The sequence below is a fragment of the Toxorhynchites rutilus genome, chromosome 2 (assembly GCF_029784135.1).
Source record: "Toxorhynchites rutilus septentrionalis strain SRP chromosome 2, ASM2978413v1, whole genome shotgun sequence".
In the NCBI taxonomy this organism is placed as follows: Eukaryota; Metazoa; Arthropoda; class Insecta; order Diptera; family Culicidae; genus Toxorhynchites; species Toxorhynchites rutilus.
Genome location: NC_073745.1, coordinates 277,737,648 through 277,859,543, shown reverse-complemented (window position 1 = coordinate 277,859,543; position 121,896 = coordinate 277,737,648). Strand labels below are relative to the sequence as shown.

Sequence of the window (121,896 nt, the reverse complement as noted above, 5' to 3'; positions counted from 1 at the left end):
CCTCTTTACGATGGTCCAGTATTGATCGAACGGGCGAAGCTCTGGGGTGTTAGGCGGGTTCTTATCTTTAGGCACGAATTGGACGTTGTTGGCCGCATACCATTTCAGGGCCTGCTGCTGCAGGGACGGCAGAGTCGTTTTTGGAGGCACTCTTTGACGTAAACTTCCTGGTTGATGGTGCCGGTTGTTGCAAGAATGCTGCTCTTCTCTCCACACGAGCATATCGCCTGCCAAACCAGATATTTCTTTGCGAATTTCGATAATTCAATATTTTTAAATATCTCTGACACCTTTCCCCTTCCCGTCGCCGTGTAGAATTCTTGTCCCGGATGCTGGTTAAAGTCGGTTTTGACGTATGTCTGGTCATCCATAACGATACAGTCAAATTTGGTCAACATCGTCGTTTAAAACTTCCGTGTCCTCGTTTTGGCCGATTTGTTTTCCCTTCCGTCGCGGTTTGGGGACTTTACATTTTTTTACGTTGACAGCCCAGCTCTTTTCTTGGCGCGTTGCACCGTGGTGTGGGACACTCCGTTTTTATCTGCCACATCCCGGATCGATAAGTTTGGATTCCTCGTGTATGTCCTTTTCATCGCTTTGGTCGGTTGTTGAAGTTAACCTTTCCCCAAACACTCTAATCACTTTAAACACCGTCGTTTGAGGCAAGTTGAGCTTTTTCGCTAACTGATTATGTGACAAAAGCGGAAATTCTTGGTGCGCGTACAGAATTTTTAAACGCCGTTTCTCTTGCGTGGAGGCTATTTTGACAACTGAAGAGCGTGCGCCGAAAACAAAGTTGATACATCATTTTACACATCTGTGCCAACAAAAATTGGGGTTCCCATTTTTTTCAAATAATCGATTATGGGATTAATGCTACGTTGAAGTTAAGCACGTTTTGGTCGTTCCACCCTTTATGTTCAACATCTTGAGCGCCTCCAGAAACGTTTCAGTACAGTTCCAGTTTCAGAGAGAACGACTGGAATTCTTGTTACCTCCCTTAGTCCCCGTAGATCCTTATGTTCAACGGTCAACGGCCACAGTCGGTATATGCAAATTTTGATACCGTAGGTCTCCTTCAAATGACAGTCCAGGTCAATAGCGACATCGATGATAGTGACTTGTTTGTCGCTTATATCTGGATCGATAGGTCGGTCAGAACAGTGCGATCCCAGTACTTCTTGCAACGGTCATCTTTCCAGGACAGGTGCAGGCAGGTACCGGCAGTTCTTGATGCCAGACACATCTCCTGCAGCTTCTCGTGGGTATTATTCTGTTCTGTATGGCTATGATGTCGACTTCTATTACTGAAGATAGTTCACCACGCGTAAGCCACAGAACAGATTCGTCCTTGTCGACATTTGGCCGCTCAAGTTGATGAGGGTGGGCATCATGCAGTGCCTCCTGCTCCCAAACTGCAATCTTCTCATCCATTGTCTGCAGATTTTGCTTGAGCTGATACGCAAGGTGCAGAACACTATATCCTCTGCCAGAGGTGCAGAAAGTCCGGTATAGCGCGTTTTGGTTGGCGAGTTCCGTGAAGTACTCTTGCAGTTGTCGTACTTGAGAAACAGTAAATAAATGTCTACGATTCCGAGTCCCCTTTTTTACGTGGCCATTGTTTCCATCGCGGATTGAGAAATTTGCTGATTTTACTATCAAGATCTTCCAGGGGAACCGGGAATATGTTGGTCACCCATATCTTGTTTCCCGCGTAAAGGAAAGGCTTCAGGACACAGTTCACTTCACTCCAGAACTTGTCTATATCTGGAATTCTGGGGCTTACTGGGGTTCACTATCGTACTGTCGGGATTCAAGATATGTATAAGATTCACCAGATGTCATTTATTAACTCGCCGTCGTAGGCTTCAAGGCCTCTGGATTCGGTAAATTGTCCGTTTTAGTAGATGAACATAGCGGCACTTGTCGAGGCCGTGTTCCATGCCGATTTCCTGGTTCATATCCTCGATAAAATGGATAGCTACACCCAGACGCTGACGTGAATCGGCGTAGACTTTGAGATCATCCATGTTAAGGGTATGGGTCACTTCTTCGTGGGCGTCAATGCCCTATCTCATCTTATAGCCATTAACGTTTATCTTGAGCGTAATACTGAGTTCAGTGGTTTATTTTTTTTTTATCCCATTTATTTATTTAAGGCTCATTAGCAATCTAGCTGTAACAGAGCCGAATTTTAATTGTGTACATGTCACATGGTTATCATATCTATAATTAGCACATTACACAGTTGCCATTCGCCAGTATTCCTTCTATACCATTACATATGGTACATTCACACAGTAGCCATTTAGGCGTAAGAGTATTCTTTCTGTTCTTCCATTATCCAGTTGGACCACCGGACAGCGCAGACAGTTGATTGATCATTGTTGAGTTATTTATAGAACAGCAGCCCGATGTGTCTTGCAGAGCAGAGCAGTTGTATGGATGAATCGATCTTATTTCGACCGTGGATCGATCTCCATCGCTGATGATTGTTGCGTGGACGTAGCTATTCTGTAACAACACAAAGATGGTCAATGAGGGCCCTGAGTTTTGAACTCACGATCGATCACTCACTAAGCGAACGCGCAACCAATGTGGCTACGAAGACCCCCTTCAGTGGTTTAGTGCCAGACAAAACTGAAGTGGGTTGAGAGATATTGATTCCCTTAACCCTTTCACCTACAGCATCGAGCCTCACTTGATGTGAAATGACCATGCCAAAACAACATCAACATCGAGTCTCACTCGTGGTGCACTTTCATATTCTAGGGCGCTAGGACGCTTAGTAGAGTAGTGAAATTGATAAATGCGTGACGCATTGAAGCGTTTGTATTTGGTCCGATCTTTTAGTAATTAAATCGTAGGCTAAGGAGTTAAAGTCAGTCAACACCTTTCTCACATTAAAAATTACATATATTCGGTTATAGAGGATCATATTTGATGAAAAAAAAATCCTTCTACGCATACGGTCGGATTTCAACAATGACAGAATTATTGAGTTTTTTTGTTTCAGGCTTTGTTTGCCTTAAACTGGGCCTACGCTACGTAGTTCGATGAAATCTTATATATATATATATATATATATATATATATATATATATATAAAAGGATTTCTGTTTGTCTGTCTGTCTGTCTGATTCTTAAAGACTTGGAAACTACTGAACATGAAAATTGGAATATGTATATAGGGATTTTTGGGGCCGGGAGACCCCTCCCCCCTCTCTTAGGTGGGCTGCCATACAAATTAAACACAAATTTCTGCATTACTCGAGAATAAATCAAGCAAATGAAACGAAATTTGGCATGTGGAGGTTTTAGGGTGCAATAAATGTTTTTACGGTGGTGAGATCCTCCTCCCTATGGCAATGAATACTGATCAAAAGTGGAAAACGGAAACAAAAACCGAAAATCATACATGATTCCGCGTATAGATTTAATTCTAGTTGCTTCGATATTAAGCTTTTCGAGTGGTTTCAAATCAAAATCAAAATTCAGTTCGCTGATGGGTATATTTCGGTTTGTGAGTTAACAGATAAGCCGTATTAGGTATGTATGGAAAAGTAAATCCATTTTTGAGCGGAAAATTTAAATTATTGAAATAATTGTACTGGTGGGGTAAAACGGACAGTTGCCAGTGGAAGTGGGATGGAATGTGAAAAGTCTGTTTAATCTATTCTTGAGGAATGCCCTGCGTTTATAAATGGAAATGAAATCGCCAAATGTGGACTGTTTAGAGGCTGACCGGAACCAAAAGCAAAATAGATGAGGGTCTGTCCGTTTATACTGCTGAAAAGCACGATATCACTTCTAGGAGGATTAATTCGATTTTTTCATCATTTAACGGACATTCGTGATGAGTTCAGACTTTGATTGAATAAAATTATTCCTCTCGCGATCGATAAACCTCTACGCTTCGTATATTACAAACCTGTTCATTTTCTCCCCACTATATGTCCATTAGGGTGGCAATGGATGTATGGGAAAAATTTCATCATCGAATTTCAAAAACCGACATGTACATTTTGTTTATTGGCCCAAAAAAATGATCTGTGCAAAGTTTTAGCTCGATCGGACATGATATATGGGTGCCTCAAAGCGCTTAAAGTTTTGATTTTTTGATCCTCGAAAATCTTCCAAAAGGGGGGGTAAAGGTAATTTGGAAAATAGATTTTTTTTTCCGATGCCAAATGACTTAAAAATGCAAATGCAAATTAAGTCCCAAAAATCGATTTTCGGCCAAAAATTTTTTTTCGTGATAACACCAGATCTCGAGGTTTCATGCATTTTTAAGTCTTTTGGCATCGAAAAACAAATTCGATTTTCTAAATTTCCTCTACTCCCCCCTTGGAAGATTTTCGAGGGTCAAAAAACCAAAATTATGAGTGCTTTAAGGCACCCCTAAATCATGTGCGATTGAGCTGAAACTTTGCACAGATAATTTTTTGACCAATAAACAAAATGTACATGCTCGGTTCTTTAAATACGATAATTATTTTTTTTCCATACCTTCATAGCCTCTCAGGCTCCCAAAGTCCCAAAAGGTCGATTTTCGGCCAAATTTTTTATTTCGAGATGACACCAGATCTCGACGTTTCATGCATTTTTAAGTCATTTGGCATCGAAAAAAAAGGGTTTTCCAAATTTCCTTTACTCCCCCCTTGGAAGATTCAAAAAATCAAAACTTTGAGCGCTTTAAGGCACCCCTTAATCATGTCCGATTAAGCTGAAACTTTGCACAGATAATTTTCTTGGGTCAATAAATAAAATGTACACGGTTTTTTAAATTTGACATGACCATTTTTACTGCCACCCTAATTTCCATATTATCCGCATCGAAAAAAATGTTGTACTTTTCGGTCTGTCTTAATTTCAGTAAAAAACATTGAAAAACACTTTTTTTTTGTAAAATAATTGGCCAATTAGGTAGAAAAACAGTAGAATGAATTGCAAGAAACTGCATAAAAGTTTTGGGAAACATGAGTTTCCAGAGATATAATTGAAGTTCTTTCTAACATGTCCATTTTACCCCCACCTCCCCTAATTGAGTCTGTATATAATCGAATCCGACTTGCATATATGGTGGAAACTTCAATAGAAATATTTTTTTTCTTTCCATTCAAATTGCACATTATTCTTCACTTATTTGACATCATTTAATTCGTTGTTCACATTAAACACAACTTTGTAAATGTTCTGTCGCCTTCACAAATGACTTGTGTAAAATATATCAATCCACATACAAACGCAAGAAGACTACGAGACTGGTTCGTATCAGTTGTTGGGTCCTGCTATGTGCATGGAAACACGAATTTAATTAATATTCTAGGGTCAAAGCATACGAAATTAGCTGACTAGTCGTCAGCGAGCCAACGATTGATAATTAATGCGGTATATTCTACTTTTGACGTGAACCTTTAAATTGATAATAACAATTATCTTTAACTGTTAAGTTTTCTCGCTCAACCATAGAAGATAGTGATAACAAGATCTCGGAGTCATCTATGTTCCATGCAGATAAATCTGTTTAAAATTTCATCAATACAAAAAAATACAGCACGATGATAACCACTTTGACTTTTGCTGAGAACACGAACCAGGCGTGTGTAAACACATCATCGAGCAGATGATTTGTAATCAATGTTTCGTCCGGCTTACGTCCAATTGACCCCGCGTCAACCTTGAGTTGTCCGCAAAAAAAAAGCGAAACATGACTTCCCCCTGTGCAACCTGTAGATTGCTTTTTTATTTTTCTTTCTTTCCCTCTCTCGGACATTTTTCTCTCGTACTAGTTTACTTTCGTCCTTCTGAAAAAAGTTGTTCTCGTAGCAAGCAATAAACATCAACAGACCGTTATCACTTCCTTACGTAGGCTTCTTACGCAAATCTCCCATCCGATCGGCGTCAGCTGACATTGCATCGTATCGATTGAACTACAAAACCGGCGCTCCTAGGATTGCACACTTTTGCTCGTATATGATGATAACGATTACCTTTTTCGTGAATCGCTGGAACTTATTGTAATACAGTGAGCGATGGTGTGACCTATGATACTGTGAATTTGAATTATACTTGCCACCGTTGGCTCATTCGAAATCGAACCTTCGGCGAGGTCGAATCGACGTTCACTGTTCGGACGGTTTAAGGTCTGTATCGAGATGTAGTGAAAATCAGATTGATTTTGTGTTCAAATCCTGGAAAAATCTCTGTTAAAAAAAAGTGCGGGTGCGATTTTGCGGGTCGGTTTTGCTAGTATCAATGTTCAATTGAATTTTTTAAAGTGGAGATACCCTAGATCAATTGCAATTCATATATTCATTATCATCGTTAGTTAATACTAACTCTCTTCTCGTTTCCATTAGGATCAAAACAAGAACTAACAATGAAGTACGAGTGTTATTCCACAAGTCCACGAAACCATCCCAAATGATTTACTTGATGCTTACTGGTGTAACATTGTTTGTCTACATATTTCTGGATATTTGGTGGTACAATCGAAGTGAACCCCTTCAAAAATCGTCCACACCATTCGCGCCCGTCATACAAAGTCAAGATAACGCTAGTAGTAATCAAACCGATAATAGTACGTAACTCTGCTTTTATCTTGTGTCATCATTTTTTGATTTGTTGTTCTCCTGTTTTCTAGACGTTGTTTAGCCCTGATTTCCCTATTATGTATCGATCGGTTGTTTATCTCCTTCGAATACTATATTGATTACTATATTTTCATTTCGCAATTACAGGTGACTCTGCCGCGGAAAACTGCGATACTGAACCGCCCGCGGAAAGCCAGCTTATCATCACAAACGGAAACACCGAAACGGAGGTCGCCATCGATGCGGTCGCGCAGCAGATAAAACGTGTTTCCTTCTCCAATGCAAATCACATTTTCGAGGATAACGAATCACACTTGAATTGTAACAACCATACCGGGGATCACTCCGACTCCAGCGTAGACGTGAACACCAACGGAATGGATTCCGGTGAGAGTAGCGGTGGTAGCGGCGGAGACAGGCCGAGCTTCACTGTCGGCGAAGAAAATCAACAGAACGAGCTGGAGGCGAAAGATGAGTTCCCATCGACCATGCAAAATGGTAGCCTTGCGGGTTATGAAGTGAATCTCAACGAGAAGCGACGACGATTAAGGTAATTATAGGGCATTTGTTGAGCTGGCGGAATCCATTTTTTCGAGCTCATGAAACTTGCTCCGTTGAATGATCTCTAAATATTGATAATGGTTTGACTAATAACAGATGTACATATTTGTTATTGCTCTACGTGCCTGCACAAAATTGCTAGCATTTGCGAAGTTGGCGGGTGTAAACAAATAACACAAAAAAAGTCGACGTTAGAAATTATGATTTGAAGTAGAACTCAATTTGCTACAAAAATGCTCCACAAGTAAAATTTGTTTGTTTGCACAAATATCAGTTTCAGACATTTCATGATTTTGGATATCTGCTCAGAATGTGATAACACGAATTTTACCGAAACTATTCAGCCAGCAATTACTTGGTAATCACAATGCAAGACATTGCTGTGAAAAACAATCACTTTTATTGCTCATTATCTGAAAATGTGTTCGGTGTAACCGATCAATATAGTTGTCTGATATATGTCCGAGGTACTTCATAGAGGAAGAAAAATGCCATTATCGTTGACTATTTGTTATTCGTTAGTCAGTACAATACAATGTACAATGTGGGCGCTGTTAAATTTCTACGAAGAAAATTTCACTCAAACTTCTTATATTATTATGTATCGAAGTGGGATAATCTATTTCTATATCGGTCGTTTGTCTTTTGAATAACTATGATATCTTACAACTCTTTTCTGTTATGGCTTCGTGTAATTTCCAAAAGATTAACGGTATGCATTCTGTCATGAAGACACCAGCAATTGATCAATAAATCAATGAACAAATAAATGAATCTGAAAATAAATAAATCATTAAATCATTAAATGAATAAATCAAAAAATCTAATAATAAATGAATCAATAAATCATTAAATTGATAAATCAATAAATTAAGAAATCAAAAAATCAATAAAGAAATAAATCAATAAATAAACAACTCAAGAAATCAATAAATCTATAAATCAATAAATCAATTAATCAAGAAATCAAGAAAACAATGAATAAACAACTCAATAAATCAATAAATAAACAAATCAATGAATCAATAAAACACAGTGAAGCAACGATTATCCGCGTTAACCCCTAGCCGTACGATTTAATTAACAAGACCAAGGCCCAAACACGAACACATCGAGTCGTTCCGTTACTCTGCTGAGTGTGTGCATCTTACATGGTCGAAGTAGTCCCACGAACATCATACGCCTGAAGCTATACATTAGGGTGCCAGTGAAAATAGTTATCTCTAGTTTCGAAAAGTTACTTCATAAAAAATGTTCACCACCTCGAAAAAACATCCTATGCCAAACATTAGCTCAATCGGACTTAAGGCAGAGTGGCGCAAAGCGGTCAAAGTTTGAGTTTTTTGAAAATCGAAAAATCACCCAGATTAAAGAAAATCGAAAGAAATTTTTTGTCAAAAATCGACGCTCTGGGACTTTTTTTCGGAATACGAAACGAAACGTATGGTTTTGGGCACCAATAAAAATAGTTATCTCGATTTTTCATTCGGAACTTGCTGCGAAATGTTGATTTGCACGATAATATACCCTTTGCAAAATATTAGCTCATTCGAACTTCATTTATTAGTGTCACAGACGTAAAAATTTGAGTTTTTTTTTAAAAACGAAAGATCACCGAAAATCGGGGTTTTAAAAAAATTGGTTGGTGCCAAATGTCTTAAAATTGCATTACTCGTCAAAAAAAAATTTGTCTTTGGCACTAGGTCGTTTTTTTGTTTGAAAAGTCAATTTTTGCAAAAAATTGTTTTTAGATAACTGTAAATCTCGATGTGTCATGCAATTTTAAGACATTTGGCATCAAAAATTTTTTGTTCCAAAACCCCTTGGGTGATTTTTCGATTTTCAAAAAAATCAAACTTTGACAGCTCTGCGCCACTCTCCTTTAACATATTGAGGACCGAACGTTTTGGGGCAAACTTGAACGCTTCATTTGTTCTGATTCCACAAATGAGATTGTTTCCTTCGATGTGGATGAGACGAAGGCGAGCCATCGGTAGGCCTTATTAGATTCTTGGCAAACCAAGAATTCAACCTTCAAGTGTAGAAAACACGGGTTATTTCGTAATCCATCCGTAACAGACGGAACGCGAAACAGGAGAAATCTCGTGAGCGGTCCGCAATGTGTTAAGTCCGATTAAGCTGATATTTGGCATAGGATGTTTTTTCGAGGTGGTAAACATTTTGTATAAGATAACTTTTTGAAATTTTAGGGTCGATTTTTTCCCATACATTCATTGGCACCCTATACATCCATTTCACATCGATACACCACGAGTGAGATTCGATGTTGTACTTTCTGGCATAGTCTTTTCGCCACGAGTGTGGTTCGCCGTTGTACGTGAAAGGGTTAACACGAACTTCCACCGTTTTAACTCTAGGCCCCCAAGAATTAGTTGGTGAAGTTTCTGTTTGTTTACATGTACAGGTCGAACTCGATTATATACAGTTTAATTTTTTTCTTATATATTTCAAGTATGACTTATTTCAAGAGAAAATGAAATGGTGTCTTCTACCAGAATTTTATGACTTAATACTTCTGTGGTATGTGTACTTCTGATGCGTTGTAATACATGAAGTAGATCTAGAGCAGAAAATTTGCAAACCAAAGGACCATCTCTGAGTAACGTTGTGATCAGATCCAACAATCAAAAATCGCCATTGAAAGAATTCCTCATAAGATGAACAAACCAGGTAAAAGACCTTCCGGACCCGGGCCAACGATGGAGGAGGGAATGTTGGAGTGCATTTGACATTTTATTCGGGAATTACAAGAGCGGTCAAAATCGTTTAAAGAAATTTTCAAACAATTCAAGCTCGACACATATTATGAGAATCTGACAGCGAATTGAAAAAAGTTCCTCAATCGTCGGACGTAGTATTACTTCTATATCCAAGTTCGTCTGTCAACTAGGCATAGATCTTAAACTGATATACGACTATTTCTTTAAGGTGAACTCCGATGGATGTTAAAGATGTCAGCTTGGATGTTATATTTTAAATTCAAACGACTCTAATAACAATTACTTGTACCGACCAATAAAGGCAAGTAGAGCGGGATACAATTTCAATACATCAATACCACTGCGAAAACAGTTGTAACTATCCACCGTGCATATAATTCCATCCAATGGGGAATTTGAAAAGCGAAACAATGCGTTGTATGCCCCACCCTGTATGATTCTACAGTCACTCAACTGGAATGAATTTCGCAACTCTTTTTTGAACCGATTATTCGTGTTCTAACCGCGGAGAGGTTCACTCACTCAGTTGCGGTAGCATAACAGCATCACCAACATCGTCAGTCGTGTAATCGATGCAGCATACAGTGAGATGTAAAATCGCCTGTGGCTGAATTCAGTTTAAAATTTCAGTTCAGAAAAGAGGATGCATTGGCAAAATAAGGACACATATTTCAGCATATGGCCCGCTTGCTCTCGTGAAAGCAAGAACGATTCCATTGGCGCTTTTCAGGGCCATCAAAACTTTTAGTAAAGAATTATTTCAATACAATTCAATGCAACGATTCGATGTATTCTGAAGTGATATTCGAAATGATAAAAAGGAAATTGATTTTTGTTTGTCGGGGGCGAGTCTGTGTGAATTCAGGAATGAATTTGGCCGGATTTTCCGAACGATAATTCAATTTTTGTGAATTCGTGGATAAAAGTGGCATCAAAGTACAACACATTGCAAGCCGGATGGTAAGGATGAATTTTGAATAGTGAAAGTTGTGTTCTTCAATTGAAAACTGAAGGTGAAAATTCGTTTATTACGAATGTTATAGTTGCCGCCAGCACAATATATTTCGTATTTTTTGTTACCGGTCTGCGAAAGGTGCTGCATGGTATAATTTGTGGATTTTTTCCTTTGGGATTAATTTTTTTGGGAGCGCTGGAGATGTAATTTTACTAAGAAATACAGAAAAACTACTTGTATATTCGATAAGTTATTAAAATTGACAGCTCTTGACAGTTCTACGTCTATCCGATTATTTTCCCGACGAAACCCATCCGCCTTTTTTCATTTCGTTTTCATTTCTTTTTTTCCGTTCGAATTATCTTTTGAAATTAATTAATTGTCTCCAAAACGACAGAAATCATTCGAAATATATAATGTCCACGAGTGATATTTGTTTCAATTGATCAAAAACTAATTTGAATGATTTTATTAGAAGAATGTTTAGGTTGTTCTCCAATCATTCAGTATTTAAGGGGGGACCCTACTCTGGAAGAAATAACAGAATTTCGTGTTTTTTTTCCGAATGTTGGAATTAAAGATGGTGTTGGAACATTTAAGTGATTAGTTAACACGTTAAGCCCCGATTTTCTCATGCGCATCAAGAGCGTTTTCACATTATCAGTGTCGGTCCCAGTGCCCAAAGATATTTATCGTATGAATAGAAAATAGTCAGTAATTCGACTAGAAAGTAGTCACATTTTGTAAAACATCTGAAAACAACCCATATATATTTTTATTTTATTATTATGTAAGTGTCAGTCCCAGTCAGTCAGCATTTTCCTACCAAAAAGCTCAACGTCGGCCCTTAAGGACCTAGGGACCTTTTTGGTCAGACGTTTGGTCTTTAAAGTTCCTATTTTCTATTTTCTCAGTCGCTACCAGTTTTGTATTCATGAATGAAAAAGTATTGTGATAAAGACGTGATCGCATTGCACAATGGTCTAGGGCGTGCCTTTAAGTGGAAATTAGCATTTAGAGCTCGACAGTTACTCCATACAAAAACTGTTTTCGACAAAGTTGTTACATGTGACATGCGCATACATGCGCTCATTTTTATTTATAAAATTCAAAAAATTCAAAAAATTTCAAAAATAGGGTGACCAAAATCGTCGATGAAAAAAAATATTCCTTTTTTACGCAACCTAGAAAAAATGCGCTATGTCGGTTATTTCAAGAGATAGAAAAAAAACTTTGTTCTACAAAGATGTCTCAAATAGCTGAGGCTACAACATTGTTGAACTATGTTTACCTCTATCTATAAAGATAAGAAAAGTTATATTTTTTATTTCATCAATAATTTTGGACCTGAACCATGGTGCATTGTTGACGTTGGACTACGAAATTATTTTATTCGATTCGCTTGTTTTTCACTTCGGGTATTATTTGAGAATGCATAGAAATTTTAGCATTAGCTCTTTTGTAGAAACAATTCTCTCGAAAAAATGTAAATTAGATTCAACACGGGAGTATGAACGGTACGAGACATTCAAAGATGGCCAAGAAGAGATGAACGATTTGCCCTCTCAAGGATGGTCTCTTCAAGTGATAAAAACATTGTCAAAATAAAAGGAATGGTGCTCGGAAACGTCATTTGAGTTTGAGAGAGCTAGCCCATGAATTAAATATGTCTCACGAGATATCATATTTTGGTTGATGATTTGGGCATAAGAAAAGTCGCAGTACGACTAGTGCCAAAAGAGCTTACTTTTGTTCAAAAAATTCATCGCAATCAAGTGGCTGTAGACATACTTGAACGATCAAATTCTTATCCTACATTCATCCAATGCTGAAGAGATCTTTAGGTTTAAAAACCAGGACTTGGCTGCTGCTATTCCCTTATCGCTTAAGATGTAGATGTTTTGAACATTGCAGACCCTTGAAAATTCAATATTAATCTTACACATCTGACGAACTTCACAATATTTGCAGAAAAAATGACGTTTTGTCCATACTGGCTATCTCACACGATAAAAAAGACACTCGAGACATCACAATGCCTAAACCGCCACAGGATGATCAAAGTGGTATTGAGTAGATGGGCTCATCATAACAACATATCGTTGATTTGTTTTTTTTACAAAATATTAAAGAATGAGCCTGTAGTTACCTCGCTCCTCTGCACTCTGGATATCGGCTCTCACCGGCATTACGTCTTTTCGACTCATTTCTCATCAAGTATACCAAAACTCCTCTCAAGCAAGCGTACCACTCCGTTGTACGCTTCGTTGAAAACGGAAACGTTGATCCAAGTGGCGAGTGATTCAGGCGGACAGGTTTCTCGCAAGGTCCGACGATGAGGGGAGCGCGAGCGCGTTAACATCAATCCGGCATGCCAGTCGTGAGTTGGACGTGGCGGATTTCGGTGCTACGATTGCCCATTTGTGCGTTATGGGAAGGTTTATAGCTTACGGTTGCGTTGTGATGTGTTTTCTGTGCTAAAAGTGAATAATTGAAGAATACAAAGCATCCAGTGTGTTAAAAGAGCTATAAGCGATAATAGTTGGAGGTGTTATTTGGTGATTATCATGCGATGATTGAATAATAACATTGGCGGTTTCTTCTAATGCAAATTATGGAATCTCCAGTGAATCTTCGTATCTGTTTTGTCACCGTTCGTGGTATTTGTGATCTGTGTGATAACAGTTGTATAATTCATATGAATGGGAGCTTGATGGAATGATTGCTCTTAAGTTGAATTGATGCTGCCATCGGTGTACGCATGTTATTATGTATCAGATTTAGTGCATAGTTGAGTTCATCAAAGAAAAAAGCGTGAGCAAATCGGCACCTTTGAGGAGAAAATCCACTAGCCTACAATTTGTTTTCATTCACCTGACAAGTGAAAGTTTTCTTCCATTCACCGCATAACCACATGTTTGCGAAGCTTTATGTAAGAAGAGGAAAGTATTGCTTGTGCGAAGTTCAAATTCGCTGTGTGTAAAAATGCAGTCTTCCTTGACTGTGTTAGCCTGAGGGGAATCCGCAAACGCATTCCTCGAATAATGTTGGGCTTTGCCAGGAATGCAACATCAACAACATTGAAATTGGGCCACTTTGTTTGGTGGGGCAACCTGTTGCGTGTGACTATTTGTTATGGGGAACATTGTGGGTTGAAACTTTTGTTTCCATCATTTGCATGTCTGTGGAATTCGAATGTGAATTTGAGATGCTTCATATTGGACGGTACCAAATATTATGAAATAAAGTGAGAGCTACAGTTGTTTTATTACCACAGTGATGAAGTTTCGTGTTCCAGTGTGTTAATGGTCGATCGAGTTCGATGAGTTTATTCTCCCTGCGATCTCGCGATATGACGGTTTGTATCAATCAATGCCCATATTGCATTGTTATTAGCTACAACTGCCTTTCAAAGATTGGTATTAAAATTACCGGAAGGAAGCTTTGCAAACCAGCATTGAAAATCACGGTAAAAGTCTCACAAAAACTTTTTTTCTTATTGTCTGAAAAGGCCTTTTGCTACTACAAACATAAACCAGCATCAACGTGGGCGGATAAAAACGAAATTAGTTTCGAGTAAATCAATGTTTATTGTTTCCAAGATTATAATGTGCTGAGTCAAGTGTCAACAAATGACTGTTGCACGAAAAAAAAATTAGTTTAATTTTTGGTATCAATTTTAACAATTTTAGGGGTGTAGAGTGAATCAAATTTATATGAAGAAATTGGATAAATATGATTTCCAATGGGGTGGTGGGGATGCCAGTCGACTTTTCCGCCCCGGGTGCAACGCAGACTTTCCCCTGGGTGCAAATGTTTCTACTTTTCTGGCGGAAGAGGATCAATTCAACTATTTCACCCCGGGTGCAAAAGCTTCACTCGACGCCATTGCTGCGAATAAAAATTTCGCCTATTTTTCTGTCGAGTGTACACAAACACTAATCACCTCACGATATGAAAACCAACGTGGCGCATAATTTCATCGAGGCCTCGAACATTGGATTTCAAATTTCAATCAAAAACTACCGACCCTTCGAGGGGATTGTGTTCTCGAACTTCGTATCGAGCAAAACTGTGGAGTGTGATATCAGCCTCAAAAAGGAAATTTGAACATTTTCAATTCAATTAGTTAATTGCTTGCTGGCTAGAGCAAGATTAGAATAAAAATTGCCAATAACATGCGAGGGCGGAGCTAAAGTTGCGAATGTTCCCCTTCTTCTTAGTGTGCAGTGCGGGCATTGCACGGAGCAAGCATTTCGAAGCAGAAAATTTCCACGCAAGCTGTCTGCAGGAAGCAGAGCAACAACCCCCGGCATGTTAGGTGTGACGCTAACAACTCGGCCATGGGAGAACAATTATTGGTAGCTGTATGGACTATTCATATAATTTTCGCTCAGAAACTCAAATATATGAGGGGCTTAGAATGAAAGGGGTGTAAGTGATTTGATCGATTTCTCTACATCGACTCTCTCTCTTCTGGTCATAACTTAGCTGCAAATACATTCCCAGTTGTATTTGACAATGTGGAAGATAGGTCAGAACCTCATCTATCGGATTCTATAGCGAACTTAAATTGGAACTTTTTTGCAGTTGAGTTATTAACTAAAGAAAAAGTTGATGAAGAGAAATCGATCAAGTCACTTACACCCCTTGCATTCTAAGGCCCTCATATATGAGGGGCTCAAAATGAAAGGGGTGTAAGTGAAATCATTTTTTCGATTTCTCTACATCGAATTTCTCTTTTGGTCATAACATAGCTGCAAACTCATTCCCAACTGTGTTTGACAATGTGGAAGATAGGTCAGAGCCTCGTCTATCGGATTCTATAGCAATCTCAAATTGGCACGTTTTTGCAGCTGAGTAATTAACTAAAGAAAAAGTTGATGAAGAGAAATCGATCAAATCACTTACACCCCTTTCATTCTAAGCCCCTCTTATATATTTTTTCAGAAATGAGGGGCTTAGAATGAAAGGGGTGTAAGTGATTTCATCGATTTCACTACATCGACTCTCTCTTTTGGTCATAACTTAGCTGCAAATACATTCCCAGCTGTATTTGACAATGCGGAAGACAGGTCAGAGCCTCATCTATCGGATTCTATAGCAAACTCAAATTGGAACGTTTTTGCAGTTGAGTTATTAACTGAAGAAAAAGTTGATGAAGAGAAATCGATAAAGTCACTTACACCCCTTGCATTCTAAGCCCCTCAAATATTAATTTCAATTCTTAAAATATTTTTTTTTCAGCGTTTTTTCTATATTTTTTGTATTTTTTATGAAAGATTAAATTATTTCCTATATTCCAATCCATAACTAGAATTCTGTAGGTTTTAATGTAGGGTTTAATGTTATTTATTTCCGCTGAAAATAACTCAAAATTTCCAATAAATTCGAGCTCAAAAACAGGGTGTCGACTACCTTGAAAATTCTTGAAAATCAGGGAATATTAGGGAATTCAAACAATGTCAGGGAAAATTCGGAAATTCCGTTGCCAATCTGGGAAAAATGAAATTCCGTAAATTAGAATTTTGATTATTGAAGTAATTAGAAAGTTAATGATTGTATTTGATTAGTTTGACTCTGTAGGTTTTTCAGTATATGTTGTTTGCTTCGGCCTGTAGGTGAACTTCTCCTTCCTACTTAGGCGTCGTGAACAAATCACGTAACGCGAGAAGGGGGGAAGGAGGGGGGGTCGAGGTTGCGTTACTTACTGTGTATTAGAGATAGTAAATTGCGTTACGTAGGGAGGGGAGGAGGGGTTCCAAAATCCGGATTTTTTGTGTTACGTAATTTGTGCACGACACCTTAGTACAGTAAACTAGTAGACGGCTTTTACATTCGCGCTGTTTTTGCTGGTATTTGGCACCTGCAGTTCAGCTTTAACCTATTCCCTTCCTTCTCCTTCTTCAAAAACTATCGTTAAATTCATGCTTGAAAACCATACTATCAAAGCTGAGATCCTGTGGTGTCTGGAAACAGTTATGTATCACGAATATCCGCTCTGATGAAGAAGGCATGGTCGTATTGAAAATAATGTTTTGTAACAGCCAGAAAGCTGAACAGGGCTAACTAGGGTATGAAAATATGAGATTTTTGATGATGTTTGGCTTTGCCCCGATTTCTAAATCTGTGCTCGATGAAACTTTGTAAGAGTCTTTGGACAAGACTGCAGATGGATCTGAATGTCAGATTTTAGGATGAAGAACAGAAGAAGGTGGTATATCGTTACATGACGTCAATGTTCTTGGGATGTTCTCAAGCATCAGAAATATACTTGGCGCTTTTAAAGAAGACTTGGGAATTGTATATTTGAACAAACTTCTGTTTGTGTCGATGGACGGTATTAACTGCAGCTGAACTTTTAAAATGAAGAAGAACTTTTAAAATGGATAGTTTTGGATTGCTATTTTACACGATTCATCAAAAAATTTATGGATAAACAAAAAACTCACCAAAATTTTACCACAAACAAATCTTGAAATTTTGTCTGGGATGAGAAGCACTGGTTTCTTTTGAAGCGTTGATGTATCCTTGATCTTTGCGTCAATGATTCCCATGAATAATTGGCTGGAAACGATTCGAGAAACTTATGACTATTGACTATTTTGATACTTGATGGATTTAGGACGTATCAGTGGAGCTCCAGCAGACTTATATTACTAGCAACAAAAACAACATGTTTACAAGTTTTGATCCGAAAAATGAACAACTGGAACATTTTTGTAAAGGATAGGTTTACGCATTTTTTTACCAAAAATGGTCTTCTGTCTTTCGTGTTGAAATCTTAACGTTGAGAGGGGTTTTCCATTAATACCGAATGTTTTTATGAAAAGATGTGGGAGTATACGGTTGTGCTATGCGACAAGTTTGCTATGTTTCACTTTGAAAGAATAGCATCAATAAAAATGTTGAGCTATTATTTTCTACGAGTTCGAAATTTACATTCTCTTTTCTAGAAGACAAGCAAAGTCGGAAAAAAGAAGTTAAAATCGTAAAAGTTTCATGAAATTGATCCGAATCAAAATGAAAATGACTCATTTTGCACTAGTGTTGAAGATTGCTTCAAGATAACTTTGAAAAGTATCAATAAATCCATTTTTTAAATCTTTTACGACACTTCTCAGTTGTCTTTTAACTTATCCAAAAATCACAAACAAGTCTAATTGGAAGATATCGACAGAAGTTCTTAAATTTCATTGTTTAAACTATCTAAATGTTTTAGGAAGTACAGCTAAAGTACTAGTAGATAGTGTGATTACTATTTTATATCTTGAATTTTTCTGAAAAATTACTGGAAAACCAGGGAATATCAGGGATTTTTTTCCGATTTTGAGTCGACACCCTGAAAAACTATATGAACTACATAATTTTAAACAGACTATAAAATATAGGAAATTGTTATAGCTTTCATAACAAACTCATTTTCCAAAAAAAAAATCATTAAACAAATTTATTTTGAAAATTAAAGGTTTTTTTCTCAAAACATTTTTTTAAATTCTGAACCAGAATTATATGAATATTCCATACAAATACCAACAAGTATCCCATACATTGTATAAAGGGCACGGTTACTTTTGGTAATTTTTATGATAATTTAATAAAAAAAATTTTTTGAAAAAAATAATTTGAATCTTCAAAATATTTAAAACATTTTTTCAGTGAAATTCTATTTCTGTATTTCAGTGTTTGGATATCTGTCCATATTGAATGATACACAATGGAAAAGAACTAAAACGAGAGGGTTTTTGTTTCTCATTGGAGCGGTATTGCTAGCAAAACTTTGCGGTCTTTATGACAATATATGTTTCAAGGGATAGCAGCATTAAAAATTAAAAAAATATAATCTGACAACCCTTCCCTGAGCATCTATCTAACTAAAATTCATATAGTTTGAACTCTCTGAGACTCATGACTCAGGATCTGCTGCATCAATTGAGTATGAATCATTCGCTTTGCGTAGTCCGTATAATCCTGCTGCTTCATGCTGCATGGAGAGGTTCGACATGTAATGAAGCAAAGAAAAATATAAACTTTCTGAATCGATATAACAAATGCGTTCATGACGTTTTGGTTTGCTTTCTCGTGTATCATGAAGTGCGAACCGAAGCAGAGTTGTCTAGTTCTCTTTTGTGTCATGATTTGTAGCACGTAAAATCAAAAGAATGCCACTGGAGGAAATGATTTCTGTAAGATCATATTTGAACAAACGAAAGCGAAATATTCAGTGCAACGGTCATATTACTTAAAATTATAATTTTTGAGATAGAAAAGGCTTTGGCTCTTCCGAAAAAGTAGTTTAATTCTGTTGGCATGAGAGTCGTCAATTGAAAATGTGTACGTTATATCGAGGTAAAATGTACGTTGTAACGAATGATGTTATATCGAGGGTAGGTTATATCGAAGTTTTCCTGTATTTAGACATTTAAAATTTTAGCTTCTAGCCTTGGAAAAGGTCGCTCATTTTCACCTCCCCAGCGTGTTTCAACCCTTCAACGATATGGCAACAATCTTTTTATGAGCTACAATCTGTTGATATTTCGTCCGAAATTCCTGCCCAACCAAACTTTAGATTTGACTGCTAAAACAATTCAAATTACGACTGATACCAGCAGAGAAATATGGAGCGAAAAGCAGTAACACTGCAGTCATATAGCATGATGTTCCTCTTTCACTTGCACCAATATTTGTTCGGTTTCCTAACCAAAATAGATCTACGAGCTGTTCAAACAGCTTTCTCTCATTGAACGAGTAGTGTTCCGTACACTACAACGGTACTGAGAAACAGCTGATGTTGAAGCTAGACCCAGAGAGGGACGTTCGAGGTGGGTACGGCTATACAATGTCATCCATGCCGTACGTAAACGCATTCGGGGCAATCGTCATCGTAAACCAAAGCATCTTGCAGTCGAAATGAACGCTTCCAAGCGCATCATAAGTCGTATTTTGCGTGAAAATGCACAGCTCGGTTTATACAGACGATGAATGAGCCATTAATTGACGCTCAAATTGAAACAAATACGGAAAAACTCCTAAAATGGTTCGCAAACGTAGTTAGCAGTTATCCTGTTAGATAACATCTCCGCAAATGATTGGTCATCCGGTAGCCCAGACATTGCCATTTATTTGTAATTGCGATGTGACAGGGAAATGATCTAGCTCGCCTTCACTTCCAATCCCATTCATTAACCGAACTGAACGGTGGCTTATAACCCGGTGCCCGCTCGAAAATCCATTTAGTTGTAGTTGCTAATGACAGGAAAATGGTCTTGCTGGCTCACTCGCTCACCCGCCTAAGTACTATGTGTGCTCTTCTCTCCCAAATTCCATTTCTTTTTTTGCCACTGGCAGGGAAATGGTCTCGCTGACTCGCTCACTCGTCCATGCTTTTCTCTCCAAATCCCATTCATTTTCTGCCATCGGACTAAACAGTGGCTTAAGCTGGTGAACGCTCGGAAATCCATTTTGTTGTAATTGTGATGTGACAGAGAAATGATGTTAGCCCACGAACTTTTACTTGCGATGATCCGTGCAGCGATTAGCGAATGACCTAATCGTACACGACTCTGCATTCCTAAATTTTATGAAAAAATGTTAATTTTAGATACTTTTATCATCTTCTTTTTTTCTTAAATGACACTAACGTTCCTATGGGCACTTCGCCGTCTCAACGTAGTATTACTTGCATCATTTTTATTAGCACTTAGTTGAGATTTCTATGCCAAATAACACGCCTTGAATGCATTCTGAGTGGCAAGCTCTAGAATACGCGTGACCACAGTGCAAGTCGGAGATTTTTTTTTGACGAAAAACACCCCCAACCAGAACGATAATCGAACCCGAACCCCCAGCATGTTAGATGTGACGCTAACCAATCGGTCACGGGAGCACAAGATACTTTTATACCTTCAATAAAAATTTGTGCTTTTTATCTCATTTTTTTTCTCGAGTTTTGAATTTCCAAATTACTGACAGAACTTATGGCAATACTGGGTACATGGTTCACGTAGGAATGGTTTGCCAAAAGAAGGTGTTTCGCAGTACACTATGTTCAGCTGTTTTGCGGCATTTAGCCGGTAACACTGTTCCTCAATTAGCAATAAACACACCTTGTAAAACTTCGATAATCCGTTACTTACATAGCTTACACAAGCAATGGTTGGTATCGATTCTTTAGATTAATATACCACAACAAATTTTATAAGGAACCGTGATACATTCTGAATACGTACTTTCACTGTGTATTCAGAAGGAAAGGATAATCGTTCCCACATTTATTTATCAATAGAAAGATTTTGTTCAACTAAATTATGACTTTTTGAAAACGGAAACCATCAATAGAGGTATTGTCAATCACCACCATTTTTGCCTTTCGCTTGACAGTAAGAAATTCTCGGCAGCCTTTATGTTACTGTAGATGTTTTTGGGGCCTCAATCTTTCCCCCGGCACTTGTTTTGCAAATTTTCAACGTTTTACTGATTGGTCAATTCAGCTTTTATTCAATGCCTAATAAGTGTTTATCACTCTTTCATGAATCTTATTTTCAGTTTCCGATGTCCTTGAGCTGGGTTTTTTTTTTTAGTTTCAAGGTTCAAATTCCACAATTATGGATAAAAAAGTAGGATAAGGATCGATGTTATCCTATCAACGGAAAATTCGTTGAGATTTGATTTTCTATCAAATGAGCCTCATTTGGGTAATTTCTGTGCCCACAACTGATGATGTAATAGATTTCCCTCATTCGCTTTGGAAAAACACCGGCTGTATCATTAACTCGCAACTCGATCGCGTGGACGCACACGCGGCAACCCGCTCCACCGATTCCATTACACCATATGCCTTCTCTACAGTGAGATTCCGCACACGACGTGCCGATTCCGGTCAAGTCATTGAATGATGTCGTATCCTAGGGGTTTGTTTTCATTGAACACAGCACGAGCGATGCCGTCAGATATGTCTGGTAAACAGTGAACAATCAGCCGATACTATTCGTGGCGCCATACCGAATTGTCCACACTTTGGTATCCACTTAACACACACACACACACACAAGCACACACACGTGCCAATATCATCTCCTCTTCAATTATTCAGTGATTTCGGTTGATGGGTAGACAGAGAAAAGCCCCAAATCATCTTCGATAGAGGGCTCTCCCAATGCACACACACACAATCGTGAAATGCCATGTGCTTTCCGACTTGCGTGAGCGCGCGAACCCGGAGTGTTTTGGCGCCATTGAGAGCACTCGAAGTGGCTCTCCGCCGATGTGGACTTCTAATGACCACAAAACTTCGTCGACGAATGTTCTCTCCGCATGCTATCGGGCCGCGGTCATCGGCGTCATTTGTTTAATGATTGTTGCACATACAGGTTTTCTCGCTGCCAACTGTATATCTAGTTTTATTCATTGTTTTGCATCCGTTCGGTGCGGAGCTGTTTTAGGGGGTTCTCGGGTCAATTGTGATAATCTGTTTTTGTGTTGAATAATAATGTGTAGACGTAGGATTGCAATACAAATGCCCGAATGGTGACAAGATATGCGGCGGCGGCAAATAATTTGCCATCGATATGATTAAGTTCGTTTATTTAGTCTAGACAAATCGCAAGAGGAAACGGATTTGTCCTGTAAGTGCGAGACTCGGAAATATTAGTTTGAAGACACTCTGTCTGCAGTGAAATCAGTGAATCTCGGTGTAGTGGTAGTGCTGTTGCTGTTCAGTGCCTGCGTTCTTGATACAGTGTTCAGAAGAATGCTAAAAAGACGCGCGAGTAAGCGATTTGTTTTGGCAGAAACTGGCGAAGAAGGTTCTTGGGATACTACTATGGACAACGATGGCGGTGGGATAGCGCCAGTGAAACCGTCACCTCCGGTGCCAGTCATCAATCTCGAAACGGCAGTGCCTAGCGACGGAAACAGCAGCAATTCCAGTAGTGTTAGTGAGCAAAGCCCGCCGCCAGTCGGCGTTGCTAACAGCGGTAACGGCAATGCTGGTGGCAACCCGACTACCGAACTAAAGGTTCCATCCCTCAACAATGTGCTGCTAACCGAGAGTGGACGTTTGAAGTAATGTTGTATTCATAATTACTATTACTATATACTATGTTTATTCCATGTTTAATTCTCTATGTCATGAATAAGCATCTCTGTTTAGGTAACAGTCTCGCTCCATTGAGATGATAATGCGTAAAAATTTCATCACACTTGATTCATTCACACAGTTCGTCTCATGCGAACGAGACAAGGCTGAAACTATTATTTTTTTTTTCATTCAAGCCGCGCTCTTTCGATTCCTAACCTTGAATAATAAATTCGCATTACAATACGATAAGATCGGTGGAGGAAATATTTTACTCTAAAAAAGCGGAATTTGAGAATAGCGTTAACGGGGCTGATGAATCACAACAAACATGAGCATACGAAAAAAGTGAAAAGACATTTCATTTATTTGTTATGGCTGAGCAACAAAATAGTACAGAAGAAATGGTCTCGGAACATGACTCCGACACGATAGTCTTCCCGCTAGCTTAAACCCTAGCATCATGTAACAGCATTTCAAGTACCGTTATTTGTCTGTATATTAACCCATTAACGACCAAGCTGTAAAAAATATTTTTTTGACGAAAGCCATTGGTGTAATTAAGATTATTGATGGTAAAGAAACCCCAATGTTCAAGAATTATTTTTTTCCCATTTTCCATTTTCTGGGAAATGACTGTTTGAAAAATCGAACATTGGCCGAAACCCGCACTTTTTTTTTTGCAAGCACAAACATACCGCGAACTGAAAATTAGTTCAATTAGCAAATATACGGTATTCACAAATGCATCAATTTTATATTCACGAACGAAAAAGCACAGGAGGATAGAGGTCTCTAAGTATGAACCTAAGTTAATCCACCTAAGATGAGATGTGACATTTCTTATTTGATGTAATTTCAACTTATTACTGACAGGCATATGCTGTTGTTTTTGTTGTTGGCCGTGGACAAATGTTCATGATTAAGAATTATTTCTTTCTAAGTATCCATTTCCCGAAAAAAAACGTTTTCCAATGCCTGCAAAGTACCAAAATGAAAAAAACAATGGAATCGAGAATTGGGTGGTTATTATTCGGTCCGGCGAAAGAATATTCACACCAGCAATCTCATTAAAATCCTCGTTATACGTACTGATCATTTCCTCTAGCTCCTCTACACACGAATTCTACGGGCCACCATTACCTAAGGTTATTACGGACAAAAAATCATACAGATTTTCGATAATATTTACTGAATTAATTGATATTTGTGAATGTTTGCAAATGAGAATGCAAAAACAAATGAAAAAAACGTCCGTCTTCCAAAGTAAATGAACCAAAACGCGCTGCAGAGGTTAGATGTGTTGGTATTAATTCATCAGAAAAAAATGTTCGTTATGGCCAACGTTCGATTTTTCGAACACTCAATTTTTCCGGTTGTTATTTTCCTGTATAGGGCTCAATCGAACGATTTTTTCCCCATATTGCAATGTATGTTCTTTTATAAAAGTAATACATTAGAAAAGCTCACATAATTTTGTATTTTATTGGATTTTTTAGTTGAAATTGAAAATACGTTCCAAATATGCTTGCTTTAAATCGAATTTATTGCCCAATAAAGTTATACAAAACTGAGTGAACTTGATAGTAAGTGGTAGCTAATATATTAAGCTATCTTTTGATACAAAAGCATTACCATATGGTAGCTTTACAAAGACATGAAAAATTATCAAAGTTGCTGTTCGATTTTTCGAACGCTTGGCCTAAAATGGGTTAAGTGACTTGCAACACTTTTGGCTGGTTCGTCACTTTACTTCCATTTGTCGCGAGTGAGAATTGAACTCGTGACCTTTAGCGTGAGAGGCACGGATGTTACCACTACGCTAGATCATCTCCAGTACCGTAATTGAATGCAGAGTTTCATATGGAAAGCCGGGTATTTCCGTATTTAGTATCAACTGATTAAAATAAATGCGTAGAAGCTTAATACCATCTACCATACCATAGTCCTTCAAAAGTTTGGTAAAAATCGTACAGACGAAAACAGACAGCCGGCGAGTCGCCAAGAATTTATTGTATCCATTCATATTACTCTCTTCCGATGGTACCGACCTTGAATAACCAATCCTCATTCCAATGCGATGTGATCGATCAATATGGTGGATGCGGCAGCAGTTCGTAGCGCAATTCGTCCAATTTGGCCATGGCGACGGCGGAATTTCCATTTTTTTCCATTTTTCCAAAACTCTCGGACACGCCCGGTTCCACACACGGTCGAAACAAAACTACGAGTCCGATTCTGTTGAAAGTAGCCGTTTTCGAGAATGTACTATACGATAAGTAATCTCTCTTGCGATATTGACACCATCGGGCGATGAGGCTAAGTATTTAAGTATTTATAGGACCGCCCTCGTATTATTCTTTATTTTCTAATCAATTCACGGTTTGCTGATGGTGACTGCCGAAGCAATCCTAGTCGAAGCGAAGCTACTGAGAGTAGAGTCGGTATTCATTTTTCACCTTCGCAGATTTAGGGCCCAGTTCTCTTCAATTAACCCTTTGCGGTTGTTTGTCTGCTCTCAACCACCACAACAAGGAATCCTGTAATGGAACACTAAATGCTTTATTCAACGATATAATAGTTCACTAGTAGTAGTCAACTTTTTCACAAATATATAGGGAGTTTTCATGAATAATATGAAACGATATTCGGTATAAACAAAATATTTTTAGCGTGGAAAGATGAGAGATTCACCTTCAAGGGAAAATAATTCCGACCGCAAAGGGTTAATATCCTGTTTCGAATATCACTAATACGAATACTGGAAAACAAACCTCGGAACAAAGGAGCGTTGTTAACTTCAGCTAAAAAAAATGTTCAACCATGTTTACCTTTGTTCTTTTGATCTACGAATAGTTTTTACATATTTGATTTTCGAATTGCAGTGAACTGTGCTTAGCCCATTCTCAGGTCTATGAGTGGTGCCACTATTGCGTAAGGTGATTTTTGTCCTTGCATGGAAAGTTGACTTCGCTTTTCTTAGTTTTCCGAGATTTTTTATATGGGTGGATGGTGGATCCATCGAAAAAAAAACAAAAGATTTTTGAGTTTTTTTGAAATTTGAGTTAAAATTACACCAGATTCAATTCAAATTTTATCATTTTATGATTAGACATTTTATGAGAGTCAAAATTCGACTCTGTAGGACTCTCTAGATCGTTTTTCAAAATACGAGGCAAAACGTATGGTTTAGAGTACCAATGAAAATAGTCATCTTGATTTTTCCTACTGGACTTCCTACGAAATGTTGATTTGAACAAAAAAAAACCCTATGCGAAATATTAGCTCGATTGGACTTCATTTACTAGTGTCGCAGTACAAAACATTTTTTATGCCAAATATCTTAAAACTGCATGTCGAGATTTACTGTTATCTTGAAAATTTTTTGATTTTTGGGTGATTTTCGAGGGTCAAAACTATGAGCGCTTTAAGGCACCTCTCAATCATGTCCGATTGAACTGAAATTTTGCACAGGTATTTTATTTCGACCAATAAACAAAATGTACATGGTCGGTTTTTTAAATTTGGCATGACAATTTTCTTGGCCATCCTGCTAATGGCATCAACATTTTGTTCCAATTACAAACACCAACTTCATAAACTTTCTCGATTAATGGAAACTTTCGCTAGGTTTGATAATCATTACAGCAATGAAAGTCTGCTGAGCTGCGTACAACAAGCGACTATAAGTGAAACAGTTTCGAAAGCATAAAACACGACCGTACCGGGGGCTCAGATTCGGCGTCCAATCGATTTGTACGGCTCGTGTCAATTGATCTCCGTGTTAACCGAACATGGCGCGAATATCACGAGTGTACTCTCAATTCAATTTCTGATAACAACATCCCCGAAATACACTGATAGACGCGATCCCTATGTTGTTGTTGGTGTTAATCGAAAGCGTTAAATGTAACCGTTCCACCTGACCGAACGGCGAACTGTCCGCGTAAACTTCCAGTACTCCGGCAGTTCGTGCCGCTGAGTCATTTACAATCTTTACGTTTGTAGTAGATTTTAATTACTCGCCGAAACCGAATATCCACCAAGAGCATGGTCATAATTTGTAGCGAAGGCGGTGAACGCGTGTGCAATACAAAAAGTGAAACCAAGCGCACACTACATGCCAAAAAGGTGGTCTACAGTTTCACGTAGCGAAAAATTTGGCCCCAGTGTTCGGGAGGAATCCTCACTGGGTGCATCGGCAGCACCTCGAGCTCGGTGCAAAAATGTATCTCTTATAATTACGCCTGACGTTTGTTGTTGATGTGTTGCTCAAATGCAGGGGCCAATAGAGAAAGGTCGAAAAACCGGGACCAAAGTGCTGGACGTGATATTTTGCCGTAGAGCACCACGGCCCAAGACTATTCCCGAGGAATTCGTGGAAAGTTTAGTAGTGCAAATAAAGCAAAACTATGATGCTGAAACACAAACTGATTCTACAAGGTGTTTTGAATACCATTCGATTTCCGGATCATTTTGCCACAATAACAGAAGAAACTAACCAGTGTTTGTATTCCTTCTCTCCGATTCAATTTCAGACCTAGTATGTCCCATGGCACCGGTCTGGGACTTGAGCGAGGACACGAGCGAGACTTTGTGGTATCCACAACGGAAGAGTTTGTGAAGAAATTCAACGGAACACGTGCGATAACCAAGGTAAGTGTGTAGACTAGTGTGCAAGCAACATCCTTACCGGGCGGGCCCTCGCATGTAATGGGCATCGTAATAGACCTGTTTGCTATTGGAAATGATTATCCGTGTAACTACCGTGTTTGTCGCGAGTTGTGCAATGGTCATGGTCAGCAAATGTGTGTGCTCGTTCGCAGTTTGCTCACGCAGGCGATATTTCAAAATCATAAACAGCAAAATAAGATGCGTTGTGCAGATTCCATCTGTTGAGGCCATTGATCGTTGTACATAAATTGATTTTTGTCCTTCATATTGAGAAGACACAAAACCGGAAGTATTCGCAAACTTTACACAACAATGTCTCGAATGTTGGAGCAGATAGAGTGAATGATATATTCATTCTCCAATTTATAATCGTACAGTTTGTTTTGTGCAAACTACAACAGTAGTACAACAATCATGTGAAATTTTTAATGCGATGTGTGTTTGCATTTTACAATCTTCGGCTTTTTTGGTTAAATACAGTCTCGGGTTTCTTTTCACTGTATATAATCGAGTCAAAAAAATTGTTTTTTTTTCGACTTTTATGCTTTTTTTTATTTTTTGAATATAAAAAAAGAATTTAATTTTTGATTCATCCCCTTGAAGTCAGCGTTACGGAACCGTTTGGTATATCACGCCACTCGGGTCCGCCAACCTACGGTCGACAACGTGGAGCGTGCAGCGTCAGCAGTATGCAGTCATAAGAGGGCCGCGAGCGCATGGCTCGCCCTCTTTTTCGCTGTGCAGTTCTTGTGGAGCACCGGTGGTGCCGTGTGATTAGTGATAAGTGAATAAATTGTTGAAAGTAGTTAGTTTTTAAAAGTGTTTGCATATCACGATTCCCATAAGTGGTGTCAGAAGTGGGATCGTGAGGTGTTAAAATAGTGGAAGATCCCGCCGCACGAGTAACCAGCCGTCGAAGGATCACCCGGATGCTGCAAACACAACCGTAAGTGAATTACTTTTCAACATCTAAAACTCTATTATCAATCATGCCGGAAACAAGAGCCAGTGAACTTGAAGCACTCAAAACAGAGCTTGAACAGCTCCGAGCATTGGTAGTGGCCAGGGAGGGCAACAAATATGCCATCCCCGACCCTATTAAAAATATGTCGGAATTTTCCGGAAATAAAAAGGAATTGGCAAGTTGGCTCAAGGAAGTCAACGAGCTTTACGAAATGTTTAAAATAAAAGGCGAGAACGGGCAACCCGACTCGCTTAGCTCGATATATTTGCGGGCAATAAAAAATAAAATCAAAGGGGACGCTCGCGTGATATTATGCGCAAATGGTGATCCCGATACCATTCACGGTATCAAATCGGTTCTCATCGAACAATATGGGGACCAGAAGGACTTCGCCACTAATTTGTCGGCGATGTTCCATTTGAAGAAAGGAGATAAGAATCATTTGAGATTCTTTAATGAAATCAAAGAAATTAACACTAGGCTAAAAGCCAATCTATCCTCGAACCCGTTATCGGCTCGAGAGGTAGTTGATGTGATAACAATCACACGATATTTGGACAACATCGGAGAGCCCCTGGCCTCCATTATCAGGCAATCGAAACCAAAATCTTTAGAAGAGGCATACCAGGCTGTATGCACTAATCAAAACGCGGAAAGTAGAACGAAACCCGCAAAACAAATTTTCAAACAGCACAGTAACCCTAGTAGCAGTGGTTCTGGTGGCTATAATAATAACAACAACAGCAACAGCTCTTACAGAGCATATGCCAAAGAAACGAACGCAAAAACTGCATTCAAACGACCGATTCAGCAATTTAAACCGCGCGTGGAACATAACACCAACGAGGTTGACGTGGATAGTGATGATGATGATGACGATGATGACAATAACGCGACCGAGTGCGAAGTGCAAAATACACGCGAAGTAAATTTTCACAGAGGAGAGGAAGACCAGACAATAACTTGAACAATTTCATTCCTTACATTCGCTACCGATCTAACAAGGGAATCTTAAAATTCTTGATAGACACAGGTGCGAACAAATCGTATATGAATCCAGAACATGTGGCAAACGCAAAAGTGACTGATCAGCCAGCCATCGTCACGAACAAAAATGGAAAATTTATTTTGGATAAAGTGGTGCACGCGAATCTTTTTCCGAAAGATGTCAACAGAGCACTACCATTTCATGTGTTTAAATTTCATAAATTTTTTGACGGGCTCATAGGGTACGAAAACTTAGCAGCCTTGAAAGCCGTGATCAATACAGATAAACACGAGTTGATTATTGGGAAATCTACGTACCAATTTTACCGGTATTTCCCTTCTTCCATGAATTTTCACGAAAATTTCGAAACTTTCATGAAAATTCCAACTTTACAAGATGGAACGTTTCTAATCGAAGATGAGCTTAACATTACTGCAAATGTTTCAGTCCAACCGGGACTTTACTTGGCAAAGAATAATAGTGCGATGGTTCATGTACATTCAAAAGGCCTACCGAAGCCTATATTGTCGAAACCATTCGAAAATAAAGACTTTCTTATAAAAACCGATAATCCAAAAGAGAATTTGAATTTCCCTGCGGATCATCTAAATAAAGAGGAGGTCAAACTTCTTGCAAAGACCTTACAGCCATTCAAAAGCATCTTCTTCCAGGAAGGTCAAAAACTTGCCTTTACACATCAAGTAAAGCATAGAATAGAGACCACCGATAACAAGCCAATACACCAAAAGACATATAAATATCCGTACCATCTAAGAGAAATAGTGAGTGAACAAATCCAAAAGATGTTGGATACAGGCATTATTAGAGAGTCTTCATCTGCCTGGACTTCTCCTATTTGGGTCGTACCTAAGAAGGTCGACAACTCAGGTGCGAAAAAGTACCGCATAGTGGTAGATTACAGAAAATTAAATAAAATCACACCGTCTGATCGGTATCCAATACCGGAAATCAGCGAAATTTTGGATCGTCTAGGAAATGCGCAGTATTTCTCTGTGCTCGACCTGGCCAGCGGGTTCCACCAAATAGAGGTAGACCCAGCTGACATCCCAAAAACGGCGTTTAACGTCGACCATGGGAAATACGAATTTGTGCGGATGCCGTTCGGATTGAAGAATGCGCCCGCAACATTCCAACGCCTGATGGATTCGGTATTACGGAAACATTTAGGTATTAGATGTTTCGTCTATATGGACGACATCATATTTTTTTCCAGCTCTTTGGAAGAGCACATGAAAGACATTCAAAAGGTTTTAAAAACTCTAAAGGAAGCAAACCTTAGAGTTCAGTGTGACAAGTCGGAATTCCTTCGTAAAGAAGTTGAATTCCTCGGTCACGTGGTTACTACGGAAGGGGTTAAACCTAATCCCAAGAAGGTTGAAGCAGTGAAAAACTGGCCTCTTCCGAAAACCCCGAAGGAACTAAAATCCTTCCTTGGAACAATTTCATACTATAGAAGATTCATTCCCGACTTTGCTAAAATCGCAAAGCCGATGACAAGTGTGCTTCGTGGAAAAACCAAATCCATAGAAATTACTCCGGAATATGAAAAAGCCTTTACTGAATTGAAAAATATAATGAGTTCGGATCTCTTATTGCACTACCCCAATTTTGACGAGCCGTTCGTTTTGACTACGGACGCGTCAAACTTTGCGATCGGGGCGGTCCTCACACAGATAGTGAATGGAGGTGAAAAACCCATTGCCTATCTATCAAGAACATTGACAAAGGCGGAAGAGAAATATTCTGCCACCGCCAAGGAACTGTTAGCTATCTATTTTGCAGCTAAAAAGTTCCGGCCATATCTGTATGGTAGGCAGTTTACCATATACACAGATCATGAGCCTCTTACTAAGGAAATCAAGTTAACAGATGCTACAGGACGAGTGACTCGCCAACGGCTATACCTGGAGCAATTCGATTTCCAGTTGGTTTACAAAAAAGGAAAACAAAATGTAGTGGCCGATGGTTTATCCCGGATACCACGAGCTGACGAATCTGAACTAAATATTCAAACCGTTTTGCAAAACGAGCTTTATGAAAATGACCCGATATATGGACCAGAAATAATTAACAAGTTTAGGAATCAGCTGATAATTAATGTGTCAAACGATCCTAGAAAATCGGCTCACATATTTTATTCTATATTTTCAGGTTACAGCAGGCATACTTTCAACCGTGGAGAATATTCCGAAGATGAAATCCGAAACATTCTTAAAAGTTATCTTTCCCCGACCATATCCAATGGTATATTCGCTCCCCTAGAGATTGCACAATTGTGTTCTAAAATAATGAAAGATCAATTCAAAGGCATGAAAGTACAATTTTGCAATCTAAAACTCCCTGATCTTATTTCTAAAACTGATCAAGAGGAATTTATTCGTAAGAGCCATAATTTTAACCACAGAAGTTGGAAGCTCACATACGAGGAGATTCGTCAGTCAGTTTTCTTCCCCGATATGATTACGAAGATCAAATCATTCGCAAAAAATTGTGAGGACTGCAAGTTCGCGAAATACGAACGACGTCCCTTCAAAATTCCAATAACTCGAAGAGCATACGACAAACCATTAGAGAACATTTTCATTGACGTGTACGTCAAGGAGGGTGAAAAATTCCTTACCCTTGTTGACGCATTTTCCAAATTTGCCCAAATTTTCAAAATCCAGAATGAAACGGCGGATGAGCTGATCGAAGTAATTACAAAATACTTTAAAATTTTCGGCCTACCAAAAACTATAACATGTGATCAAGCCACATCTTTCAGAAGCTCAAAATTCAAAACCTTTCTCCAAAATCAAAATATTGATATACACTTTGCCAGTACTAGTAACAGCAATGGCATTGTCGAGAGATACCACAACACGCTTTTAGAAATGTACATGTCAAACAGGAGAAAACTTGAAGAACTAACCTTATACGAAGGGCTCTCCATAGTAACTGCCCTATATAACGATACCAAACATTCAACTACGAAATTAAGACCTAGGGATATAATTTTTGGAAATTCTCATTCATTGAACCCGGAGGATATAAATACACAGAAAGCAAAAATAATACTAACTGCCAGGGAAAATATTGCGTTAGAAGCGAGGACACACAATCAGAAAAATGAAAGTCAAAACAATAAAGAATATGAAAACCTCACCATCAGTGAAGCTTTAGTTAAAGGGAAAGGAAAGCCGACCCCTTACACCAATAGATTTAGGCCAATTAAAATCCAAAGTCAAACCAGCAAAACTGTAACAGATGAAAAGGCTATCAAAATTCACAAATTAGATATGAAAAGAGCTAACTAAAACAACACTTTATATTTTCTTGCAGAATACTGTGGCTCCTTACGCTGGTAGGGATGGCCACTTCAGACTTGAGAATTCATACCCTGGATCAGAGTCCGATCATTATAGTTCCGTTAGGACCCGCTAAAATAAGCACTAGTTCTCTGCGAATTGTGCACCCCATAAACTTGACCTCAATTGGAACAATTGTAGAAAGCTTTAACGCCGTTTCTATGGAGAGATTGTCGAATCAAACGCCTTTTAAGTCAATAGTTAAAGCAAAATTAGACAAAATAAACTTGAGTTACAACCGAATAAAACCACTACGTAGGAGAAAACGATGGGAATCTCTCGGAAAGGCCTGGAAATACGTATCGGGAAGCCCTGATGCAGACGACCTTAAGATTATAAATTCGTCATTAAATTCATTAATTAGCGAGAATAACAAGCAAATAAGAATCAATAGTGCTTTCGATTCACGAATGAGCAACATTACAAAAGCAATTAACGTCATACTGGAAAATGAGGAAAATGTAATACATTCCTTAGAGGGCTTTGATGTATTAGAATTAATATTCAAAATTGATGAGCTATTATACTACTTAGACATAATCGAAGAGGCGATCACACTAGCGAGACGGAGTATCCCAAGCAGCCGCATCATTCACCTCGACGAATTGGAAACCATTCATCATTCCCTCATTAATGACGGTTTCGGGCTTAACTCGGTCGATAGCATACTTAGTACTGCCAATGCCTACGCAGTATTAAACAACGAAATTTTCATGTACATACTGAAGATACCCAGGATCAAAAATGTACAGTACACCCTCAACTTCATTGAACCAGTCATTGTAGATCACCACAGAGTCCACCTACAAACACAGTTTTATTTGAAAGGACAGAAATCATTCATGTTAAAAAGCGCTTGTTCCAAAGCCAACGCCATGTTTATATGTTCCTCAACGGATCTAGAACCTTTGACGGGTTGTATGCAACAATTGGTCTCCGGAAATACAGCAGAGTGTCCCATAGAACGCACCTACGGAAACAAAACTATTCGGAAAATCAATGATGGCAATATAGTCGTCAATGCAATCAATGTAACACTTTCGTCAAACTGTTCAGTCACCCAACGCACTCTACAGGGGTCGTTCCTAATCCAATACTCAAACTGTACACTGAAATTGGATGACGAGGAATATGTCAACACAAACATGGAGATACAGCCGTTCATACCTACCACGGGATTGAAGGTAAATCCAACCAAACTGTTTAACCACATTCCGTTGGAACATTTACAGGAGTTACATATGGAACAGCGTAACCATATCACACACCTTAACCTGACAGCCGAAAACCTCCATTGGAAACTTCATTTCCTGGGATGGATAGCATCCGTAATCTCATCAACTTTACTAATCTGCATACTGGGTTCATCCATAATCATCGTTTTGAAATTCGCCGCCTGGAAGACACTCCTTATCAACAGCAAACCAGAAGTCATCGAACAGGATACCATCGCATCAACCGAGGCTCATCCCGAGTCCAGAGAGGTACCGCTGATACTTCAGCAGTAGACGAAAGCCGAGGACGTCTTTCAGCTAAGGGGGAAGCCGTTACGGAACCGTTTGGTACATCACGCCACTCGGGTCCGCCAACCTACGGTCGACAACGTGGAGCGTGCAGCGTCAGCAGTATGCAGTCATAAGAGGGCCGCGAGCGCATGGCTCGCCCTCTTTTTCGCTGTGCAGTTCTTGTGGAGCACCGGTGGTGCCGTGTGATTAGTGATAAGTGAATAAATTGTTGAAAGTAGTTAGTTTTTAAAAGTGTTTGCATATCACGATTCCCATAAGTCAGAAAACATCTTTCTCCCATGAAAAAAAAAATATTCAGAATATCTCAGAAATTTATAGACGATCACATTTGATTAAAAAAAACCTTCCAATTTTGTTCGAATTTCAACAATGACAGAGTTATAGAACTTTTTTTTCCAACTCTGTTGCCTCATACTGTCTCCACATTAAAAATAACGCTACGGAAGACAATTCTGTTTTAATTTATTTTATTAATTCATTAAATTATCCAAAAAATCATATTATCAATTTCTATCAATTAAATTGAAGCTTTTTAACTGTTCTACAATTCGTTCTGTGACACCCAACTTCATTCTCAATTTCACTGCAATATAAATATAAACAATTGTTGATAAAAATTCAAGCAAAATCTACAAAAATCACGATTTTTACCCCACTGTATTTATAATAGCCACTTAAATTTCACCTTAAGGTTACATTTTTTCTTGAAATAAGTCAGATTTGAAATATAAAAAACCAAACTGCATATAATCGAAAATTGTATATAATCAAATCATATATAATCCAGTCTCTCTTCAAGATATATAGAGTATTTAAGCACCATAGTCCTCACTTATTTCTTGCAAACCGAATTCTGAATAACATTCAGAAACAAATTTGTTTACTATGATGTATTTTCACACTATGCTTTAAACGAAGAAAATAGCCCAATAGAATTGACATTTTAATATCTGGACGTAAAAAGAGGATCTGTCTTGTAAGGATATTAGCAAAAATTTGAACGATTAGTACTCAAAATGAGGGTCATTTATTGTACTTCAAAGGAAAAATAGCGAGAAAAAAATTTTGAAGCAGAATCTTCTGCTTCAGTGTCCTGTTTGTTTGGTTACTGGCCCAAAAAAATTGAAATCCTTTTCGCAAACGAATCCTTCTGACAATGCTTTGGTTGGCACTGAATTTCTGGCCAATTTCATAATCCGACAGCTCTGGGTTTGCCATAATCATTCTCAACATCTTCAAGTGCAACTTCCAATCCAATTAGTTCCACTCCGACGCCTACTATGATCCTGTCCATCGATAGTATGCCGCGCACGGAAATGTTTGAGAATGCTGCACTAAGTCGATTTAGCCAATTCCAACGACTTCGAACCTGACCACGTCAGATTTTTTTGTAAAATAAACAAATAAACAAAAGTTGAGCAAAACTACAAACTACAGTGTGTGAATCGGTTGATAGACGGGATCTGGGTGACGGAACTGCTAAAAAAATAGTAACAGAAGTGAATATCTCCCCAATCTATAAAAAATGAGATAAACTGGATTGTGAAAACTACTGTGTAATCACGATCTTGAATGGTGCCTCTAAAATCGGACCCCAAATTCTCTTTCCACATTTATCGGAATAGTAAGCAAATTTGTGGGAAGCTATCAGGCCGGATTCATGGCCGGTCGCTCGACAACGGACCAGAATTGTATCCTGAGGCAGATCCTCCAGAAATTCCGTGAATATCAAGTTCCCACGCACCACATATTCGTCGACTTCATAGAATATCATCGACCCAACTAACGAGAGCTATGAAGACTAACGAAGAGCACGGCTTTCATCGGTGCGGTGCAGTGTGCGGAACTCAGTTGAGCTGTCGGAATCGTTTGAGATTCACAGCGAACTTCGAAGGGTGGTGGACTCTCCAGTCTGCTTTTCAAAGTGGCGCTGGAAGGTGTTATGCATAGCGTGGGTCTCAATATCAGGGCATGATCTCCAACAAGTTCAGCAAGTCAGCTTATTCGTTTCGCCGACGACTTGGAAATAATCGGAACCCGCCTGGAACGCGAAACCGGGCGGATAGAGCTCCGGATCAACGCGTCTAAGCGTGCTAACGGGAAAGACTGATCGTAACAGAATCCATTTTGGTAGTAAGGTTGTAATCGACGAGTTCGTACACTTTGGTTCGTAGATGAATGTAGTCAACGGAAGTCCTCCTTACTCTATGGGCATCCCAAAGGTACAACAATCTCCGACTTTGTGCGAATCTCTAATAATACAGGCTCTACGGGTACGAAGCATGGACGATGCTCGAAGAGAACTTGGGAGCACGTGGTGTTCTGGAACGTCGAGTGCTCGGAACAATATTCGGTGGTGTACATGAAAACGGAACATGGAGATACATTATGAACGCTCGTACACATCTCTTCGGCGGACCCAATGATAGTGTTGCGAATAAGATCCTTAACTTATCCTTCTTGGAATGATATATTCACATCTTCAGCATATGTTGATTCCATCCTCTACGAACGCATTATCCGACTGTGTTTCAGCAAAATAGTATGGTGATAGTTTTCCTATCTGTGAAAAATATCAATGACTGCCATCTGCTTCAGCAAGATTTTGGTCAACTTTGGGAGATTAGTCGAGAACAACGGACTGAGCGTAAACCTTAGCTTCGTTATTACCTACACAAGAAGAGTTCAGCCGATAACTTTCGACTAAAGGTTAAGAGGTTCGGACCTACAACGAGTAGAGAATGTTCGCGACTTAGGCGTGACACGATGGATCAATATACAAGCCACCGGTCCCCACCGCAACTGTTATAAAACGGTCAAACCGCTGTTCTCGTTAGGTCAAACCACGCCGCTCGACATCTTCAATGGCCTCTGGTTGAAGCACTACTTCCCAGTGGAATAGAGACATTGTGCCCGCCATCCCCAAAGTCGGCCAGAAAATCTGCTCCGTGAAAGGATACCTGCCAATATCCTTAAACTGCAGTACATTCAAGACCCTAGAGCGGATAGCGAACCGACGGTTCGTCACCTACCTGACCGAAAACAGGAAGTTGAACTATCGACAATTTGTGGGCACAAACACAAACCCCTATTTCGCATCTCTTGGAGAGATGGTAACTGAAACCAGGAAGAATCGCAGCCGGTAGATATATTAGGCCCAGATCTGCAGAAGAGGTGCAACCGAATCTGAATTCCATTAGTTATGAAGACAGTGGCAGACCGGGGGGTAGGCGGGACCTCGGGGGACCTTGCGACCTCGCGACAAACCTGACCTTCTAGTTAAAAGTTGGGAACACCAGTTCCAGGCACCTTCATGAAAAAAATGATGTACCTCAAGATTCCGTCTCAGCCTTCACCCTCTTCCTAAACACCCTACCCTGTTCCGAGTACTACCAAAGGGAGAGTTCGTATTCACCTATGCGGATGATATGAGAACACCCACAGGACACCACGCATCAAAATGTAGATAGCTACCAATGCTATCGATTAATGGTTTGTCGAATGAGGTTTCCAACTTTCGGCGCATGAGAGCGGTCTTCAGTCATAAACACCAAGGTTTCAAATTGCGAGTCAAAATTTACATCAACCATTTCCCCCGCCGTAGAGTCCTGGGAGTGGTTATCGACTGCAACCTGAACTTCCAGCACCATTTCGGCGAGGTGAAGAAGAACTGTGCCATCCAGTTAAATATTCTAAAAATCATCTCAAACCCTCATCGAACGATCTGTCTAAGGAGGAGCCAAACCCATCCGTCTCACCTACGGTCTCAAATTGTCGTACCCGGCCAGAGATAAACTCTTAAAACCTCCATTACCGATTTCAAATAATGCACTGCGTATTATCTCTGGGCTGCTACCATAAACATCAACAGCCGCGGTATGCGTTGTAAAGGGGATCCTCCGTTTGATATATCCATTATCGCGGCGATAGTCTCTAGAACTGCGAGGCAAAAAAACAGCAGGGTGAGGGGGCGTATCTTTGACACACTCCAACATTTCTACGGAAAGCTAAACATCTTTGGTTTGGGACTAAAGACTGGAGATTTCCGCTCCGAGTGAATAACACCATAAGGAATAACTTCCGAGTTTGGCGAGCTCTAGGGGCCTGAAGTAAATCCTTGTCGGACTTGTCTTAGGAAAATATCGGAGTTAAGGGGAGTTAGGAGTTAAGTTCGCCACAATGACACTCTAATTTCCATCATGAAACTCGCCGATATCTGCCAGGTTTTCTCGGCCGAAGCAGCCATCACCCCGCCAACCATACCGATCTTGATAATTACTGGTAATAGAAATATAGCAAAATTTAGGAGCTTGTATATTTACTTGCGCGAAATATTCCAAGCAAATACGTCTTTCAATTTATACGTGTTATAAGGCGATTAATTTTAATGATTTTTTATAAGGCGAACAAAAGTGATATTATAACCGAGCCTGATTCCGTCACGCACAGCTGATTGAAAGTATAATGCGTGTTCATTACGGGATGCAGGTTGTTCGACTTATTGCTCTTCAATCGCCAATATCTGCAACACAACACACTCGTTTCAACGGTGTATTTCATAGAGTAATTGACAGTGTTGCTTGATCAAGACGCAGATAGCTTTTTTTTGCTCACAGCACTCAGCAACGCATCACACACACCCAATCACCGCTGCCCGGTAATGATTACCAAGCAAATATTATCGAGTTATAGAATATTTAACAGGTGCAAACAAAACTAATCGGTTTCTTTCCCGGTCTACTCTCTCACTTAGGTACTCATTGCCAACAATGGCATCGCGGCGGTCAAATGCATGCGTTCGGTGCGGCGCTGGTCGTATGAGATGTTCAAGAATGAACGAGCGGTACGCTTTGTCGTTATGGTCACCCCGGAGGACCTCAAAGCGAACGCCGAGTACATCAAGATGGCAGACCATTACGTGCCAGTGCCGGGGGGATCGAACAATAACAACTACGCAAATGTGGAGCTGATTGTGGATATAGCGCTTAGGACACAGGTGCAGGCCGTATGGGCCGGCTGGGGACATGCCTCGGAGAATCCCAAGCTGCCGGAGATGTTGCACAAGAAGGGTTTGGTGTTTTTGGGACCACCGGAGCGTGCTATGTGGGCTCTGGGCGATAAAGTGGCATCGTCGATTGTGGCACAGACGGCGGAAATACCAACGTTGCCCTGGTCGGGATCGGAGCTGAAGGCGCAGTATAGCGGGAAGAAGATTAAGATTTCCAGTGATCTTTTTGCTCGAGGTTGCGTTACCACTCCCGAACAGGGGCTGATTGCGGCTGGAAAGATTGGATTCCCAGTGATGATCAAAGCTTCGGAAGGTGGCGGTGGAAAAGGTATCCGTCGAGTGGATAGCCCCGATGAGTTCCCTGTCTTGTTTCGACAGGTGCAGGCTGAGGTGCCTGGGTCGCCAATTTTTGTCATGAAACTAGCACGTGGTGCGAGACATTTGGAGGTTCAATTGCTGGCCGATCAGTACGGGAATGCAATCAGTTTGTTCGGGCGTGATTGTTCGATCCAGCGACGACATCAAAAAATCATCGAGGAAGCTCCGGCGATTATTGCCGAGCCGGAAGTGTTTGAGGATATGGAGAAAGCAGCCGTTCGTCTTGCCAAGATGGTTGGTTACGTGAGTGCTGGCACTGTCGAGTACCTGTACGACGCAGAAGGCAAATATTTCTTCCTCGAACTGAATCCCCGTCTGCAAGTCGAGCACCCGTGTACGGAAATGGTGGCCGAGGTGAACCTTCCCGCATGCCAGCTGCAAATTGGTATGGGTATACCCCTGTACAGAATCAAAGACATTCGCCTGTTGTACGGGGAACATCCTTGGGGTGCATCAGTGATCGACTTTGATGATCCGGCAACGAAACCGCGCCCACGTGGACATGTAATCGCAGCGCGAATTACATCGGAGAATCCGGACGAAGGTTTCAAGCCGAGCTCGGGAACCGTGCAGGAATTGAATTTCCGTTCGAGCCAAAATGTTTGGGGTTATTTTAGCGTGGCTGCATCGGGAGGACTCCACGAGTTCGCCGACTCACAGTTTGGGCATTGTTTCTCCTGGGGTGAGAATCGACAGCAGGCCCGAGAGAATCTGGTGATTGCGCTGAAGGAGCTATCGATTCGTGGAGATTTCCGAACGACTGTGGAATATTTGATCACACTGTTAGAAACGAACAGCTTCCTGGATAACACTATCGATACCGCCTGGTTGGACGCTCTGATTGCGGAACGAGTGAAATCCGATAAACCGGACATTATTCTCGGCGTGGTTTGCGGTTCTCTGCATATAGCCGATCGTAAGATAACGGATGCCTTCACAAGTTTCAAAATTTCCATGGAAAAGGGGCAGATTCAGGCGGCTAACACATTGACCAATGTTATTGACGTGGAGCTAATCTCGGAGGGCGTCCGTTACAAGGTGCAGGCGGCAAAGAGTGGCCCCAATACGTACTTTTTGGTAATGAATGGGTCTTTCAGAGAGGTTGAACTTCATCGTCTCTCGGACAGTGGAATGTTAATCTCTCTGGATGGTTCGAGTTATACCACCTACATGAAGGAGGAAGTAGATCGATACAGGATCGTGATTGGCAATCAGACATGCGTGTTCGAAAAGGAGAATGATCCTTCGCTGCTCCGTTCACCTTCGGCTGGCAAGCTCATCAATCTGCTCATTGAAGATGGAGCGCATGTTAACAAAGGCCAACCATATGCGGAAATAGAAGTTATGAAAATGGTTATGACCTTAACTGCCAGTGAAACCGGGACGGTTTCCTTCGTGCGTCGCCCTGGTGCCGTGTTGGATGCTGGTTCACTGATTGGACATCTAGAGCTAGATGACCCGTCGCTGGTTACGAAGGCACAGCCCTACAAAAGTTCATGGCCGTTGCCACCTGAAAATGTCCAACTTCCCGAGAAGCTGAACCGCGTTCATTCCACGTACAAAACAATCCTCGAGAACACGCTGGCTGGCTATTGCTTGCCAGATCCCTACAACGCACCGAGACTGCGAGAAATCATTGAAAAATTCATGCAGAGCTTGCGGGATCCGTCGCTCCCGTTACTGGAATTGCAGGAAGTCATCGCTTCGATGTCTGGTCGAATACCTTTGTCCGTGGAGAAGAAAATACGCAAGTTGATGCAGTTGTACGAGCGCAACATAACCAGCGTTTTGGCACAATTTCCTTCCCAGCAAATCGCTTCCGTAATCGATATGCACGCAGCCACCCTGCAGAAACGCACCGATCGGGATGTGTTCTTCCTAACCACGCAAGGAATCGTACAGCTGGTACAGCGCTACCGCAACGGAATTCGAGGTCGCATGAAGGCAGCTGTGCACGAACTTCTCCGCCAGTACTACGCGGTGGAATCTCAGTTTCAGCATGGACACTATGATAAATGCGTTGCTGCCATTCGAGATAAGCACAAGGATAGTATGGACGTTGTGGTGGGAACAATTTTTTCACACAGTCAGGTGGCGAAGAAAAATCTCCTGGTAACTTTGTTAATTGATCATCTATGGGCCAACGAACCGGGCCTTACGGATGAGCTTGCGGCTACTTTGAGTGAACTGACTTCCCTGAATCGGGCAGATCATTCCCGTGTTGCGCTGCGAGCTCGCCAGGTTTTGATTGCCGCCCATCAACCGGCCTATGAACTGCGGCACAATCAAATGGAATCGATTTTCCTTTCGGCAGTGGATATGTATGGTCACGACTTCCATCCTGAAAACTTGCAGCGTCTGATTCTGTCGGAAACTTCCATCTTCGATATTCTCCATGACTTCTTCTATCACTCGAACCGAGCCGTCTGCAATGCTGCGTTGGAAGTATATGTGCGCCGCGCGTATACTTCGTATGACCTCACTTGTCTCCAACATCTTGAGCTATCCGGAGAGGTGCCGTTGGTTCATTTCCAGTTCTTGCTGCCAACCGCTCATCCGAATCGATACAAGTATGATTTGATTCTTCTGTGTGAATCGTTGGAATATACTATTTCTACATTCTCAGGTTACTACCAGATGGAACTGAAATTGATAATATCACGGATTCATTCATGCGTACAGGCTGCATGGCAGCATTCGATTCGTTCGAACATTTCACGCAGTACTCGGATGAAATTCTGGACCTGCTTGAGGATTTCGCATCGCCAGCGTTCGTCAATCCGAAGATGATGGAAGCGATGTATGCCGGCGATTCGGATCGTCGGATGAGTACCTCAATTAACGTGTCCCTTTCGGAGCCTATCAGTCGACCCGCGGAGACGGAAGGAACCTCTAGTAAGTACAGCTTGAAACATTTAGAATCCGGGATCACTGATCAATTTATAGCAGCGGTCGTAGTAGGCGTATCTGAAATCTATTGACAACAAATTGTATGGAAAACCTATATCTTTCAACACTCAAAATTTCATATTGATCTCTTTTGTTTTGAGAAAGTTATGCTGGATGGAAGCCGAAAGGAGAAATTTAATATGTGTTCACACACTAAAAATCCGACGTGGTCAGGTACTAAAATAAGAGTGCCTAAATCGACCGTGTACGATGTGCTTAAACGCATCCGTGAACGTAAAACTGTTGTTCGGATGAATCAAAGGACGCATCGTAGTTGAACTTACGATTGGAGACTGAGGTTGAAGGTATTGAAAACATTTATGACAAACCCGGGACTATCGGACTACGAAATCGCCAAAAAAAAACAACTCTACCCATCGTGATTTTCATGCTTGCCAGCAACCAAACAGGACGCTGAAGCAAAATCTGATGGCCAAAAGATGCCCTCGAAAGTTGTACAACAAGATTTTGACGAAGTACATGCTAATGGATGACGAAACGTACGTGAAGATGGAGTTTAGACAGATCCCAGGCCTGAAATTCTATAAGGCCACCACCAGAACTGCAAATTTCTTATCCGCTGATAAATTTGCCTGAAGGTTCTTGATTTGCCAAGGGATTCGCAGCTATGGACATAAAATCAAGGTTCTCGTTACAAACAATGGATTAAACATGACCCCTCCTTGCAATGACTTTCTCTCTCAATGTCTAATTTAAATAGAGTCAGAGATATTACCGTTTTACAGTGGAGTTATCCATAAAATGGATAGGTTAATTCTTAATTCATAACATTAATTGTGATATTTTTGCTCTGTCCGAAACGATTTTAATATTATACGCTTGAACCGTGATGACAGATACTGAGGTGATCAATAAGTACCACTCATTTTTTAGAATTGACCTTCCATCTATTGGAGAGATTGAAGTTGTTGCTTGTCATGCAAACATCAGAAGCGAAGGCCTCTGTATTACCAGCTTGTATTGATTTCCAAGAGCTGCGTTTAGCAGCTGCTGACATGTGCTTACTCCTTCCTAAGTCAAGGTTGATCTTGGTATAATTTTTTTTTTAAATATTGTTCAACACTTTAGAGTTTGGCTATAGTCTTTTTGCTCAAATTCACTATCGTTAGATTGTTGGTGGAATGTAATCCAGGATTCCAACGGTAGTGATCACTTGTCAATCACAATTTCTACCACCAATGGGTTGAATTCTTCTGAATCAATAAACATGGCATACGATCTCACAAGAAACATTGATTGAAAAGAATATGTAGAAGCGATTGCTCTAGCCATCAATTCCAGAAATGGTTTAGCTTCTTTTTAGGCGTATAACTGTTTTTCTCGTTTGATCTATGACAGCGCGGTTCGCGCTCAAACGATATCTATCCCAATTTCCACCATTTGTTGGAGGTCTCCTAATTCATCGTGAGATAGCCGATGTTCCAAGCTTTATCAGAAAAAATCGAACGTACCTCAATTAACAATTAAAGCTTTTCGGAAACGTGGAACCCTAGACAATTTTCGAACGTATTTAGCTCTTGAGAATCAATTTAAAAACTTGATCGGACGTAAAAAAAACTGCTTATTGGCGAAATTTCATAAGAGATTTTTCACGCGAAACGTCTATAGAAAATTAGGGAAAGTTACTCGAAACATGAGAAATCGTTCTTCAACGAATAAAGCAATCTTGATTCCGAGTTTCTATGGTAGAATTCTCTCTTGCTCAGGCTATTCAAGCATTCAGTAGCTATTCAAAAATCCGGAAAACCCGCGACCGACTTCAATTTGTACCGCCCAATAGCAATGCAGTCTTGTATACGGAAATTGTTGGAGAAAATGATATTTTTGACGTAGAACTACGTCTTTCATTAAGCGTGCCAAATCAGAAAACTTTTTTATGAAATAAAGTTAACGTTAATAACTATTTTTGCCGCGAACGGATTTTGACGATTTACATACCAAACGAATCGGAAATTCCCTAAGATTTGTTTTTTATGCCATATATTACAATCACTTGTGTGTGAACGATTTAAATTGATGAAAACTAGAAGCATTTCCATCTTCCCATACATTTATTATTTGCGGGCTTCCCTACCCATGTCGTCTATAATAAGCAGCTTATCGGCGATCAACGAAGGGGAAATTTAAAGTCTCCATAAACAAAATATAAGAAGAAGATGTGAACGAAGGAAAATGATTACAATTCTCCGTGGACAAAGAATAGAAGAAGAAGAAGAAGAAGAACGAAGAACGAGGGGGAATATTTGCCTAGAGCATAAATACTGGATCTCGCTGAGGAAAACTTTCAGTATCGTTCTAGATACGAAGCAATGAACATCGCTTGTTCTTCCTTGTTTTGCGTAATCACATGTCTTCGTTTCGGATTGAGCTGTGGACGCGACCAAATTACTTAGTCGTTGATGTTTCTGGCATTGCAATTATTACATCAAACTGACGCCATTCCATTAAGGTTCTGAACTACACAATTGTTTGGGGAATCATCAAACTAGGCTATCATCGGCTCACCAAGAAAATGTTGCATGTGTGATTTGGTTTCGCATGACAGTAACAAAATAACAGCGTAGTTCTACGTCAACAATGTGGTCACAACCTCCTATATTGTTTCGCCTTGATCGATGGGTTGAAACAAATTACCTACTCTCAGATACACAATATGGATTCTGTAGGTGCAAAGGGTGTGTTGCTTTCTTCAGAAATGTAAACGGCTTATACCGTAAAAAAGCAAATGGCTTCAGTATTCTTGGACATGAAGGGAGCCTTTCATTAGGTTTCAATAGAGTTTCTCTCAGACAAATTGCACTCTCGGGGTTTGCGATCTCTATTAAATAACATGTTACATAACTTGCTTTGCGAGAAGCATTTGAATTTTTCTCGTGGAGATTCGGCAGTAAGTCGGGTCTCCTACATGAACCTCCCCCAGGACTCATGTTCAACCTTTTTCCTTGTACAACTTCTACGTAAGTGACATTGACAATTGCCTTACAGAAAATTGTATCCTAAGACAACTAGCAGATGATGAAGTGGTACCCGTCGTAGGGATTGAGTACTCCCCGGTGAAAACAGAGATAGACGTCTTTTCTAGGAATCATAGACCAGTAGAATCAAAGTTTCAACTTTTGGGTAAACCGATCATGCTATGACATTGAAGGCGACATTTATCAGCGTCAAATCGCCTTCAATGAATTTTATCCTTCAGTCCTTAAAATACCATCGCTAACTAGCAGCGCAAAGGTGTGGTTCAAAAGTTTGGACTTTATTCGCACCATCTCTTAACTCATGTCCAATGACTGTTCGTTAGGTGCGCTACTCTTTCGTATATTATTTTGCCGTCAACAAACTCTGCGTTTGTGGCCAAGATTACTACGACATCGAGCACGTTGTTTGGTCGTGCGAGGTGTATCTTGTCGCCAGATCGAATTTAGAAAACTTCCTTCGGGCCAGAGGAAGACAGGCCAATGTGCCAGATTAGGCTCGATTAGACCATGTTACATGTCCCAAATATATGTTTTCTTCGAAGCTATCGATCATCGTGTGTGAATGCCGCGATATTCTTATATCCTACTTTTCTTGCTTTGCGAGTAATTGGTTCCCTTCCTATTAACAGTAGAATAAATTGAAATGATATACGAGTAGATTTAAGAATTCAATGTTATCATCAACATTGTCATAATTTCCTTCTAAAATCAAGTCGACCGCGATTGATCGGTTTCCTACCTTATTAACCAAAGAATTAAGGAAAATGTTTATAGGGTAGATAGGGGCAATATGGTCCCCCTAAGAACGAAATGTCTTAAATCGTGTAGGATCATTTATAAATTATACTACATGTTAAAACCTCACGATTTGAAAATTTATTAATCGATGTACATTGTATGAATATGCTTTTAAAATAGTTTATGTGGAAAATTTACACGTTTAAAAATGTGTTTCATTTCCGTCGATCGAGAGCACTACAGGGCAAAATGGGCCACCATGCGGGGCAATATGACCATGTTATTTGATTCAATCTTTTAAGTATATTTTCGCTAGGAATTGACGTAACAAATTTATAAAAGGAAAATTCATTCTATTTTGCAACTATCACGTATATTTCATTCAATTTCATTCAGTTTGCATGTACAAAAAATAACAATCTGATCAAAATGTTTGTACTGCAAGTTTACGCAGGAACAGAGAATATCCGTGCAGTTATGTATCCACGAGTGGCATCGATAGCATTGGTTCTATCCATCGCCGTTCGTAGAGGAACCGAATTGTTTCCCACAATAGCAACATAGGATGTCCTGTGGGAGATTCTATAATCTTTATTCCGTGCTCAGCACCCAGCGTTCAGTTGAAGTTATAGCGCTCATCTGCCTCTTTCCCCGCACATCTTGAATGTAAAAACGTTACAAAATGACCCGAACAGCTGGAGTTGCAAAGGATCTGCACAACGTAAACAACGTTTGAGTGTTTCTCGCGGGACACAATTAACTAAGGCTGCATGTCGTACCACTTTTCACTGCTTCGATTGGCGCTTTCAAGCTGGTCTGTGACCACTTTTTAAGATTGGACGTCCTTGTGTAATTCCGCACCATGATTCCACGTCTAGCTATTTCCAACTATGAATTTTACAGCTTTTACAAAGTTTTACAGCTATATCTACAGGTTATGTTTAAAAAAAATACCTGGTCATCCTGCCCCGAGCAGGTATGCCCATTCCGCCCCGTACATTCACGCTCAATAAAAATGGACTGATCTTTTACATGAAAAGGCAGTGCAGCGCAATAAATCAGTGGAAACACTCAGAAATATTACCAGTATGAATTGGTATAAAGGGTCATAAATTGCAGTATGAAGCGTACAAAGCTGATTTTATTGATTTTGTTGATATGGTGTTCATGATAATCAGTAAGTGTGGGATTTCTTTCAATATCTTTATAAAACAATTGAATTTGAATACGGTTTTCACGAATATACTCAATAAGAGTATTCCTAACACAATTGTTTGAAGTAAGTGTCATTGGTTGAATAACAAGCCCAAACGCCCCACCTGGTCTTATTGCCCCTATCTAACCTATACAGTAATAAAAACATCGTTAAGAATTTGGCTCTTTAAAACTTATGTCACTACAGTCGAGAGGTGCTTCAGTAACACCATTGAAAAGGCCTAAATGCTCCAAATTACTCTCAATTTTGCCCAATCGAAAAGTATTGATCAATTGACATGCGGAAACTGAAGAACGGTCCCAACGTGACTCGGGATACCGCAGACATAAAGAGATCGTGGAATAAAATGGCCGCTTTATTTTATTTTTTCCATACTTTTTTCTGAAAAGAACAAGAAATTATTTGCATTTTGATATAATATATTTGATTGAACCTTTAACCAATCCCGAGATACAACTGTATTTGTGATTCCGGATTCTAATTGAATGAAGCTTTAGTACCATGTTATGCTTGAGAAATAACATCACATATATACATCTTGATGATTTTGTTTTCTCAGGTCATCCAGCGGAAGCAATTCACATATTGAGCATTGCGTTGCGAGATACGGGTGATATGGATGACCTACACATGCAACATCTGTTCGGCTCGTTTTGTGCACAACACCGCGAAGAGTTGCTCAGTCGCAGGGTGAGAAGAATAACATTTGCGGCCTTGAAGAAGTATTTCAATACAAAAATCAACTATTCCGATGATGTATTAAATGCTTTTTTTTTCCTTTCTCTAGGCGTCAGTTCCCCAAATTTTTCACCTACCGATCACGAGACAACTTCGAGGAAGATCGCATTTATCGTCACTTGGAACCGGCATGCGCCTTCCAGCTGGAACTGAACCGCATGAGAACGTACGATCTGGAAGCGCTGCCTTCGGCCAACCAAAAAATGCACCTCTACCTAGGTCGCGCCAAGGTACCCAAAGGTCAGGAAGTGACCGATTTCCGATTTTTCATTCGCTCCATCATCCGCCACTCGGATCTGATTACCAAAGAAGCCTCCTTCGAGTACCTGCAGAACGAAGGCGAACGTGTACTGCTCGAAGCAATGGACGAACTGGAAGTCGCCTTCTCCCATCCGCAAGCGAAGCGAACCGATTGCAATCATATATTTTTGAACTTCGTCCCGACCGTTATAATGGATCCGGGTAAAATTGAGGAATCGGTGACGAAGATGGTGATGCGATACGGACCCCGGCTGTGGAAACTTCGGGTGCTCCAGGCTGAACTGAAAATGGTTATTCGTCCGACACCTCAATCACCGACTACCTCAGTGCGGCTCTGCATCGCGAACGATTCAGGATACTTTCTAGACATAGCAATGTACACTGAAGTGACCGATCCGGAGACGCATGTGATCAAATTCCAGGCGTACGGTAATCGTCGGGGACCTCTGAATGGGCTTCCGATTTCATCGCCCTATATGACCAAAGATTATCTCCAGCAGAAACGCTTCCAGGCACAATCCAACGGCACAACATATGTGTACGACATTCCCGACATGTTCCGTCAGATGACTGAACGGCTGTGGAAGGAATTCTCCAAGGCAAGGCCCAACGAGGATATCAGAATGCCGGAAAAAATTCTACTCGTGTGTAACGAGCTGGTCCTTAAGGGTAATACACTAGAAGAAATACAACGTCTACCCGGTGAGAATAGCGTCGGAATGGTGGCGTGGAGAATAGTGCTTGCGACACCAGAGTTCCCGGATGGACGAGAGATCGTGGTTATAGCTAACGATCTGACGCACTTTATCGGATCATTTGGTCCACAGGAGGATCTGTTGTTTTACAAGGCATCGGAATTGTCTCGGGAGAGAAAGTGTCCAAGGATTTATATTTCGGTGAACAGCGGTGCCCGCATTGGTTTGGCTGAAGAAGTGAAATCATTGTTCAAGGTCGCCTGGGAGGATCCGGATGAACCGGAAAAAGGGTTCAAGTATCTCTACTTGACAACGGAGGATTACAGCAAGATTGCCAATACGACTTCTGTGCGTGCTATTCTGATCGAGGACGAAGGTGAACCACGTTACAAAATCACTGACATCATCGGAAAAACTGACGGATTGGGCGTAGAGAACTTGCGCTACGCTGGTATGATCGCTGGGGAAACATCACGAGCGTACGAGGATGTGGTTACAATATCGATGGTAACCTGCAGAACTATTGGTATTGGTTCCTACTTGGTGCGTCTCGGCCAGCGTGTAATCCAAATCGACAACTCCCACATTATTCTGACGGGATTTGCTGCACTGAATAAGCTGCTCGGTAGAAAGGTGTACGCTTCCAATAATCAGCTTGGAGGTATCCAGATTATGTACAACAATGGCGTAACTCACAAGACAGAGGCCCTGGATTTGGACGGTGTTTATACGATACTCTACTGGCTGTCTTATATTCCGAATGTACGAGGTGGAATCTTGCCCATCGTTTCGGCGAGCGATCCGATTGATAGAGCGGTGGGTTTCATGCCCACCAAGGCTCCGTACGATCCGCGTTGGATGCTAGCCGGTCGAGTGAATCCAGCTAATCCTTCCGAGTGGGAAACTGGATTCTTCGATCGTGGCACCTGGTCAGAAATCATGGAACCGTGGGCACAAACCGTGGTGGTTGGCAGGGCCAAACTCGGAGGCATCCCGGTTGGTGTTATCGCGGTGGAAACAAGAACCGTAGAGCTAACCATTCCCGCTGACCCGGCGAATCTTGACTCGGAGGCGAAAACATTCCAACAAGCTGGCCAGGTGTGGTTCCCCGATTCGTCCTACAAGACGGCACAAGCAATCAAAGATTTTGGCCGGGAGGAGTTGCCGTTGATTATCTTGGCCAACTGGAGAGGATTCTCCGGTGGACAGAAAGGTTCGTTCCATTATTTTTTTCAAATTTTTTCGTCTAACAATTTCTTTCTTTGTAGACATGTACGAGCAGATAGTTAAATTTGGTGCGTACATTGTGGATGGACTGCGTGAGTACAAGCAACCGGTTATCATTTACCTGCCACCAAATGCGGAACTTCGTGGAGGAGCCTGGGCTGTGCTGGACCCAACCATTAATCCTCGCTATATGGAAACGTACGCCGATCCGGAATCTCGTGCCGGAGTTCTCGAACCTGAAGGTATCGTCGAAGTCAAATTCAAAGAGAAAGATCTCGTTAAAGCCATCCAGCGACTGGACCCGACCTGTTTGGATGTAAGTTGTTTCGCTATATGGCGCTACAAAATTTCTTATCGTGTTTTTTTCTATTAAATAATTCAGCTCAAGCAAAAGATGAACGACGCGAGTAACAACAAAGAGGTCCAGGCGGAGCTGGAGAACCAAATTAAGGCGCGTGTGAACTCGCTGCTGCACGTGTATCATACAGTGGCGGTACACTTCGCCGATCTTCATGACACACCCGAACGAATGCTGGAGAAGGGTTGTATTTCCGAAATTGTACCGTGGCGAAGTTCGCGTGGCTTTTTCTACTGGCGGTTACGGAGATTACTGCTCGAGGAATACTTTATCAAACAAATCCTGGACGCTCAGGACAGCCTTTCGGTCGGGCAGGCACAATCGATGCTGCGGCGATGGTTCGTGGAGGACATGGGCGCAACAGAGGTTAGTTACAAAAGCTATCCCATTGAATACTGACGTTGTCGATAGTGTTTCTCACTGCCGAGTCAGGCATATTGAACGCATTCCATACAATTCCATTGCATTCCATGGGTGGCTGTCAGTGTGTTGATTCTTCGTTGGAGCACCAAATGTGGTTTCCAGGTGTGCGAAACATAACTATAAAAACCTTTCAATAAATGCTAAAAAATGGTGGCATATGCATAATGCCACTCGTTAGCATTGAATCGTTCGCCTGAAGCTTCTTTGTATAGAGAATACGAACGACAATAACTAATGTTTTGATGGTTTTCAAGACTTATTATTATTATGAATCTATCAAAAAATAAATGTTCAATAACCTCCGAAATTGGACAATTTTCGTTGCGTGACCGATATTCAGAATAAGCCATAACTAATGATTATTTTTAAAGATCTGTATATTCTGTATGAAACCCAAAAAATCTGTAATCTGTTGCTGCAGATTCCTAGTTTTGAAATGCTTGAAAAATAGAAATACAGATTATCCTGTAGATATGGTCACCCTGATGACGATACTTCCAGATTGATTCGTTGGAATCCACGACGTTCCTGCTAGAAGTGGGCAAAACGGTTAATTTTAGTGACAGCTCAGAACCGCTCGTTCAAACGAGTCGGCTCATTTGGGCGGCTCTTTTTTGAACCGCGGCTTTTTTTTAAGCGGCTCTTTTTTGAGCCAAGACCAGTGTTGTAAACGGTCGACATTTCTCTCAATGTCGCTCTTGCGCGAAAGTCACGGCTCAGTATGTGCATTCAAGCGTAGCTGCACGCATTCATCTACCTTCTCACTCACACATCCATACACGACGGATGATATTTAGACGGATTACTTAGATCAAAGCAACCGAAAAACTCTCCCCTGTCAAGTGCGAATGTGTTGAATGAACGTTTTAAGCGTTGAGCGTTCCCCGTGAACACTGTTGTTTAATTACGGGACGAGGAATAGCTAATGAATAAAACGAGAAAAAAAACGAAATATGACATTTTTGGGTCGACGGTACTTTGACTGTTCATGTTATGATGTTCATCAATGACACAGCACATACGTCTCCATGAATAGTCATACGATGGTAACCATTAGCAAGACTGGCCAAGACTCTTCCGAAAAGCGGTTCGTTAGTAGAGAACCGTGGATTGTACGCTCGTTCTGATGAACCTGCTCAAATGAGCGGTTCGTGAGCGCTCGCCAATCTCTAGTTCCTGCGTTCCTAGTTGGATTGAGAGTCACGACGCTTTTGTATTCGTGATCTGATTGAAAGTGCCTTATTCAGTAACAATTTTGCTCTTTTATACAGGATTTTTCCTTATGTTGCCTCTTGGGCAAGGCCTTATCTCACACCAGAAGGACGTAACTGAAGAAATAATAAAATAACTATTTATTCCAAGCCCTGAACCAGACGGGTGAACGAGGGAGGTTTGTTCGGGCACACGCTCCGCCTAGATACGCTTATTCTTGCCCTAGTCATAAATTATTCTATCCGCGTTGACGACACTGAGCTTCGTATTACGAAATGGGGGAGTAGGCATGACAATATGGGTTTGCAGAAGAAATGAGCACACTTTTAAAATAAAAATTATGAATGAAAATTATTTTTCCCAAATTAAATTAGTACTCTATGTAAATGAAAATCACTTTTGCTTGCTAGTAATGAACACAAATCATACAAAAATTGAATCTAAAGATAATTTTATATTATAATGGTATGTTTTGGTGAGAATATCTGAAAATTCATACAAAATAGTTTAAATTAGGGTCAGAACAACGTACTTCTAGTAGGTAAATAACGCCAAGAAAAAATTTTCATACTAATTTGTTCGACAAAGCTTCAGACCAATTGAGCACGCCCCAGCTCGGAAGTTGTTTCTGATGGTATTATCCGTCGGGGTCGTTGGTCCCAAACAGTGAAAGGTTGGACTGTGTCATCTTCTGCTAGATTTCGGTTGCTAAGACAGTCAGGTGCGTCTCCTCACGTTCGCTGTTTTTTAGTGAGGAAACTCGAAGTTCTGGAGACTATCGCCACGTCCATCGGGACAGAGGTTCCCCTACTTCGGCACATACCGAGGCAGTTGGTGTTAATGGTAGCAGGCCAATAATAATCCACAATGCTTTGTTGTAAATCGGAGATATAATTTTTAGGAGTTTATCTCTGACCAGGCATGACATTCCGAGACCGCAGGTGAGGCGACTGTAGATGATAGCTTTGGTAACCAGTAAATGGATCATTTGGTTATTACTCCGGTGAGGTTTGGCTCTTCTTTATCTCAGTACCATGGAGTTCAGATTGCAGCAGACCACCCCTCTCAGGACTTTCGACGTTCTACGGCGGGAGATGCGGTTGTTGTAAATTTTAACTCTCGTACTGCAAACTCAGTGTTCATGAACAGCATGTGATCACTCTTTTGCACCGAAAGTGGAACATCGATCGACAGTCTGTTTACCGATACTATTTGTAACTGCCTGGATCTTGATGCGTGGTGCCCTATGCATGTTCCCCACCACTGCCAGAAGGGGCTGTCCATATACCACGTGGACAGAAAAAGCATGATTTTAGACACCCCCTCCCCCTTCGTGGACAAGCGTGGACATTCCTTATATCCCTCCCCCTGTTGTCCACGTGGACATTCCTCCGATTTTGAGGAAAAAATCAAGAAATTCTATTTTTTTCACTTGAATTTCATTTCAAGTTTGTATCTATTTTCCATTATATATGTTTATTGATAAAAATTATAGCCTTAGCAATGGTAACGATTTATCTTGAAATCTTCGATTTTTTTCAACATTGTCCGGGAGCTCTCATTATTTTCTTCCGATTTCCATTTACGTTATTATTATTTTCTTCCGAATTCCATTTACGTTATCTCCATATCCATTTTAAAATATCGGTTGTGAGCTTATTCTCGAGTATTTTTATTAAAGCTGGCTGGCTGTTTGAGTTTTCAAAACATCAGACAATGAAATCAAGCACTTTGTTTAAAAACTGAATTTTTTCGTCTAAACATCAATGACTTTCGCTTTCACAGGTTCGGTAATGCCTGATGACTATAATGACCCTAGTAAAAACAAAACATCTGCAGTATCATCGTGGTCGATGATTCCGTTGACATACAACCCTTATTTAATTCGTGCCGATTCTAAGGAAAAAAACCAAAAGTATATTTTTGTAGACATACATCTCTTCGATCATAGATGCACCGTTTTTTCCTGGATATTTCAGCATCCTTCATGCAACTTGAGAATTCCATCCTCTCAGAACTTATGCTATGCAGTAAGTTGAAGTTCTTACAAGAATCTTAACAGTTAATAATCTGAAGATGCAATATGGCGGGTGGAGTTTTAGAAGTGCCCTAGAAGCGTTCTGGATCGTTGATTTTCATACGTTCAGCCGCTAGCAGTACTTGTTGAAATTCATCGAAACTAGTTTCTTGGTAGAAGTTCATGATACAGATTTTCTTCCAGTCCTACCAGACCCAGCCATAACTTTCTTCGAGCGAAAACCTGCTTCGGGGTTACATTCACTTGCTAAGAATTTTTTTAAATCAACATTCTTGTAAATGATTTGCCCTTTACAATTCGCTACAAATATGTATTTTCGTCGCGTTTATGAAACGAATCGCATATTGAGATAAGTCCCTTCAAGTGTTTTTCGGTAAAATAAACCCTTATTCCGGAATCCGGTCGGATTTGAAATTAGCACAATGTTGCGTTCTTTAAGAGGGTATTCTAATCTAGAAATTTGAAAAAAAAAACAATTTTTTTTCTTCATATTTCTCTAATTCAGACACACTCCCTTCGGTAGTATCCGAAACAGGCTTAATCGCTTCATAGCTATGAGGAAGATGGTGACGGCTAAGACGGATTCTTGAGGTACACCAGTTTTTTTTTCGCTAAGACACCTGAAACTGTTGTTCCCAACTTTTACCTCGTAGGTTTGTTACGATTTAATTCACAAAGTGTAGCCAAATTAATTCAGCATGATGTTGTCTCAGAACTAGTGGAATCCAGATTCGGTTGTACGCCTTCTCCAGATCCAGGGCTACCATCTCTGCGATTTATCCTGGCTTCAGCTACCACCTCTCCTCTGCGAAATACGTGTTTATTCCCATTCCTGGTCAGAACTTCCAACTTCCTGCTTTCGTCGGTTCGCCATTCTCCCCAGAGTCTTGGAAGTACTGGAGGTCAAGAATATTGACCGACTTTGGAGGTGGGGATTACAATACTATGTCGAGAAGAGGAGATAGACCAAATGGGGGCAACTGCTTTATCATTTTATTAACAGATGCAGTTGGGACCACTGGACTCCCCTTCGGCGGACGGCAACGCGACGGTGAGTTCCTCGACGGGAAAGTGTTTGTTGAACGATTTTCCAAACCGGTTGTTTGTAACCACGTATCGATTGATTGTGTTCGTAAAGAGGCTGGCTATAGTAACACATAGCTAGTGATGAAAACACGGATCGTAGGTTCCACCTATTTAACCAAAAGAAACTGCGTTATGTGCGTTTCTTGACATCGAAGGTGCTTTTGATAATGCTTCCTGTCTATCAATGGCACAGGTTATGAGGAAACCACATTTCAATGGCTGAATAGTCGAATGTCTGGGCGGGTCGTCGATATCTGTGATTGCAACAAAAGATTGTACACAAGGAGGAGTTCAATGCAAGCTTTGCACTATGCTTGATTGGTGCGTATTCTGAGAATGTATTAATAAAATGCACGTCCGTTCAACACGTTGACAAAATAGTGAATAGAAACTGTTTTTCGTTTGTTTCTTTCTTTTAAAGATATGGTGTGTGATGCAAAAATACACACGAAAAGCATGAAAATCGACGTGGTACCTTAACCGAACAAATCGCTCGACTTATTGGTAGAACTAACTAATGATTTCGAATGACTGTGTTCAACATGGCAAAGTTTTCACACAATGTTTGGCTTATGTTATTGTTCAAGCTTATGAAACCTTAACACATTAAGAATCGCACGTTTTGGGGAAAACTTGTACGCTTCATTTGTTCAGATTCCACGAAAGAGATCGTTTCCTTCGGTGTGGAAGAGACGAAGCCGAGCCATCGGTAGGCCTTGTTAGATTCTGCAGACCAAGGATTTAACCATCAAGTGAAGGATTTAACCATCAAGTGAAGAAAACACGGGTTATTTCGTGATCCATCCGTAATAGACGGAACATGAAACACGAGAAAACTCGTGAGCAGTCCGCAATGTGTTAATAGAAGCTTTGATTGAACTAATGAAAATTCTTGGGATCAATGAGATTATCGATAAGATTCATCGACCATTCATGATCACGTAATGTGCCAAAACTTAACATTTTTTTCCTTCTATTTGTAGGGCTATCAATGGGAGAATAACGAACCCGTGGTTGAGTGGCTGGAAAACCAGAAGAAGACCGACTCTACGGTCAGTCGAAACATTTACGCTGTGAAGAAGGACGCAATAATCTCACAAATACAGAAGGCTCTCGAGGTAAGTTTTGGCGTATTCTGCCCTCACAACAACTTGATCTAATTTTTTTTTGCTATATCATCACAGGAATGCCCCGAGATCGCAATAGATGCAGTGATTGGCCTATGTCAGGCTCTTTCTCCAGCTCATCGAGGTGAGGTAGTGAAAACACTATCTCAGCTGGAATTCACAGAGAAGGAACACACATGACCGCGAGCTTCCTACAAGTAACGCACCAATCGCAGAAGGACGAAACGGAAGAAATAGTACTCCTGCGAAACAAACCATACTTCTCATTTTAAAAATTGTTGCAATGTGGACATCTCCATTAGTCGATCAGATTTATGCTTCTATTTAAATTAAACAAAGCCACAAATTTCCGTTTCCAGTCATCTTCAATCGTCCGTACAACTAATCATAAATATCATAAAATTAGTAATATTGTTCATGTCCACCAATTAAATGGTGATAATATGAATTAAAAAGAAAAACTATATCTAATAATGTTAGATTATATTGGAAGAGTTGTAACCGATTGTAGTGAATGTAGACTATTTATATATACACAAACAAACAAAAACTTACCATAAACACACGACTATGGTTACAGCGAAGTGATTCATAATGTTAAACATAAGTTACTGTTAAACTAAATCTAAAGCGAAGCGGAGCATTCGGTCCGTTTTTCTAGCTGTAAGAGATTGCAAATATTATGACTATTTGATACTGAACGCCATGATTAATTCGTGGTTGATTAGCTAGTTCGTTGTTTTGTTCTTTTACATTTGGGGGGGGGGGGGAGTAGTTTTACTATACAGATCGCAACCAAGGACTCCGGGTAATGATTATTTTTTCTCTCAAGGGGCACCGTGTAGATATGTTTGCGCGTTTAAACTATATAAGTTATTGTAACGGAGGGTATAAAGGAAGCTTAGCTATGTTTAGTGGATTTATTGAAAACTATCACTAGCTTAGTGTGAAATCAGATAATATTAGAACACATCACTAAATCCTCAGAAATTGTACAAACGAATGCAGAAATGAAAATAAATTGTTTGGATCTAGAGAGGATATATATGAAAATGATAGAGAAAATGACCATAACTGGTTCGGATCTGGTCGCATAAAAATAAAACAGCTGCCCCGTGTCAACGATACGTGGAAATTCTACGAGAAGGTCAACCAACCCGGCATAGGCTATGGTTGCAAGTCGACATACGGAAGGATGAGGAGGGAACGTCATCTCTAAAACGAGGTGGCTGACAGGTGATAGGTAGAAGTGGAAATGAATCTGTCCTAGGTGCGAAAGCAGTTTTTACCAAAAAAGTTTTTTTTTAAAATGTGTACCGAACACGTTTTTTTGAAGCTACTGGTGAAGTTTTGCACGATTTTGACGTAGGATTACGTCTTTCGGGAACATATTGGGGTACAAATTGTAAATCGAAAATCGAGCGCACCGTGAAATTGTCCAATTTTAAATGCTTATTGCTCATTCATTTCATGATGGATTAATTAGATTTTCGCGTCAATCAATCGGCACTCCATAACAAATTTTTACATTGAATAAAATAATTTATGTCATGAAACTAAGTATCGAACAATTTAAAAATCTCAACCCCTATCCTAACGGAAATACCCACTTCTGATTGGTCGAAATTAACGACACATGCGGCGGGTCCCTAACAGATACATCAAAACCAAACTGCCTGGGGGATATCGGCATTGCAAACACATAAAAGTAGGAGGAGTTTTTGTTCCCATCGAAATGTGTTCCCTAACAGAGACATCGTAATCAAGCTGACTGGGGGAAATCGGCATTGCATAAGTAGGGGGAGCTTTTTTCCCACCGATATGTATTACCTAACAGAGATTTCAAATCCAAGGCGTCTGGGGGAAATCGGCATGTAAATACCCTCGTGGTCGATCATTTAACTAACGACGCGCACAAATGAATAGTGCTCATTGTAACTAGCGTGGGCATTGCTGATTCCATACGTGCTGGCGAATAAGTTGGGAGCGAAGAACGAGTGTTTTTTCGTTCCAATCAGAATCTTTCGATGGGTTGATGGAAGAATGATGTTTCAATGAACTGAATAGAACTTTTGATTGATAGAATATAAATAAAATTTAAATTTGAATTTTTTTGTTGGTTGCTTCGTGAAATTTTATATCAATGACCGATCATGTGTTGTAAAACTTTTAGCACAACTGTAAGTGTAAAATTGTATATGGTAGCTATTGTGTTTAAATGACTTGAAATATGAAACGATTTCTTTTTTTCCAAAGGAAAGTTCATGCGACGAGCAAAATTGGAAAAATTAAGGAATATTCGAAAAAGTGATTTCACATATGCTCTACATATCGTATTGGGTGCTGTTAGCCCAATTGATATTTGCATTGAAACATGTAGCATCGTGTTCCGTTGGGTTTAAAGCAAAAAGGAAATGGGTTGAATAAACACTCAAAAAATAAAAAATTATGAATGAATTTATCTTTTCCATTTCAAATATATTTTCTCTATACTAAAGTAACATTGTTCTGGTGAGTAAACTTGTGTTCGATAATTATATTTATCTTATATTACATTGATGAGCATTTTTTTCTTTATTTCATCCATATACAACAAAGAGCCATCTCGTCCAGGACCACAGAGGGCGGCTTTGGTACGTGATACTCACCATCCTTCTATCATTATCATTCGGTTATGGATACTAATGGAGTGAACAAACAATACCTAGCAACCAGACAAAACGGACCCAAATCATTATCGAAGACTTTAACAATGTAATTTTTCAAACATATCCATAATCAGCATGCAGCAGATAGCCTAACGGAATCCTACGTGAACTATGCGGTCGTGTCTTGGACACAACCCTTCTGTGCCTTTTTCTGTGCGGTCCCTATCCCCCGCACAAAAAAAAAGGTTTGCCTGTATATAATAGTCATGTTTTATCTCTAGAGTAATTTATAGAAAGATAAAATAAAATTACATTCCCATATGTTCCACAACTACATAATTAACGAGCAACCAAGTATTCCTCCTTATTTTTGAACCTGCGTTTGATTCAGCAGACTAACGCTCGTTGGCATTGAAATACCGAATCATCGAGGTATAATCGCAAACTTGTCATTCTAAAGGTGCTCATACACTGTTTGACCGAAGCCAAATATTTGACTCTTTTTGACAGATAAAATTTGGTCAACGTGTACTGATCAAATATATTCTACACAAAACACGACAAGCAAATATTCAATTATTGGATGCCTAAAATATTTTTTCAGTCTGTTCTTCGAACCTGTCGGTACATGGTTAGGTTACCTTGGATATTTCAGTTGATTTTTTTTCCATGTTCGGTGTTTGATATTGTTTACTACTGTTTAAAATTGAAGAGTGGCAAACAAAATAGTGTTTGTACAAATATCAAATCAAACCTTATCTGTCAAAAAATATCAAATATTTGACCTCCGGGCAAACAGTGTACGGCCACCTTAAAACATACGTTTAATTAAATGGAATATTATCTCATACACTATATTAATTTTAGCTACATAGCGTTCAAACGTCCGAAATTATGCAACCGACATAATGTTCAAACGCCCGAAATCATGCAACTGACATGTCTCTTATAAACGGGAATGGACTTTTTCACTTCACGGAGTTTATTTTTACACGCAAATGTCCGTGACAACGATGATAAACACAAAAAGATTAAGTGAGGTGTCAGTGTCGTTTCAGGTTTCAGTTGGATATACAAGTCGACTACCGTCGCATGTGTTCTTCCGATTGTTTCTACGTTGTCGGCGAAGCAGATAAACTGATTAAACTTGTTGAAAATCGTGCCCCGCATGTTGACGCCCGCTCTCCGCATAACACCTTCCAACGCCACGTTGAAGAGCAGACAGGAGAGTCCTTCGCCTTGTCGATGTCCCCTGTGAGTCTCAAATGATTCCGGCAGCTCATCTGAGATCCGCACACTGCACCGCATATCGTTCATCGTTGCCTGAATCAGTCTTATCAACTTTTGGAGAAAGCCACGTTCGTACATGATCCTCCATAGCTTTCGTCGGTCGATTGTATCATACGCGGCCTTGAGGTCAACGAAGATGCGGCACTTTTGAAGGATCTGCCGCAGTGTGAAAATCTAGTCCGTAGTCAAGCAACCGGGCATGAACGAAGCCTGATAACTTCCCACAAATCTATTTACTATTGGCGATAGACGGCGAAAGAGGATCTGAGACAGATTTTTGTAGGCACCATTCAGGATTGTAATGGAACGATAGTTTCCACAATTCAGCTTGTCTCCTTTTTAATAGAAGGCGCAGATTACCCCGTCCTTCCACTCTTCCGGTAACTGATCTTTGTCCCAGATCCTGATTATCAACCGCTGTATACACTTTACAAGTTTTACCATACCTCCCTTGAAGAGCTCCGCTACGAGGCCATCCTTACCAGCTGCTTTGTGGTTCTTTAGCTGTTTAATGACCTCCTTAACTTCACCCATCGTCGGGGGTCCTCCTCAACGCTCATCGTTCAACCTTCATCGTGGTGCTGCCTCCACCTTTCGATCACCTCGCGTTCGTTTGTTAAGATGCCTCCTTCCTTGTTCCTGCACATTTCGGCTCGCGGCACAAAGCCTTTGTGCGAGGCATTTAGTTTCTTGAAGAACTTCCGCGATTCTTGAGAACTATCGTCGCTCCATCTCCTCACACTCTTTCTCTTCCAGGCGGCGCTTTTTTTCCCGAAAGAGATGTGTTTGCTGCCTTCGCTTCAGTCTGTATCGTTCCACGTTTTGTCGAGTCGCTCGTTGCAGCATGACTGCATCCTTCTTGTCCTCAAACCATTCGTTCCGTTGTCCTCGTTGTTCATACCAGATGACAGTACCTGCTGTGCTGCTAAACGCTGCTTTTAAGATGTCCCAGCATTCATCGAGGGGGCAGCATCCAGTTCAAGATGCTGCGAGTATGTTGTAGCAGTCGTCGTAGGTGATACCATGGTGAACGTTGGTGTTTTATGTTACTGACGACTAACAGTTTAGAACGCAGTTTGACCATCACCAGGTAGTGATCTGAAACGATGTTAGCGCCACGATAGGTTCCTATGTCGATGATATCCGAAAAGTGCCGACCGTCAATCAAAACGTAGTCAATTTGTGTTTCTGTTTGCTGAGATGATCTCCAGGTGTATCGGTACTGGGGGCTGTGCTGGAAGAAGGATCTACGTATGGCCATGTTCTTGGAATCCCTCCTCTTGGTCGACCTGAGGGTTCAAATCACCGATGACGATTTTTATGTCGTGTTTTGGACAACGATCGTATTCACACTTGAGCTGCGTATAGAATTCTTCTCTATCATCTCCGGTGCTATCTAGATGAGGGCTGTGGACGTTGATAATGCTGGCTCAGCATCCCCAGTCTGCACATACTTCCGTTGATCGGCCACCAGCCAATCTCCCGTTTCTGCATCTCCGCCATCACGATTAAAGATGTACCCAGTTCGTGTGTTGCAGCAGCTCTGGTAGATGGTATAACCATCTCGAAACGATCACACCATCGAACCTTTCCAGCACAACACTGGCAGCGCTACGATGTTGAAATTGCCAGCACTCAATATATCCGAAAGAATTCGGGTACTCGCAAGAAAGTTGAGAGACTTGCAGTTCCATGTTCCGCGTTTCTAATCTCTAGTCCGTGTTCTTTGCGTGGGTTTAGCCGTGGGATTGTCCTGTCTCGAATTCATTCGTGATTTTTTCTGTGCGTTTCCTTTTTACGGATGGCCTGCAGGGCCTGCACCAAGCCCCTGTCTCACCGGAGGACCGACGTGCACAGCTCTTTTTAAAGTCCCCGCTAGCACGAAAACAGTTTATCAACCGCCCCTGACATGGGGAACGGACGCAGTTTTGAGCCGCACCTTCATGATGAACAGACGCTCGGATAGACGTCCTTCTTTGTCAGCACACGACTAAGATCCCACCAGGGTTGGCACAGCGGGGAGGTAGTAGTTAGGGGACAAGAATCTAAGGACGAATGTGGTCTATTTTATGCTTACAGGTACACGAAGTACCGATGGTACGCTTAGTCCAGTCAATTACCAACCAGGCCCCAAGTTTGCTGTAACGGAATCGTGTACTGTTGCTACTTCTACACGATAAAGAAGGCATCTAGTATTCATAGCGTCTTTTTTTCAGCTGACAGTCCATAATTTTCCGTTGTCCTGGGTATTTTATGTTACATTAGTTCGGAATGGCCACAGAATCTGGAACTAAGGTCTGTAACAAAATACGCCTACATTAATATTAATTTAATTGTTCGTTGTTTCCTATCAGAATGAGCTCGAGAAAATCGCCAAAAAGAAACAAATTGCTATAGTGGAACCGGCTGGCTACACAAGGCGAAAAGAGGAAAAGGTATCGGTGTAATCATTATTTCGAACTTCAATCGAACCAACCTTATTATCCTCTCTGTCCAAATTAAGCGCAAATCCTTTTTCCCCGATCCCCGTGGAAGCCAGGACATGCAGGATTCATCGAACAGTGTAAGTATTGATTTTGTTTCGAACTATGCGAATTATTGATTTCTAGCAATATTATTATTTACTAGACTGAGAAGAAACAATCCGTTGCCCAGGTTTATGACCGACTGATGAATGCTGGTTTTCCGTCTGTGGCCCCCCGACGATGGACTAGTCAGCGAAGCACATTGGTAATTTCGCTTCCAACTGTTTCTTTCAAATCCTCCAGGATTATATTTTTTCAGTACAAATCGCCACGTTTTCAAAATACTTACCTGTTGGAATCGCGGCGCCCTTTTGACCGCGACGAAGTGGAACCGATTGTTCATCACTATCTGGATTCATTTCTGCAAAATCTCAAATACTATCCGAAACGTGCCAAACGATTGGCAGAAAATCTGAGCATTGACTTGAGGGATACGATCAAACGCTGCCGCTATGATCGCTATCGAACCGTTGTGTGGGTAACCGTTGGAGATAAATTCCATCAAGATTTTAGGGCAACTATGCATTTCCTGTGGGACGCCGAAAAGGATGGATACATTACCTATGCATTCGAAACACCGGATTTCTTTGTGAATGTCGTCATTTTTGGCATTTATTATGAGTAGCATTCGACTCGTGAGGGATTTTCCTTAAATAAAATGGTTTATTCCAAAATTTGTTACTAGTTCAAAAAGTTGAGTTTCATATGGCAGTTAGTTTTCTCACGATCATTTCCCCACACACGACGTGTCGCTGAGCACGCTAGCGATGAGTTGCTTATCATTCAGAATATTATGCACTTCCTCTTCATCCCATTGTAACTGTACGCGATTCAGACGAGGTTCCTTTTTTCCTTGTATCCGCAAAATCCCACGCGTCTCTACCAGCGAGCAAATATTTATGAACTCAGTCTGATCCACGGAAAGAAGATTACGCTTTGCGCATACTGTTTTGTAAACCTGGTGCAATCTACCCACTGTGATGTCCTTACTTTTCCCAGCCTTCAGCAGCAGAAGTAGTGCACAAACAAGTATCTTCTGCTGAAGCGGGAACGCCTCGTCGTCCTCCATATTTTGGGTTGAACCATAGACCTGGTTTAGGGTAGTGACAACCTGTCGAATCTGGACAGATTTCGGTGGAGACACGGTTTTCCCTTCATCCGACAGCACAGGGTCCTTTGAAGATATCTTTTTCTGCTGCCGGTATTCGTTATCAGTCGATTCTACCAGCCTCCTTGCCAGGAATAGTGCACGCCGTGCATCTCCCGATGTGGAAGCAACCTTAGCAGCAAGCAGTTGCAGGGCCGCATCATTAAACAGATCTCCGGTTTCATTTTCCGCTAAATTGGACTTTAAAATGTTCACCAACTGCTGTTTTGTGTATGGAAGAAAATGTATCAGATGAGGCTTCAATTCACATCTGGACTGCAGTCTGGACAACAAGCGGTCTGTCAAATCTAACGCATTTGCAATTCCCACCAGGATGAGTCTCGAGCCCCGCTTCGCGGGCCACTCGAAAATATTGTACAGGACAGTCTGTTTACTACTGGCCAATTGATCAATTTCGTCTAAAACTAGCATGATTGTCTTGTGCTTCCTCTTCAGATACTCTTCGATAGCAGTGAGATACATCTTCTCAGTTGTTCCTCCAACCTTAAGTTGCAGCTCCTCGCAAATTTTCTTGTAAATGCCTCCCGCACTACTAATTGCAGTACAATTCACGTAAACCATACGAATCTTGCTGGCCAATTTGTGATCACTGATTATTTTCGTAAGAGTCGCCGTTTTGCCTGTTCCAGGAGGACCACTGAAAACATTCACAATCGCTTTTTTATGACTCACTAACTTGAGTGCTACTTTTAATTACCTTATATATAAACTCCCGGATCCATTCTCTGCTAGTATTTCCTCAATATATTTTGCTAACTCGCCGGTTTCACGTTCTCGTTCGGGCAGACTCCCAACCGCACTCACGCTGATCTCATCCTCCACATCCAGAGCATCTGGCTCCTTCTTCGAACGAATTTTGGATCGTTTGGGTGGCGAACTCTCGGTTTCTTCAACAATGTCTTCATTCTTCCGGGGACGACCCTTCCGTGTTGTGGGAGTTGTATTCTCCTTCGTGTTGTCCACTTCCTCCAGTTTTACTTCACATAAACGGTGGCGCGTGCTGCGTCTTGTAGTCATGGACATTGTTGAGTATTCGAGAAATAAAACGCAGCTGACCACAAACAAAACTAGGATCGATTCAACAATTCAGCTGCTGCTGCTGTTGTTGTTCATGAAAAATGCGCCTAAATTGTGAATAGCTGTCAGCTGATGGCAAGTAGTGATGTCCGGTAATGCCCAACGTAATTTGATATAGCTACACTGCCGTTTTACGCATAGTTGTCCCATGTTCCAAAATCAGCAACTGAGAAAAACGCAAACAAAGTTTTCTCACATATTTGTCTACCAAAAGCTTTAAGCATTTCAATTTAGCAATACACCGGGTTTTTTATACGCACTATACTATTTTTTAATGAAATGTGATGAGATCCCCTCACTGAATCAATCAAGCTTGATTACGGGTTTAAAAATTCATGGTGGGACTGTTGTGCCTAGAATATCAACATGGGACAATTGAACTTGATGTTGTTTTTTGATATACTGGGAACAAACAATAATTTTTTTGTGTTTTTCCGAAAGATTATGCATAGAAACATCGTTTTATGAAGAAATGAGTGATCTGCGACACCTTCGCAGAATATAAATCTAATTGTTATTACGCATTCGCTAACAAGGTGTACACGTGTTCTGTTAAACTTTTTCTTATCTGTTTGAGAATTAATTCGTTCTTCCAAACCAGAAAATATTGCATTAGACCTGTTGAAAGTGTGACATGAAATTCTTGTACTTGAACCGACTTCGATAACAATCTACAAAAAATACATGGTGGGACAGTTGTGAATAGAATATCAACATGGGACAATAGAGCTTGATGTTTTTTTTATAAGTAGGGAATAAACTATATGTTTTATGGTGTTTTTTTGTAAGATTATGCATAAAACAACGTTTTATGCAGAAAAGTGAAAATCGTCAAAAAGTAACATGGGACAACTATGCGCAGAACGGCAGTACAGGTGAGCCAGATTTTTTGTATTGTACACGAAAATTACTCACACAAATAAATTAGCGTATAGGGTTGTGTTCAAAAACTCTGAAAAACTTGTTAATTTAGTTGATATAAATCCATTTTTCTATATGTTTTTACACAAAATTGACCTCGGAGACGAAGTGAACATGAATTATGATTGAAATTCCTCACAAATTGCAAGCTATTTTGCACGCCGTTTATTAATACTTTTGCGTGAACCTTTATAGCATAAAATCCGGCAAACATTAAATCGCATATCAAGCGTATGCATAACATCATATGCCCTTAAATTTGGTTAGCATATAATGCGCCTAACATATGCATATGCATGCAACAGTGGAGGCCATATACATACATGGCAAATGCTTACCGAATTTGTTCGGATGAATATGCAGCTTTGACCGGCTATAATAGCGATTATGTTGAAATTGAATTGCGATCTAGTATGAATATATTCATAAATAGTCAAAGCACCAAATACGACTTTTGCCATATTCATATACGATTTATTACAGACATTGAAAAAAAAAGGACGCAGAATATTTTCGTGAAATGTTTATTATAGCCTCACAAACCGCCATTTTTATATATCAGTATTTATGTTTGTAGAAATAATAATTGTTTGATTGACTTGTGCTGGGAGTGGAATATGAATGTTTAAAATGGCACAGATTGATGTGAAACTGCTCCGATGTGGGTTCGAACTCCGGTCGTCTGAATTAGCATCCACCAGCTATCTCGCGCGGCTATCTGAAATTTAATTCAACAGCGGTTAAAATTTTCGAGTGCATCAGCATTTCATTGACATTTCAATATGATGTAATATGTTCTTCATTAGGATCTAATATGATTTACTGTTTCATGATTTTCTTCAGCATGCAACACGATTCACTACAGTACTGAATCGATTTAAATTATACGCTTATGCGACACACAAACTGCATCAGCGTAATATACGCATATGATGCGGATTAAATTAATTTTACGACAATGTACATCATAAAATTGATGTTTATTATACCGAATTGCGACTTTATTTGATAATGGTATATAAAATCGAGATTTTACATCTATCACAAGGAACAACATTTTCTTGAGGTAAAGAAATGAATAATTGTGAAATATCAAGCATTGTCCAAACACACCAATTGTCCAAAACCACGATTGTCCAAAACACAATCGTTTTATTTCAGGTGCAGCCACACGATCAGGTAAGTATCATCATGAAGAGAACGGAAACAGGATTGATGATTCGGTTGTGGAATGCGATGCGATGGAGAGCTGCGACGAAGCCGTTGTTTTGATGAAGGTATGTCCTTGACCGGGTGAGTATTGATTTCAGCTGGGTGTAGCGAGGGTACAACATGTACGATAGTTACAAGCGGTGAGTATGCATAGTCGGCAGGCGTTGGAAGTGAATGAACTCTTGGTGGTATTCTTCTGCGGGTGATGTTACTGTGTTCATTGAACTTATGGATGCAGCGCTTGTTTCATGAGCAATGGAGATGCACAATGCGACAAATGGATGATGTCTTCTCTTCTGCAGACGCTATCGGGAGCAGGCATATTTTTGAAATAGGCCGAGTATATCGACCACTCGGAGTTTGTAGCGTGACTACTCGAGTTGTTCCGTCGTCGCCCGGATGGGTTTCAATAATTTTTCCGGTTGGCCAATTCATCGGTGGTGAATTATCATCCTTTATGATCGCCAGCTGTCCCTTTTCGATGCTGATAGGCGGTTTGCACCATTTAGTTCGCGATTGCAGTGTCGACAGGTATTCCAGATGCCACCTCCTCCATACCTGCTGGAATAATTTTTGAGTTTGTTGCCATTGTCGAAGTCGGTTGAACGGAATTTCGGCTACATCAATGTCTGGAACGGCTTTTAGGGCAGAACCAGTCAGAAAATGACCTGGTGTGAGTGCCTCTAAGTCAGACGGATCGTCGGCGAGGGCCACGAGCGGGCGAGAATTCAGGCAGCACTCAATTTGCGTCAGCAATGTTTCCATCGAATCATAAGCGAGCGTGTGTGTACCTAGAACTCGCACAAAGTGCTTCTGCGCTGATGCTATTGCGGCCTCCCACAGGCCACCAAAGTGTGAGGCTTTGGGCGGATTGAAATGCCAGCGTATACTATTGTTGGTACATTCTTGAGCGATTGCCTTTTGATGTGATTCGCTACGAACGAGCTGGCGGAGTTCGTTTGCTGCACCGACGAAGTTTCGACCATTGTCGCTATACATTTCTGCACACAAACCTCGACGGGAGACGAACCTGCGAAAAGCTTCGATGAATTTTGCCGTACTCAGGTCAGCAACCAACTCTATGTGGACAGCCTTTGTGACAAAGCACACAAAGACTGCAACATATGCTTTTATGGGTACAGCTCGTCGATGCGGTGGTTTCAGTTGAATTGGTCCCCAATAGTCAACGCCAGTCACGGAGAATGGTCGAGCTGCGGTGACTCGAGACGCTGGAAGTTCAGCCATGAATTGCTCTAACAATTTCGGGCGCGCTCTGATACAAATAACGCATTTGTGGACCACTTGTTTTGCCAGGTTTCTGGCCCCTGTGATCCAGTATCGTAGACGGAGAAGATTCAGGAGTAGTTGGGGCGCTGCGTGCAAATGCTGTTCGTGGTAGTAGCGAACGAGTAGAACCGAGAACTGATGCGAGGCGGGGAGTAAAATCTGGTGCTTGCTATCATAATGCTGCGTAGTTTTCCCCAACCTGCCACCAATGCGAATGAGCTTGTCTGCTCCCTAGAACGGATCGAACCATCGGATGCGAGATTTCGGATGTACAGGTTGTGCTCTTTCCAGGCTGTTGTACTCGCAACTGAAGGTCTGCTGCTCGATCAAACGAATGATGACTGCTTCCGCTTCCTTCCGCTCGTCTGTTGTTAAGTAGGTCGCTGTTGATTCATCTGGTAACTTTCGCCTGCTGTTCCGTACAAACCGATAACAGTAGGCTACTGCTCGAACTAAACGCTGGAAGTTTGAGAATCGTGCTACTAAATGATCGACGAACGTAGGTTCAACAGATGCGGAGGCGACTGCAGGTGATGTTTTTCTCGCTTCTACGAGCGCCCCGAGATGAGGTGTACTATCTTGTTGCTGAATGGGCCATTCACTGGGATCATTTTTCAACCAGTGTGGACCCTGCCACCAAAGCTGGGAAATGAGGAGCGTTTCAGCCGGAAGCCCTCTAGAAATATGGTCTGCGGGGTTCTGTTGACCCGCTACGTGATTCCATGAGCAGTTCCGTGTTTTGGTCTGGATTTTGGAGACGCGATTTGCGACAAAAGTAGTCCACGCCGATGGACACGATTTGAGCCAGCAGATGACAATAGTCGAATCGACCCAGAAGTAGGTTTCTGCTGGTGTTTGAAGCGATGACGTCACTCTTTCGTACAACTCGGCGGACGAGAGAGCCCCACACAGCTCTAATCGGGGAATACTTTGATTTTTCAAAGGAGCTACCTTAGACCTTGCAGTGAGAAGGGAAACTTTGACAGCGCCGGTAGCGTTAGTAGATCGAACGTAGACACATGTTCCGTATGCGCGTTCCGAAGCGTCGGAGAAAAAATGTAGCTGTACCTTTTCTGGATTCGGAATCAGAATGCAGCGGTTGATACGCAGGTCGTTCAGCCGTGGGAGTTGCGATTGATACTCGTACCAGCGTTCCTTCAGATTCGGAGGGAGCTCAGCGTCCCAACTCCAAGTCCTACCGTCGTTATCCTTCAGCGTCCACAGTGTTTGCATGAAGATTTTGGCGGTAGTTACAACTGGGCCCACTAGGCCTAGCAGGTCGAACAGTCGAGCGATGTAGGAAAGTGCGATGCGTTTAGTGAGGGGAGAATCTTCTGTAGACGGAAGCTGGATTTTGTACCGAAGCTGGTCAGTTGTCGGTTCCCAATGCAATCCGAGTGTTTTAATACATTGGTCTCGTTCGAAATCAACTGAAGCTTTGAAAGCACGGTTTTCGGGCGGTACGTTCTCAAGAACGGCTGGCTCATTAGATGCCCATTTGCGAAGTTCGAATGCGCCCTTGGAGAGAAGAGCTTCGAGTTGTCGGCGGAGGTTAGAAGCCTCCGTCGTGTTACGTCCTCCAGAGAAAAGGTCATCAACATAGAAATCTCTACGCAGCACGTCGACCGCTTCGGGATAATTATCTTTTTCGTCGTCGGCTAGTTGTTGGAGAACTCTCGTAGCGAGATATGGAGCGCTAGCGGTGCCGTAGGTGACAGTCTTCAGCTCGTATGTTTCGATTGAGTTGTTGGGAGAGGATCTCCAGACGATTCGTTGCAGCGGTGTGTCTTGGTTGTCCACCAAAACTTGACGATACATCTGCTTGATGTCGGCGATCAACATCACTTGGTGTGTCCGAGAACGCATAATGATTGAGCGGAGTTCTTCCTGGACAATAGGACCCACCATGAGAGCGTCGTTTAGCGATGGTCCGTTCGGGGTTTTGCACGACGCGTCGAAGACCACACGCAGTTTCGTTGTCGAGCTGTCCTCCCGTATTACTGCGTGGTGCGGAAGATGGTAGCAGGGACGGGGTGGATTTTCATGATCAAACACGTGTTGCATGTGGCCAAGAGCATAATAATCCTCTAGAAACGTTCGATACTGCTGATGCTGCTCCGTGTTGCGTATAAGGCGACCTTCAAGATGGTGAAATCTTCGAAGAGCGGTGCGTCGGTTGTCGACCAAGCCCAAGAGTACTTCTTGCTTCAAAGGAAGGCGCACTACGTAGCGACCATCTGGATTGCGAGTGATTGTACGACGGAAGTGTTCTTCACACGCGGTTTCTTCTACGGAGTAGCACATAGATGCGGTGTCCTCTTCAATGGATCAAAACTTTTCCATAAGGCACTGTAAATTTTCGACGGTTGCGACGTTTGCAATCACGGGAGCAGATGACTGACCGGATGTGGACTTTCCCGACACTACCCAGCCAAGCACGGAGTTCACGAGCACTGGGGAATGCGACCCGAAACCTTGAACAAGTCAAAAAACATTTGTGCTCCTAGAATGATATCAATGGAACTAGTTGTACAAAACGACGCCAAGACGAGGAATGGAGATCGACGGCAGCTCAACGGTAATGCGTGGCAAAACGAGAAACTCTAATCTGACGGAGAACTTATCAGAACGAGATCATACAGTAGTGAGAAGTTTCTGGCGAGCATGCGTTGTTGAGTGACCGATACCAACAATCGGAAGTTGAATTTTGCTGCGGTATGCTTTGATCCGCTGCGAAAATGATTCAGTGATGAAACAGCATTCACTTCCGGAGTCCAACAGAGCCCGTGCCACATGTTCGACTCCTTTGTCGTCAACTACGATGACTAGCTGTAGCAAGCAAAACAGTCTTCCGTTGGAGCCCAAATGAAGAGTAACTGACGGATTCGACCACGGTGGCCGACGCTGAGGGTGTAGGTAGTTCACTTTTGGATGGTTCCGTTGGCCGTTTCATTTCTTCTGTGGTAGACGGCGGTATACCAGGACAAAGTTGTGTATGATGTCGGCCGCGGCACCTCCTACAACTACTGGATGACGGACATTCTTTAATAAAATGACCTTTTCGCAAGCAATTGCGGCAGAGTCGATGACGACGAACTTCCTTCTCCTTTTCTTCACTATTCAGCTTGGCAAACGTGATGCATTGATAAAGAGGGTGATGCTCCGCGCATAGGACACACTTCCTCGGATTTATTTGAGTCGCTCCATGGCTAGTAACTGGGCGTTGGATTGGTTTCTTCGGCTGGATGACTGACTGAGCTTCGGGTTTACTTCCCTGGATGGCTTGCAGCACGGTAACTCTTCGTTGAATGAATGACGTCAGATCCTTAAACGTGGCTGTGTCCTTAGAGGCAGAAAATTCTTCCCAGTCTCTCCTCGTCGTAGAATCTAGATGGCTGCTCAACATTCGGACCAGCAAAACATCCCAAAACTGCGTTTTTTCTCCTAATTGTTGAAGAACTTTGACGTTTGCCTCAAATTTTTCCACTAATGAATGCAATTCTGTTGCTGACTCCTTTTTAACCGATGGAAACTCGAACAAAGCATCTACATATGACTGTTTGAGGCGCACAGGATTTTGGAAATGCTCAATAAGAAGATTCCAAGCCACGACGTAATTGTTAGAACTAATTGGAATCGTTTGTATTAACTTTAGCGCGTCTCCTGACAACGATGACCGCAAGTAGTAGAACTTTTGTATATTGGAAAGTTCGACCGACGAGTGCACAAGCGAAATATACAGATCATGGAAGTTCAACCAGGTATCTAGGTTTCCATTGAATACGGGAAGTTTTACGTCGGGCAAGCGCACGTGCGATGACGATGGAGGGACATATCCAGCTGAGGGAGAACTCGGTACATGCAGGAGGTTCGATTTATTGTTGGCCAGAAGTAAACCCTTAACTCGACAGTACGCCGTCTCGACTTCCGTACGTAATTTCAGCTGCTCGTCAAGAATTCCTTCGTCGAGACTCTCAAGCTCCATCTGCACGGTGTTGAAGTCGACCCAGAGCTTGATGATGCTCTCCAGACGGACCGGAACTTCATTTGCATCTCTATCATCGTCGTAATCGTCAACGAATTTCCTGATAGCGTTGAAAGATGTCAGTAGGCTTTTTTGTCGCAGCTTGAGTCCCTTGATGCGACGATCCGTGGACATGATGATGGAAGGATCTGTAAATCAGAAGACCGCGTAGCCCTGACTGGGAGAGTAAGAAAAGATGGAACCTCAATTACCTTATTGAGGCAAATAAATGCCTTGTAAGTTTCAGATGTGACCGTCTTCAATTTAGGTGGTTGACTTTCAGCAGCAGTATTCCAGCATCAGCAAAATCAGCAAAATCAGCATGCGGTAGCATACAACAGCAAGATGGAGATTTTTTCGAGTTCTCCTTTCCTCTAATGACGTATCTTAGGGTACAGTCCGTACCAACTCACAGGGCTGGGTGTGGATCAGCGGAGTTCGACGCTGATCCGGTTCGAAGGACCAGATGTCGACGGCTCAGTTGAATGGACAAATTCCAGGTATCAGCGGACACAACGGTGAGTTTTTCTTCCTTTTCTTTTCAGGTGGTTTGGCGCGTATTCCAAGGATTCCCAGGTAAGCACAATTTCAATTTTTATTTCATTTATCTAATTTACTACACTACGATCTAATTAACACAATATTTAATATAAATGATGAGAGAAACGGTATGATGGTTGGACTGCTGCTGCTAACTAAAGCGACTGGAACAATAGAGCCTCCTACATCTACAACAATCCCTTTTATATCGAGGGGTCCCGGAACTCATAATTGCGGCAGGCATCGATGGGGTGTAACTGTGCAATCAATGCCCAATACAGTAAGCACTCGATTTACTGCCGAGTTGGATATGGTTGATGACTGAATAATTTATTCGTCGTACACGAACAGAATGAATAACTACCCTTTTGCCAAACAGCAGACATACTGATGTAAAATTAAAGAAATATAAAAATAAGAACTTATTTCCCAACCAATACATTTCATACTGAATGCAGATAATGAGGACACCATATTTTGTTTACCAATACAAATATACTTTGCCTGCTACTCCACCTCATGTGTATCATTGGTCTCGGCTCAAAAGATTCAAATTGTACACAAACTGGTTTGTTTTGTTTGTTTCAGAAATATCGCCAGTTTTAGAATTTATGTGAATTTATTACGGGAGAATTTTGAGTTTTAATTTAATAATTTGAATAAATAAGACTGGAAAAGTGATATGGCGTCTGTTAGAAATAATCTGTAAGTATATTGGGGAAATGGTTGGAAAACCACTGCATATTAAATTTTACTCCTTACGGCGATGTGGCTTATTTTCATTACATTTACCAAAATAACAAGGCATGTTTTGGTAAATCTTCACCAGCAATTTATTATGAATCGAACAAATACAAAAATATTGGTGATAATTGAAATGACATTGACCATAATTCATATTAATAGGTACCAGTGTAGCTTTTGCTCCAATATATGCAATGAGCAATTCCATCACGTACTGATCCCCTCTCACCAACAGCAGAAGCTAAAAGATATCATGGAGAAGTTGAGCAGTCCCATTTCTCAGTTGAGTAGTTATCCAACATGTGGAAAATGCCGCCAAGACTTCATTACCGTCAACGACATTCCCGAGAGCTGTTTCCAAATTTTGCCCAGTGCCAAACCGATAGATAACATCAAGGTGGATCCAGAGTTAATGATTGAGGACCACGAGCTGTCGGATAATGGAACCATTTTTGAGGCATTTCCAATAGTGAATGTTGGGCCAATTGAACAGAAAGCCGAAATACAAATCAAGGGAGAAAACGGAGAGGTGTTCTTCATTAACGGAATGGTCGAAGAAAACGATGATGAATCAATAAATCCGGTGGCTAGAACGAATGCACAAAGAAAAAGTGATGTGGATGCTTCACACAAGGAGGTTCACTCACCTTCACTCAGTCAAAAACGTAAGAAAGGTTTCGCGAACGAAAGTTCGATGGAAGACCAAAAACGGTGGTTACACACAGATGAGTATGTACTGATCCGAATCTATGAACTTGTTTCAGGCTGGAAACCGTTCAAGTGTGATATTTGTAAAAAAACATTCACCTCAAAACACGGCGTCAGATTGCACATGAGAACTCATACGGGTTGGTAACGAAAAATTCAATTCCATAAACCATTCAGAGGGTTCATTTATTTGCAGGTGAACGATCATTTCTGTGTCCACATTGTCAGAAAACATTTAGGGAATCTTCAACGCTCATGAAGCACATTCGAACTCATACGGGTAAGTTGTATCTGTTCTACCATGGTGAACCATTCAGCAGAGTATTTTTTATAGGTGAACGTCCCCATTCTTGTCCACATTGTCCGAAAACATTTATACAACATTCGACGCTCCAAGGCCACATACGAAGTCATACAGGTTGGCTAGAACAGTTTTGTTCAGTAAACATTTCAGAAGGGTCTTTCCTTTGCAGGTGAACGTCCCTACTTGTGTCCACATTGTGAGAAAACATTTAAGGTTTCTTCAATGCTATACCTGCATATGCGAAAAACTCATCCGGGTTTGTTGGAATCGAAGAAACAGAGAGATGATAATTCGGAGGACTCGCAGGAGGAAGATCACATTCGATTACAAACGGGTGAATGTGTGGTGTTTTTCTCGTAAACATTTACTGATAATTAATTTCAGGAGAAAAGCGATTGAAATGCGATAAGTGTGAAAAAACATTTGGCTCACAATCAGGACTCAAAGTGCACGTTCGATCTCATACGGGTTGGTAATTAAATCTGTTCTATGTACGTCTCAACAGTTATTTGTTTCCAGGTGAACGTCCGTATCCCTGTCCACATTGTCCGAAGGCATTTAAGGATTCCTCGGCGCTCGTGTTGCACATTCGGAATCATACGGGTTTGTTAGGATATGTTTTACGACAATGAACCGTTCAGCATGTAGCCATTCCTTTGCAGGCGAATGTCCTTATCCGTGTCCACATTGTCCGAAAGCGTTCAAGCGAAATATAGCGCTCAAAAACCACATTCGAACTCATACGGGTTTGTTGAAACAGTTCTGTTCAATGAACCATTCAGTATGATCATTCCTTTGCAGGTGAACGGCCATATTCCTGTCAACATTGTCCGAAGATGTTCACGCTTCGTCCATCGCTCGCACAGCACATGCGAGCAACTCATCCGGGTTTGTTGGAAACGAATAAACAGAGAGAGAGTAATTTGGATGATTCACAGGAGGAAGATGACATACGGTTACAAACGGGTGAATACGTGGTGTTATTTTTCTGTAAACATTGACTGATAATCTGTTTCAGGAGAAAAACCATTGGAATGTGGAAAGTATGAAAAAGTAGAGTGTTCCATACCTAGAGGCACGGACGGGAGCTCGACATAGGACTGTTATTGGGAACAATGAGCCGTTTGTTAGATGAAATGAATATCCTTTATACGGATTGTAGAAGTTGAAGTGATCAGCTAGATAATCCCCTTGATTCCGCGCGACGAATGACGTGAGATATCAAATTTTCTCTGTTTATTGTGAAAGCCACCTTACTTTTCAGTAGAGATGGGCAAACCGTTCATGAACTGTTCAAATGAACTAGTTCACCAAAAAGAGTGAACGAACGGTCGTTCTTTTTTACTGGGCAACAGTTCACATGAACTGCTTACCCAGTTCAGAACGAACTGTGTACGAAGACCGCTGGCTGAACTGTGTATACAGTTCAGTTCAGAACGAACTGTACGGTGAACGGTGAACTGTGTATGCAGTTCAGAACGAACTGTTTACGATGACCGCTGACGGAACTGTGCGTACAGTTCAGAACGAACTGTGTATGGTGATCGGTGTATAATACCATGGACAGACATACAACTGTACTAGCGCTGTACGTGTACAGCGTTGTACAGGTACCACGATAGCATGACACACATACTTTGGTTGTACATTGTACCGCATGTCAGACTGACAATCAGAAGTTTGAATTTATTGCATTGTATTTTCACCAATATTTCAATGAAAAAGGTTTTTATTTAGCGTCTAAACTATCGAACACAACAAATATGTTTCCAATCTGAGTTATTAACTCAAGAGAAAGTCAATGAAAAGAATGTATACCAAATGTTTTGATTCGTTTTGTTCATGCTACCCACCACTAACCGTCTATGGAGCTGCGAACAGTACAACTGTAGCCATGTACAGCGATGAAACAGGTTGGTACAGGTACAGCGATTGTACCGAGTTGCTTGCATGGTTCTAGCGCTGTACATGGTGACAGACATACAATTTTCGAAGTACAACGCAAGTACAGCTGTATGTCTGTCATAAGTATAAGAGGAAGGCGAGTGAACGTGTGATAGACGAATGCTGCTGCAAGGTAAATAGTCCTCAAATTAACGAATGGAAACAAGATAGCCTCATGAAATAATAAAAATAAGATGTCGGTATTGTCGTTTTCATAATAAAACGCAATATAAAATTGGATTGTTCGATCATTTATCAAACAAAGTTTTAATTTCATATTTTCAAGTTGAGGGTAATAGATCAGTAAGACATGCAAATCTACCTCACAAAAAAAAAATACAGTTGAAAACGAAACGACTCAAACAGTATTTTTCAACAGTAAATACAAATTTTTGTCGCTAATGCGAAATGTTTCTATATTATATCACATTGTGCTCGATCATTTCGAGAAAGTCTTTCGCGGTTTGGTAGTTTTGCTATAGCAGTTATTGCAAAACATTGAAGAAAAGCAACGTAACGCTGGTTTGTGCTGAAAATAAAAAAATTCAAAAACATAGTTTGATTTTCTATTCTGCTAAGATATTTTTAACAAAATTCGGACATATAATTATTGCTAACAAACAGCATTTTTTGAATGAAAAGAACAGTCCTACATAACATATCACACTTTTTATACATGATATGGCATATCCCTCTAATGTACGAAAGAGTGAGTGAACTGCTCAAAAGAACTAGTTCACTTAAGTGAACGGTTGGTCACTGAACGCTTCATTAAAGTGAACCATTCTGCCCATCTCTACTTTTCAGTGACAATCTATAGCCACACAATTCGCCTGCAGGAATACCGTGCCTTGAGTCATCTCATGTTATGCTTATGACAGACATACAACTGTACTAGCGTTGTACTTCGAAAATTGTATGTCTGTCTCCATGTACAGCGCTAGAACCATGCAAGCAACTCGGTACAATCGCTGTACCTGTACCAACCTGTTTCATCGCTGTACATGGTTACAGTTGTACTGTGCGCAGCGCCATAGACGGTAAGTGGTAGCATGAACAAACCGAATCAAAACACTTGGTTAACACTCTTTCCATCGGCTTCCTCTCGAGTTAATAACTCAGATTGGAGACTTCTTTGTTGTGTTTGATAGTTTAGACGCTAAATAAAAACCTTTTTCATTGAAATATGTGGTGAAAATTGGTCGTATTTCTGATTGTCAGTTTGACATGCGGTACAATGAACAACCAAAGTATGTCTGTCATGCTACGATTGTATTCGTACAACGCTGTACACGTACAATGCTAGTACAGCTGTATGTCTGTCCCTGGTATTACTAGCCGCGCGGAATCAAGGGAGTATTTCGCGAACTGGTATGTGTGAGCATAGTAAATCGGCAGCCAGTTTATTTCTTCCATTATGAAATTTTCGGTACTTTCGTATTAGCGTCACCGGAGCCGAAATACAATAGATTGCAATTACTTAACCGGGCAAATGTATGCCGTCCGACGCTCGCTAACGCTCGGTCGGACCTAACTAGAGAATCGTCTCCTATGTTTCAAACTAACCAAGCAATCGATGGAACACAGGTTTGCTTGCAAAAGGCCGCATTTTCGTAGCACTAAAAAATGGCAAAACACTGCATACAACAAGGCAACAACAATACAAATAATATTTGAATGCCAGTGCGAACAATAAAAATGCTATCTATTATATTTCGGCTCCGGTGACGCTACTACGAAAGTACCAAATTTTCTACCCTACCAAACAACGTACTCGATATCATGGTGTCCTTGACCACTATTACATAAATTGTTAGTAGCAAGACCTATACAATAAAGACGTGTATTAAGCATGGATCGATTGGACAAGAACTTGAACATTATTCTATCTCTATCACATATAATAACCTCTGGTGGGGATGTGGGATAGTTGATGATATGTATAAAAAAATGTACATTCTACTAATGTTTGCATTACCAAAGGTATTTGGTAGTTTTCTACCGAGATTTTTTCTAAGTGTAGGTATCCCTGAATCAACGTATTTAGACAGTGATCAGGTGTGCTCGCTTTAGTGTTAGTAAATAGCGTGCAAATTGCCTGAATTTGCATGAATTTTTTAAATTTTTTTGTAAATGAATTATAATGGATATACACTCTACAAAAAAAATTAGAAGAACAGAGTGCGAAGTCGGAAATTTGAAGTGATTTTTGACATGCTGTAACTTCGTGGAAAATCAACCCATATCGATGAGATGCACATCATTTTGAATCTACAAGTCTCAGGTATTAGAATGTTTTACGTACGCATTTTTCTCTTGGTGTGTATAGTTGTAGTGGGCAACAATATCGGGAAGAAATGAAAAATCGTTTTTTCTACGTTTTTTTCAAAGATTTTGTGGACTAACACAATTTTTTGCTAACAAACTCAACAACAAATCCAATTAACCTTATCAATCTGCTTTCATTTGGTTCCTAGGACGTTCGTGTAGGACCTTTCCAGAGATATTTCAGTTTGAATGAAAAATTACCCCTTCGTCTTCGATGATGAATTATTCAATAAACAATCATCGCATCGCAAATCGACAAGCAGTTTTGAAAACTTCAATGAATTCTGCACAAGGATAATTTGTTACCTTGACGGAAAAAAAATTATTGAAATTTTTTGCATCGATTTTAAAAAAGTGTCAAAACAGGATTTTTATGGTGCTTTACAAAATTCACTGTAATTTTTCAAATATCGCAGTAAGTTATAATGTTTGCAGATACATTTTTAGCCTTGTGTATTCCCTAAATATCTGTGAACGTTTTATATTGATGCGTTCAGCCATTTTTTCTAGCCGATTGTTCAAACACAAACTCATAAACACGAAAGTTACGAATCGTTCATTCTGAAAGTCGCGTAGGATTTTGTAATTCTGATGCGAATGTTCTTCTAATCTACTCTAAATTTTGAAAAAAAAACCGCTAAACGTATCAATATGAAACGTTCACAGATGTTTAGGGAATACACAAGGCTAAAAAGTTGCCTGCAAACATTGGTACTTACTGCGATATTTGCAGAATTACAATGGATTTTGTAAAGCACAATAAAAATCCTGTTTTTGACACTTTTTTGAAATCGATGCAAAAAATTTAAATAATTTTTTGAGTGATTTTTGACATGCTGTAACATCGTGAAAAATCAATGCATATAGATGGGATATACATCATTCTAAAACTTTCAGATATTACAATAATTTACGTGCATATTTTTAACTTGGTGTGTAGGTGTAGTGGGCAACAATATAAAAAGAAATAAAAAATCATTTCTCCTGGTCTTTCAAAGATTTTGTGGACTAACAAATTTTTTTGCTAACCAACTCAATAGAATATCCAATTAAACTTATCCACCAGCCGAACAGACACTCATTGGCCGAACAGCGAACTTTGGCGATTGAGCCTTCGCCATGCTCAAGGGAGGTGGGATGGTAAGTTTAAGCTCTTAGACGTATACTTTCTGAGGTATCTTTTAGATAACATTGAGTAGTTACTTAGTGGAGGTACACTGTAAATGTTTCAGTGTGAATATTTGAATTTAAATATTTAAATGTGACCTCATTAATGATTATTAATTGTTCTAATTTTTGATTTTGGGTCTGATTACGAACGTCACTTCACGGTGAAAACGAAGTGAATTGTGTACAACGTTACTACGGCTGCCACCGTGTGTGTAGAATCCGGAAGAATTCATCCGTCGTGACAACTTTGATGAACTCGGTGTTATTATGAACACCACGATACTGTCACGTCACGGGGAAAAACAAGTATATTTGTCACTTGTGTTTTAGATGGTGAAAGCTAGTCACGCGGAATGGAGTAAGTTTAATTTCGGATTTATTTAGCTTTTTTACTAACATTTTGAATCTTGTCTTGATTTTTAATAAAGAAAAAATAAACAAACAGCAATTTACCCGCTTTACTCGTAAATTTGTTTATTTGGATTCGATAAATGCGCTATGGGATGTAATTGAGGACTAAAAATGTAGCTCCCGTAGACCGATTGAAACATGGCGAAAGGTCTAATTTCGATTGTCCTAAATGAATAGGGATTTTTTGTTTCAATGTTAAGGATTAGAATAACGGAGAGTTGCAACCCCATGAAATGGCAATGGAGGCCACTGGTCCAAAACGATCATTATGATTGATTATGTATAATATTGATTTGTTGATATTTTACCCATTTAATGTTCGAAGAGAAACAGATCGAACGAAATGCAAATCTACTCGAACGGAATACAGAATGGAATTTTATCAACTCGTTCTGTTATGTTTTTCCAACATTAGCTGAGCTGGTTTTTGTAACTCAAACATTCGCAGTTGTTGGACAAGACCCGAATCAGGACGATAACTACATCGAACAAGGCCATTGATCTTTTGATTTTACGTAATAGATATTTTCAATGATATTGTTTTAAAGACATACTTTGAATGAAAAAATATTTAAGTTTCAAATAAGGAAAAAATGAATTTAAAATTGCAAAGCTTTTAAATTAATAATTTTTAAATTATTCTCTTGTTCTTTTTCCATAATTTTGATATCCGTATAAAGAAAATCTGAATCATTTTCTGCTTTTGGAAAATTCCTTGAAACTCATCAGATGTTCCATATGAAAATTATGCTTCTGACCGACGCTACTGACCAGTTTCTGTTTAAATAATTATATTAAACTTCATGTCCCGTATATCAAATTACGCGAGAATGTGAAGGATAAGAGTATTAAACTTCAGAATCCCATATGGGAGTAGCTCAGTTTATACTAATCATGCGATGGATAAATTCGGGTTTATTCTGAGATATAGAAGATATTATTATTTATCAAAATTGTAGAAACGGTTCTTAAAAATGATTTTAACGTTGACCTATACAAAATACTTCTCACTATTCAAACGAGTAAGACAGAGCTGAGTACAAGAGTATGCGAGATATCGATTATTAAACTCATGATAGTCATGCTTTATCTCTAGAGTAATTTATAGAAAGAGAAAATAAAATTACATTCCCATATGTTCAACAACTACATTATTCAAAAGCAACCAAGTATTCCTCCTCATCTTTGAACCAGCGTTTGATTCAGCAAACTAACGCACCAAGCAAATGATTCATGGAATGAGTTCGAATAGTTGGCATTGAAATACCGAATCATCGAGGTATAATCGGAAACTTGTCATTCTAAACCATATAATCAATTAAAAGGAATCTCTCATACGCTATTAATTTTACCCACATAACGTTCAAACGTCCGAAATTATGCATCCGACATATCGTCCAAACGCCCGAAATTATGCAACTGACATGTCACTTATGGCCGGAAATGAACTCTTTCACTCCACGAAGTTTATTTTTACAAGCAACTGTTATTGACAATGATGATAGACACAAAAAGATTAAGTGAAGTGTAAGTGACGTGAAAGCGCTTGTGACAGTGATGTTCGTGATCAGGCCCTTTGTGAACAAAATGCCGTAATTCTGCACGTTATTTTATCTGTGTGGGTTATTTTTGTGTAAGATACAATAAAAATATAGGGCTCTTGCTACACATCCATGCAGAGCATCAATCGGCGTTCTTGTAGATGATTTCAATATAGTTGCGGTCTTTCTATTAGCGCAAAATATTTCATAGAACTAACATGAACTTTGTGAAACAGTTAGGCAAGTTATTTCATGAACACGAGTTTTTGTGTGACGCATATTACTTAATTTAATAGCACTTATTTTGCTATGTTCATTGAGCGACTTGTTCACAACTTTTTGAATAATCAATCTGCTTCCTTTGATATGGCATAGCCATAACAGAAATTTCAAATTTTCTCCGTGTATATGGCTTCGACGCTAAAAGTGAATATTTCTATCAGCTGTATGACACCCGCCATGTTTTTGGTGCCAACATCTCAAACGTCAAAAGTATTTGTTTTCTTCAAAACACCGATCCGCGTTGGCGGCATTGTGCTTCGTTTACTAGTTTAGGGGAGCGTCAACGAAAAGCTGATTTTCAGTCGGAATGAACGTTTTCAAAATTAAAATTATGAATGAAAATTAGCTTTTCCATATAAAATTAGTATTCTATTTGAATTAAAAACATTTTTGTTTGCAGGTGGTGAAAAAGTCTCACACGAAAATTGTTTATGAAGACAATTTTATATTAAGTGCGATTCACATACAACATCCACGTCACGTTCACGCTCCGTCACGTTCCGTTACGTCAGTTATTCTACCATGCAATTCATATGAAAACATTCACATACACCGGCAACGTAACGACCCGTCAGCATAAGTTCAACGAAAACGACCGGCAGGATTTGTAGAAAAGAATAATTGACGGAGACGGACGGCTCGTTGGGTTTTTGTCTGGGCTTTGTGTCTCGGCTTTTGTTTTGATTTTGGCTGCATTTTTTATGCCAACATATCTCCCAGTTTCAAATTTCTCAGTTAAAATCAATTCACGACTAGCTGAGAAAAACAGTCTATATATTATTATTGTTAAAAAAGGGTCGGGACTACAGGTTTTAGGCATTTAAATAATATATTTCAATGATTTTCCCTGTTTTTTTTTCTAAATTTAGGACTGATTCTAGGTATGCTGATTTGAAAGAGGGCATTGCAATTCAAAATTGTTGTAGATGGCGACACCACGAAAAACATTGAATAGATCATTCGTTTGACATTTGACGTGACGGTGCTGGTGCAAGTATTGACTGCATGTGTGAATTGGTGGAGACGTTGACGGAACGTAGACGTTCTTTTCCGTAACGTTCTATGTGAATCGCACATTATAATGAAAAACAGGAAGTGGGTTATATCTATGGTATAACCGCAAGGGTGACGTAGGACTATCGTTGATTTAGAGATCATTTGTTTGAAGTTGAATCTAAATCCATTCTGAATGAATGAATAAATGAATATTTGGGGGACTTCGTAAACAAGAGCGTTACGTTGAAGGCACAAGGTTTCATGCATCCAATATAGGATACGAAAAACCTTGTTCTGAAGAATAATCTTCAGAAGCTTTCCTGCTAACTGTACTTGATTGACAAATCACAAACCCAAATGTATTATATGGATATTTTATGGATAGAAAACATTAAAATAAACTCTTTCGCTTGAATGTAATTTTCAATTCCAAGGAGAACTGGTAGATTATTTTCAGTAACGATTAGATATTTCCACATTTTCCTCGATACTGGAAGCCCACCAGTGGTTAATGCTAATTCGATAACCATCTGTTAATTGCACTTGATTGAAACATATTTGGTCACAGTGTTACATGGATAGAAAGCATTCAAATAAACTCTTTCACGTGAATGTATTTTTAAATTCCCAGAGGAACTGGCAGATTATTTTCCAGCAATGATTAGATCTTTCCGGAACTTTCTCGATGCTGAATGGCATCCAAACGGAAAGAATTCTGCTCGTGTATGTGTCGATCCTTCGCCGTCCACCTCTTCCAGCACGTTAGGCAACGATGTTGTCTTGTCGATGTCCTCACGAAAAATAAATGTGTCTCGCCACCAGGATATCGCTTAAGTATGCTTTTTGTGTGTGATTGAATCGAGAGAAGGTGTGGTTTACGATGGCAATTTGGAAGGCATACTAGAGGGGAATGAACTCTCTGAGCTCGAAACTTTCGGCGACTGAGCAATAATCGATTGCTTACGCATACAATATTGGATACGGAAATATCCTACTGATGGGGAAGAATAATCTTCAGAAGCTTTCCTGCTAATTACACTTGGTTGAAAAATTACAAAATCAAATGTATTTGATCGCTGTGTTATATGGTTAGAAAACATTCAAATAAACTCTTTCACATGAATGTATTTTTAAATTCCCAGAGGAACTGGCAGATTATTTTCCAGAAATGATTAGATCTTTCCGGAACTTTCTCGATGCTGAATGGAAAGCCAAACGGAAAGAATTCCGCGCGTGTATGTGTGTGTAGCGATGTCTTCCCGGGGAACCGTTTGTGGCATCACTCTCCTCCTGATGGATTCCCTTCTGGCCTAGGGTGCATAAACAGGTGACACCGTTCATCCGCGCTTTCATGATAAACGAAGAGCTTCACCACAAAAGCGACAACATGCTCCCATCGCTGTTCAATTAGAACTGAGTGGATTTCCGAGCGGCGCTCGCTTATATACCGATTGGTGATTTCAATAGCTTGTTTTGAAAGCAATTTTAAGACTATTGAAACAAGTTTTTGGATCAAAAAGTAACAAGTATAGAACGCGTAGACATTTTATCTTTCGAATGAAATGTTTATTATACCATTTCGTTCAGTTGTTTAAGAGGTATTAACGCTCAAAATCTCGGTCTCCGGCGTAACGCTTTCGTTTTGACGTAGGACTACGTCTTTCATTTCTATACCGGGGTGTAAAATCAAAGTTTCGAAAACGAAAGCGTTACGCCGGAGACCGAGATTTTGAGCGTTAATAGCTCTTAAACAACTGAACGAAATGGTATGATAAACACTTCATTCGAAAGATAAAATGTCTACGCGTTATATACTTGTTACTTTTTGATCCAAAAACTTGTTTCAATAGTCTTAAATTTGCTTTCAAAACAGGCTATTGAAATCACCAATCGGTATATAAGCGAGCGGCGCTCGGGAATCCACTCAGTTCTAATTGAACAGCGATTGGAGCATGTTGTCGCTGTTGCGGTGAAGCTCTTTATTTATCATGAAAGCGCGGATGAACGGTGTCACCAAGAGCCTGTTTGTGCACCCTAGGCCAGAAGGGAATCTATCAGGAGGAGAGTGATGCCACAAACGGTTCCCTGGGAAGACATCGCTACACACACATACACGCGCGGCTATTAACAGGTGGTTATCGAGTTGGCATTAACCACTGGTGGGCTTCCAGTATCGAGGAAAATGTGGAAATATCTAATCGTTACTGAAAATAATCTGCCAGTTCCTTTGGGAATTTTCAAAATATATTCATGTGAAAGAGTTTAATTGAATGTTTTCTATCCATGTTACACTGTGACCAAATATGTTTCAATCAATTGCTATTAACAGGTGGTTATCGAGTTAGCATTAACCACTGGTGGGCTTCCAGTATCGAGGAAAATGTGGAAATATCTAATCGTTACTGAAAATAATCTGCCAGTTCATCTGGGAATTTTCAAAATATATTCATGTGAAAGAGTTTAATTGAATGTTTTCTATCCATGTAACACTGTGACCAAATACATTTGGTTTTGTGGTTTTTCAATCAATCGCAATTAACAGGATAGCTTCAGAAGATTATTCTTCCCCATCAGTAGGATATTTCCGTATCCAATATTGTATGCGCCCGCAATCGATTATTGCTCAGTCGCCGAAAGTTCCGAGCTCAGAGAGTTCATTCCCCTCTAGTTTGCCTTCCAAATTGCCATCGTAAACCACACCTTCTCTCGATTCAATCACACACAAAAAGCATACTTACGCGATATTCTGGTGGTGAGACACATTCATTTTTCGTGAGGACATCGACAAGACAACATCGTTGCCTAACGTGCTGGAGGAGGTGGATGGCGAAGGATCGACACATACACGCGCAGAACTCTTTCCGTTAGGATGCCATTCAGCATCGAGAAAGTTCCGGAAAGATCTAATCATTGCTGGAAAATAATCTGCCAGTTCCTTTGGGAATTTTCAAAATATATTCATGTGAAAGAGTTTATTTTAATGTTTTCTATCCATGTAACACTGTGACCAAATACATTAGGTTTTGTGATTTTTCAATCAATCGCAATCAACAGGAGAGCTTCTGAAGATTATTCTTCCCCATCAGTAGGATATTTCCGTATCCAATATTGGATGCATAAAACTTTGTGCCTCCAACGTAACGCTCTCGTTTTCGAAGTTCTCCAAATATTCATTCATTCAGAATGAATTCAGATTCAACTTCATACAAATTATCTCTAAATCAACGATAGTCCTACGTCACCCTTGCGGTTATACCATAGATATAACCCACTTCCTGTTTTCGAAACTTTGATTTTACACCCCGGTATAGAAATGAAAGACGTAGTCCTACGTCAAAAAAATCAGCAACAATTTTGGAATTGTATAGCTATATGGTTGAATGAAAGTCAGAAATACGTGTTTCAAGTAATTAACTTGATAAATAATTAACTTGATAACTTGATGTGAAAATTTTCATTCAAATTTTAAAATTTTAAAACCGGCTTCGTGTCTTCTAATCTGATAGAGATTACACTAACGAGTTTGGTATACAAATTATGCATCGTTATCATACCCCTGGGTAAATTTGTAATTCGCGATGGTGTCGACGTCTGGTGGATGTTAAATGAGAACACCTCCATGTGAAACCGAAATATGAAAATCGCTCATGCAGTTAGAAATAAAGCAACGCATTTTTCTTTATTTTTACTATCTCCGTGATTTCAACGATTTCAATTCTCGCAAATGATATGTTGGTAAACAAATGACGCCATATTGATTTTGATTTTGGGTAGCCTATATTCAGTTGATGTCCAACCCCTGAATTTACCCAGGGGTTAGACATCAATTGAATATAGGCTACCCAAAATCAAAATCAATATGGCGTCATTTGTTTATCAACATATCATTTACGAGGATTGAAATCGAAAAATGCGCTGCTTTATTCTAACTGCATGAGCGATATTCATATTTCGGTTTCATATGGAGGTGTTCACATTTAACATGGAGTTTAAAGTTAGCCACTATTCGACTATATAACCGCACCGAGTTGTACACAACAGTAATTGATTGAACCAAAATGTCAGTAAACCGCAGCAATATTGGGTACACTGGCAATATGAGGGATTTGACGTTTTAGTCGTACCCCTGAATTTACCACCATCTGACATATCGTTCACCATGCCAGGGATGCCAGGTGATTTTTTCAAAAGTCTTCACATGGTACGAGAAAATGTCTTCAAATGTCTTCACATGGTACGAAAATATGTCTTCAAATGTCTTCACAATCATATCGAAGGAAACTAAAATTCATAGCTTTCTTTTGAACAAAGTTTGATGGATTATTCAATGTTTATTTTAATTGGCATTGTTATTTAGCGCATTTCACTAAACTTGCCTTGAGGTTTTGAAGTTTATTTCAATAAATATGAACAAAGAATATATTTCACAACTGCGAACTAAATTTCATGAGTTTAGAAATAATAATTAGCTTGATATACCGTTGATTGAGTGAATATTGCCCATATAGGCCAAAGCAATAAAAATACAATGTCACAATTATTCAAATTTTCTAATGCAAATGAGCTCATGTCATCTAGGGACAATATGTATTCAAACCGCTTGAAGTTCTCCAGATCCATATTTGAAGTAAAAGTCGCTTTCTTGTTGAATTAATTCTATATACTTGTGGATTTCCTGCTTGAAAAAGTTTGAAAAAAGCGAGTGAATGACCCTGAGGCTAGCTTTGCGCAGTGGCGATATCATAACCAATGAGGTTTATCCGAGGTGCGATTATTGTTAGTTGAACTAAAAAAAAACCCGAGATAAAAATCTCCGTTGATTAATAAGAACAAAAGTAAACAAGTGATACGCGATAAAAAGCGAGCGAATGACAATGAGACAAAAGCCCCATTGCTTTTGACGATCTTTTCGGCCAATAGTTTGAATTTTATGGAAATAATATCTCTCAAAAATTTACATGGGCTATCATACTAAATGTCTTCACATATTTCATAATGTCTCCAAAATGTCTTCACAAAATCAAATGTATTCAAAGTAAGTCAAATGTCTTCAAACCTGGCATCCCTGCCTGTAGTATACGTCAAATCACGTTGGCTCTATTCCGAGATGGAAAATGAAAGGTGGGAAGATTTTTAAATCTGTGACGTCACAGATTTTGTTTATGTATGTTACTTTTCTTATAATAGTCCACTACATAGGAAAAGTGTTGTTATTAAAAGTAAAAATAAGCAGATAAAATGAACAAATTAGTATTTCTTCTTAAATCAATGCTAGCGTTCAAAATCATAGGGGCCCAACTGAAATTTTAGCAGAGACTGAAATTTCAGTATTGTTGAGGCGTTCTAAACTTTATTTCAATATTATTTTACTTCTCGTTACATCGACCAAAAACGTAAATGAACAAAGTCAGAGTTACAAAATCGTTTTTTCCTTTGGCGGAAAACATTTTACAGCGCATGAGAAAAAAGTAGCAAGTTTTTTTCCGCGTAAAATGCACTTGAAAAATAAATTGAATAGACTCCATATGACCTAAATTGAGACGAAAAGTTTTCTGCTTCCGTCCTAGTTTTAGACGAATGAAGTGTTCAGCACCCTAATTGTGGAAAAAGGAATTACAATTGCTAACAAGAGATAAACTACCATGAAGATGCTCTAAAATCCAAACATAGTAAAAATTAGAATACTAATTCTGATATAAGAAGAAATAACAAAAATGAAACATTTTGGTTCGTGACATGTTCTGTTTATTTTTCAAATGATGAATGTAACGCAAAAAATATTTTTTGGAAATATGTAATTATTTTCTGTATATCCACTTTCAACGTTATTCGTTGACACATTCAATTTTGTACCATTTGAGTAACTGACTGTTATGCCTGGTATGTGAACTTCTTATCTTCCTGGCTACTAATACAATCAAAGTTTAACACAAGCAAAACCCGTGAATCTTTCCACCTTCTATTTTTCATCTCGGCTCTAATCTACCTGTTATTCTAATATCATTGGTCTGGGTTGAGTATCACAAATGCTAAGATCAAATGTCAACAATTTTTGTTTTGATGGTCGCAGTTCAATTGACTACGGATAAAATCTCAGTGATCGTCGTGTTTTTGAGCTTTAGTTTGTTCAATTCGTTAGATCTAACATGAAATGCTTTGTATCTGGCTGCAACAGTGATTTCCACGGGTACAAATACGAGGATGATACAGGAAATGAGTGGATATCCTGTCACAGGATGCCTAAAAATCCGAAACGACGTATTGCTTGGTTGGATTCGATCGCGAATGCTGTTAAAAAGGTTTATACTATTCATGACATTCGTTCCAATTGCCTCCGGATATGCTCAAAACATTTCCTCGAAACTGATTTCTACATCGTCAAGGGAAGGAGGCGACTGAAGGATACTGCCATACCGGTAATTTTTGACAGTGTATCTCAGCAGACCGACGACGAAGATGAATACATAGGATTTGAAGAGGTTCTCATTGTTTTGCCTGGAGTCAAAGGAAAACTATCACCACAGCCTCGAAAAACAACAACAAAATTAAAGCAACACAAACGTACAAAGGACATATTGAGCAATATGCGGGATCTTTTGAATAAGATCGCGTCAAAAGGATTGCTTGTCGATGTAACCAGTACCGCATGGCAGGTAAATAACCCTGGTTTTTATACTCGTAGACAGAGTCAAATATTTCCTGTACATTTTTCAGCAATATTCATCCAATGAGGCTTTATTTGAGGAGTTACGTTCGCGAACGAATAGTCATCCTTGTAGTGAAACTTTGCGTAGATTCGCAGCTGCGCTACATTTTGATTCCCCGAAGGCTTATTCATACGTTCGTAAAGTATTTGATAACACACTTCCACATCCTCGAATAATAGCTACGTGGTACCAAAGGCCTGACGGAAGGCCAGTTTATACCAAAGGAACCTTAGACGTACCTCTAACCAAGACCGCGAATACGAAGGCACAAGAAAACCCTTTTTCGGAAACATCCGACAATGTGTGATCTTCATAACTTAATTAAGATATTTTACTGAACTGAATTTGAATAAACTAAATTTGAATATTACTGAATAAATTGATTTCTTTACGAGATAAAACATGTACACGATGAGACCTGGTTATGTTACAGCCGAAAAGCGTTAATAAGTCTAAATATGCGTCGAAAGTCATTGTTTTTGAAAGCCCCAGATGTGAAGCTATAATGCGTAACCCAAAATTTCAATTCAGTTCGCTTCAAAGCTTCAATACCGTCTTTGAACGATCAGTCGTCATCAAAGCCTTCAACTGGATATTTTTTCCCCTGTGGGATATGAACCACGGCGTCCATCATTTTGAACCCCATTTTTTCTACTACTCTTCAAGCTTATCTACTGCTTATTGATGGAGGAGTAGACTGAAAGTTATAGCGAGATAGGTGCCAATTAGGAATAATCAGTTTGATGAACTTTATAATCCTGATCGTCGACACAAACCAATGCTCCTTATAAGGCCAGCAAATATACTGAGGTCTTTTTTATTAAGACTCAGCAATTGTTGAGTAATTTTTATACTCGATGTGATAAATGTTTGACATAGGATTATAACTTTCGTGAACATATTGGGGATACAAGTTGAATAACAAAAATCACATGTTTCTGAAAACCAAGAATTCAGTTTCAGTTGTTGTTTCCGGCAGTTAACCGGAACATTCGCTATGGTGGACGAAAACATGCGTGTAGACATATTTTTGAGTTGTTTCTTCGTCTATTTATCAATTCCTTCTCAGTTATCACGACAAAATTGTTGGAGTAGATCTTACGCTTTAGGTTTGCCTAGAAATTCTCGATGGGACGCAGCTGGGAGACATTGGGCGGGTTCGCCGGCCTGAGTACCACATCGATATTCAGCCGCTCCATCTCTTCTAACGATCGCTTCGAGTAGTGGGCCGACGCCAGAAACCAAGCTGCCTGGGGGAAATCGGCGTTGCAGATACATGAAAGTAGGAGGAGCTTTTCCCACCGACATGTATTCCTTAACAGAGATTTCAAATCCAAGGTGTCTGGGGGAAATCAGCATGTAAATACCCTCGTGGTCGATCATTTAACAAACGACGCGCACAAATGGATAGTGCTCATTGTTACTAGCGTGGGCATTGCTGATTGCATACGTGCTGGCGAATAAGTTGGGAGCGATGAACAAGTATTTTTTTTGTTCCGATAAGAATCATTCGATGGGTTGACTGAAGAAGGGAAAGGAAAGGAAGAATGCGACGGGGAAAATGTCCCAAGGAAAGTTCATGCGACGAGCAAAATTTGGAAAAACGAAGGAATATTCGAAAAAGTGATTTCACATATCGTATTGGGTGCTGTTAACCCAATTGAAATTCGCATTGAGACATGTAGCATCGTGTTCCGTTGGGTTTAAAGCGAAAAGGAAATGAGTTGAATAAACACTCAGAAAATAAAAAAATATAAATAAAATTACCTTTTCCATTTCAAATATATTTTCTTTATACTAAGGTAAATTTTTTTTTCTGGTGAGAAAACTTGTGTTCGATAATGATAATTATCTTATATTACTTTGATGAGCTTTTTTTTCCTTATTTCGGCCATACATATCACAGGAGCCATCTCGTCCAGAACCACAGAGGGCGGCTTTGGTACGTGATACGCACCATCTAATGACTAATCACCATCCTTCTATCATTATCACTCGGTTACGGACACTGGTGGAGTAAACAAACAATCAGGGCCCGAAATCTTCGACGGTGAAAAATGAAGACCGACTCTACTCCCAGTAGCTCCGCTTTGACTAGAGCTGCTTCGGCAGTCACCGCCAACAAAAAAATGACTTGACTAGAAAATGAATTGACCAGCGTTGACTAGCGAGGATGACTGGTGAACTAGTCCAGTCAGTGGTTATATCAACTGACTCAACTAATGAATATAAAACTGCCTCTTCATTCAACTGACTTCAACCCACATTTCCATTTCCCCCTGACGCTTATTTTGTGCTTCCGTATGTATTCTTATTGTACGTCCATATAAAGAGGAACGAAAACTTGACTCCTGATGCAAAAACAGGAAGTGGGTTATATCTATGGTATAACCGCAAGGGTGACGTAGGATTATCGTTGATTTAGAGATCATTTGTTTGAAGTTGAATCTAAATCCATCCTGAATGAATGAATAAATAAATATTTGGGTGACTTCAAAAACGAGAGTGTTACTTTGAAGACTCAAGGTTTTATGCATCCAATATTGGATACAAAAAACCTTGTTCTGAAGAATAATCTTCAGAAGCTTTCCTGTTAACTGCACTTGATTGACAAATCACAAAACCAAATGTATGTGGTTGCAGTATTATATGGATAGAAAACATTAAAATAAACTCGCTTGAATGTAATTTTCAATTCCAAGGGGAACTGGCAGATTATTTTTCAGCAACGATCATTTCTTTCCAGGTTTCCTCTCGATAACCAGCAAACGAAAAGAGTTGCGCGCGTGTATGTGTGTGTGTGTGTGTGGCGGCTGCTTCTATGTCTTCCCGAGGAACCGTATTTCGATGCTGATACTCTCTTGGTCACCTTCTCTTCTCCTTCTGATCGATCGGGTTTTCTGCGCTCCCTCACAGTTAAAACAAACTGATTGCATTTCAGGTCAGGTCAAGCCAGGTAATGAATACCTTGATCCCTCGCCGTTCAGCTCGTTCAGTAACGATGTTGTCTTGTTGATGTCCTCAGGCGTCGTGCACAAATTACGTAACGCAAAAATCCGGATTTTGAACCTCCCCCCCCTTTCGTAACGCAATTTCCTATCTCTAATAAACAGAAAGTAACGCAACATCTAACCCCTCCCCCCTTATCGCGTTACGTAATTTGTGCACGACGCCTCACGAAAAAGGAATCGGTTTCACCACCACAATATCATTTCAGTATGCTTTCCGTGCGTGATTAAATCGAGAGAAGGTGTGGTTTACGATGGCAATTTGGAAGGCAAACTAGAGGAGAATGAACTCTCTGAGTATGAAAATTTCGGCGACTGAGCAATAATCGATTGAAAATTATATAATTTTGGCGATACGAAACATTTTCCGTTTTTCATGTTATGCATCCATTATTGGATACGAAAATATCCTACTGATGAGAAAGAATAATCTTCAGAAGCTTTCCAGCTAATTACACTTGATTGAAAAATTACGAAATCAAATGTATTTGGTCGCTGTGTTCGCCATATAATTAGAAAACATTAAAATAAACTCTTTCGCATGGATGTATTCTTCAATTCCCAGGGAACTGGCAGATTATTTTTCAGCAACGATTAGATCTTTCCGGAATTTTCTCGATGCTGTATGGCATCCAAACGAAAATTTTCATTTCAGTTTGGCCTGCAAAAAACTTTTCTGAACTCTAATCCATCAAATTTGGAGCCCTGAAAAGGGCTGTTGATTATATGCTAAGCTAATATAGCATCCTCTCCTTGGATTCGACGGGCCAGCTGAATGTCCTTGGGCATGATGTGACGCGTTTTACGTGGATAGCACACAAATTTGTATCTTCGAATAAGCCTCCTGCAGCGTCATAACCGCGGAACTTTGGAAGCGCAAGTCGGTTTTGAAGTCCTGAGCAATTCCATGAACCAAAAGCTGCAAAGGTAGCTTGCGGATCAGCAATTCGGCCGACTTCCGATAGCGATGAATTTCACGCAAAGTTCCCGGTCGATAGCGATGTGGCTTCTTCACCTATCCTGCGGCTGGTGCGCTTCGTGTGCCTTACCACTGAAAGACTAACCTGCTATCTGCTTGGTCCCAAACAAACGAGTCGTCACGGTGCGACAGTAGAGTAAGAAATGCACGAAAGCAAAGGAAGCGTCATTTTATAACCTGTTTTCGAAGCTATCATTAAGCTATTGAAACAATTTTCCGACTCAATAAATAGCAATCATATAACTCTTGGACATTTTATCTTTTGTATGAAATGATTATCACTGGTTCCGTTGATCCGAAGCAGAATGAATCACGCTTAAAGAAGTAATGGATTTTTTCTTGGAATTTACTCAGCAAAAATAGTGCCCTTACCCAACACTTAAAAACGACAAACGGTAAACAGTTTCATCAAAGTGATTTCTTCGATATGGGGATATATTCACTACATCATGTCATGTATTTCATATTCTTCATTATGAAATCCATATCCATGGCACCTATCGGTATCGAATTATCATCGACACCGCGATTTTCGCTAAATGCTCCTTTCAGTTCGGCCTGTAAAAAACTTTTCTGAACTCTAATCCATCAAATTTGGAGCCCTGAAAAGGGCTGTTGATTATATGCTAAGCTAATATAGCACGCTCTCCTCGGATACGATGGGCCAGCTGGATGTCCTTGGGCATGATATGACGCGTTTTGCATGGATAGCACACAAATTGGTATCTTCGAATAAGCCTCCTGCAGCGTCATAACCGCGGAACTTTGGAAGCGCAAGTCGGTTTTGAAGTCCTGAGCAATTCCACGAACCAAATGCTGCAAAGGTAGCTTGCGGATCAGCAATTCGGTCGACTTCTGATAGCGACGAATTTCATGCGAAGTTCCCGGTCGATAGCGATGTGGCTTCTCCACCTATCCTGCTACTGGTGCGCTTATCCGAGCTGCTTTCGTGGTGCCTTATCACCGAAGGACTAACGAGCTGTCTGCTTAGTCCCGATGAAACGAGTCCTCACGGTGCGAGAGTAGAGTAAGAAATGAACGAAAGCAAGGGAAGTGTCATTTTATAAAACATAAAAGAATCGAATGTAAACCCCACCCTCTTTATTATATAAGCTTACTGTATACTCACGAATATAATAAGGGTGGGATTTAGATTCTATACTTTTATGGTTTATAAAATGACGCTTCCTTTGCTTTCGTTCATTTCTTACTCTACTCTCGCACCGTGAGGACTCGAGCTCGTTAGTCTTTCGCAGACAGCTCGTTAGTCATTCGGTGGTAAGGCACACGAAGTCAGCTCGGATAAGCGCACCAGTAGCAGGATAGGTGGAGAAGCCACATCGCTATCGACCGGGAACTTTGCGTGAAATTCATCGTTATCAGAAGTCGACCGAATTGCTGATCCGCAGCTACCTTTGCAGCATTTGGATCGTGGAATTGCTCAGGACTTCAAAACCGACTTGCGCTTCCAAAGTTCCGCGGCTATGACGCTGCAGGAGGCTTATTCGAAGATACCAATTTGTGTGCTATCCATGCAAAACGCGTCACATCATGCCCAAGGACATCCAGCTGGCCCATCGTATCCGAGGAGAGCGTGCTATATTAGCTTAGCATATAATCAACGGCCCTTTTCAGGGCTCCAAATTTGATGGATTAGAGTACAGAAAAGTTTTTTACAGGCCGAACTGAAAGGAGCATTTAGCGAAAATCGTGGTTTCGATAATAATTCGTTACCGATAGGTGCCATGGATATGGATTTCTTAATGAAGAATATGAAATACATGACATGATGTAGTGAATATATCCGAAGAAATCACTTTGGTGAAACTGCATTATAAAATTATTTGTGTACGAATGCCGCGATCGATAGTCGACTCTAATTTGCGCTGGGTAATTTCCTCGGAGAACTCGATTCCTCCTTTGAACATTAATAATCTCTTTCTGGCAAAACGATGTGGTATGAATCACATTATTTGAATGATAGAATGAAGAAGTTTTCTGCCAATTTCCTTCAACCTCTAAACGTATCTTTCTCCCGTTTGTCGTTTTCGCGTTCGCTAATCCTTTCTCACAACACCCATTTCTCGTTTGAGAAATTGTTGAGTAAACATTGTTTGCCAGTGCGCGTAGAGCGGGAATTCTTTAAGATTCATTGCACCTCTAATAAATTGCCGAAAGACATGGTCTTACGTTGATCGCACTTGATTGAAAAAATCCAAAACGAAATGTATTTGGTCGCAGCATTATATGAGTAGAAAGCAAATAATCGCTCGAAAATGACTTGATTTTCGCGATGTGAAACATTTTCCGTTTTTCTTGTTATGCATCCAATATTGGATACGAAAATTTCCACTGATGGGGAAAAAAAATATTCAGAAGCTTTCCTGTTAATTGCGATTGATTGAAAAATAACAAAACCAAATGTATTTGGTTGCAGTGTTATATGGATAGAAAACATTAAAATAAACTCTTTCGCATGAATGTATTTTTCAATTCCCAGGGGAACTGGCAGATTATTTTTCAGCAACGATGATAGCAACGAGAATTCCGCGCGTGTATGTGTGTATGTGTGTGGCGGCTGCTCCGATGTTTCAAGCGGAACCGTGGCATCACTCTCCTCCTGATGGATTCCCTTTTGGCCTTAGGTGCACAAACAGGCTCTTGGTGACACCGTTCATCAGCGTTTTCATGATAAACGAAATTAGCTTCACAACAACAGCGACAACATGCTCCAATCGCTGTTCAATCATAACTGAGTGGGTTTTTTTTTTTTTCTTTATTATAGTGATTTTCAACACAATTCGGCTGGTTCTTCACTTTTACTTCCATTTTTTTGGAAGAATGTCGGGAGTGAGAATTGAACTCGTGATCTCTGCGTGAGAGGTATGGATGTTACCGCTACGCCAGATCGCCTCCACTGAGTGGGTTTACGAGCGGCGCTCGCTTATATACCGATTGGTGATTTCAATAGCCTGTTTTGAAAGCAATTTTAAGACTATTGAAACAAGTTTTTGGATCAAAAAGTAACAAGTATATGACGCGTAGACATTTTATCTTTCAAATGAAGTGTTTATCATACCATTTCGTTCAGTTGTTTAAGAGCTATTAACGCTCAAAATCTCGGTCTCCAGCGTAACGCTTTCGTTCTCGAAATTTTGGTTTTACACCCCGGTATAGAAATGAAAGACGTAGTCCTACGTCAAAAAGTAGTTACCCCATCAATGGACGGTTTATTTTCTACCCATCGTGAACTCAAACCAACTATCTTAGACATTTATCAAGTATGCTATAAAGGTCCTCGCATTAGTATTAGTTAGTATTAGGTGTACAAAATAGCTCACACACAGTACGCTATTTTATACGTGTGAGTAATTTTCGTGTACGATACAAAAGATCTTGTTCACCTGTAGCGTTTGTCAAACCACGGTGAACTCAAACATCGATGCATGCATAAAGATACACGGGAAAGAGAGAGAGGAACGAATTCGTTTTGGGGGTAGTCACTTCAAAATGCAATGAAGACAATTTGACTGGGAAGAATGAAATGATATAGACGAGTCGGTAGAGGGAGATAGCGACTAAACACCCGACTGACTGTTCAGTCGTTTTGGCGGAAAAAATGCGTGAAGAAGCCAAAGGCCATTACTAACTGACTACGGATATTGTCAGTCGGTTAGTCAGCCGACTATCCTCAGTTGACTATGACTATGCCGTGCCCTGCAAACAATACCTAACAACCAGACAAAACGGACCCAAATCATTATCGAAGAGTTTAACAATGTAATTCTTCAAACGTATCAAAAATTAGCATGCAGCAGATAGCCTATCGGAATCCTACGTCAGCTTTGTGGTCGTGTCTTGGACACAACCCTCCTGTGACTTTTTCCATTTGTTTATTTTATTTAGACTTAGCATTTTAGCTGTAACAGAGCCGGATCTTAATCGTGTACATATCACACCTTTTTGTCGTATCTATAAATAGCACATTACACAGTTGCCATTTTAGGTATAAGAGTCGTTGAATATTGCGTTTTGTGGGAAACAGGCTTGAAAAATTTCTGGAGGCGGTATATTTTTGCGTCTACCAGTTTCGTATCATTTCCCGAGGATATACTGGGAACCACATCCTCTTCTATACTCATAGAGTCAATCTCTATAAAGGTTTTTTTCCATCAGAGAGAGGCTGCCGGAACCGGAAAAGTCTTGATTATTTGAATCATTCATTGAAGTCCCATGAGTTGCACGGTAAAGAATGTCCACTGCGGGGTTTATCTTTTTCTCACTATAAATGAAAACGCTAAAAAAATGTATGGGTTATATCTTTGATATAACCGCAAGGTTGACGTGGAACTACCGTTGCCTTAGTAAGCATTTGTATTGTATTGATTAAATTATCGATTGATCGAAACAACTCTCGAATTCAATTGAATTCAATGCTTTGTAGGTAAAAGGTTTGAACAGTTGTCTTCATGTATTGTAATAGATTATGTTCTTCATTACAAGTGAATTTGATGGCCGTCCTTTAACGTGTGATATGATGTCTAGGACTATCAAAATATGGAAACGGAAGAATTGTCAAACTATCATTGTATTTTACATTTCCTCTGAAATTATTGCATCTCTCATTATTACGTAGGTCTCGAGCCGCGAAGGTTCATTCACTTCTAGTATCTGAACCGACGATTTTCTCAGGCTTCTCAGTTCAGAAGTACGTTTTTGGAAAACATATTCCGGTTTGCGCAAAGACAAGCGAGTACAAAAGTACTCGTAGCTTGCATATATTTTCAAAGCGGATTACCCCAGGAATTTTTGTTTTGAAATCCATCTTACGGAAACACATTTCGGTGGGAACAAAAATAGCCTCGACTTGCATGTATTGGCGGAATTCGAAGCTCAGGCACATTGATTTGGAAGTCCGTGTTAGGGAAACACAGCTCGGTGAGGACAAAAATATCGCCTACTTGCATGTATATCTGCAAAGCGGATTCCCAAAGGTACATTGATTTTGAAGTCTATGTTAGGGAAACCTTAAACCGGGCCAATCAAAACTTGGCAGTTAGGGCGTTTAGATAACGCTTGATATTTTACAGTTATTCAATTGTTTATCTCATGAGAAATAACATTTTATCAATTGTGATAGACACGTAGAAATATTCCCTATCAATTCATGCAAACATCTTTCCGATATATTAATAAATGTTCGAGTTATAAGCATTCGAAATCATTCATTTTTTCTGCATGTTCTCAGGTTAGGTTTTCATTTATTCCTCATATACTCCGGTTAGACGTAGTCCCACGTCAAATGCACGGTCGTCGCGAACAGTAGTGAGCGGTCGTAAATGATCGTATTCTTGACGTAAACACAAACAGAGTGAGTGAGCAGCTGCGATGTGTTTTTTGTGTGAGAGAGTGTGCGCGTCTGCATGTGTTCGTTTGTGCGTGCATGTGAGTGTGCGTGTGTGCGAATCTGAGTGGGTGTGTCACCGCGTCAGACGTTTAAACGCGTGTTCGTGGGTATGTTTTCCTGGTATGTTTCTAGCCTCGGTCCCATTTTTGTGCCGCTTATTGCACACACATCGATGGGCAACGGCACATTCGAGTGCTGAGTTTATGGGTGTATGACCAACAAAAATTTCACCAGGACGCAATGAAAGGTGATATTTTCGGCTTGGGCATTCACAGACATCGAGAATAAACGGATATTTCTGTCGATGGAACGAAAACTATATCAAAACAAACGTGATGGTTAGCCAGCAGTCATAGGCACCGCGGCATCGCGATGAAAAGAAGAAAAGAGTGTCGGTCGAGATATTTTGCACTGATAAAAATTGCTTTTCGATTTCAACATGTTCTTTCGAGATTTTGCATCCTTGGTAGAGAGTAGAGAATAGAGAGAAGAGAGTAGAGAGTGGATAGTAGAAAATGAAGAGTGGAGAGTAAAGAGCAGAGAGCAGAGAATAGAGAGAGGAAAAAATAGAGGAGAGAATGTAGAGAGAAGAGAATAGAGTTAAGTGTAGAGAAAAGAGAATATAAAGTAGAGAGAAGATAGTAGAAAATAAAGAGTGGAGAATAAAGAGCAAAGAGCAGATAATAGAGAGAGAAGAGAAGAGAAGAGAGTAGAGAGTAGAGAGTAGAGAGCAGAGAATAGATAGTAGAGAGTAGTGAGTAGAGAGTGGAGAATAGAGAATAGGAGTAGATAGTAGAAAATAAAGAGTGGAGAGTAAAGAGCAGAGAGCAGAGAATAGAGGAAGAAGAGGTAAGAGTAGATAGTAGAGAGAAGAGAGTAGAGAATAGAAAGTAGAGAGTAGAAAGTAGAGAGTAGAGAGAAGATAGTAGAAAATAAAGAATAGAGATTAGAGACTAGAGAGTAGATAGTGAAGAGTAGAGAGTAAAGAGAAGGGAGAAGAGAGTAGAGTGTAGAAAATGAAGAGTACATTGTGAAAAGCAGAGATAGAGAGAAGAGAGAAGAAAGTAGAGAGTCAAGAGAATAGAGCAGATATTAGATAGTAGATAGTAGAAAATGAAGAATAAAGAGTAAAGAGAAGAAATAGAGAGTAGATAGTAGAAGATGAAGAGTAGAGAGTAGGAAATGAAGTGAGCAGAGAGTAGAGAATAGAGAGGGGAGAGTTGAGAGTTGAGAGTAGAGAGTAGAGAGCAGTAAGCATAGAGTAGAGAGTAAAAACATGAAGAGTAGACAATTAAAAGTTGAAAGAGCAACAATTGAACGCGGAGAAGGAGTAGAAGAAAGGAGACATAAAGACATTTGGAGTTAAAAAGAACATTGAAGAAAATAAAAGAAAAAAGTTGCGAGAATCTGTTCGAATACAAAAGCAAAGCTATTCCATTGACTTCGTGGGAAACTTATGAAAACATGGTACTGGGTCGCTAGTTCTTTGAATAAAAACCATGGATAACAGCTATTACAACCATTCTGCTTAGGAGCTTTGGATCCTCTGCTCTGGTTCTCAATAGTTTCCGGTTCTTTTTCGTACATACTACTATGGAGGTCCGTCATTTGCAGGCGGAGTTTTGAAAAAACTTACTTGTTACTAGCTCCATTGTTTGCCTCTAACATGTTGAATTTACTCCAATAGACAAAAAATGAGTGGGTTATATCTATGATATAACCGCAAGGTTCACGTGGAACTACCTTAGCTTAGCAATCATTCGTTTGTATTGATTAAATTCTTGATTGAATGAAACAGTTTCCAAATTCAATTGAGTTCAATATATTTGCTCTGTGAGTGAAAAAAATGAACAAATGCCGTGTAAAGTCAATTCATTTATTGTGATTGATTGTTCTTCGTTACAAGTAAATTTAATGACGGACCTTTTACGTTTGGTATGATGACTAGAACAAAATATATGTACGGAAGAATTATCAAACGTTTGATGAACCAGCCTAAGGCTGAAAATCTTTCCAATAAAGACAAAAAAAATTATCAAACGATTATTTTATTTTACATTTCCCTCTGAAGTTTACATCCCAAAAGGGTACATACTTCTCGAATCTCGAATTTGCTTGAAACTGGGAAGTTCATTCGCTTCTAGTGGCTGCACGATTTTCCCAGGTTCCTAAGTTTAGAAGATCATGTTAGGACAGTTTGCATTTATTTGCAGAGCCGATTTCCCCAGAAGCCTCGGTTTTGAAGTCTGTGTTAGGGAAACACATTTCAATCGGAACAAAAATACCCCCGATTTGTATGAATTCGCAATGCCGATTTTCCCACGCTTCATGGATTTGAAGTCTGTGTTAGGGAAACACATTCCAGTCGGAACAAAAATACCCCCGACTTGCATGAATTTGAAATACCGATTTCTCCAGGCACCTTGGTTTAGAAATCTCTATTAGGGAACACATTTCGGTAGGAACAAAAGCTCCCCCTACTTTCGTGTGTTCTTTTTCTTCTTTTTGGCTTCAAGAGGGTTTAAACTTTTCAGTTCACTCGCCTCTAGGCTCTTTCGTGTGTTTGCAATGCCGATTTCACTGCTTGGTTTTAAAGTCTGTGTTAGGGAACATTTTTCGATGAGAACAAAAGTCCCCCTACTTTCAAGTATTTGCAATGCCAATTTCCCCAAGGCTGCTTGGTTTTGATGGCTGTGTTAGGGAAACCGTAAATCGGGCCAATCAAAACGATGCAGTTAGGGCGTTTAGATAACGCCTAATATTTTACAGTTATTCAATTGTTTATCTAATGAAAAACAACATTTTGTTAGTTGCGATAGATGCGTAGAAATATTCCCTATCAAGTGATGCAGACATCTCTCCTATCCAGTACGAAATGTTCGAGCTATAAGCATTCGAAATCTTTAATTTTTTCCTGCATGTTCTGTGTTTAGGTTTTCATTTTACCCTCCATATATTCCGGTTAGACGTAGTCCCACGTCAAAAACAACTGTCGTAGCTGTTATGTTGATTATGCGCAACGATTTCGAACAATTCCCAACCTAAATAATTCCACTTTACGGGGGGATCATTCTATAGATGCGGGATTTCGAAGTTGTTTGCCATTTCAAAGTCAAAACCTTCACTCAACTATGTTGTATATATTTTTACTAAGTCTTTGTGGTTGTCTTTGGATCGTTTTGTTGCTTTTGATTCCTTGGGCTCAATGTTTTTTTTTCTTCTTCTATCTGAACATGATAAACCCATGATTAGGTACAGTAAAGATTTTTGTTTTGTTTAAGTTTAATTAAATTTCTCACGCACACACGAATCACGAATGGTTAAATAAAACTCTTGTAGGTTACGTTTTCAACACTCCTCTTGTTTTGTTAGATTCCAATAAATATGTTTCATGCTAGTTTGTTATTCATTTGAGCATAAATTGATTTTTTTTTCTAGAAAGGTATCAAATTTTACCAATTAGTTTTTTTTGGTTACATGAATTAGACTGATTCAATCAATACAAATTCTGAGACTAGTACAGCTTTGTTCGCTAACAAAAAAAAAAAAAAAAAAAAAAAAAAATATATATATATATATATATATATGATATATAAGATAATAACTCTAGTTTAACATAACAGAAATACTGATTAAATTGTAAATAAAAAAATGTTAAGTAAAAGTATGTATTGATGATGAAATGGTCAGTGAATAAAGATTCATGGAATTAAAAAAAGCATTTCAATTTCCGGTAGATTAAAATTTAGATTCGAACGGGAAGTGAGCATTGGAAGCATCTTTGGATGCTGCCGCTTTCAACGCTTCTCGTCATGGAACATTTGCTGAATGTTCCTGCTGTTCGTAGGCGTCGTTGCGATATCCTCCATTTCTCCCCCAATCGGAGCGGACTCATCAGCTTCTTTCTTTCCCTCATCGCATTCGTGTAACTCTGGAACGGGTATTTTATTGGGAAACTCAACCCGAGTCATCTTGGCGAATTTTTCCTCGTCGATTAGTGAAATCGGAGGATGACATCCACGATCCGGCACGACATCAGTCTTGTGGAATTTCTCCACAATCAATGTGTTCACCTCGTATTCATAGTCTTCTCGGTCTTCGAAGGCAAACTTACGCTTACCTGAACTTGGTTGAATGATGGCCGTTTCGTCCATATCCGCTGCAAGAGAGTTCGAGTTATCATCGAGGAACATTTCCCGCTCGCTCGCGTCAGCCGGATTACGATATTCCTGAAAGTTCCGATATTTTTCCGTGGTTATCGTTTTACGAGGAAGTAGAGCAGGCGTATCAGGGCGAGGATCTGTAAAAAATAATATAGGGTAGTCATTATTCAGATTGTATTGATACCAACTATGTGAAAAATTGTCTGAGTTCTCGGAATGCTCACCGTTTGATTTCTCAACCGAATCAATCACATCCTTGTCCTCCACCTTGCAGAATTTATCTATCGATTTTGAATCACATTCCTCGTTTGTTTCACCTTCGCCGGGCCCGCCGGAAGCGGTGCCAGTCTGTCCTTTACCCGTCAGTAGGTAATCCTCGTAGTAGTCTCTAAAATCTCTGTTCGCATTATCGGCATTATTATTATTATTGTTGTTGTTATGCAAATCGTTTATAAGATCATTCCAGTCATCCAGCTTATCAAAATTGGTACACTCGGACTCGCGATCATCCTCGTACGAGCAAGGTGAGTCGTATCGCTTCGAGAGTCCTTTGTCGGTGCTTTGGGAGAAATTCTCCTGCGCATGTGAAACCGAAAGAGAGTACGAGAGTGAAAGCGAACGCGACTGTTGCTGTTCGTCGGAACTTCCCTCGTCGTCACTGTTTTCGAAATCATCCGGCGATAGTTCCACTGGTGAGAAATAGGTCTCCGCTGTGGTATCCAAAGAACCGTTTTGACTCATATCAATTTTTGAGCCGGAATTATTACATTCATTCATAGCTATAAAAATTATTATCATTTATTGTGAATTCGCACATACTAAGCTAATTGCCTTACCTTCCAGTTTGTTGCAAACAGCAGATTCCGACGGAGGATCATCGTCGTCTACGGCAGCAACATCCATTTCATCCAAATCGTAGTTGGCTAAAAGTTTTTGCATTCTGTTCTCAAAATCTTGCGACAAACGAGTTTCCGGCAGGTAACAGTTACGATTGGCGGCGTTTTCATAATCAATTTGGGGGCTCTGGTTCAATTCGTTCACAAAGCTGGAGAAATCCATCGAGGAGCACGTTCGCGAGCTCATCGCTATCTTTGGTTTTGACTAGACTTTAACTATCACAAGGCAACGCGACACAAAGTACAATACAATCAGACCATCGGTAAGTAGCTAAATTAACGGTACTAAGAGAAGAAAATTTTCGTTGTAAACGCTATTTTTGCGCGTTATGATGTTATGACATTTGCCGATTTGCATTCGTTTGCTTTGATTGTTATTAGATTTGGTGCCACCAAGAATTACGTTACCGCGCACTTGCGCCCTCTGGACATGAAGCAGTACAACCAGACGTAATGGATGTGTGTGTCTCGACTAGGAAACTCATTCCCAACTCATGAGTAACTTGAAGAGAGGACTCAATGAAGGAAATCGACAATTTGGATGTTCATATGGTCACAAAGTTTCTTAAAATAACTGGGGCTACAACATTGTCGAAATATGTTTACCTCTATCTATGAGGATAAAAAAAGTTAGATTTTTTATTTCATCGAAACTTTTGGTCACCCTATATCATGAAATGAGGGTTCCTGGAATGAATCGCATTAGAAACCAACTGCAACAGAAATGACCGCTCAGTAAAAGTGTAGTAGGCTAGAAATATTTTGGCGCGGGAAAAACATCATGGGTAGGAGACGGTCTGTGATACCGTGCGCGAGTATGATTATGATTTTGTTATGATTTTGCGCCGGGCAAACTTAATGCATCAGGCAAACGTATTCTGTCCGACTTGCGCTAAAGCTGTCGGACATTGCTAAAGAATCGTATCCTATGTTTCAAACTAATGTGGCAATCAGTGGAACACAGATTTGGAAACTCGCTTTCGCGGCTAATCTGCACCGCGGTTCATCGTGACATAATTAGTAATGACTTTGGCGTCTTCTAATCTATATCGGACCTTATTAACAAAGTTCCCAGAAGAGAAAAACGCTCGTTCAGAGTCCAATTATGTCACGTGACGCACTGCATTGGTCAAGCATGCATTTGAAATTGTCCATGATTTGATCAAATTTGACGATTTTTTTTTTATAACTCGTTTATTTGTACAGGCTCAGTTACATAGGTTTAAAGAAGCCAAACTCTCAAAAAATTTGACGATGATAATATTGATTCAGTAGCTGCACATCAGGAGAAAAAAAAAATCCACTGGATGATGCGAAATCTGCAGCAAAATTGAGCAACAAGGAAAAACTTGAACGAAGACTGCAACAGTCAAAGAGACCAACGTCCAGCCCAAACTCAACGTCTATAAACGGATTGATGAAAACCCTCGGACAAGAGTTTTCATACACAGAGCATCAGAGACAAATCATGACAATGGTATTCGATACTCTCCGTACTGTACGCCAAACATAATTGGACTCTGAACGGGCGTTTTTCTCTTCTGAAAACTTTGTTAATGAGATCCTATCTAGATTAGGTGATTATAAAATAACATTCTCTGTGTCCTTAAGTATTACTTAAACAAGCAACAACTCGCAAAATGTTTTGATGTAAGACTGCGTCTTTGATTTCTATAGAAGGGGGTCACTCCACGAAGAATGTAACGTTTATTAAGAGTTTTCAAATGCATATAACGCAGAATCGTTCTTACGATATATGTTATAATATATACCATTAGACGGCAAATTTATCCACCATTTCGCCTGAGACATCAACAGTTGAAATAATAAAACAAGTGAGCAATTTAACAAATAAAAGTGGTATGTTTTGCGAGCAGGTGCGAAGGTAAATTATGTATTATGCATTCTTTCTTCCAACTTCGTTCCCATGAATGTTGTATGTAACACAAAATTGCAAACGAACATTATTTCACCGAAAAAGCTACTGCTCCCGATGCCTAATAATAAGAATAAGACAATGGAAAGAATCACAATAACATAGCTATCCATTAAAAATAAAGCAACTTCATGATTTCATGTGTATTTTACCTCAAAATATAATGAAATCGTGAGCATTTTCAACTTGTTTTTACGTTTCTTCCCGATAAATTTCATATTCAATATAATCAATGACGATATAATTTTCGTTTGTTTGCATCTTTCACAATATACTTCATCTACCATTCCATCCTGTTATGCGTCCCACTGATATTCATTAATCATTTTCATTTAGACAGTTGAACTACCTGCCAGAAGCTTAATGTCTTTCTTTGTTCGTTACAAACCGTTCGAAAGCTATGAGTACATACAACAACCGGCCCTCTAAATAGTAGCCCTTACTTATCTTCGCTATAAAATAAACGATCCGGCAGATTCGACTGCATGTTTCGGAGCCCACACCATTTTCTTTTTGAGCCAAAGTGCCCATGAAATCTTGCAATTGTTTGTGAGATGGAAAAAAGGTTCAGAGAGCAGTCGTATTCTTACTTTTCAAAGGCAGTAACATTTTCGGTGGAATGCTTCTTAATTGCAAACTATTTCCCCACAACACATACGCCGACACTGAGAGACTTAAAAATATCAACTTGGTATTGTTAAAATAATGAAAGTGAAAATACATCATTACATTATACTCGTATCCAGTGGGAACTCCAAAAAATGTATCTGTTTTTTAATAGAAAAAATACTGAAAATAGCCCTTTTTCAAGGATTTGGTTGCTATAACACTTTAAACACAAATCGTGATGTCACGATGTGAAAAGTAGTAATGGCAGCGCATGGCATGTCGCTCGTACATTCCACCATATTCATTTCATACATCCAGGACATTGGCATTTATCTGATATTTGTTCGACTGGTTGTCAAATACGAAATACTCTGATATTTTTGAAAAATTGTTATTTCCAGGGATAAATTACGTTCCGTTCCGTTAAATTGAGGTTTCCAATAAATAAAAAAGTAACAGATTCTTATCTCACTATAGCCAGCGAGCAGTAGCAGTTTTTTAGACTAATAGTCAACTTTAAATGATTGTGATATGTTGAATTACAGAGGCTGATCGTTTTTTTATTGCGAAGATAAGTAAGGGCTACTATTTAGAGTTTCAAAAGAGTTAAACTAACAGATTTCTGAACAATGAAAAGAAATATATTTAAAATAACCAAGAGTTCTGAACAATCACAGTCCTACGTCAAACTTCCGTCCGTGCCCCTAGGCTCAGACCCTTCTACTTTTTTTTATAAACTAATCATTATAAATAAAAGCCGTTTCTTCAAAAAAATGGGTTAATTTTAAAGTATGTTTTTCACCGGTAATTTACCGGTTTTACCGGTAATGAAATTTTCATTACCGAATAACCGGTTATTGAAATTTTGGAACGGTAATGCAATCCCTAGCTGCTAGATCTGAAAACGAAACACAAGATAAGCTTCAGCGATGAAGAACTGACAGCGATAAAGGAATTGGTTGATGCCCTCGAACCAGTTCTGGTCGCTGTTCAACTGCTATTGCGGAAGCAATGTACCCTTTTGACGTAGGACTACGTCTAACCGGAAGATATAGGGGGTGAAATGGAAATCTAGGCACTGAACAAGTAGGAAAAAATGCAAGGTTTGGAACGCTTATAACTCGAGCATTTCTCAATAGATCGCAAAGGTTTTTGCATCAATTGATAGGAAATATATCTACGCATCTATAATAACGAATAACATTTAATTTTTCTTGAGATAAATAATTGAATAATTGTGAAATATCAAGCATTGTTAAAATGCACTATGTGCCCATTTTTGATTGGTCCGTTTTGTGCTCCTCAAATCGTACCGACCAAAACGGGCAACCAGAGCAGCAGCGAAATAGAATGAAGCACGATTGGAAAGGAAAAAGAAAAAAATGAACGAAACATTGGTCGCAGTCTCACACATGCGTAATTCTCGAGCCAGCCAGTCAGCTTAAAAATCCCCGCTCCGCTGCCGTAACGATCATTCTCATTCAAACCGTACACCACATCGGTTCGCATCACAACACATCAACAAACCAACTCAAGCAGCCATGTCTGGACATGGTAAAGGAGGAAAAGTGAAGGGAAAGGCAAAATCCCGCTCGAACCGTGTTGATCTGGAGTTCCCCGCAAGGGTAGCTAGGCCGAGCGCGTTAGTACCCAAGGCGGTATAATAAGGTGGAACGTTATGTCAGAACCGCTGTTCAGCCATTACTTGAGTTCGAATTGACAGCGGCCAAACGAACGGCTAGAGTTTTCAGAGAAAGAGGATAACAAATGGCATGCAATGAGGAGTGCATGCCGCTATGTGTTTGCTGCGCATAAATGTTGGTTTTGTTTACGCTGTTGGCATCATTGTAGTGTTTCGGTGACTGCTGCAAGTTATTGTCTGCATTGCTGTTCTACGGGACGTGAGGGTTGTTGCCGTTGCTGCTGGGATTGGAAACTCAGCGATTGTGGGAGCTTTGCTAGCGGGTATATAAAAGAGGTGGCTCTTAATAACCGGTGGGCTTGTGCCGTATTGCTTTAGCTGACGACTCGCCTGATCGTTCGGGTTGTGAGACACAACAGCTAGTTCGATTGAAACCAGCCCAGCGTAGGTATATGTTGGTGGGGACCGCTATGTAGCATAAAGATTTGATCTACTTTGTTTATAAACAAAAAAAGCCGCTGTCATTTTTCATCCCCTCTCGCATCATCCATGCCTTATCCTCATACTGTCGAAAACGAACCACCTGTCAATTCCAGCTCCTTGTTAGTACCAGTGCACCAGTCCACCTAGCTGGCGTTATATAGTTTCGCCGGCCAAGTGATCGAGTTAGCTGGCAAAGCTGCTCGCGACGATAAGAAAACCCGCATTCGGAACAGAACACATTCGGTTCGGTGGACATCAAGACAACAGGCGGTTGCAGCGAGTGGCAAACGCAATCGCAAACGGCATCAGGTAGCAGAAGAAAAAAGTTTGTTATTTATACAAACTGCTTTGGTGGCAAATCCAGAACAAGGCGGCATCGAGGGCGTTCGAAATGGGTTTTTTCAAAACCACGAGTACTAAGTTTTCTAAATTGGAACCATTCCATAAAACAAGGCGCTTTTCAGGGCCATTAAACCTTCCAAAAAAGAGTTTAGGAAATACAGTTCAATGCTTTCTAAAACATTATCCAAAATAATCATAAAACACAAATTGATTTTTTCATAATTTGTTTGCCAGGATCTGATGAGTATGTGAATTCGGCAGTTGTTCTGAGCTTATTGATTTTCACCAATTCTTAAATTGCTTCTAGATTGAAAGTACAGTAATTTACACTTATCTCGACATTTAGCTAATTGGACGGACCTGTAATGCGAGATATTTTGTTGGACATTTTTGTAAACATAGAGTTCGGGGTCCAAATTATGACCCCACATTGAAAGTCGACACTGTACCACTGTCATCGCAAATGTTCAATTACAGGTTAAAATTACCTCCAATCCGACACTGAGTGGTGGTAATGCGACGTGCCATTGAATGTAATTTACTGTAAAATATGTTATAAGCTGGATGGGAAGAAATTTTCCAACTGTGAAAGCTGTGGCGAGTGGCAAACGCAATCGCTAAACAGAAAGGTTTAGCCGAACAAGATGGGGATATCGAGTGATAACAAAACAATAAACTCTTTAGATTGAAGATTATTTTGTGATCCTGAAAAGGACCCTTTTTAGCCTGCATGTGAATCCAACGAGCGAACAAATCGTAATGAATGTATTTTTTTGCCATCGCTCCCTTTTAACGCTCAGTCGTTCGTCTCGTTGGACTCGCCCCTCTGGCTGAGTCTGCCGATTTGTCTCTATCCTGTGAGTGTGTACCGCTAGAGTATAAAACACGCGGACCCCAAAAAATATCTTATTTTCTTTCAAACCGTAAACCCGTGTGGTTGTACGGCATCGGTATCGTGGACGTAACAAAGGAGAACAAGTTAAGGGAAAGGCAAAGTCTCACTCGAACCGTGCAGGTCTCCAGTTCCCTGTTGGTCGCATTCACAGATTGCTCCGCAAGGGTAACTAAGCCGAACGGATTGGTGCCGGAGCACCAGTATACCTAACAGCGATTATAGAGTTTCGGCCGTCGGAGTGCTTCGGTTCGGCGCTCATCAAGGCAACAATTAGTTTCAGTGAGTGGCAAAGTGTTTCTCCGGCACGTCGCATTAAATGTAATTTACTGAACAACATGTCACAAGCTGGATGGAAGAAACTTTCCAACTGTGAAAGCTGTGGCGAGTGGCAAACGCAATAGCTAAACAGGAAGGTTTAACCGAACAAGATGGGAATATCGAGTGATAACAAAAACACAACACCAAAGGTTCTTTTCAGAACCATCAACATATTCATAAAGAGTAAACAGTAAACTAATCCATTTTTCAGGTAGATAGGTAGGTATTCACGTAGGAGAAGAAAATAAAACAATATATTTAAAATATATATTTAACAGAAGCTGTCCCCTTTGTATAGTCCTACGTCACTCCGGTTATGTCCCCGACATTACCCACCCGCCTTTTTGAAGCTGACGCAGATTGCAATTTATGCAATCTGACGTCAGCTCAGAACAGCTATCGGAGTAATCATCGAAAATTTCGAAGCAGCTGCTTGAAGCCCTGATTGGAGGGATTGCAGAAGGACAGGATTGGATATAGAAGAAGGACAGGATTGCATATATGAATAATCATTCTGCTCGTGGTCGTGACACAATTATGGAGGCTTTGGCGTTTTCTATCAAACGTTGCGGACTGCATTGAAATTGTTCCTGACTTGATCAACTTTGACGATGATGATATTGATCCAATTGCTGGACAACAGGAGGAAAAAATCCACTGGACGATGGGAATCCTGCAGAACAATTGAGCATCAAGGAGCATCAAATTTGAACAACGATTGCAACAGTCAAAGGTATCAACGTCCAGCCCAAGCTCAACGTCTACACCCAAAGTTAATTTTTAGCACATTTTCTGGCTTCCCGATTTATTACATTAAATGAGCTGAAAGATAACATAAAATGTTCTACTCCCCAATACATGTATATCATTTGTATAATATATATGCTAGAGCCAATATGAGGGAGCGAAACAGGAGACACATTTAAATGAAAGTTTTTCGTATAGTTTGCCAAATACACGGCCCTGACAGAGATAGATATATTCACGTTCATGTTCTTCTTTATCGTCTTAGAAAACACCTTCCAACTTCATTTTATGATGAGGTGTAATATTATCACGCTCCTTTATAATAGCGCTGGCAGCATTGAAATGGACAGTCACATCCATAATCACATCCAATGCATGATAGGAATAGAGACGTCGGTTAATCGTTCGATTAATTCAAATAATCGAATATCTGAAATTATAATCGAGTAATTTTGTATCGAATAATTTAAAATCAAAATATGAATACATCGAATAATTGCTACTGTAATCGCGATTAATGAAAGAAGAAAACTTTCTCAAGGTTAATGCATTTTTGGGTTAAGAATAAGGCTATATATTTTTTTTCCAACATTTTTTTCTCCAGCCATTTAACATCGATAACCCGATAGACCACGCGACCAGAATGACAACGTCATATGTGATTATTACAAGAAATAAATATTCGCTCGATTAATCGAATATTGAAAAACAATTATTCGAATGAATCGAATATTGAAAAATGCCCCAACGATTAATCGATAATCGAATAAATGAAAAATTTAGACATCACTAGATAGGAAGTGAAAGGAAAAATGTTGAACTCTTTTTTATATTGCTTCCTCTTTTTGTTCTATTTCAGTTACTGGACGCACTACCCGCACCGATAAAAATGTTCTACTCTTCAGCTTGTTTTAATTTCAGTAAAAAACATGGAAAAACACATTTTTATAAAACATTTGACCAGGAAAAATATTATTAACATCAAACCGAAACTATTAATGTTATGGAATGTTATTCTAAAAAATCTGTAAAATCTGTAATCTGTATCTACAGATTCTTGCTTTCAAAAAGCCGAAAAAATATGTAGAAATACAGATTATTCTGTAGATATAATAACCCTGTTGTGCAGTGGTCAGAGAATACATCTCCATAAGTTGTGTGACTGAACTACCTCAATGGGGACGGATGGAAGCTTTGAGACAAACAGAACCTAATATGGCAGATCTGAGGCATAACATAGAACTTAATATTCTTAAAAAGGTAAAAAAACATGTTCCCCTTAATTTTAGCAGTGTTATGTAAAAGAGTGAGCTCTCTAAAAAATATGTAAACAACTAGGGTCTTTTTATAATGAACGCCTGAAAACCATAAAAAAAAACAATTTTTAGAACTTTTTCCCGAAAGCAGACTATTTTTCGAACCATCCTTAATAAAATGTAAGTGTATTTGGAGAGAAAATGTGAAAAAGTCGTGAGCTTTTTCCCAAAAGATCTTCTTCCATGAATTTTTGACAAAAAGAAAGTAAAATATAATATATAAAATATATTATAGTGTTAAATAGGAATGACTTTTCCTATTTGGGTACATCTGCGTGCTGTTACTGAAGTGCACTAATCGCATTGAAGAAATGTACACAATGTTCCATCAGTTAGGATTATGTGCTAAGATATCTGTGCTGAATAGATCATCTTTGGAGGCCTAAATGTTTGGTTGAAAGGGTGATATATTGATATTCCTGAGATATTCAGATTCACTATTCATCTCGCATGAATTTGCGTTCATTTTTATTATTACTTCCATTATTACCAATAGCAATTGGCTAACATGTCGGAGAATAAAGACATGACCTGACATCTGGCAACTTTGGATTGAAAGATACATCAAAGTAAAAAAAATCATTCATTCGCATATAGAGATTATGAACATTGCCTCTATTGTTGGATAATGACTCGATTTCCAATTATCTAGTTTTGCCCATGTTTTTAAATTATATAAAAAACTAGCTGACCCGGCAAACTTCGTCCCGCCCAAAATTTGTTTTTTGTTATCAATACCTTCAAACATTCACGTTCTTTTACTATGTGCAAGTTCATGGGTCCAATCGCAGAACTGTTCATTGATTGATCTTCTAATCGATCCCGTTGAATTTACCTTTTACTATAAAATTCCTAGTATTTCTACCAAAACTCATCTTTATAATATCATATCATTTTCAGACACAATTCTAGTTCAAGATCTTTCAACCACTTGTAAATAACATGTTCCTCCGCTACATGGAATAAATGTTTTATACAGAAAATATGATAGAATAAAGACAGCCCTAAATCGGACAATTCCTTCCTCGAGTTTTGTTCTTATCAACACATTCGGCGATACTTTTTTATTGGCATAGATAGAAGAAGATATAGGAGTGCGTTTCATCACATTAAAATCCATTTCCAGTTTCGAACAATTTCGCTAGCCCAAACATCAAATGGGCTAACAGCACTTGTCACTATGTAATTGTAGAACATATGGGAATTTAATTTTCTGAATTTTCCCTTTTTCCTTCAGAGTTTTCCGAAAATTTTCAATAGTCATGTTTGGTTGGAATATTTTTGGTTGAAATATATGTAATATGTTTATGGGACCCCCTCTACATTTCAGAGGAGGGAGAGGTGTCATACCATCATAGAAACATTTCTCATACCCAAAAACCCTCACATCCCAAATTGTGCTTGATAAGTGCTCGAGTTATGCAGAAGCTTGTGTTTGTGTGCCCCGTGTAATTTGTGTTTCATTTGTATGGCAGACTCCTCCCCACTTAGAGAGGGGGTGGAGTGTTTAACCACCATAGAAACATTTATTGTACCCTAAAACCTCCATATGCTCAATTTGGTTCCATTTGCTTGATTAGTTCTCGAGTTATGCAGAAATTTGTGTTTCATTTTTATGGCAGCCCCACCTAAGAGAGGGGGAGGAGCATCCAACCACCATAGAATCATTTATTGCACCCTAAAACCACCACATGCTAAATTTGGTTCCATTTGCTTGATTAATTCTCGTGTAATACAGAAATTTCAGTTTCATTTGTATGGCAGCCCCCCTTAAAGAGGGGAATGGATAGTCTAACCATCATAGAAACATTTATTGCACCCTAAAACCTTCACATGCCAAATTTGGCTTCATTTGCTTGATTAATTCTCGAGTAATGCAGAAATTTGTGTTTCATTTGTATGACAGCCCCTCCCCCCTTAGAGAGGGAGGTGGAGTGTCTTACCATCATGGAAAAATTTATTGCACCCTAAAACCTCAACATGCCTATTTTGGTTTCATTTGCTTGATTAATTCTCGTGTAATACAGAAATTTGTGTTTCATTTGTATGGCAGATAAAGACATTTCATTCCACACAATTTTTATCAACCAAAGCTGCCTCGATTCAAAATAGTATGAAATTAATTTATAAAAGTTATATAAACAGATTCACCCACTGAAAAAAAAAATTGCATGCTAATTACAACACAGATCAAGCCAACCGTTACCAACAGGATTCATTTAAAGCATAACAAATTCAAAGCGTTAATTAGCTAATATCGTCTACATTCTGACTTTTCAGGGAAATGCGCAAAAGCGTCCAGAAGTGGCTCCTTTCAGTTTTTTTTTGTACCCGAATAAAATAAAATATTATGTAGTACCAGCATGCATGGAAATTGTTTAATTCTAACTACACCCTTCTGATGCTAATGCGCTGTGATATGCAACTTCGACATGCAAGACTCACGCGATGCGCGTGCTTATAATGGAAGGATCTCGCTAACTCCTACCTCCGCCTCGGAACGGCAGCAGCAGGGGTGGTCGTACATATATTTTCAGACTAAATACCTACCATTTCTGTTCTAATGAGCAAAAGAGGATTGAACGAAGTTAGCGAAATGTTTAATACTTAAACCGCCCCGCTTGTGAGGGGGTTGAACAGCATAAACCCTGTGTGATGAATAAATTGTACACCGAAATTAAGGTGGAACTCCAATCGTGTTATCGTAATCGTGGATTGTCACAATCTATCTCGGTGAGCAGTCGTACATACATCGCACACTTTACCTTATTGACTTCCGGTGCAAGAGCTGCGTACGTGGATCCGCTTGCCGGATAGGAAGCGAAGCAAATTGCAGTCAATTTTACTGCATCCTTCGGTGTGCAGTCATACATGCACTCATTTTCCTGCATCAGAAAGCATACGCCATACTTGGAGCCCGGAGGATCGAGTGGTACGTCACGCATCCGTGTAATGGATTATGAAGTACACTGAAATTTGCGTTGCCTATAATCAGTGGCAGTGGGTCTGCCTTCTCTACCCAACCAAACTTCTCCATCCACTCGACTATTCATTAAATCAATGGTTGTGCCATGAGCATGATGAGAGCTATAATCCAATTAAATACTTTCTTGCTTATCTATGGTGCAGAAAAAACTTCCATTATGCATGAGTACATGCGTATGTCTACAGTAGAGTACATTTTCTTGAATTCTACATGAGGAGTTTTGAAAAATCATCTCTAGCAGCTCTAGTAGTTCTCACAAGTTTACCTGGAAATTATATATTAGATGCAACTAATAAAGTAGGTGAAGCTGAAAGATGAATGGCTTGCTATCAACACGGAAAGTTTTATCTTTTGAATTCGAAAAATACTCGGGATTCATTTTCCTTCTCCTTATTCTATCAAGTTTTGCTCGATAAATCATATAACTTTATTCTAATTTACACAATGCATATCATGAGCACCACTCTTGATGTTTTCATCAATAATTGCTGCAATGAGTTCTAAAAAGCACGATATTACACTAAGGGCTTTCCCTTAAAGTTTTCTCTCTATTAGTTTTTTTACAATTGTTTTCGGAAACAACGATTTCCAATATCGTTGACCGTGGTTATCATAAAGCTTTCAGGGAAATACATGCATATGAAAATGAAAATTATCGTTGATTGCGTGGTTAAAAAAATAATGACATTGGAGAAAAAATAACCAAATGTCACTGAGGAAAATGTTTCATTAGCTATTATTTCAACTTAGATGTTCCGCATAATTATAATTTTTTTTACTGAATTAAAAATATCACAACAATACAATTGTTTACAAAAAGAAGACGTGTTATCAAATACGGCATCCTTGTGCTGGGCTGTTGTTGAATGGACTGGAGTGTGATATTATTGAACAGTCAAAAAAGCGTGATCTCAAGCGATCAGTAGGGGAGAGGGGGGCACATTCGTACACTTATTTCTTCCTTGATTTTTAACATTTTTTGTAAACATGAAAAAAAACCTAAATTCATCCTGGTTGTCATTTGGACATCAATGTATCATATGAGCGTGTTAGAGGTGTGCGTTGATGCGATTACGAATTGTTTATTAGAATTTTTGAAAATTGCCTTTTTGTCCAAATGTGCTCCACGTATGAACAGTCCTGGGGCACTTTCGGACAACGAAAAAAAAAATTAAAACTTTATGTTTATCAACAATTACTTCCGTTTCCTCTTATTTCCAGCTTATTCTGCATTTTTCTGTTTATCAGTATTTGTCTGAAGGAAACTGCTTGCTATAAGAGTCTGTAAAAATTCGTGATTTTGTTTTACGTTTTCGAGTGATGGTTTTACGCGATGAAGTTTTTAGAAAAGGTTGAACATTTTCCGGGAACAAAGTTACCAAAGTAAAATCTATCTGTGCTGTAGACGCGTATTGCAGCATTGTTGTATTACCCGATGAGTAGGTTGCTACCTCTGCTCCAGTAGATGAAATTATTTGAGCATTCAAAATCCTTTTCCGAAAAAATCTTTCTTGAGAATGGATAGCAACCTGTCATTTTGAATCCAGCTAGGATATTACTTAGATTGAAAAAAAGCATTATAAGCCGATGCAACTATACCTGAAAGGTCGTGTATAAAGGGCGAACACGAAATTATTGCGACACCGAAAATGTCATGCCAATTTTCTTATAATGTTTAGAATCAAACCAAAATTTTAGGGTAGTTTTATACATATATTTACTTCAAAAATAAAAAGAAAAGTTAATCGATGGAGCCTTGAGTGTAAAAGGCACTCAGATTTGTAGATCTCGCCATTTACTGTGCCCTTTGTCACGAAAGGCCCACTCCTCAGTCCGCAAGAGCAGATGGCCTGCCAAACGAGATATTTGGAGGCGAACTTCCACATTTTCTTCTTCTTAAATTTGTCGTCCACATCGAACTTGCTCTTGCCGGTGAAAAACTCCAACCCCGGAATTTGCTTAAAATCGGCTTTTATATACGTTTCGTCGTCTATCACATAGCAGCCATATTTTGTCAGCATCTTCTCGTAGAGCTTCCGTGCCCGAGTTTTAGCCTCCGATTGTTGCCGCTCATCGCGGTTTGGGAAGTTCTGTACCTTGTATGTATGTAGTCCAGCTATCTTCTTTGCATTCTGGACGTAGCTCTGTTACATGCCGATCTTTTTAACCAAATCACGGCTTGAGACGTTGGGATTTGCTTTAATCATTCGCTTCACCTTTCTCTTCGTCTTTTTGTTCTCCGGTCCCGCTTTTCTTCCAGCTCCTTTGCCGTGGTGCAACGTCAACCGCTCCTGGAACCGCTTCAACACTCTGGAGACGGTTGAATGGTGAATGTTCAACACTTTTCCCAACTGCCGGTGCGACAGGTCAGGAAATTCCAGGTGTTTGGAAAGAATTTGTTCTCTCGACTCGCGTTGGTTCACCTCCATTTTCGTTGAATCGAAAAACACGACTTCGAGTTTGACAGCATGTAGACAATACACATAAATGAGAAAGTGTGCAAAATTTTGTTGATTTTTACCCAATGGTAAGTCCGATAGCTCTTTCCATCTCATCTTCCTTGATGATGGTTCTATCGGTTTTCTTTTTGTAGTTTCGAACCATCATTAGGTCTGAGAATCAGCCTAAATTGATGTTTGTTAGTAAACAACAATCAGACACAAATTTTATGAGGTATTAAACATTGTCCGAATGTGCCTCGTGAACGATGCCCGAATGTGCCCCACCACCATCCGAAGAAAAATCTTAATTTTATCTAATAAATAGACCTTTATTTCCCCGTTGTATGCACGTTTTTTCATTTCATATTAGTTCCTAACTGAGGTGGTGTACTTAAATTTCTGAATCGTTCACAAAGGAATTAGGGAAATACTTACAACTTCAAGCTCAAAAGTTTCGAAACGTGTCTGAAAAAGGGCACTGTGTTGTTTTCGTAAGTAATAAACGACCAGGAGATGTCAAACCATATGATAGCTGTTAGTGGAAGGGCTGTCAACTTACTTATATTTTTAATTTGGTTGAAAATTGTACCACTTAATTTTCACAAGCGTTGTCCAAAACTGCCCCCCTTTCCCCAATGTCATGGCACGCGATGAACTCCAATTAATCGCTTCGCACCGCATCGCGTTTACTATGTCCTTAGCTTTACGTATTTTGTGTACAGGAACTGACATCGTTAACAAGCATCGCTGCGGACAAGGGATTGCTAAGATGGCCGCCTTTTTGTAGCCAGCATAGAAAATCATGAGCATAGAAATCATAACCTAAAATTAAAAATGAAGTGTTCCGCGCGATTCTCCAGCAGTAATATTAATTGCAAATCGCCAAGAAAGCTCCCGGATGGGTATCCAAACATCGCTTGCCAAAGAAAACTATCCAACGTAACCAAATATTAACATATATGACTCCAAATATTAAACAATACGTGAGCCCCCTAAGCGCGAGCCCTGTTTTATGCTGCCCACGCTCAATTTGCATTGGTTGGGATAGGGTTGCCAGGTCCCCGGCTGCGGATGAATCAACATATCGCGATGCCAAAAATTGAACGATGAAAAACTAGAATTTATAATAATTTCAACGAATGGAAAACGTGACATTTACGCAAGTGTTCGGGCGCAACCCGTCAGAATAAATTGCAAATTATCACTCGCTAGAAAACAGTTCAAAGATGAACTGCTCGTAATAATTGCGGTAAAACTCTGGATTTTTGCGTTGGAAGGAAGAACGAATGTGTCTCGATTTACAAAAGTGTATTTTTATTCACAGTACTGTACTGGAAGGAATCACACCATTGCGTTCACATGTAGGAAAGCTGCACCGTCGGTGAAATGCAACTGTACATTTTGCTTATTGCATTCTCCTTCTGCTGCTGCTGCTGCTGTTGTTATTCTTCGTCGTTGAAACACTGGTTACTGCTAGGTGGTGGAAGGAAAACTATTCGGTGATTGTCGGAATACTGCACTCAACTGATCGGTGGTAGTAGGTAATCTGGCCGATGGTTATCGAAACACTGTGTCTGGAGCGCATCGTGCTCGCCTTTTGTATAGAGGATTGCATCGTTGCGCATTTTCGGTGGGCGTGGTTTCGGTTGCTAAAATTTTGTTCGGCCCCCGGAGCGTCGGGCGCGAACAGCAAGACTCTCTGGAATTTGTAAAATACCGAAAAATTCTCGGGCTACGCTAGAAATAAACTGCGTGTACTAACAAGGTCCATTTGTTTTTTTTTCACAGAAATTTGATTATATTGATCATTGTTTTTTTCCCAAATCATTTAAGTTGTTACATATAATAAAGCGCTCATTCTCATGTTGTCAAAAATAGGGTGACCAAAATAATCGATGAAATAAACAAATCAAACTTCCTTATCTTTATAGATAGAGGTAAATACAGCACGACAATGTTATGCTGTCGATGCTAATCGATGAAATAAACAAATCAAACTTCCTTATCTTTATAGATAGAGGTAAATACAGCACGACAATGTTATAGCCAGTTATTCTCAGCAATATGTTTTTATATTTGTTGAAAAAAGATGCAAAGGACTTTAGAGCTTATCAAGACAAATATTTTGCGATGCAGAACTTGTCAATATCTTCATCCTACTTAAAGTTATTGATGGATTTTTACCCAAAAACTCAAGATTTCAATTATAGTTTTCTCAAATACAAAAAATAACATAGTATTTTTGGGAGAGAAATATCAATAACATTCAGTAGAATTCAGATATTGACGAGTTCTGCATCTAAAAGTCTTCTGGAGACAGTTTGCGTGTAGAATTTAAAATATTAAAGTTAGACAAAAAACGGTTTTGCTGACCCTAACGCAACTTAAAAAAAGCGCTATATCGGATATTTCAAGAGATAGAAAAAAAAACTTTGTTCTACAAAGTTGCTTGAATTAACTTGGGCTACAACACTGTCCAGCTATGTTTACATCTATCTATAAAGATGAGAAAGTTAGATGTTTTATTTCATCAAAATCGATAACATGAAAATGAGCACTCTATCATATGTAACAACTTTGCCGAAGACAGTTTTTGTCTAGAGAATAACTGTCGATCGCTAGACGCTAATTTCCACTTTAAAGCACTTCCTGGACCATGGTGGAATGGTCGATAAAGTCTTGGATTTTTTTTCAATACACTGGAGAAGTATTAACTATGGAATGGAAAAGTATGGAAAAGGACGCAGTTGAGGAAAATTAATTGAAAATCGAGTGCAACGATGAACCGCTCTTCTCTGTGAATATTTTCCGTCAGCAAAATCTCCATCGACGGAAGAATTAAAATACTAGATATCAGAGTCTGCTGCCTACGTTATTTTTTTTAAAATATATTTCTTTTGTTAAAGAAAACTATATATAAAATAAAACAAACCTAAATCGAATATAGGTGCAATTTAATTAATTCCTTGATATTTTTAAATACAAAAAAAAAAAAAAATGTC

The 121,896-nt window shown here is 39.8% G+C and overlaps 9 protein-coding genes and 1 pseudogene across 14 annotated transcripts; 6 read left to right on the top strand and 4 right to left on the bottom strand.

The window, feature by feature from the left end:
* The first annotated feature begins 6,017 nt into the window (after positions 1–6,017).
* Positions 6,018–57,935, top strand: LOC129769593 (acetyl-CoA carboxylase). Of its 2 annotated transcripts, XM_055771957.1 has the most exons (12): positions 6,018–6,146; positions 6,363–6,583; positions 6,744–7,146; positions 27,468–27,585; positions 39,203–42,405; positions 42,462–42,730; positions 48,294–48,456; positions 48,522–50,641; positions 50,697–50,971; positions 51,038–51,379; positions 56,756–56,890; positions 56,957–57,935. In XM_055771957.1, exons 2-12 carry the CDS (start codon positions 6,427–6,429, stop codon positions 57,077–57,079), a joined length of 7,308 nt encoding a protein of 2,435 aa, XP_055627932.1. In that variant the 5' UTR covers positions 6,018–6,146; positions 6,363–6,426; the 3' UTR covers positions 57,080–57,935. The 2 variants fall into 2 exon arrangements, with proteins under 2 accessions (XP_055627932.1, XP_055627933.1); XM_055771958.1 differs by lacking the exons at positions 6,018–6,146; positions 6,363–6,583; positions 6,744–7,146 and adding an exon at positions 22,511–22,916.
* LOC129769594 (uncharacterized) lies at positions 28,202–34,873 on the top strand. 2 transcript variants are annotated; one of them, XM_055771960.1, is made up of 3 exons: positions 28,202–28,549; positions 32,898–34,107; positions 34,205–34,382. In XM_055771960.1, exons 1-3 carry the CDS (start codon positions 28,533–28,535, stop codon positions 34,244–34,246), a joined length of 1,269 nt encoding a protein of 422 aa, XP_055627935.1. In that variant the 5' UTR covers positions 28,202–28,532; the 3' UTR covers positions 34,247–34,382. The 2 variants fall into 2 exon arrangements, with proteins under 2 accessions (XP_055627935.1, XP_055627934.1); XM_055771959.1 differs by having other exon boundaries at positions 32,898–34,873.
* Positions 57,936–59,561: 1,626 nt separating the features above from the next.
* LOC129770840 (dynein light chain Tctex-type protein 2B-like) lies at positions 59,562–64,049 on the top strand. 3 transcript variants are annotated; one of them, XM_055773950.1, is made up of 7 exons: positions 59,562–62,860; positions 62,917–62,991; positions 63,054–63,132; positions 63,192–63,272; positions 63,341–63,400; positions 63,466–63,567; positions 63,622–64,049. In XM_055773950.1, the coding sequence occupies exons 3-7, from the start codon at positions 63,109–63,111 to the stop codon at positions 63,985–63,987; spliced, it is 633 nt and encodes a 210-aa protein (XP_055629925.1). In that variant the 5' UTR covers positions 59,562–62,860; positions 62,917–62,991; positions 63,054–63,108; the 3' UTR covers positions 63,988–64,049. The 3 variants fall into 3 exon arrangements, with proteins under 3 accessions (XP_055629925.1, XP_055629924.1, XP_055629923.1); XM_055773949.1 differs by having other exon boundaries at positions 59,562–62,991; XM_055773948.1 differs by having other exon boundaries at positions 59,563–63,132.
* On the bottom strand, positions 63,955–65,648 carry LOC129770839 (cell division control protein 6 homolog). Its single transcript, XM_055773947.1, has 2 exons — positions 65,228–65,648; positions 63,955–65,167 (listed from the first exon to the last, which is right to left on the bottom strand). Exons 1-2 carry the CDS (start codon positions 65,551–65,553, stop codon positions 64,090–64,092), a joined length of 1,404 nt encoding a protein of 467 aa, XP_055629922.1. The 5' UTR covers positions 65,554–65,648; the 3' UTR covers positions 63,955–64,089.
* A 2,338-nt stretch (positions 65,649–67,986) lies between these two features.
* On the bottom strand, positions 67,987–68,739 carry LOC129766916 (uncharacterized). The gene has a single exon (XM_055767515.1). The coding sequence runs from the start codon at positions 68,737–68,739 to the stop codon at positions 67,987–67,989; it is 753 nt and encodes a 250-aa protein (XP_055623490.1).
* A 519-nt stretch (positions 68,740–69,258) lies between these two features.
* LOC129766915 (uncharacterized) lies at positions 69,259–71,331 on the bottom strand. The gene has a single exon (XM_055767514.1). It carries the CDS (start codon positions 71,329–71,331, stop codon positions 69,259–69,261), a length of 2,073 nt encoding a protein of 690 aa, XP_055623489.1.
* Positions 71,332–74,137: 2,806 nt separating this feature from the next.
* On the top strand, positions 74,138–76,556 carry LOC129770436 (zinc finger protein OZF-like). The gene is made up of 11 exons (XM_055773274.1): positions 74,138–74,296; positions 74,498–75,000; positions 75,100–75,183; positions 75,240–75,323; positions 75,378–75,461; positions 75,517–75,681; positions 75,732–75,815; positions 75,867–75,950; positions 76,010–76,093; positions 76,149–76,313; positions 76,366–76,556. Exons 1-11 carry the CDS (start codon positions 74,274–74,276, stop codon positions 76,443–76,445), a joined length of 1,440 nt encoding a protein of 479 aa, XP_055629249.1. The 5' UTR covers positions 74,138–74,273; the 3' UTR covers positions 76,446–76,556.
* A 12,183-nt stretch (positions 76,557–88,739) lies between these two features.
* On the top strand, positions 88,740–88,819 carry LOC129772201 (U4 spliceosomal RNA; annotated as a pseudogene).
* Positions 88,820–89,887: 1,068 nt separating this feature from the next.
* LOC129769287 (uncharacterized) lies at positions 89,888–91,115 on the top strand. 2 transcript variants are annotated; one of them, XM_055771425.1, is made up of 3 exons: positions 89,888–90,318; positions 90,403–90,672; positions 90,734–91,115. In XM_055771425.1, the coding sequence occupies exons 1-3, from the start codon at positions 90,166–90,168 to the stop codon at positions 91,031–91,033; spliced, it is 723 nt and encodes a 240-aa protein (XP_055627400.1). In that variant the 5' UTR covers positions 89,888–90,165; the 3' UTR covers positions 91,034–91,115. The 2 variants fall into 2 exon arrangements, with proteins under 2 accessions (XP_055627400.1, XP_055627399.1); XM_055771424.1 differs by having other exon boundaries at positions 89,899–90,672.
* A 12,592-nt stretch (positions 91,116–103,707) lies between these two features.
* On the bottom strand, positions 103,708–105,539 carry LOC129767961 (probable serine/threonine-protein kinase mps1). Its single transcript, XM_055769282.1, has 3 exons — positions 105,120–105,539; positions 104,508–105,062; positions 103,708–104,420 (listed from the first exon to the last, which is right to left on the bottom strand). Exons 1-3 carry the CDS (start codon positions 105,364–105,366, stop codon positions 103,918–103,920), a joined length of 1,305 nt encoding a protein of 434 aa, XP_055625257.1. The 5' UTR covers positions 105,367–105,539; the 3' UTR covers positions 103,708–103,917.
* Positions 105,540–121,896: the final 16,357 nt, after the last annotated feature.

What these genes read in the sequence shown, in the direction of transcription:
- LOC129769593 (XM_055771957.1), top strand. Translation starts at nt 6,427, where the DNA reads ATGATTTACTTGATGCTTACTGGTGTAACATTGTTTGTCTACATATTT. An exon ending in GCTCATCCGAATCGATACAA is followed by an intron (nt 42,406 to 42,461) that starts GTATGATTTGAT and finishes CTACATTCTCAG; the next exon opens with GTTACTACCAGATGGAACTG. An exon ending in AGGACATGGGCGCAACAGAG is followed by an intron (nt 51,380 to 56,755) that starts GTTAGTTACAAA and finishes TTCTATTTGTAG; the next exon opens with GGCTATCAATGGGAGAATAA.
- LOC129770840 (XM_055773950.1), top strand. Translation starts at nt 63,109, where the DNA reads ATGGCCACAGAATCTGGAACTAAG. An exon ending in CAAGGCGAAAAGAGGAAAAG is followed by an intron (nt 63,273 to 63,340) that starts GTATCGGTGTAA and finishes GTCCAAATTAAG; the next exon opens with CGCAAATCCTTTTTCCCCGA. An exon ending in TGCAGGATTCATCGAACAGT is followed by an intron (nt 63,401 to 63,465) that starts GTAAGTATTGAT and finishes ATTATTTACTAG; the next exon opens with ACTGAGAAGAAACAATCCGT.
- LOC129770839 (XM_055773947.1), bottom strand. Translation starts at nt 65,553, where the DNA reads ATGTCCATGACTACAAGACGCAGCACGCGCCACCGTTTATGTGAAGTA. An exon ending in TCCGGGAGTTTATATATAAG is followed by an intron (nt 65,168 to 65,227) that starts GTAATTAAAAGT and finishes GAATGTTTTCAG; the next exon opens with TGGTCCTCCTGGAACAGGCA.
- LOC129766916 (XM_055767515.1), bottom strand. Translation starts at nt 68,739, where the DNA reads ATGTATAGCGACAATGGTCGAAACTTCGTCGGTGCAGCAAACGAACTC.
- LOC129766915 (XM_055767514.1), bottom strand. Translation starts at nt 71,331, where the DNA reads ATGTGCTACTCCGTAGAAGAAACCGCGTGTGAAGAACACTTCCGTCGT.
- LOC129770436 (XM_055773274.1), top strand. Translation starts at nt 74,274, where the DNA reads ATGGCGTCTGTTAGAAATAATCT. An exon ending in GCGTCTGTTAGAAATAATCT is followed by an intron (nt 74,297 to 74,497) that starts GTAAGTATATTG and finishes TCATATTAATAG; the next exon opens with GTACCAGTGTAGCTTTTGCT. An exon ending in TCACATTCGATTACAAACGG is followed by an intron (nt 75,682 to 75,731) that starts GTGAATGTGTGG and finishes AATTAATTTCAG; the next exon opens with GAGAAAAGCGATTGAAATGC.
- LOC129769287 (XM_055771424.1), top strand. Translation starts at nt 90,166, where the DNA reads ATGAAATGCTTTGTATCTGGCTGCAACAGTGATTTCCACGGGTACAAA. An exon ending in TAACCAGTACCGCATGGCAG is followed by an intron (nt 90,673 to 90,733) that starts GTAAATAACCCT and finishes TACATTTTTCAG; the next exon opens with CAATATTCATCCAATGAGGC.
- LOC129767961 (XM_055769282.1), bottom strand. Translation starts at nt 105,366, where the DNA reads ATGAGCTCGCGAACGTGCTCCTCGATGGATTTCTCCAGCTTTGTGAAC. An exon ending in TGTTTGCAACAAACTGGAAG is followed by an intron (nt 105,063 to 105,119) that starts GTAAGGCAATTA and finishes TAATTTTTATAG; the next exon opens with CTATGAATGAATGTAATAAT. An exon ending in TTCGGTTGAGAAATCAAACG is followed by an intron (nt 104,421 to 104,507) that starts GTGAGCATTCCG and finishes TATTTTTTACAG; the next exon opens with ATCCTCGCCCTGATACGCCT.